We start from the raw sequence: 121,896 nt of genomic DNA, 5'->3' as shown, positions 1-121,896 counted from the left end.
TTATTCATGTCCTATCATTTATATGCCTTCATAATTTATTTTACCCAAAAAAAAAAAAAAAGACAATGGCCCCAAAAACCGATACGCAGCTCGAGTCAGGAAGGCAGAAGCAATATAAACGTAGGGATTCGGAGAAGATACGGATGGAATTTGAAATTTAGAGTTACAGTAGGTCCTAGATTATAAATGTCAAAAAATTAAGGTTTTTCCTGCAATTTTCCCGAATATATTTTTCACGTCGTGTTGTTACTTCATGCGAAACGCTACCTTTCGTCCCCCAAACTTAACATCTATGGAAATCAATAACTAATCAATGAATGTTGTCAAAGTAGTTGCTACTTGGTAGCACGTCCACTCGTATTTCCATAGCTTAATTTAAAAAGCAGTAACCAAATATTATTATCTCTATCCCATTTTATAAAGTATTTTTAGAGATAATTTGGTTATTTATGTGTCCTAAAATATGAAACATTTTAAAAAATGAAGTTTTGTTAATTATGATTATTCTAATATTATTTTACTCTCTAAATAAATTTCTTTCTCACTTTCTCTAATTAATGAAGGGTTTTTTTTTAAATATTTAAAATTATAAACTGTAAACTGTACTTAATGAATTTTATTGGTTTGCATATTTTATCAAACAAATGTTTTATAAATTGATACGGTATCACGATATAATTAATTCTAAAAAATATATGTTATTCACCAAAACTTGATCCCAAAAAAGAAAATTATTTTTTAAACAAAAAAAAAACCCCCCTCAGATTCACTCGCATAGAAGCAGATTATACTATCCTCACAAAGAAAAAGAGTGAAAAATATTTGAAGTATGTGCAATAATTGATAGACAAGATGGGAGAAAACAAACTAAAAAGAGAAAATAAGAATTTTACTGGTATCTCTTACTTAATTCACATGTTAAAGAGAATCCAGAATCCAAATTAAACTAATAAGAGTCCCATAGAAATGGCTCTTCGAGCCGGAAACCTGAGTCTCTGTAATCGTTCCCGGCTAGGAGCCACAGCGAAGAGTAATGAAACTCGTCAACGCCGTCATTTAAGATATCAGGGAGGTCGAAGAACGTGTCGTCGTCGTCGTCCGTCAACGGTGAATTTGACAGCGCTTGAGCGTCGGCTTGCGTCACCCGGGACTCGGCTTCGGCTTCGGCTTCCTGACGATTAACTTGATAATCGATAGCGGCTGCCTTGGCGGCGGCGGCTTGGACGTCCTTTGGGGAGTTACTGGCCGGACGAGGATAAACTGCGGCAAGCTCCGGGAAATTGAGGAAAGCGGAGTTGCTTTTGACGGAGAGAGCTGCGACGTCGTGAGCTCGAGCCGCCATCTCTGCAGTAGGGAAAGTGCCGAGCCAGATTCTGGATTTCTTCCTTGGCTCTCTGATTTCTGAAACCCATTTTCCCCATTGACGCATTCGTACACCTCTGTATGTAGGATGCTTCCCATCCACCATCTCTGTGTTGTTGTCACCGGTCGTCGTCGTCGTCTTCTTCTTGGATGACTTTGGAATCTTCTCTTCTTCTCTGTGGTGTACATGAATGGCGGGTTCTGTGGCGGCGGAGGAGGAGGAAGAAGGAGGAGAGGCTGGTTGAAGGAGAGGCTCGGGTTGGTGTTGATGAACTTCCATGGATGAGTTTGAGAGGAAGAAGGGAAATGAAGAAGGAAAGGAAGAGACTGGTGAGAAAGAATTGAATAGTAGTTTTGGTTGAGCTGTGAGGAGCTACTTATTATTCTTTTGCTTTCTTCTCTCGCTAAATTCTAAAACAATTAATGTCTTCATACTCTAAAAACCATATATAACACATGTCATTTTTCTTGCTTACTTTCTTATCAGGCAAAATAAAAATGATCAACGATCCAAAAAAAAAAATATATCAATTAAGAACTAATTATTATTAAAATTTAAATTAAAAAAAGCTTAAATAAACTGTTATTAATTTAGATTGAGTTATTGTTGAAATATGAATTAATACTTATTGATAAAAGACCAACTTAAACCAACAAGTATCCATTCTGATTTTGATAATAAGTAATCCTTGATTAATATAAAATTTTTTTAATAATTCTTCATTGATATTTTTCCTTTTGTTATTACCGAAATTTTATTTATTTTATATTAATTTTTAATGCTTGAAATTTTTTTCGTTAATAATTGACAATTACTGTTCTGCTATATTTTGTTTTTAATTTCATTCTACTATCCTAAAAAACTTATGGAGGTATTATCATTATTCGTTGACAATTGCTTATATCAAAATTCAGGATTAAAATGTGAGTCCTTAAAATAAACTAATTCAACTCCATCGAGCATTGTTCATTAGTTCAAAATATGTCAACTAGATTGGAAATTTTGTTTATATTTTATTTTAAAATGCTTTATGTTAATTAAACAATGACAACACTTGTCAATTTTATACAAGAAAATAGTTGCTGTCAATTTTATACAAGAGTATAGTTGGCCCTTGGTTTTAGTTAAATAGAAACGAGTCTTGACTCTAGTACTCCATGAAATTATTTTTTAATAATTATTTGAGTTTTATAAAAAATTATTAAAAAGAATTGAATGATAAATTTACTCTTAAATTATAGATCTACAAGCATCTAACTTTCTAAACTTGTTTTTAATGTAATATTTTTTTTAGCTTTTGAAAATCGTGCAATATTATTTTTATTAACAAATGTTAACTTTAACTATTAGTTAATTAAAAAATGATCAAAAACACCTTAAAAATAAGTTTTTGGATCTTTATTTATAATTTTTGTATCAATTTTTTTATAATTTTTTGTTCCTTCCTATAATTTACTAATTATTGAGGTCCTTTTCTAAATTTTTTAGTAAACTAATATCAAGTTAACTTTTTTAATGGTAGAGCTAGTATTACACTATTTTTAAAAATTAAAAAATATTATACAAAAAATAAATTTAAAGCCAAAAGCTCTTGCACTCATAGTTTAAGAATAAAATTGCTTTTAACCCTTTAAAAAATTTAAAAAAATCACTAAATAAATAATAAATGGTGGGAAAACATAATATATACTTTTTATTAGGATAAATTGGCTTACTAGCTAAAAAAAAAATCTTATACACAAAAAGTATAGATCAAATTTTAAAAAATTTAAAAGTATGATTGATTCATATTAATATATAAGTAGTTATCATGTTGAACAATAGATTTTATATAAATAAGTTTATAATACACACACAATATCTATATTTATATGTACCTATTTATAAAATTTATAAGAGCAAAGGTCCAAAGTACACAATATCATGATTTGTTGTAGTAATTTTGGCCTAAAAATTTAAAAAACGTTGCGATTTCGCCCACACCGTTAAAAAAAGGCAACCGAAGAGAGAGTGGAAGAACTGGCTTCCGAGTTAACGGCGTTGAAGCACAGGTTTTGACGACGGAGACTACGCACCTCGTTCGTCCTCGTCTTCTGTTGTTCTGCTTGCCAACGTCCTGAGATTCTCAGTTCCAGAATCGTATTAATGTCAGATACAAAGAAACACGCTTTAATCCCACAAACCAAAAAAACACGGTCATATCTCCGTTTGAAAACCGATTTTCTGGAAAGCCTCTGCAGTTCGCAATGCCCATAAATGTGGCTCGACGCAAAGTGCACGCGCGCGCGCGTACACCGGGGGGGGGGGGGGAAGAGATGAAGAATAGTTGAGTCCCAGTTAGCATCTCAATTTCGGTAAGAGTAAAAAAAGAAATAATCTTGAGATATTTACTGTAAGAGGAAAATATGTAATATTTTAATTATTTTAAAAATAAAATTACTATAATAAATAATCTTTTTAAAATGAAAAAGGAATAAATATAACTAATTCAAAAAGAGTACAAAGTTTGAGTAAAAACTAAACAAATCTATCATCAATTACCTCTGTTTAGGAATGGTAGTTTTTAATCAAAAACATACAATACATATTATCAAACGAGTGACAATAGTGAGATAAAGAGTGTGCAAGACAGTTAACTTTTCTAAACATAAACTATAAATTAACAATTCACGCTCTACAAAAAATAAATTTAACTTTATCCACGATTTGTTGAAAAGGATGATTGAAAACTTTTTTTCAATATAACAGAGTCAAGACCGCAGCATAATTACTGAATAATTCAACTTCAGTGAATCCATGATACCAACAAAGTTCTAAGCCATATAACAAATAATTTAGAACACTAAAAATTCTTCAAAGAATTGTAAACGAGCAAAAAAAAAAAAAACATAGTTGCCTAATAGATATATATATATAATTTGCACTGACTTACCTTATAATTAATAAAATCTATGTTTTAGTTCTATTCAATATTAAATAACACATATACAATTCTTTATATTCTTACATGTACTTAATTAGTCGTTTGAATTAAATAAGGAAAGTGCATTAATTAAATCAATTATTTATATATAAATCAAAACTCTTCTGAAAAAGGAAAAATTACATACAAGTCTCACCCAAAATAATTAATTCCTTTTAAATTTATTGATAACTAAGTTTAAGAGAATAATAATCCAATCTTGAGTGAGACATTAAAATAATTTTACCAGAAAAAAAAACAGTGCACGGATATTCTTTTTTTTTTTTTTCTAGATACACAGATTCTCACTAACATAAACGGTTTATTAGCAGGAGCGATATTTAGTGGGGCAAAAAAAAACAGTCAAAATTAATTAAATAGCGTCAAAATCACTAAATGTCGTTTCAATGGGGACATACAATTTTGACACGAAAAGGGGAAAAGAAAAAAGAAAAAAAGAAGAAAGAAGAAGTAAAAAAGTTGGATTGCGAAAATGAAAAAAGTTGGATTGATCTTCCCAAGTCGGTGCTCAGTTGTCTTATCCAAACTCTTAAACTTCCAATTAGTTTATCAGTCGGTAATGCATTATTTCTTGAAAAAAATATTGTGAAAAGGATTAGGTTAAAAATGAGATTACCGCCAAGGATCAAATTCTATTGAAGAACCAAGCTGGATTTTTAATTGTTTTTACTTTGTATTGTTCTGACCAAAATACCCCTGTCTTACAAAATGGAATTTGAACATGAAGGCCACCCTCTTTACTTAGTTTCTTTGCACAATTTGAATGAGAGAAGACCAGAGTGGTAGTAAGGGACGTTTTCAATAGACTATCAATGGCAGTATGAGGTGTAAACGACGAGCACAGAGAAAGACAATCCCATCTTTTCTCACAATTATAATGTCCGCCTTGACATTATCAGGACAACATTCACACATCGTTGTGATAATTATGATTAAATAAAATCCTCTGAAGAAGTTACCACAACTCAAGGGTTTAAAAATAATTAGTTTAAGACATTGGAATATCAAGAAAATCCTTTTCTAAAATATTGTTTGAGCTCAAACCATGGTTAAAAATCAATTAAGAATAAATATGGAAGCATGGAATACAAATCCCATCGAGTTAGGCTAAAACAAGCTACTTTCAAAAATTCTGGCCTATCCGCGGCGGCACAAGTCGCGCCCACCACGGCAGATGGCACAAAGGGACGAGTCCCTCGAAGGCTCCATGCGCCGCAACGCAACAACCACGCGCCGCGGTATGCACCTATTGTCATGACAGCCCTCCAAACTTTTGGAGTGTGCCGTTTCACCATCCAACATCCAATTTGAGCGATTCAAATGTCCACATGAAGCCCTTTGAGCCCTCTAACTAATGGCATTAGGTTCGCACTCAAACAATCATTTGTTTAAAAGATAAACACATGAATCCTAAATGATTTGTTTTCACCTCAAAACACACACAATGTTGTCCAACTCACAATACCAAATGCCATTAGTCTCAAAAACACCTTGACCACCTCAAATAGACCATACACAATATGACAATTCATTCATATCACACAATTAAGCAATCACGCTCAAGATGATCACCAAACAACCCCCATTTGGCACCCAAAACACTTGAAATATATATATATATATATATATATATCACATGTAAGTATAACTTGGCCAAGCACACACATTTAAATTCACAACGTCCATCTTGGACCAAGATACACACACTTATCACAAATTCATATAAGTGATATCCAAAATAATGTCATGTTCCTAAATTGGCAATATTCATTACAAAACTAAAAAGAGAAAGGGAAGAGCTATACTACAATGCTCTTCACTCTTCAATTGTCCCTTCCTTCCCTTTGCCCCTACCGAAACCCTCACCTGTAAAATATAACCATGGGGTAAGATAAACATCTTAGTAATAGAATAATTCACTACTAATAATTAACATGTACAACCATAAGAGAGCAAAACTATGAAACTTCCAAAATATACATTTAGCATATCACCACATACTCTTTTCATCTGTACAAATATTTTACCACTAGTATAATCATTCTACCATATGAGCCTTCATATCACCCCGACTGAAATCATAGGCTCTTAGACCAAGTGCACATTTACAATGATCTGAGCTCACCTTCAGTGGTAGGATCATCTAGCCAAAAGTGTCCTATCCCACTTTTGGACTACAGTTTCTCCTTATCGCACATGAATTGAGGTGTCGTTACTCCAACATCGCATCATTGATGCTAAGGTGTATTACTCTCCAACGTTATATCCCACGTGGATACTAAGAAAAAAATCTCTAACACCGTGCCTCACTAGATACTAAGGAGATACATGCCATATAGACTTCCACTACTCCTTCATACTTATGAGCTCCCACCCCTAATATGATCATGCCCATACTTAACATATATATATATATATATATATATCACATAAATATTTTAAATTTCTCAACTTATTTATATATAACTTTTATCATACTCATTATTGGCAAAAATAGATTTTCATGCACAAAACCACATTTCGCAATATGCAAGGTTATCAAATCTCAAGTTTGAATCCACAAATCTACTCACAAATAGTTAAATAATATAATCAATCAGCGTAAATTATTGTTACCTCAACCCTTTGTCACACAAAAAGGTTACCGTGACTCAACGTTAGCTCTACACGTTCTATACACATAATATAGCTTAAGCAACGCTCAATCTACACAATCAAGTGACAATAATCAATTATCACTCTGGATAACTCTGAATTCTCTAAGTTCTAAGTGTCTAAAATACCTAAATTCCTTTTCTAACAACATCAATCATTCCCAAATGCTCTAACCATCCTATTAAACATCCCAACACACTAAATTCACTAACCAATGTCTCACATTATCTCAAAATCCTTGAATTATACTTAAGGTTCATCCAAACCCTTATAAAAAATGCTCCATCACTATAAAACTTATAAACTTAGGGTTAGAAGTTTGATTTAACTCCTCATGACTTTAAATAAATTAATAGGTTCAGTCTAAACATAAGGGAACCAAAATTAAAGCCCCCATTGCCTCACCAATCCAGATTTTCACATAAAAGATGGAGAAGAGGAAATGTGCAGCTTATCCAATGGTGATTCAAACTTTAAATGTCTCTAAAGTAGCCTAGGGATCTTGCCCTAATAGACTACAGGATCGCTATCTTATTATCCTTATTTCTTTCGTCTGTTTTTTGAGTTTGATTCACGATTTGATATGTGCAGATTTTGCATGTGTGTTGCGGCGTGTCAACACGCCCGCCGTGGCGCATGACATAAAAAAACTCACAAAATTTTAAACTCCCTTCTATGCTATGGCCCACTTGAGCATCGATCCAGTCCTCTTCTAAGGCTGTCCAAGGATTCAAAAATTAGATTAGTCTCCTATAAACCTCGCTAAATTAACAATTTATCTAAATTGACCAAATTATCTCTGAAAACACTGATAATTATTAATGAAAAACTTAAGATGTTATAACAGTGCCATAATCATACAACTTGTGATTGATGAGTCTTCAGCCATGAGTTTTGAGTTACTTTAGAGTGCTAGCGGCTTGAGGGACAACAACTAGGTACACATTGTGTGTCAAAGCTTTTATTTTGTCCGAGTAAGCACGGTTTTGGTTTTCTCTTGTTCTGAGCTGCTCCTTCTATTCTTCATGCCTTCTAAACTTGTTAAAATTCGTGTTCTCATTTAAACTTAGCTTATCTCCATTCGTATTTGAGATTGACTGTGAACTTCTAATTGCTCGAACTAAGTGCTCTTCAAAAATTTCATGTAATTAATTTTTGAACAGAGTTAGTTGTGCAAAAATTACTTGTTATTTGTATTGAATTTCATGTAAAATGAATACAACATTCTTGTGCCTCAACCTCGCTTTCATGTTAGCCATTATGTGACACCATGTAAAGTAATGTGTGATCATGCTAATACATAGAGAACACACACGATTACATTGTGATTGAATTCTCTTTAATGTCAAGCAATACCTGATCCTATCTTATACAATTGTCTAAGAGACTTGTACTTTGTACATTTGGCAATTGGCAATCATGGTTAAAGGGAAGGGATGCATGTTGATCAAGGCTAAGTGGATTGCATGTTTTTTTTTACATGAGTTGAAAAAAAAAAGGCAAGGTGAAGGGCCTAAAAAATGCCACAGATGAAGCAAGAAAGGGCTGAAAAAATCTTTTTGAAGAAAAGAGAAAGTAGTTCAACAAAATGGCTAAAGATGAAAGACATTGTAAAGCATGTTTGTCTTCATCTAATGAAGCATTAAAGTTCAAGAATTTATAAATATTGTGTTATGTATTTATGGAGAGAGGGAAGGCAAATGCATCTTTTCTTGTTAAAACATATTTCTGCCTTACAAATAGATTGAATTGAATTCAGAGTGTAAATTTTTATGGTTTGAAAGCCCTAAGTGAAACTCTCCCTTAAAAATAGGGAAATAAATTATAGTTTGCTCACATTCAAACCTAACCAGTTGATCATCTAAATGAAATATTGGTGGGATTAAAAAAATAACATAGAAATACTTTTACAAAATAAAGAACATTTTCTCTGTTTGTGAATAAAAATTATCAATAGACTTTGGCCATAATGAAAAAGGCTACCATGCTTAAACACGAGATCCTAACTTTCATATGTAAATACAACAGTTAATGTTTGGGTTTGGCGATACTTGAATACAATAACTGAATCACGAATAAAAATAAAAAAGGATAACAATTATATAATAAAAAATGATGTACTCATAAAAAATTGAAATTAATAAAATAATGTTTTTTATTCCTGTTTTTATAAAATAAAAAAGTTAAAGGCTTTTAGGTGTCAAGTCTGTGTCTCAAGTAGTGAGCCGTGTTGGGTCTGGGGACGACTGCAAGGATGAAACTGCTGGATCATTAAAACCATCATACCCCAGTAATGATGCTGATGCCACCGCCACTGCCTTTTTTAGAATTTCTAAATAATATTTTTTTTCCTGTGTTATCCTCATTTAATCCCACAGCTTAAATAATTTTTTAATACATTTAATTTAAATACTTACACCTATTGTAAAGAAACTAAATTAGGGGTAATTTTAATAAAATGTTATATTCTTATTCGTGATATATTCCACAAAATGAGAAACATAAACTGTATTATTCATAATTTTTGTATTATTATATTGTGATAATTTTCATGATAAGATTTTAACAATTTTTCAGGGGCAAAAAGGCAAGATGTTAACAATTACTCTCTCCATTTAAAAATATAAAATATTTTTAATTAAATTTCACGCTCAATAAAGTAGTTACCTACTTTCAAACTAACTCTATTTTTTTATATTTATCTTTATTAAACAGCTTATAATAAATATAAAGTCACTATCAATAAAAAATTTAAAAAAAATAATGATTATATCTCAAAAGATTAAAAATACTTTATATTTTTAAACATTCAATTTCTCAAAAAATATTTTATATTTTTTAACAGAGGAGTAATGATCAACATATTTTTCATATGATTTTTGTATCTGACCTTCCATTTAATTCAAAATATAACTTGGAACTTACAGAAATTTGTGAGAAATGCAGATGGAATTTAATGTTGATGTTAATTATAATTAGTTTAACGTAGCTTTCAGAGCTGCATGAAAAGACAATTTCTATTAAACATGCGGTGGTAGGCTTAACGTGGCACGTGCATGGTAGGCCACAAAAAATTAGTAACAATAAACATAAGTAAAGAATTAAAAAAAAAAGGACTTAAGGTGGTTTACTTGACTCATGAAGAGAGACTTGAGGTTACAACATTGACATAACAATGAAATGTTACTCCTATAAACATGGTTCATTCCTGACATTGTTAATTTTAAAAGTTAATTTTTATGCCAATCATTATTATTTTAAAATTTAAACTAAATATATTAATATTTGATAATTTTTTATTAACATTTAAAAGTTCAATATCAAAATTCTTTATTAATGATATTAACAATTTTAGAATTAAAAAATTAAAAAAATATTTTATAAAATTAATGAACTATTAATGCAAAATATTACATAAAGTAAAGATGAATGTAGGTTAGGTAGCCTATCAAGGAAGGCATGAGTTGACCTATCAAATTTAGGCTCTTGATTGACTTAAATAAGTCAAGTTTATTTTTATAAAGCTTGATCTATGAGCCTTGATAGACGACTTGTTTACTTATATTATTATATAATATATAATATTTAATTTATAAATGAGAAAATAATCGAAGCCCCTTACTTATCATTCTTCCTTCAAATCAAAACTTAAAAGTACTAAACAAGTTTTTTTTATTTATATTTTTTTATTATCTTTTGTATGATGAATTAATGATATATTGATTTTACCATTTAATTTTTTTAGTCAATCTACTTTTTTTATTTCCAGTTTCTTCATTATGTTTACAATAAAATTGGATTTATGTATTGATTTTAATATTTTAACTGTATGGTAAGTCATTCTCTTTTTTTTTTTATGTATTGTAGTTGGTAAATTAAGTTGTGCGTGAGTAAGTTTTAATAACCTTAAAGTGACCCGCACTTTAAACACATCATACACAATTTTTCTTTTTGCCTCTACTTTTTTTATTCTTTAGACTAGGAACCAAGACACTGACAATAATATGGTGCCAAATATTTTTTAAACTAAAAAAAAAAAAGGTCTTAACATAAGGGAATTAATTAATTCAAATTAAGAAAATAATTTAAAGAGAGTGATGGTCTGATAGATAAATTTTAAGGAAATCGATTAATTTAAATTAAGTTTAAAGTGCCAAACTTTAGAGATTTATAAGTTCAATTTTTAATTTTAAAATTTTATTGTGATGAATTTGAAACTTGTATTTCAAATTTTAATATGGTTGAAGAATAAATAAATTTATTTTTATGTTAAAATTTTAAACACAAGTTACAAATTTATTATAATAAAATTGTAAAATTGAGAGCTGAACTTACAAATTCTTAGAGTTTAATATTTTAAATTTAATTTAAATTAATTAGTCCTCTTGAATCCTATCTATCATTCTTCCAATGGTTTAATCACTTATGCTGCAATTACTATAAAGCTACGGTATAAACCCGACGGTTATTAGAAAGAATGGAGAAGAGATAGAGATTAATGATTAATCATCTGACGTGTCACAATTATTAGTTGTAACCAGCTAATATCCAAAAAGCTTGCACTTGCACGATGTAGTTGGGAATTTGCATTATTAATATAATATTGTTTGGATCATATTAAACCACTAATTATTTGAGGTTTAATCACTTTATAAAAGGAATGTATTATCTCTTTTGTCTCATCCTAATAAAGTGATAATCCAATCTCTAACAACCCAATCGACAGCCCCATTTATCTGATTTCTTCTTTGGCACATCTTTTAGGCACAAGATTCCAGAATGTATCTGACCAAAAAAAAAAAAAAACATTCCATAACGTATTTTTAATTTTTTTTTTAAAAAAATCAACCCACACCTTAACGATGACTAAGTATATAAATTTTTAGGATAAAAATATATCCTAATCATTCAACTTTATATAAAATTTTTAATTTATTTTTTAAATTTTATAAAGTATTTTTTCAGCTTTCTAATCCTAACTATTAGTCTCAAATAACAATTTTTGTGTTAATCATTATTATTTTTTAAAAACATTAAAATGAATAATTTAATATTTAAAAATATTTTTTTTCAACATTTAAAAAATTCAGTAACAATATATTTTAGTAATAAAATTAAAGAATTAAAGAATTAAAAAAATAGTTTGTAAAATTTACAAGCTAGAATAAATTTTATATAAAATTAAAGAATTAAAATATTTTTTTATTGATTTTCACGTACCACCATAGTATAATATTGTAAACATAGAGATATAATCAAAGCAGGTCACATAATTTTATTATATAAAATTTATAGCTGATTTTACTCACATCTAGGGCAAAAACGATCATGTATGATTAGATTATGTGGCTCATTTTTTAGTTTTTTTTTTATATAATGATATAGTAATAAATCAATACATATACAACAAAATCTATAGCAAGTAATTTACAGTTCATAATCAATATAACTTACTTTTTTTATTTTATTTTGAGCCAATCCATCCAAATATATTATTCATATCACGTGATGCAGCTTGAAAGACCACAGATTTATTGGATTGTTCCTTTATCATCATAGTTTGAGATACTTGGAATGTAATCCCTTCTTACAAACCTTGGAGTGTTCGGGACAAGGAAAACAATTTTTTTTCCCTAAAACAAATACATGAAAGATAACATTTATTATGCTTAAATAAATTATCCTTATTTGGCAATAATTTTTGTGCGCATATAGCTTCATTAAATATTTTTGACAAACAACCAAAGTCATTTTGCATGTTTATTTTTTTTTAAAAAAGTAGGTATATAATCTCAATTTTGAAAATTAAACTTTTAGCGAAAAATACACATTGCCCATTTCATCTTCCTTGGCTTTTAAGTTTCAATAAAATTCAAAATTTTGAATAATGCAGCTCCTCTTTTGCTTTGCATGCTTAAACAAAATCTTCTTTTGTTTATTTTTATAAATCATTTTTCTTCTGAGTATTTTTTTTATAACGATGATGATTAATTATTATAATATATTTTTGGACAAAAAGGAACAAATAAGTTGGATTTGATCAAAATTCTTTTGGTTTATTTTATTTGCCTGTGTATACCAAACTAATCGGATATCTAATTGTATGAATTAATTGAGTTTTGAATAATGTGACAAACGTATGAAAATGAAAATGGTGTCAAATCTAATCATAATTAAGTCTATTGAGTTAGCCAACACACTAAAGAATTATTGGTGGTAATGTCTTCAATATCGTCAACTGTTTTTTTTTATTAGTCTCATCAATTAATTATGAACATCAAAATTCAATTTGTTGGTTGTAGCTGTTAAATTGTCAGCTACACCATTAAGTTTGATTTTGTAGTCTGGTTTCTAAAACTCCAAAAATAAATAAATAAAATTAATAAATTTAAAATTTAAAATAGAAAAACAAAACTTTTACTAGCTACTTAATTTTTTTTCATTCATTGATTCAATTCATGAATTTAGCCTCTTAAAACATAACACCTCAATCCTTGAAATTTATTGACTAGGAATAAATCAATCTTTATATAGTATTTTGACTCGGTACAATTCAATTATATAATTCTTTAAATCAATAAACTACATAATATTAAATTGTATTGAGTTAAAGTTTAAAAATTAGATTGATAATCAAAGAAAGTTTAGAAACTAAAAGTTATATTATCCCATTTAAATAACATATATAAAAAGCAGTAAACTTTAATTTCATGGGTGATAATAATTTATAGTCTTATTAATCAGTTCATTTATATTAAAGATGAAAAATACAACACTCATTTTCCCGCATGAAGCACCTCAAATATGCACAACACACCTCATATTCAAAACCACATAGTTTTTTTTATTATAATGTTTATTTTTATTTTTTTCAGTTTAAAATTGTAATTAAATGAATTATATCTTGAAAGCTCATGTGTGTCAATAGATAGGTCTCGTGACTCAATGGAATTCTCCCATGAAGGATCATGTGAACAAATTTTTTTATTTTTATGATATATGAATCGCATTTTTATTGACTAAATTAACTTATTTTAATTAGACTAATCTCCGTTGGTAAAATTTATAGTTTTGTGTGATGACTGAGATGCCACGATTGCTTTCTTCCTACCTTTCTTTCTGCCTAATTAAGAGAAATTTCGTACCTAATTTTTTTTTTTAAAGTATCGTCCTTCGTATATAATAGAATTCAAAAGAAATCTCTCATATGAGACACTGTTATTTTTCTTAAAAAGATATATTTGTATTAGATATATGCAATGTGATATACGTTCTGTACTTACAATGACGTATCCATTGGTACCACTTTGCATCCAATATTTGTTCCGATTCAAATTATATATATATATATATATATATATATATGACGTTTTATAACTTAGGATAAGATAAAGCCAAATTATACTTTTAATCCTTTAATTTTAAAATAAATTGGCCCACTAGCCTTATAAAATCTTGTACTAAAAAATATAAAATAGATTTTAAAAATTTGGAAGTATAATCAGTTAACATTGATATACAAGGAATTTATCAATGATATACAACTGACTTATTATTAAAAATATAAAAATTTTACAAAAGCTTTATCATTGATATATAATGATATATCACTGACAAATGTAATAAATCAATTATAATATAAAATATAATAAATATTGAGCTGTTTGCTTGATTTAATTCTACAACATGAGTTATATGTGCAAAAACCCTTAATTGTATACAATATTGTATTTTAATCTCTTAATTTTAAAAAGGTAGTTCGAATTCTTTAATCTTAATGTGATTATTATTCTAGGTCTGAATACACAGGCCAATCTAGTTCTTTAAATAATGTGCTAGAAAGCTAGATAAATTTAGGAATGATGATAATTATGTCCTCGACAAATTTTTCTAAGAAATGAATTGTTGATATTAATTTAAATAATTACAAACAAAATTTTTATTATAATCTAAAAGTCACATTTAGTAATTAAATACTTATTTGTAAATGAAACTTATGATTTTATAATTATCTAGATTGATAACGTCAACTTCTTTTTCAAAAAGAATATCAATTACTTAACTACTATTAATTTAATGTTTTATAACCTAATTGTCATTTGTCCATGAATTTACTGCTAATTAGAAGTGGATTAATTTACTACTAAAGCAACATAACTAATCATGATTTTGATTGATTTCCATTTCCTTCGAAACGGCTTGCACGGACCAAACGGCCCTTTGATGAAGGAAAAAGGAAAATTGCTTTTCATTTTGTGGTGACACAACCTTGCAAGTCACATGCTGTTTGTTGCCAGTACGCTCATACGGTTGCAATACAAACAATTATGGTTTTAGTACTGTCAAGTCCCACATGCAATTTTGTATCCCCACATCAAAATTCAATCAATCAATCATCATTCAATGGAATGACTCCAAAGTCCAACCTAATATCTTATTTATTTATTTATCGTTTTAAGATATATGTTATGATCATTTGGCTTATTCATGTCAAAATATCAATAACAGGCTATTATTTTTACTTGTAAGTAAAAATACAAAAAAAAAATAGTTAGTTGAAAAATCTACCAAATACATTTAAAATTATTTATAACGTTAATTAGGAATCCACAAAAGTTAGATGTGAATCTTTATTTTATACTATTAATATATAGATAAATCATTTAAAAAATTAAGTAAATATATTGAGGATTATTTTAATGTTAGTTAACAATTTATGAAAGTCAGTTGTGAATCACAAGTCAATCCTTTATGATTTGCTTGCTGTCAATATATAGATAAAATGTTTAGAAAATCTATTAAATATAATTGGAATTATTCACAATGTCAGTTGAAGATTTACGAGAGTTAATTACAAATTACAAGCCAATTAATTACTTATGATTTTTTTGCTATCACTTGGAAAATTAACGAAAGATAATTTATTATAAGTAGTCTGATATTAAAATTTTAATAATACCAAGTTTATAATTGTCATTAATATTCTTCCGAAGTCCTTAATTGCCATTTTCCTTTTGTAAAAAATAAATAGGACGCTATTTAAATGAATTATTCTTATTTGAGACTCAACCTGACTTAATTCAGACTAATCAAAAGTTTAATGTGATTTTAGATGAAGCATTTGATGTCAAAAATATAAATACACATTCATTAAATTAAATACTCACTCTATTAAAAAATGTAAGGCATTTTTAACTGAGTCTCACCTCCCAATAAAGTGATTAACTATTTTTTAATTAATTATATCTTTTCATATTTAATCCTATTAAACACCGTATAATAAATATAAAGTCACTATCAATAGGGGTATTAAAAAAAAAAGATAATAATTACACCTCAAAAGACTAAAAAAGCCTTATATTTTTAAACTTCTAACTCCTCAAAAAATATCTTATATTTCTAAATGGAAGGAATAGACAATAAAATGGAACGGGAAAACTTGAAATTATATATGGAGAGAAGTACGGACAAAAAGTATTGAGATGATCATTCCCTTCAAAATGTTGCATTAAAAAGTAGTCACTATAATGTAGGAAAAGAACAAAAGTACTCAGTAAACGTATAGTAAAACTCTCCCATTCTAAAATGAAAAGAAAGAGAATTTATAATCATATGTTATTTTTGTTTGATTGTGTTTTTTCATTGTTTAGGAACAATTCCTGGATGGACTAATTTTTGAGGAATTTTCTTCAACAATCATTAAAATTAAATTGAATCAAAATTTGAATTGAGATTTAAAATGGTATAACCCAATGTTATAAAAATTGGACTGTCATTGAATTGATTGAGACAATAATTTACGAATTGATAGTCAGACTATGGTTAAATTGTGGTTAAATCAACAATGAATAAATAATATATTTTAAATAATATATGTTTAAAATAAAAAAGAAATAATAATCCATAATAATAAAAATTAATATCTTAAATATATAAAATAATGTGTAGTTAAAAAGAGCCAGCATCTATCAATATTTTATTGTCTTCATCTAAATATACTTATTTCATAATTAAGAACTCAATTTTAGAATGCGTGCATACACATGCATGCATATTTCTTGTATGTTTATTGATTTTTCTTCCTTTTTTTTAATACTTATTTAGTACAAATAAACATACATAGTAAGTAGCAACCAAGAGATATGGATTAAAATTTTAAAAACAAAAAAAATTAAAAATTAAGTGACTGATTTGACCTGTCCAACCATTAATTTTGACCGATTCAAGACCACCTCTCAGGTCTCTTAGTTTCTCCCTCATGTCTCAATTGAATACTGGACAAATTCCCGATTCAACCGGTGAAGCTGGCAGATCTAATTCTTATAGCCTACTATAATCATTCAAAACATCCCACAAATCAACTTATCTAGCGGTTTCATGGGATGACATGACTCAACTCTGAGGTAAAAACCATAATGCAATACTAAATTAATTAGTTACTGACTCGCACGGTCAAAATAACTGCCTCAGTCAGTCGAATGATTGCCAATGATACAAACAAGACTTCGTATGTTATCAGAAGCATTTGATGGACCTTCAACCATGTGATCCGTTCGCTTCAAGAAAAAAATTGACTTTAAAATTACGCTCAACTAGTTCAACTATAGCCTGACCATAGTTAAAAAAAAAAAAAAAACAAAGAAATCAGTAGTTATAATACAAACTAATAAAAGATCTTACAAGAACATGTAATGTAACACGTGAAGATTCACCATGAAACGAGATTTTATTCCGATACACTTGTACCCGTCAGAATCTCAAGCTGAGTACAATTGCTAACAGAGATACATAATGACACTTTTCACAAATTATTAGTTAACAACAAAATACGATAATAATTCGCAGATAAACACTAAATCACCATTAGTGTTTACGCAATGAACAATTTTCTTTCTCCATACCTTGATCTTTATTTGCCTTTTCAATCAAAATCAACATAGTGTACATCAATTTCTTCTTAGGTTTTGAGTCTGAGAACCAAAGCTTTGTAATGTTTCAGAGTCTTGCATTACGTAGTTGCTGCTTCAGCATTGGTCGAACATACTCTTGAAAGCCATCAGGTATCACTGAATCATTCAGGGGATCCTTCCATGCCTCTTCGTATAGCTTGGGATACACGTTTCCGTCGTAGCGGCCAAGAACTGAACCAAGGTAGTGATCGGTGTGATTGAACGCATCCACTAGCGCGATAGCATTAGGACGAACCTGACAACATGTATTATCAAGTCACTAGCCTTGTAATGATGTTTAATTTATGAAGAGGAATAGTGTTGAAATGATTTGGGAAAAACCTGGGAATACAAGGACCTCAGCTGATCATTGGCAAGAGAAGCTTGTGTGGGAGTGATGCAGCCAGTGGAGAGAAAGTCACCCTGATGCTTGTGAAGGAGAAACAGAGCATATACGCTACATAGAATTTCTAATTGCTGTTTCACTCCTTTTCCAGGTATGTCTTGTTGCAACTTCTCAATGAATCTGAAAGCACTGGGTTGGTCAGCTTAAATGTAGAAGACTAATCTTGGAGTTTCTAGTAAAAACTTCAAATTCTTGACCTATTAGCTATGAGATTCTTTAACCAAAAGGAAAAAGCCATCACATATCACACCACTGTAATCTATATGAATAATACAGGCACAGGACAGAGGAAAAGTGGGGAAGAAGCAACAATGACAACAAGAAGCCTCATTTCACTAGGTGAGATCAATTACATGGATTGCACGATACTATTATGCTCTATCAATAATCAAGCCTTAAGATATATTGTTAACTAAAAAGTCTCATTCAACAACTTCCCTAAGTGTAGAAGTGTGGAAGAAAGAGAGAAATAAAACCTTTCTATTACGCACTGACCCAAGATAAGTGAGATCATCGTTTATGAGACAATTCAGCTGTGTGTGTGTCAAAAAAATCGCAAGATTCAATCATCACGCAGATGAAGGTAAGCAATCACCACCTCATTAGTTGCAGCTATTGACAAGTGAGAAAATTATAAGAAAGAAGCTTACTTGGCAACAACAATTAACTGGCAATGAGCAACTGCTGCCTCAACTAGATCAGCTGAGAGTTCTTGGAACCCTGCCAAAAGAAGGGGGAAAAAGACATTTAATATGATCATATCTAATGATATACAAATCACAAAAGCCTCTCACCGTCAAACGCACTGGTGTCCTGAAATTTGTTAAGTTCAAATCAATAATGACTTTGGTCCCCCCCCCCTTTCTGGTTAGGTATCTATACAAACAGCATGCGCACAGGAGATACAATATGGAAGGTGCATATTCAGCCTATATTTCCAATGTGCATGTGTAATAAAACAGCATCATATCAGGAGTTGGATGGCTTGTATCTTTAAAATTCAAGAATTCAAGATATCTACGGCCTGATTGGCCTTCGACTTAACAGGTTCAGTTTTCCAGGGCATATCATTCCTCTCCCCCCCCCCCCCAAGAAAAAAAACTATCCATATCTTCCCACCAGAAGTACAACTTGTGAGTGAAAATCTTTTGGTCATACCAAAAGGGAGTGCATATTAACTTGTCACTTGTGCAAGATTGACAAACATACCTTCTTCTGGACTGGTAAACTTGCTAAGATTTTTAGCGCAGGCAACAGACATCCTAACAGCCCTAGCTTCAAATGTTTCCAGCACTACATTTGGCCTCAACCAATCCTTAGCTGCAACCAATGAAATCCAAGTACAAAACTATCACTTCTGAAGGGCATATGCATTGCTCATATTATAACTGAAAAAGTCATATTGGATTTGCTTGCTACAAAATTGATATGGCTAGAATATGTACATTATGGAGCAATTTAATTATACCTTCTTTAACATCAGATCGACATTGCATCAGATGTTCTGCTCGTCTCATATAAGCTGTTGTGCCAACAGGCATTTTTCCAGAGCCCAACTGAGAAATGGTCTTCATGAGATGCCTTGCCACCTGTAGGAAATTTTCTAGAAGAATGTCACACAACGCAAGAGACTTGAATAATATCGAACAACTAATCAGACATGAAAACTTCTGCATAAAATCAGCAAACAGTCACGCAAACACAAAATAAATAATTGAACATAATTATTTTACATGTTTCAACCATAACAGGGGTTTTTTAATGCTCTAAAATGCTATAGATTTTGACAACCCAGAAATATAAAATTACTTTAGAAAAAAAAATTGAAGGCATGCAACATCTGATATATAAATAAAACTCAAAAAATACAACAACTTGTAGATGTCCTTAAGAATGTATGAAAGCCAGTGGACAATAAACAAATCCCCAGCTCTTCATAAACAGGCCAGCTGTCATGCTGCACTTTCAGTATCATTCAGGGACAAGGAAGAATGTGGTACATAGTATAACAGCTAGTCTGAAGTAAGCTGTACTCTTTGAGTCTATGAAGCACCCTGTATTTTTTGAGCCCAAGAAACTAAGGTGTACATAAAATACCACGGACCTGTAAAAGTAGCACAATGTTGTCGCCTTCATAAGTGCAGGCTGGAACATAGACTGCAAATAACTCAGGAAGCCCACTGCTACAAAGGTAGCCATGCCCACCGCATAGTTTACGACACTCTTCAATACCATCCTGCAAATGGAGGTGAACTTAAAATGAACTTGAGAGAAGTCAAAGAAAATATTTCTGAAAACCATGCATAAGGACACCTTAAATGGAAAATAGCACTGTGATAATGTCCGAGAAATTTGGAAGCTATAAATTCTGAATTAAAGAGAAGAATAACTATCCAATTAGTATGCAACTTGACGGACATAACTGACAATATTGAATTCTAAAGGATAAGACTAAATTGAAGAATAATTGAGCTGTCAAAAGACAACAAACACAGCATGTTGTGCACCAAACCTTAAATTTACAAAGTTGACAGCAAAGTGATGTTAAATTGACATGCTAAAAGAATCATGGCCTAGAATCCATACACAATTCATTTAACATTTCAAGCAATGATGCTCAATCACACCCATTAATAGCATTTAGCTCATAATGTCAAAATTACACCTGTTAACGGCATTTTGTTCATAATATCAACAAATTAACAGATTAAAAAGAGCAGATCAAAGTCGGAGAACTGATAAAGCACAAGAAACCCACAACAGAAATGGAAGAAAACAACCCTACTATACTGAAAAAAAGAAAAAAATAAAAAGTGAAGGAGCCCTACGGTGATGACAATTTAAGCAGATTATGGGGAAGGTGATCTATCCATAACAATTGACAATTTCACTAGTAAATTGCATAGCATTATATATGCAGAAACAACCTCCTAGCCGAAATGTACTCATAGCAATATTGTCATCCCATTTAAAGCTGCCAAATAATTAATTTGATAGGACCTGAGACCATGAAACTAAAGAACAAAATTGAGCTTGGGACAGAACAAGCAAGGGCCCAAGATAATTAAATATACCAATAAAGACCAATTGGTAAAGGGATGAACAGCACTAAATAAGACATACAGCAGTTGCTGAAGTAGTCAAGGACTTCAACCCAGCAGTACAAGCATGAGCCTCAGGCAATGTTAAAAAATCATTAGCTTCCAGTCTTCTTGTCACATCCATATATAGCCATTTCAACCACTCACCAACAAATCTGAAAGCATAAGCAGAAGCCAGCAAAGGGAAGAGCCTAGCTTGCTGGGTCTTGTAATCAATTACCTAGAAGTAAATAGGTAGAATATAGAAAAAAGACACGTAATACACAATGAACAAACATATACAAATGGAAAAAATTTGACAGGAGAAACAGAAACTTTAGTGCATTGCTACTCAGAATATCAGTGATCCCACCTTTGATTCAAATGATGCAAACTCAACCAGCCTTTTTTTCACAGTCACTAGCCAATTTTCATGTTGGCTAGATGATAGATCTAAATACACATTTCAATATCATACAGATCACGTAGAAGATCAACAAAAAGTCCATCAACCTTCCTATTATAAATTATATACATATACTAGTGGAAAACAAAACCACTTCAAATCTAGACAGTCAGGATTATAACATAGATTAACATCTTAATTTCAAATTTTTCCTACAAAATTGGTTTCGTGACTTTCATCCCCCTCTTTGTGACATTCCAAAAAATTAACATCTTAATTTCAAATTTCATATTGTGAATTAGGGTTTAACCCCCTCTTTGTTACATTCCACAGATTACACAAACTAAAAAATAAAAATACTGAGAGAGATTTCCAGCAGCATAACTCCGTACAATACAAACTCTCCTGTAACCATGCATGGATTGAGGGCTTCAAAGCTTACCTGTGTTTCTGGACTTCCATTATGTGATCCAAACTGCCTTCGAACAGCACTATACCTTGTAGCAATGCAAACTGCTCGTGACAAAGCAGTTGATGCATCTGACACAATTGTTTGCCTCACATATACCATAGTACCATAGACTAACTGTCGTGGAACATTGGAATGAACATATTTTCCTTCTCTTGTCACTTGTGAAACCCTGGTAGATTCAACATAAAACTTAGGAACAGCCGTGCACCAGATCTATTGACAGTAACTGATAATCACTATGCATCATTTTAAATGACTACAAGAGTCCATTTAACCTCATCTTTCCATGGATCACATTTTCTATCCCACCATTAATCTTAACAAAGATTAGCAACTTCTACTGTACTCAAGTTGAACACCACTCCTTCCTGGGTGTTCTTTTCCTGTTATTCTTGCTTACCAGTTAAAAGTTTTTCAAAGTATCTGAAAGAAATTCCCAATTAGAGAATTGCATTGGACAAATAATCTTATATTAATAAATTCGCAGTTTCAGGATTCATAGTTGCATGCAGCAATCTTTAGCAGTTTTCTTGTCCTGGAAGCCTCTTTGAGAATTTGCTCTCCGAATAAAAGAAAACATAGTAACCAAAGCAATGCTCCAAAATCTATTTTCTTCAACAAACTGGCATAACCAATCAACCTTCTAATAGAGAAATCTCCGGAACTGAATAGATGATTTAAAGCCTCTTCTTTTGTTTTCTGGGATAAGGACAGTGGGCATCTATCACACGCAATGCATGAAATGTCTGATAGATAATCTCTTCCTAGGATAGTGGAGTTGGCAAAGTAGAACTAACCTCATTAACATTTGATTCCTCGGAATCCGTACATGGTCAAATCTAAGAACCCCATTGTCCATGGTGTTGTAAGCTGCATTTCCAAACTTCATTCCAATGTCACCCACTGTTATTCCAGGAAGAGGTAAGTGGTCATCCAAGCTCCGGAGCTGGACAATGAAACCTTCAAATTGGACATCTAGTTAGCTGTTTAAGTCTGAATCTGAAACCAGACACTTGGATGGTTAAGTTTGATATTTACCATGCACCCCCCGATCTTGACCATCAGTAATTAGACGGGCATAGACAACAGCATGGGTTGAGATTTTACCCAATCCACCAGGCCACCACTGTTTAAGTCGGATTCAGAGAAGTCATGATATTTGATATTTTTATGAACACATTTTCTTCGCAAAAATACTTCTAAAAACCACATAATGCTGTGGAGGCATTTAAAAAGCTAGAATTGTCTTTTCCTGGTTATGGATTTATGAATGCATTCAAAAAGTAAACAAAAGATTGTATGATCTAAATTACTTATTACTTCCAAAAGGACTGGTAGAAGACTCTGACTCATCACTCATTTTACTCACTTTACAGGAAGTTAATGTGGGGCTATGAATAACAAACTCATCCGTTTGGGGATCAAAGGTTGCAGTTGTTTCAAGCCCTTGAACATTGGATCCATGGCCAAGCTCTGTCTGGGCATAAGAACCAATGATTTGCATCTTATAAGCTAAAGGCAGCCACTTTTGCTGCTGCTCATCAGTGCCTTGGCCTTTGATAGCTGGCACAAACATTCCCTGGGAGAGAATATAAATAAATAAAATTTAGTTGAAGCAGCTGAATTGACATCCGTTTCAAAACAAGAAAGCAATCAGAGCCAAAATAAAAAATTCTACCCAATGAAGATCTGTAAATGCAGGCTCATCAATAAAGGATCTAAGTCTTCTAGCTTCTTCTTCTGTAATAATAGTAACTACACTGTTATAAAGCATGAAAAATAGGAAACATAAAGGACAACAAATTTCACCTGAAAAAAAAAAAAAAAAAGCTGGCCATAGAAGAAATGAAGAGAACAACTGGATACAAAGAATTCAGGAGAAAAACTCACCGTTAAGACGGAGCTCAATGATCCTTTTCCAAGCAGAAGCTGTTTTCCGTAAAGTGTTCTTGAATAATTCCTTTCTACCTAGCATGGTCCTATTATCCTTTCTGAAAGCCTAGAAACGACAAACAACCAATCAAGGTTTGAGGAGGTTGCAAAGGCAACAATCATCATCTATTTCTAAACTCTCACAGAAGGGGGAATACAGAAATTGTTTCCAACCAAGCTACTTTACTGGCTTGTGTCATATAGTAATTTGTGTAACCTTAACTAATCACCGATGATACTTCATTATGCTTATAGCTATGAACCAGTTCTTATCCGCAGTTATCCTACGGTAGAAAAGTCTTAACAACAACTGAATGGCTTCTAATTTTTCCAAAGTTCGATTTTAAACTTATCAATAACCTTGCACAACACAGAGCAGCATTAACAACGAACATGAATTTATTTGTGCGAGGTAGAGAAGCTAATTTTGTCAACCCAAACATTTTCACGTCTAACTATTATATCAGGGGGAAAAAAAAGAAAAGAAAAAGAGGTATCATGAAAATGAACTCTGATATCTGCTCTAATGATCAACTCGAAAAGCTCAAATTCAGTGAGGTGGCTAGAAAAAGTTTCAGTAGAAGCAACTCACGGGATCGCTGGCAACAAGGCGGGCAATTCTATCGGAAACTTCAAAAGCATCACGAGAACCGGCCCAGACGATCTTCATCTCTTCGACATCAAATTGTGCCTTGTTCCTCTCAGGAGCCAAGTAGTCAACACCTTCCATTTTCAGACACGAATCAAACACAAATCCTAACAGAAACACCACAAATTTGCCGGTAAAATGCAATTGAAAGTTGAAACGCTTGAGCTTTGGACGAGGACTGCGATCAGCTCTGATTCTGAAGATGGGATATTCATAAAGATAGAATACCCCTCATTTTTACACTGACGTTGCTAGTGCGCCGTCCTGTTTATAGTCTTCGAAAGCTACTTTGTTCCAAAATAACAGACGCCGCGATAAAAATAAAATTTTATTAATTATACTTTTTTAATATTATCTTTTTTTATCTTTTTATTATGTTTTCTCATTTTAAGGTTTTTGTAAAAATTTATTTTTATATTTTGAAAAATAAGATTATAAAATGTGTTTAATAAATTTTATTAATATGTATAATTTTATTACAAATATTTTATAAATTAATATGAAGGGGTCAATGACTTTAAAATCTAATGTCACAAGTTGAATTCATTTGAGTCAACAATTTCAAGAGAAAATTATATCTAAATTTTACATTAAAAAATTTATTATCAAAAATTTTACAAAATTTATAAAATATTTTTAAATTTTAAATTATATATGTTTACAACTTGACTAAAAATATTAACAATTGAACAATGAATATTTACAACTTATTATTGTAAATTTTCATATTTCTTTAAAAATTGTAAATTGATGTTATGCAGTTGTTAATACCCATAATCAAGTTATAAATGTGTAAAATTTGAAACTTAAAAATATTATGTAAATTCTATGAATTTGTTTAATAATAAATTTTTTTATGTAAAATCTAGATGTAATTTCCTTTAATTTGAAGTTGCCTCTCTAAATAAATAAATAAAAAGATGGAAGGGATTTTTTTTAGAGGAAAAAGGAGATCTTGAAAGCAATTAACGAGCTCCGTACCCCACCAATTTCCCCATTTTTATTTGTCGAATCGCTGCTTTGTTTTCTTTTGACTTTATCATGAAAGGATCATCGTTATATATATATATATATATATATATATATATATATCCATTTTTCACGTGGCTCACTTCGTCTATTATTTTTCTAAACGTTTAAGATTCACGGAGCTTGAGAATGAAAAGTATCAGGTCGGTGATGTGTTCACAGCCACTAACATGGTTTCTAGATGAGATTTGCATACCGTTATATTAACAATGATTTTAACTTAATAAGGATCAAGGGAATAAATCACAGTATTAATAAAGATAATTTATCTTAATTTTTTTATTATAAAATATTAGTATACACTGTGTTTCTTTGTAACAGTATGATTTATTTTCACAAAAGACAAAATAGCAATTTTATTTTACAAAGAATATCTTTATAACATGTATCAAAATATTTAAACAAAATCCATAAATATATATATATATATATATATATATTATAGATAACAGAAAACTGGATAGAAGCAGGTGCCGTTAAATAAAGTTGAGAGTATGGGTTGGTCAAATTACTATACAGCATTGAGGACTTGGGTTTGGATTGGTATTGGGAAAAACCCAATTTAATGTGTTTGGTACAAAGAATTGAGTCTTACCTGAGTTTGCTTAAACCCACTTAAGTGGAATTACTCAAACCCACCTCTCTCCTGCTATTGAGAAATTAGACCTGGTTTGCAAAATTTTACGACAAAACTATCCCTGGCTATAATAATTTTCGGACAAAAATGCCCCTGTGAAATTTGCCTTGATAAAACCGCCTCATGCTCATTCATATCACTGCTGAGCAGAGCATGATCTCCATGGCGGCAAGGGACCTTCTTCGTCGATCTCCCTGTCGCTTCATTCGTCTCCTTCGTCATGCCATCAGGTACTATCACTCCATCCTTCTCCTTCGTCTATATTCTTTGCTTCTGGGTTTCGCTTCTATTGATCTGGAATCTGCAGCTTCGGATTCCTATTTCTTGGGGTAATATACTTGAGATATAGGCTTTATCTTCTTCTCTTTGTTTGTACTTGCCGAAGAAATTGTTTTCTTGCTCTTATAATGGTTGCAATTGCATCCGTTATTATCGATTTTATTCCTCTGTATTTTATTTCCATCCCTTCACTTCAATGACTTCTTATTTTTCAATGTTAGTCTGGTAAGAAGCATCCACTTCAATGCGTCACTTTTTCAATGGCGAGGGACCAGTCTTCAATTTTATGAAGCAATGCACTCGATGTTGTCCAAATCGGTCGACTTTTTCAATGGTGAGGGCTATTCTGTGCTTCAATCGGTCGACTGGTCAGAATGAGGGATAAGTTACATTTTTCTTAATAAATTCAGGGAGGTATTATGGTATTTTTATAATTTATGATTAATTGAAAATAAAAATAAAAATAAGTATTCTCTGCTATTATTACTCTATATCAAACATGATTATAAAGCCCCAATCCCAATCCCAATCCCAATCCCAATCATAGTCTCAATCCCTTCAAATTGAGTCCCATGTACCAAACATGGCCTAAGAGTTAGGTTGAAAGTTGGGGGGGTGAGGGATGGACTCAAATAAAAATAAATTTTTATATGAAAAATGAAAAAATGAATTTTTTTTAGCTTGAACCAAATAATTTATGAATTAAATAAGCAAAACCTTAATAAGTTAAGATTGGCCCGTTTAGCTTGTAATATTTATAAAAAATAAAATATAAAAATAGGGAGTTTTGGTGCCACAATTTGACAAAACAAGTAGATTTAAAATGAATTGTGATTAAATAGATCACTCATATATTTATGAAGTGAATTTTTTTTTGTATGAAATATTATATTAAAATTTATCATTTAGGTGTATTTAAAAAAATTATGAAAAAAAAAATTAACACACCAATCTATAAGGGTTGAGTTGGATTAAAATTTTTCTAACTCTTATAAAAATGAATTGAATTCAACTTATATTTTTTTCAATCCATAAGAATCAACCAATATATTTCAAGTTGGCCATATTACCAACTTTATACCTACATGATACTAGAACATGAGTTTAAATGTTTATTAAAAAAAAGAACATGAATTTAAATATGTTAAAAATGCATTTTAAAATAAAACGTGTTTTTCAATTTAATAGTGCATGGGGCAGGCACAAGATTAGTCATGAATCACTCAAATATATGGCGGTGCCATTCTCATGCGGATCCATAGGGAGTGGCCAACGGCATGTTGTTACAGTGACATAGATGCTTCCTTGAAAGAGTGGGGGAAAAAAGTAAGTGGGAGCAACTGTAGTCTGCAAGTCCTAAATTATATGGGTCATTACTTTTGAATGATATTTATCATTATTTTAAATTATAAAATACTTTTAAATAAAAATTTTTACATTAATAAATTTTATTAAATATATTTAATAATTTTATTTTTTCAAAACAAATATATAAAATTTTAAATGAAAAAAATTAGCTTTATAGCCTCAAAAAATATAATTCCCATAAATTATAGATAAAGTTTTTGAATATTTTGAAATATGGCCCATTCATAAAATTAATTAGATGTATTTTTTTCATCCTCAGAATAAATTTATTATTAAAATAAAATATATATAATTTAACTAATCTTTAACTGATTGAATCTTTCATTTTTATTATCAAAAATTGTATTGTGTATGCTTCTCTCTAATTTATCATTTCTGAATATTTTTTTCATCAAATTTTCCTGAATCATCATATTCATCTTCGTATAGTGTTTTTTTTGTCAAAATTTTTGATCTAATTTTTCTAAATTATCATCTTCATCGCAGAGCTTTTCCTCTCTTCCTTTCTCTATTTTTTCCAAATATTACGAGGAGAGCATTAGACATTGAAGAGAAAACCCCATTACTAATTTGCGATACTATATCATTGATATATGGCTATATATCAATGATAGATAAATTAGTAATTTTCACTGATATGAGTTATATATCAGTGATATATAACAGTATATCACTGATATACTAAGATCAACATAACCAAACAATCAATATAAACTTGTTTATAATTAATATACAATCGTATATCACTGATGTTGTATCGCGATCAGTAATATAAAAAACACATAATCATTTGCCTAAAATGAATCAAACATAATCCACAAAAAATTTTGGACTCTTAGCTTATCATGAAAAATTAAATACCTAAATTAATAAAATAAAAAATTATGAATCTGTAGCTTCATTTCCCACTGGCGTGCTTCGTTCCGTCAAGTAGCATCGATTTGTCTCACCTTGCTTTTGTCATGATTGTGGGTCACTTGCACTATTCTGCTATCTCGCGTTTATCTCTTTTGTGTCAAGTTTTGTCTTCTCTCTCTCATTTATCTCTCTTATTCTAGAGATTTCTTACGTTTTGAATTCCCTGATATTTGAAAAAAAATATATATTAAAAAGGACAGTTTTAAATTAATTATAATCTAAATATTAAAAATGTTATTTTTGAATTTCAAGAAAGGATAAACTATTTATTTTACTTGGTCTTATAATATAAGTTATTTGTGCAAAAGTCCCCTTTTAAAATACCCTTTATTTAATATATTAAAAAGCTAGAGGAATATAAATTAAATAGAAAAAGAAATGGTAATATTAAAATAAATTTATTTGATGAAATCTTAATATTTTCATAGTTTTTATATTTTAAAACATCAAATTTCTTTTTAAAATATTTTATAATTTGGGACGGATGTAATATAATCCTTGTTATAATAACAATAAATATTATCATATTTTGTTGATATTACTGACTTCTTTAAGATTCAGTAAATCGGCTTTTATGAATTATTTTATCTTATGTCCTCCTCAACTCTTTCATTCATGAATCAAGATTTTAAGTACATGAAAGTTTACGTGTACCAAATACATAAGTGATTCTTCGATTTTGAAAATTGTACATCATTATATGAATATAAATAAATTCAATCTGCATGTTAGTGTTTAATGATTGGTGACTTATAAATAGAGACTAATATAAAAATCATGTACATACATACGGATCAAAGTGAATGAAAAAATCCTTCTCATTTATCCTCACTAAAATTTTCTCTTGCTCTAATCATGTTGTTTATATTCTCATTAGTTTTATAGTTTTTTATTTTATTTTATACAATTGAGAGGGTTCAAAAAATTAAGAGGTGAGATATGAATCTGGGTTAGTTGCGATGGACCCTGCAGAATTCAAGTTTTGATAATGGAAAGATAGGGCCTGCAGAGCGAATGTTATGACTTATTCTCGATAATTTTATTTATAAATTATTTTTAATATATTGTATCAGATTCAAAGAAAATTTTAAATTTCATTAACTATGTTGTAAAATTTAATAAGTTTTTACTTTTACCCCTTTATAAAGATAAAAAAACTATTTTTAATAATTTTTTAAATATTTAATAAGTGTAAAAAAGTAAAGATAAATATAAAAAATAATAAAATATTTTATAAATAAAATTAAAATTAATATTTTCAAGAAGACCATAGGAGTATGTGTAAGAGGAATATCCATTTTCTTTTATTTTCTTTCTTTGTGTGTCTGCATGTGCGTGTTTTTTTTTTTTTTTTTAAGTAAAAGAGTATGGCTTGGCCATACAACAACAAAAGGACAAAAACAGCAGACATTATTAAATCCCATTTGTTTAATGGATCAGTTTCTTGCATTGAAGAGAGAGAGATTAGCAAAGGAAGTGGCTCAGCAAGATTGTCATATGGATTCAAGGAATTTGGGTGGCCTACAATCTTCAAACCACTTAAAGAGCCCAATGCACAAACCCAGCAGGTTAGTTGTTTTGCAAAGCAACCAATGAGAGTGGGTTACGTTTTGAATTTGAAATACTCCTCTGGTCCTATTTCTTAAGGCAAAGAAAAAAAAAATTAATTTTATTTACAAAACATTTGTCAGTTTTCAATATTTATCTTTACATTTTTAAATTTATTAAATTATTTGAATAAAAATACTAATAATAAGATAAAAGTATATTTATTAGTGGTAAAGATAAAAATTTATTAAATTTTAAGACAAAATTAACGAGGTTTAAGATTTTTTTTTATTTTAGTAAAATATGTTAGAAGTGACTTATAAATAAAACTAGAGGGAGTATTATAAAAAAATTTAAAATTTAATTTTATTAAAACTTTTTAATATTCCATGCAATCAAACAGATTAAAAGCTTTGCAAGACAATTTCTCTTGATTTCGACTAGAGCCGGCTTGATAAATGAAACTACTCATTTAAGCCTTTTGTTCTGTTTTGTTTTTGAGCTCATACTTTAAAAATTAAGATATTTTTATATTAAATAGCTTATGAGCTCGGTCCTTTTAAGCGCTAAAAAAACAGGCTTGAGCTATCTGCTTAAGCCCATATTTATTTTAACCCTAGAAAATTATAATATTTTTATATATTTAAATTAAATTTAAACTTTAAAATATATGCTTGTATTTGAAAATTATGATTTTTATTACTTATTGTGAATTTCAGAACATTTAAATTTGTACATTAAATTATAATATATAATATAATAATGACAAATTTAATTTCAAAAATAAAACAGCCTTGCATCTTAAACCTAAACCCAATTAATAAAAGCTGAATTTGAAGAATTGGTTGATTTTTTTTTTTTAATATAAGGCCACGAAAACCATGCAGGGAAAAATAAATTCAAGCCAGAGCATAAATAATTTCTACACTCTAAGGATGATTTTACAAAAATCATTGTAACTTAATTGATGTTTGACACTGGACAAATAAACTAGTCCGCACATTTATTTGGTTTTTTGGAAATATAGTTGAAAATAACAATCCAGTTTTTCATGTCCAAGCCCTTTATTTTATTGATAATTTTCAAAAGTGAATGATTCTAGGTAAAGCCACCTGAATAAAAGTGAGAGTTTCAATTAACTTCGAATACACATTAACCTTAATAAAGTTGTTATCCCAACAAATGTCAAGAACTTTTAAGATACTCATAAATTCATTAACAATGTTGGGATTAGTAACTCAAGTATTTAGAAAAACCCTTCATCCACTTACCATGATTAACACAAATGACACCTCCACAGGTGACAAAGCATATCAGCAGAGCCATCAATGTCCAAAATCAATCGATTTTGAAGTAACATGGCTTTTAGGCCCTATGAGCCGAAACCGCGCTAGCTCTAATTCCATCAATTTGTTTAAGAGATCAGATCAGTAGCTTTCCAATAATTAATTAATACTAATTTTCATATTATAATATATGAAATTATAGTGTACTAAAATCTTCCCTGGTGGTTTTGCTTGCCGAAGTGAATAGGAAACAGACACCACTTAGCACTAGATTGTCAACCAGCACTATCAGCTTTACATGACTCACAAAACAAAGAACAAAATATATAGAACCCAAGTAATTCCTATTTGCTACTGCCTACCGCAACAGGACACAAGCTAAGTTAAGACACTGTCAAAGGCAGAATTATTAAAGAGGTTAATTCACAACCAGACATATGATTAATAAGCCAAGGCAATGCTCAACGTACTGAGCTAGCCTTCAGTCTCCAACTTGAAGCGCATGGATCACACTGCCATTCACGTCGGAATTCCCACATGCTGGCGTTGCATGAAAAGCTGACTGCCTTGAGGGTCCTTGAAGGAGTTTCAGTGACAGAGAGGAAGGTCCAGAGTCACCAATAGAGTCTCCTAAACTCAGTTTTGACATACCCACCAGTTCATCGACATTGATTGGGCTCTTAGAATGCACTGCAGTAGGCTTCAGCACCTCGTGTGTCTCCTTCTTACTCGGCTCTGGCACGTATCCTGACCAATATGGCATAGGGAACGGGAAGACCGGAGAAAAGTATGCAGGATATACCACTGGGTATGGTGATTGTGCTTGTGACTGTGTGTTATCTGTCTTCAAAGAGGCAGACTCTCCATCATTTGAATTAGTGGAATCCATGGACTCACATTCTTCATCAAGTGCTGGAGGAGCAGGCAAAAGGTCATTGCATTCTGGTTCAGCAGCTGGCTGATTAGGTGACTGGAGGTCTTGTGGTACCATGGGCGTGTCGGCTGGCTGCAAAACCGCCATACATAAATAAGTTGTCTAGAAAATTGAGATAAAAAATGAGAGGTTAGTTTTAAGCATCAATCTCAAAATTGCAGCACGTCAGAAATTGTAATAATTATCTCCAAACCACCCAAGAATGAAATAATTATGAGGTATGACCAGCAGCATTTTACTTCATGTAGAGTGAATCAATTAAAAGCTCAAATCATCTCTACCCCTCCTCTGTAGAATAGAAGAAGAAAGGAAGCGGACAGTATTCACAAATTAGAATGGCCATAGATAGATTGTGCATATTTTTCTTTCATAACAAAAGGTTGAACACAAAAATGCAATCAGATAATCTTATCATCAATGGCCATAAGATACATTAAGCAGCACCACTTTAATTGTATTCATCTTGAAGAAATGAACTGCAAATATTTCATGCTTAGCATAAGCATATATGGGCACTTACTTCATCTGCAGCAATATCAAACAAGCTGGAACGTCTTTTTCGTCTAGAAACATTGCTTTGCCTGATGAAATATTTCTGAGCATGGCTGGCCACTTGAGTAGGTGTTCTTGATATAACATAATTTCGTGCGATTCCACGCCAATCACCTTTGCCTAGCTTTTGCAATCCAAGTAGAAACATTCTATGTTCCTCCTCAGTCCAGGGAACACCTGCATATCCAAAAAAAAAAAAAAAAAAAACCACATAGAGATACAACACGCACAAATTATTAAAACTCTCTGGCCATAAATGGATTAAATGCCAAAGATCTTAAGCACAAAAGCATTCAATATTCTGCAAACATCTTGGGAACTAAGTGTACGTGAAAATTATAATACACACACACACATGAAAGCTGGAATTCTTTCCTAGAAGTTTAAGATTATCCAGCTAACTCTTACACACACCATGCCCATCCAGGCACCAAACTTGGATTTTATAAGATCTTTCATCTACTCCATCAAGAGCAAGGCTGGAAGATGAAATTGCATAGACTAACTTGGATATAACATATATGCCCATCACCGGATCTAAGCTCTCACTTTCAACATCAGATCTTATGTAGGCATGAGATGCTATTCATGACTGGTGGCCAAAATTGAGCACAAATCACAAGCATGATTTTAATCCTTTTGACACGTAATATGCGATCTAAATCAATATAGAGTCATTACTCAAACTTTGGTAACGTCATGAAAAACTGCTGTCAGTCTTCATCTATAAACTATAAATCCTTTCAAATTGTTTAAGCGTTCTCAATGCAGCTCAAGATAATCAGTTAACCACAGAACACGCACTGCATACATTCATAACTAGCATCTAATTCCGAAGTCAACAAAAAGGGGAAAATCAAGCGGTTCCTGTCAGAAAAGAAAGCCCATTGTCTTTCCCGCTGAAAGAGAATTGCAATGGGTCAGGTCACTAAGAACTTGGACAGCTTCATTGATAAAAAATTATGATTAAAATCTTCCATGACCATGAGCCATATGCTGATTTATGGGGAGAAAGACTGAATTTTGACCATAAAGGACATGACCATCTGTATTATGTATTCATTTTCATTCGTCAGCATACAACACTGTCCACTTTTAAAATTTTACAGTCAAGAATGTTGTACATGATCCGAGGAGTTCGCTTATGAATTGAATATTACTACTAATAAAGCCAACCTATATTGTTCGGGCTAGTCATCTTCCTAGTGACAGCAGCGTGAAGTATCCGCTACTAATGAAATAGATATCGTTAAGGAAGGAGCAAATTAAACAAGTAGCATCACAATAGTGAATAAGAAAAAACAGATTAACAACACAAGATTAAGCCATAAGTTTTTGTAGCTATAAACCTCATTTGATCTATCCTCTGTTCCAGAATAAATTACGAGAGAGAAATGGTACAAAATCGGGATCCAGATACGCATGTGACAACAATAATAAAGTAAGAACAAAAAATCTATTTAGGAAAAAAAAAAAACAAGAATACCCTTTTTCCTTTCACGTGAACTCGAGGACGACCCCGGCACAAAATCCTCGGAGGCGTAACCGTCCGCGGCCGCACCGTGATCAGGTGTCTCGCCGGGAGACCCCGGAGTGTTACCTCCCGTCTGATGGAGCCCCGAACTCGACCCGGCATAGTGGCTAAGATTGCCCATACTAGCACTCTTCCGGATTGACCCATCTGTCAATCGGACTCCGAATAGCTTCACTCCACGGTTGGGACAGGTCCTGGAGTTGTGGCCATTGTGGCTGCAATGGGAGCAGCGCCTAGTCATGTCGTCTCGAGAAGAGAAATTGAAGTTAGATCGAAGAGGGTAATAAGATTACAAATAGCTCTCGGACTTAATCGATGGATTAAAGGAATTCGGGTACAGTGGATCCGAATCACATGGTCCGAAGAATGATGAATGAAATGATTTTGGATTTTTGTTGCCGGCTCTCCCTCGGCTTTCGCAGATGGGAGAGAAAGAGGGAGAAGACGCCGACCCAACACTATCCATATATCTTGTTGGAGATTATGAGGGAGTGTTACTCTGCGTCGCGGCACAAATTAGAACCGTGCTCCTTCCAACAAGAACGTCGACTAGGGAGCCTCCATTGACGTGGCGAGGATCTAACAAAGGCGTGGACCACAGAACTAATTGATCCAACTCTTCCTCAAATAAAATAGAAACACTGTAACTAAATCAATATTTTTAAAAAATATTAGTTAAAACCTTAATTCCTTTAAAACAAAATTACATCTTTGTGGCTTTTATTAAACATAAATGCAAGAATAATAATAAATGTAATAAGAATTATCTAATATATTATATGTTAAACTAAATATGATTTTTTAAAAGATGTTGTATATTGCAACGTAGAGGAATAGTTATCACATTATATCAAAAATAATATTTTCTCTAATTTATAAATTACTTTCAAAATTTTTTATCAATATTAAATTATCCATTGATCCAACTCTTCCAAAATTAAAATAGTTACTGTGTCTGCTAATAATAGTTGATTTGTTAAAAATTTAATCCACAACTCACAAAATTATCACATTTAATCTCACTTTTAATATAAGAACTTCATTAATAGATAATTTATAAATATTTTTATAAATTCTTTTTGAACTTGAAGATATGTCATTATTTTGGTGAGCCCTCCTGTCTCAACTCACATAAATTTTGTTACATAAAAAAAATAAATATATCTAAAAATTTAATAAATCTTTAACTTTATTTTTATTAAATACATATGCTCTGATAAAGTACTTACTCCCACAGTCCCACCAACATTTTAATGAGAGTGGGAAAAGAAAATTATGTTAAAAAGTTAAAATAAATTCTCTTTCTTTCTTTTATAAATAGAACATGAGGAAGTAGTTATTATATCACTGTCCCAAAAAACTTATTTCATTATTTATGAATTTATATTTAAAGAATAAATAATTTAAAATGAGATAAGCTAATTTTTTTTTTCTGAATTTTGGCGTATCATTAACAATTAACAACGGGTTCGGATGACATTTGAATGAGATGTTAAATCAACTTGATTATTTTTTTCACCAAAACAATCAACTTGATTAATTTGACAAATGTAAAGACGGCTCATGTCTGATTTCACATTTATTATTTTTTATTATTGTCTCTTTAGATGCACCGTGTATATTTATTCTAAGAGTAAAACACACTAACGTGCATTCTGTTTTATTAAAATTACAAAGACCTCCTTTCTATTTTCAAAACATACAATTTAGATTAATTTTTAATACTATTAGAAATATTTCATTTTATTTTTTTATTTTTAATTATGTTAAAAATTTAAAAATTAGTACTTTTCCCTTATGATCTAATTTTTTTTACTCTCTCTCCCAGTTTAAAAAAATTAAATAATTAAGCAGTCAACATTTAAATAAATAATTTAAAAATTTGTGTTAAAATTAATGAAATTTATTTAAAAAATAGACATAAATTATATTGAGTAATTTATTATATATCCTTATTTCATATTTTTTACTTCATATTTGTATATTATTTTAGCCAATTTGTGTATTTATATTCTTAAAAAATTAGTAAATAAATACATTTAAAAAATTAAAATATAATAAAAAGGTAAAACATATAGTACCTCCATTAAAAAATGTAAAATATTTTTTGAGGAGTTAGATGTTACAAAATATAAAAAAACTTTAATCTTTCAAAATGTAATCATTACTTTTTTTTCAAAAGTGCTCTTATTGATTAATAACTTTATATTTATTGTAAGATGTTTAATAGAGGTAAATATAAAAAAATAAAATTAGTTTGAAAGTAGGTAATTACTTTATTGAGGGGTGAGATTTAGTTAAAAATACCTTATATTTTTTAATGGAGAAAGTATACATTAATTTTTTTAGGCAATTTGAATTATTTTACAAAATATTTATATTTAAAGAGGGGGTATTTTGTTTCAAAAAATATAACTTAAAGGTCAACTAACAATTGTGTGGATGAAAATCAAATTTTAAAAATAGAGAGAATGTTTATTTTTTACCCCCTTTGTTAAAAAATATAAAATATTTTTTTAGGAGTTGGATGTTCAAAAAAATAAGGTATTTTTATTCCTTTAAAGTGTAATCATTGCCTTTTTTAAAAAGTATCCATATTGAATAAATTATATTATATTTACTTTAGGAAGAAATACCTTATTAAATAAGAATAAATATAAAAATATAAGGTTAATTTGAAATAAGTAATTACTTTATTAGATGTGAAATTCAATTAAAAATGTCTTATATTTTTAAATAAAGAAAATATAACTATTCATATTAAGGTAGGTTCAGATAGGTTTCAAAAATAAAAGTGATGTATTGTAATTAAGATAAAATAGAAGTAAAAGTAAAAGTATTTTAGTCTTATATTCTAATAATTCTTGTAAAATGGCTAGATTGATTGATGGTAAACCAAAAATAGAAAAGATATATCTTGCAAAAATCCTTCCATTGGAGGCAATTTTATATGGGGTTGGATATTAAATGTGGGTGCTTCTTTTTAAAAGAATTTTAACCTTAGTTCGTCAAATATGAATAATTGCATATGTTAAAAAATTATAAATATTATACAATGATATGTTTTATTTTACAATATAATTATATAGAAATCTATGCATGATTAAAAAATCAAAACATTTGATTTATAAGTAATGAATAATATAGTTTTATTTTGAGATTTTATGCAATGCATATAAGATTAACACTATTTTTTGTAAACAAAAAGTTTCTTTACCAAAAATAAATCAAGTTTTCTGTGAATTTTTTTATATATGTGGGTTCCACGCCTTTTGTATGAGTACAATAAATGAATCATAATAATTAATTTCCCATAAATTTTAATTTTTAGTAACATAGACTCATATACTTAAAATTATATATTTAATATATTTTTGTCCTATTAAATTAAAAAATTGGATTTTAAAATATTAATGATATTAATAAAAAGAGTTTATTGCCGTGTCAATAGTTTATAAAAAAATGCACATGCCTGAATTAATTGAAAGCAAGTACTCCGTATTTTTATTAAACACAAGCTTTTCATTTTGTATTACATATATTAATGAATATATTGGATATTGATTTCCGCGATTGTAACGCTGATTGGAAGGGGGTTGAAAGTACAAATTTTGTGGATAAAAAAATTATTTTGACAAAGTTATTCTTAATTAGTTGCAAAAATGTTCGAAACTTTGAATATGATCATTTGTTTCTTCATTTGAACATGACATGAAAGTACCCAATTTCTAATAAAGAGAAATATAATTTTAAATTTCTACATTTTACTCGAGTTTTGTCATAAATTTTTATATTTTTTAATATTTTAGGTTTTTATATTTTTATTTTTTGTTTGTGTTTTAAGTTTTTATAACACCGCTCATAAAAAGACATAGAATACTAAAAAATAAAAATATAAGAATTTAAAATATTAAAAAATATAAAAACTTTTAATAAAATTTGAGTAAATTGCAATGATTTAAAGTTGTATTTTTTCTTCCAATAATTATATAAAAAGGTAAATACAAGATATCCAAGTTGGTGTGTTGATTAATTTTATTAATCCTTATTTGGCAACTGATTTCTTTGAATCTAATCATAAATGTTTAAAAAATTATAAGTATTATAAATAAATAGTAATATAATTTCTTTAAAAAATATTATTATATAAAAATTTATACAGCTATATTATATAAAACTCAATAAAATCATTTTATTTATTAGTCAGTAAAAATTTACTTCATTTTTAAATTTTATACAATGCACAAGATCTACACTATTTGCTTAAAAGCTTTTTTTTTTTCCTTCAAAAGGAAAACAGATTTTTTGTGAATTTTACATATGTGGGTTCCATGAATAAACTTCCCATAAATTTTATATTACACTACACATATTAATGAATATATTAAATATTGATTTATAATTCTTGGATGCCAAGGAACCAATAAATCATTTGTATGTATTTCTTTCTTTGTTTCTTTTTATTTTTTAGCCAGCCTTGTGTGTTTTTCAATTTTATAAATAATTTCAATGTATATATGTTTATCCAATGAAAATCATTTCAATTATTAAGGTTCATAAATGCTCAATTGAACAAATTGAACCAGTAGCTTCAATTATGGTGATTTTTTTAGTGGCTAGTTTGCACCTATCAATAGTTTTAAAACACTCACTTAACAATTTAACTTCTTGGTGAACGTAAAAGGCCAACTCACCTAAATTGTTTAATACTTAAAAAAAGGTCGGTGCATTTATCATTTTATTAGTTATTTGTCCGATTTAAATTTTAAAATAATATTACATATGCATCAATATAAAACTTAAATAACAAATCGCATGTGCACATGTATGGTGATGGAACAAATTGACCTCCAAATTAGAGATTTAGGAACGTTTAATTAAGATCTTAAACTCATTTTTGATATAATTTTTTTCTTAAACTTTTGAACACAGTACAATCTAGCCTCTATTATTAATAAATATTAATCTCAACTATTAATTAATTAAAAAATAATAAAAAATGACCTAAAAATTACAACCAAAAAAGGACACATAATTTTTTATTTCTCTTTTTATATAATTTCTTGGGTCCTTTTTCTGTAATTTTAAGGTCATTTTCTATTTTTTTTGGCAACTAATGATTAAGTTTAGCTTTTGTTATCAATAAGGCTTATATTGTATTTTTTAAAAAAATTGAAGGAAAATAATGTATAAAAAATGAGTTTAACATCACAAATATTCTTGGACATATAATTTAAGCTCCAATATGCTCTTTTACCCTATCTTCAACAATACAACTTACTTCAACATTTTTCAAGCAATCTACTTGCAGCTGTTTATTCATATTAATTATTGTAAATCTGAGCTGATATGTTAGCACTTATTAGACATAAAGACAAAAAAGGAAAATTTGGCCATAAAGATAAAAAGGCTCAAAATTTGCGCATAAGTCCCAAATACATAAATAAAACCTATAGGAGATCATGGTCTTGGAGTGATAATAATTTTTCACAGAAAATAACAATATACTATTATTTTTTCCGCACTAATCTATTGAAATCATCCATGAATCTTCAATCATATGTATTCTGGAGACAGATGTAGAAAAAAGAACGGTATTTTTTGATTGTTTTTTTTATTGAAAAATATATTGTCCCTCAAGGACCATGATCCCATACAGGCTTTATTTCTACATTTGGGACTTTATGCACTTTTTGGTTCTTATGGCCAATTTTTCCTAAAAAAAATCCATAAACGATTTTTGTCTGTAACACATTATGAGGATTATCTAGATTGTTTTCCTAATTTGGATTTAAAGAAAAGAAACGTATCTTGTGTGACTCATGAACAAGATTATGAGTAGGATAAAAAAAAATTGTAAGATTGTGACGAAGATCCATGATCCAATTTGACTTTATCCATGTGGGTAAGGACGTATGGCCAGGGACAAATGGCTAAACATTAAATATTACCGACAAATGAAAGATTAATCATGGTTTTTTTTAATGAAATCTGTAAGGTTCGTATTTATATGTATTTTTTGTTACAATATTTATATGCACATTATTTGTTCTCTTATGCTCAAAGTCAAAATGGGCAAGTGCGAATGGGTTGACTAAATTAAAAAAATTATGTTTTGGAAGATCAATTTCTTTCTTCTTTTTTTTTTAAATGTGATTCTTTAAAAACATCAATTTAGTGTATGAAATCCGTAAGATAAAACCATACAATTTTTTTATAGGAAAAAATGACAAAGCGATCTCAAAAGGACTAATTACTTTAACCTAAATTTCAAATGCCAAACTTCATAAATTTTCAAGTTGGGCTATCAAGTTTAAAAATTCATTGTCAAAATTTTTTAACTTTTTTTTTTTAAATTTTAACATACTTAAAGAATAAATAAATTTATTTTTTTATTAAAATTTAAAAAATAAGTTGCAATTTTTGATCATAACAAAGTTGTAAAATTGAGAATTAAACTTACAAATTCTTAAAGTTTAGTACTAAAGACCTAATTTAAATTAATTAATTATTTTAAAACCTCTCTATCATTCTTCCTTTTTAATATTGCTATCTAAAAGAGTGATATTTGAACATTGTCAGCTATGATGCGCAAATACTAATACATGTATTGGATATATAATATGTATTCAATAATTTGATATTTTTATTTTTGAAAATATAAGATATGATACGTTTTTGATATGTGCATATATATATATATATATTTATAAAAAATAATAAAAATGTTAAAAAATAATTTTAATTTAGAAAATATCTAAAGTAGCACATATATATAGTTGAGAAAATTTGCTCAATGACCTCAAAAAATACAACTTCCATAAATTATGGAAGAAGTTTTTGAATATTTTGGAATATGGCCCATTCAAAAATAAATTAGATATGTTTTTACTCCTTTGTCCTCAAATTTGTTTGATTATTTTTATTAAAATAGAATATAATTGATGTTATTTTTATCTGATTTTCTTTGATTTTATTTTTCCATCCAAACGGTTATTTTCACCATCTTCATCAGGGATCGCAGAACGTATCTTATCGTACAGTGCTTGCCTCTATCTGTTTATCTTCTTCATTTTTCCCAGACATTGTCATCACATTGAACAGGAAACTGCATTATCGAATAAAAATTGTCTTGTATTCATTTTTCTGGAGGTTGAAGAGAATCATCGATAATCGAATTTCTATCATCTTCATATATTCAGGTAATATATCCATTGAATCAGTAAATCATCTGTTCTTAATCTATTTTTTGTTGTCATTGATCATGCAATTTGCTTGAATTTCTAACACATAACATATTATTTTCTCACTGTTCATGATTTTTTATTTTTTATTTCAGGTATTTGATTTTCTATGATCAGCTAAGGCATCTGTAATTTTTTTCGAACCTATTTTGATTTGATTTGGGTAAAGGAGTATGGCATTTTTATGTTTCTAATTAACATTAGCATATCATTAATATACTATAGTATCTCATTGATGGTGTTTTCGTGTTTCTAATTAACGTTAGTATATCATTGATATACTATAGTATCTCATTGATAAGTAATATCAATGATAACTTACCAACATTATGTCATCTTGTAGATATAGGGATGCTTAATGTCATAATTTCTTATAATGGAAAATGAGATTTGAACAACCGTTACTTCGATACAAGATAGGGTGTTTTTAGCTCTGAATAACAAAGAAATCAAGAGGTCTAAGCATTTGATATACAGCTTTACATCAATGATTCTATGAAAATACCTGATGAAGTAGGATGATTTTTCTTCTTTGGCACCATTGACAGAATATCTGCAAAATCCTCGCTTAAACTCTGGCTTGAGTAACACAGTGTCACCAAACTTCCTCACTTTGAAGCTGTAGTAGTAGTTGTTCCTCACCTTGGCAGCATTTTTGATTTTTGACACCGAATTTGTAGCAGCAAGTCCGCCTCACTTCACCTTGCCTCGTGTTTGTATGTTTTCCCAGATGAATATAGAGCTTCGTCTGCCTCACCTAGCATTTGTGTGGTGTCCTTGCTAAATCTCTGACTTCGTTTGTCCACCGACGGCAGCTATTTCGTTGCCTGCTATCAATTTCTTCGCCCACAGTCCAAACGCATAGCACTGCCTCCAGGTCTTCATGTGGTGCAAGCGAAATGCCGTCTCCAGGTCTCTAAGTTTTCGATTTGAGAAAGGCAATTAAGGTATTATAGTCTTTAAGGGTTATTTCATCTTTTAGTCCTAAAAAAAATTAACAGATCGGCCATTCTTTTAATTTAAAAAATGATGGGTTATTAGTTTTATTTAGCTACATAATATTGACTAAATATGCTAAAGCCCCTATATAGTCCTGTAAAATAATATCAAACAAAAAATAGTTATTACTTGTACTTTTATTCTATCTATGCCTGATTATATATTTATACAAAATAATAGAAAAATTTAAAATATAATTTTAATTTAAAAAATCATTCAAAATAGCACACATATATAATCATGTAAAATAATATCAAGCAAAACATATAGAAAAAGTATCGGTATCAGATACAATACTGACACGAATGCATGAGACAATTTAAAATATCAATGTTTCATAGATTGTTGGATTTAATTGGATTCTCCCAAAAGTATTTTTAACATTCACGTAAACTCAAATCTAAGATTTTGTTTTTAAAAAGCCAAAACTCTTTCCATTAGGATCAATACATGTTAGTAAAATCATTTTTTTTCAATCAAAATTCCAATTGACTTGATTTCACGTAAGTTTTTTATAATGGTCTTTCTAATAAATTTGAATATTTAGTGCATATTTATATTAGAATTGCGAACAAAATTTTGATCTTCTTGAGACAAATCTACATTTACATGTCTAACTGGCTAATAGGAAATTAATATTTTTATGGCCTTTTATTTTTATATGACCCTGCTACAGCTTTACAAATTTGCAAATAACATTATCTTTTATTAATCAAGAAGATTTTTTGGTCTGGTCTATTAACTCTAATGGTAGTTATAACTAGCTAATTGAATCTAATCGAGATCCTCCTTTTAATCTTGGTTTTTCATGGAAATTCTTTTGGAAAATAATTTCCAAAACTGACTCCTAAAATAAAATTACTAATTTGAAAAATCATTCAAAACTCGTTGCCAACAACAAAATGTCTTTTGATTCACCATATAAATATCATTGAAGCTTGTTGTTTCTATCAAGGTTCTGATGAATCATTGAATCATATTTATATATATTTTTTTGTTACAATATTTATATGCATATTATTTTATCTCTTATGCTTAAAGTCAAAATGGGCAAGTGCGAATATGTTGACTAAATGAAATATTTATGTTTCAGAGGATCATTTTCTTTCTTTCTTCGTTTTTTTAAAGTGTGATTTTTTCAAAACATCAATTTATTATATGAAATCCCACAAGATAAAATCATATAATTTTTATATTGCTATTTAAAAGAGTCATATTTGAACATTATTAGGTCTAATTTGATTTTTCTAAAAGTGATTTCTACATTCACATAAACTTGAACCCAATATTTTGTATTTAAAAAGCCATAACTTTTTTTTATTACGATTCATCCTTGTTTTTTTTTTTACCAAACTAGGATTAATTCTTGTTAGTAAAATCATTTTTTCATCAAAATTCCAATTGATTTGATTTCACGCAAGTTTTTTGTAATGGTCTTTCCAATAAATTTAAATATTTAGTGCATATTTGTATTAGAGTTGCCAACATAATGCTGGTCTTCTTGAGACAAATATACTTTTACAGGTCTAAGTGGCTAATATGAAAATTAATATTTTTATTAGCCTTTTGTTTTATTTGGTTTAGGAAATTTTTGCAAATTGAAATAAGAACGGAATTTTTTTTATTAATATTTAGTTCAAGTTCCTTGCGTGAGAAGAAAATCAGGTAGGAATAACAAAACTAAAAGTAAAGAATAAAGAAATGCTTTTTAACCAAAAAGAAGAAAACGATTGGACCAAACCTTTTGTCTTCCTAATTTACTGGGCAAGATAAGATTAAACTTGAACGGCAAGAAATGAAGGTACGATAAAGGTGGGAATCTTCTATCTATCTATTTATCTATATTTTATTAAATTCGTTAGTCAAAATATTTTAAATACATATTCTTTGTACCAATGTAAGAACGCTATCTTTTAAATTAAATATTGTTGTATTTAATTAAAATATTTAATAATAAAAACGTATCAATTTTCACGTTTAAATTTGACGAATTGTAAACAATTTGGGCGTTTAGGTGTGAACGATTCTGGTTGAAATGACAAATGAGAACAGACTAAGCAAGGATGGTGCACGTGGAAGGATTTCAAGGAGGAGGACCAGTCATATTCTTTTTTTGGATAAAGGACTGGTCATATTCTAATTCCATTTTTCTTAGCGAATAAGATCATACATATTTTATATGGAGAAGAGAATGATAAATAGGTGTTAAGAGATCAATTAATTTAAATTTAAATTAAATTTTAACTGTCAAATTTTAAAAATTTATAAATTTAGCTTTTAATTTTATGAATTTATTAGGATGAATTTATAATTTATTTATTTTTTAATTTTGACATGATTGAGAAATAAATAAATTTATTTTTTTATTAAAATTTGAAACATAAAATACAAATTCATCATAACTAAATTATAAAATGGGGAGCTGAATTTACAAACTTTTAAAATTTAGCATTTAAAATTTTAATTTAAATTAATTAATTCTTTTGACACCTATATGTCATTCTCTCTATTTTTCTCTCTCTCAGAGTGTGCAGTGCTTAATGTTAAGATAAGACAGAATTAATTAATTTTGTGTTATTAAGAAATGTTAGTTATGATTTTAATATTGTAAAAAATGTAACCTTTTTAATTTTATCTTTCTTTATAATTAATAATCAATAATCATAATTAATTGTTATATAGAAATTCAAATCACAACAAATAAAAAGGGGTAAGATTGAAAAAAAAATTAATTACTATAACTTTATCTTATACTACTATTAAGGATTAAAAATACTTTAAAACTTTGCCTTATATTAATGATAGAAGGAAATGTGTGAGTGTGTTATTGAAAAATCTTATAGAAAAGCTAATTCAAATCATGTTCGACAATATTATCTTTAAAAACTATTCCGACATACTAGTTAAAATTATTATAACTCTCTATTATCAAATGAACACATCTTGCCAAAAAAAAGGGTGATAAAATATCAAAAATTACAGAATAACTCAGGAAAAGCATAAAAAGAGAGAGGAGAGGAGAGTGCCTAAATAGTCGAGACGGTGGCATCCAACCATACACTGCATGCGATCTACACTGCCTTTTATTGGCAAAAGCTCATGATTATTGGGCAATTATAGCATTACTTAATGACATCTTAATGCAATTAAAAGATGGTTTCAAAAAATAATGGTGTTTAACTTACAAGTTACAAAATAGATTTAAATAATAATTAATACTATTAATCAAAATAGAAATTTCTTTTGAAATATCATTAAAATGTTTAAATCCAACATATATATGGCCATATTGTTTAGTTGAAAAGAAAATGACAAAGAGAGAATAACAACAAAATTTCAAAACTTGAAATTTATGAGAATTAATCCATTGACAGTTTTTCTAAAAAATAAAATGAAAATATTAATTTAAACAGTTAGAAACAAAATTCCTAACTACAGACTTATAATCATATTTAAAATTTAAGTGTCGTATTTATAGTTAGAAATCATAAATTTATAACTGTCTAAATTAATATTTATAATTAGTTTTTTACAAAAATTTGTTGAAAACCTAATTATCATATTTTGAAAGTCTAATGTTGTTCTCCAAATTATAAAAAGTCATCTATACACTGTATCTTGTTTTATTGGGCTATTCATCTTTTTATCATCACATTGTTTATTCTCATTCTCCTTTATCCCAAAAATCCCATCTTTGTATTAACCCATAAAGCTTTCCACATATTCAATGCTCGCCTGAACCAATAATAACATTAGGTTGATTTTCTTTTGTCCTTTTTTCCTTCGCTTTTATCAAATTCATGGACGAGATATAAGCCTCATGTTTTGCAGAAAGGCAGTGGGGTCGTACGTGCTTGGGTTAAGGATAAGCAGAGAGGGTAAGTTGGACTTTCTAAAAAGTATGAAATTTCATCTTGATTGGTTTGCTAAAAGTCTTTGATCCATGCCAATATCAGTCGGAAAAATTAATTAATATAATTAATTATATTATATAGTATAATATTAAAATTAAGAAAAATTGAAAATTATAATTGAAAATAAGGTAAAATTATGATTTTATGAAAATATATTCAAACACCTACATGTCAAAATAAATTATAAATTCAAATCCATAATTTTTTTAAAATATCCCAATATATTTATTTACATATCAAATTAATTATGAATTAAAAATTATGATTTCTTAAAAATATCTCAACATGCCCATATACACCAAAATTAATTATGAATACAAAACTATGATTATCTCATAAATTATTATTATTTTTTTTTTATTTAACCTTTCAATTATGCTTCTTTAAAAATTTATCCAAAAATTATATAAACTCTATTTTATAAATCATGACTTTGGGTTCATAGTTGGTTTTGATTTCATAATTAATTTTGATATATGTAAGAGTGTTTGGATAATTTTTAAAAAATTATGATTTTACATTTATAATTAATTTTGACATGTATAATAACTGTTTGGATATTTTGTAAAAAACTATAGTCTTGAGTTTATAATTTTTTGTTAGCCTGAGAGTTTATAATTAATTTTGTCAGATAGTAGTACTGTTCATGTACTTGTGTGCGCGTATTTACAAACCCATGCTTTTGACCTTTAAAATTGATTAATATTGGGTATCCAAACATGCATTAGCTTGCAAAAAAAAAAAAAAATTTAAAACTTACATTTATCTTATAGGGAAGTAACTTACTAAGAGCAATACAGTCAATACTTATGTAAGTTCTAGTGACTATTAATATATATTCTTTCCATTTCAATTTATAAAGCCTCCTATAAGCTTGTATATTCCTATTGACAAGTCACTTGGTAAAATTAACGAAGTAAAATTTTTTTCCATGCTCAAAAAATTGCATTAAATTGAGGATGTTTGTAAAAGGAGTAATTTTAAGACAATCAATTAAGTTTTAAATAGCTTTATTTCTTTTCTTTTGCTAGAAAAACTTTATTTCTTTTTTTTTTTGTGTGAGTTAGTTGAAGGTCATGGGGATATCATTTATTTATGTGGGCACAAAAGATTCAAACTGATCATGACATGCCATTTTGTTTCGGTCTAACGTGACATGCGATTTTAACAAGCTACGTGTTGCCTTGAGTTTTTATTTAAAATATGTTTGGTTAAAAGTTTTTAGAGGATAGGGGAAAAGACTTGCTTTCCTTTCTGTATTTGGTAAGTGCCTAATAAAGGAAAGAAAAGGGAGCCCCATATTTGATTTAAAAATTAGAAAGGGGAGCAACTCCCTTCCCCTCTAATTTGGGGTTTTTTGAAAGGGAGAAGGGAAAAAAAATGATTAAAAATAATTTAAACATTTATTTTAAAAATTTTAAAATACTTTTAATGTTAAAAGATTATGTATCATCTTTCTTTCTCTCTTTCTTATAATAAAATAAATTTTATCACAATTAATATATATTTTTTAATGTATAAAATTTTAATATTTTTATTAGACTCACTAATAAAATATAATATTAATGTATTTGTTCTTCAAATTTTTTTATTAATATAAGTTCATATTCTTAAAATAAAAACTTAATAAATTATGATACAGCAGTTTCTTTTTCAAAGCAAAAAAATAAAAATCAAGTTAAATTTAATAAAAATAAAATTGTTAACTTATTTTTTATTCATCTCCTCTCCCATCTTAAACCAAATAAAAACTTATTAAAACCTTTTTCTTCCCCTCCCTTTTCTTTTATCTCCCTTCTCTTCGAACCAAACACACCCTAGTCTTTGTGCTTTAGGAACTTGTATTATTTTGATTTGTTATTTTTGTTGATTAGTACTGGGTTATGCTGGATGGATTGTTTGTTAATTTTGTTTCTTTTAATAATGTAAATTTTTATGACTAAAATAACAGACATATTTTTTTTGGTAATAAAAAGGAATAGGCTTTGGCAACAGTAAAATTACCTCTCGTGTGATAATGAGGACTAATGGTAGACTTCTTTCAATTAAATTTTTACATCCATAAAGGTTAAAATTCAAACTCTTAACTATTTGTTCAAGTGATGAGGGTTCTTATAATGTCAACTTTAGTTAAAAACTATTGTAAATATTGAATGTTTTTTTATATATAGCTTAGCTAAAAATTTCTTTTCAAACCCATAATTGAAGCGGAAGTCTTCTAGTGAGCTTAACTTCATAATTTCGCACTTGCAGCTCGATAGCTCTTAGAATTTTAGAAAGCTATGATCCATATGTGAGCCTGAGGCGCTCGTTTAAGTAGTCTCCACTGCGGATTGGAGGAAATCTGCATTGAACACATGAGCAATAATTGATCATGTTTGTGGTTTCTCTACTCTAAACTAACATTTGAAAAATAATAGTACAAATCAAGCAAATTATGAAAAATACAAGAACAAGCTTAATTTGATTTGTTCGGAAAGGGGGGAAAAAATGGTCCCTTTTAAATGTGTAGTTTGCCAAATAGAAAATACTCCTTTCATCCTAAATTATAAAATACTTTTAGATAAAATCACACATACCAATAAAGCTCATTAAATTCACTTTACAACTTTATTTTCTTAAAAAAAAATTTAAACTTTCAAAAATACCTTTAATTTAATACTTTATTAATGAAAGAATATTAAAAAGAGAGAATATAATGGGAATGGTAATATTAAAAAACCTTAATCAATGAAACTTTATTTTTATCAAAGTATCTTATACTTTGGGACATCGAATCTCACTCGAAAGTGCCTTATAATTTGGGATAGAGGGAATAGTATATTTATTTTTACCTGGAGGGAGATGATTCACTGCAGCAGCTCTCAAGGCATTCCACCACACAGTCTGGATTTGGGTCTATAAAGAAAGCCACCTGTAAAATTGCAATATGTTCAGCAACATATAGACAATAAGGGCAAACTTGTGTGTAAAATATCACAGGGTATCAAATGGGAAGAAGAAACTGTCACTAGATCTACACCATATATCTCAAGAAACTCATCCCTCCACATCAAGTTAATTGGGAGAACATCATCGATATGGGCATCTGGGAAAAAAATTCACTTTGCAGTATAATACGCAAAACATACACATAAGAGGAATTCTTTGTTCCGTTTTAGATGCAATGTTTAATGAACAGTAAAGTATTTTTTAGACAGAAAATGAGAAATGCATCTATTGCATTTTCTTTCCAAATATCTTTCTCATTTCCTTTCTAAAAAACACTTTTGCATATATTAAACATTGCTAAACTGTAACCCAGAGTCCTCTAAAAAAGATATCATCAATCTTTGATATCATGAGCAATGGTTACAGAGTGGACAGAACGTATCTAACCTTTGGCTGGATTCCTTCAATAGTAACCCCACAAGACCATTCAAGTATAAAAATCTTGCACACAGTTCTTTTAGAGAAAGGAAAGGTGTGTCAATGTCACAGCAGAGTGGTGCATTTTTCAGCCAAAAAAATAAACAGTAGAAACTTTACGCGTCACCCATTTTTTAACCATGACTGGTCCCAGAATGAACCATTGACATTAAAATCTCCACAAGAAAGTTTTCTGCTCTTCATACTTTTTCTATGTGAAAGGCATGCTTCCGCATTTGTGAGTGTCTGAATCAGAACAACCCATTCAACCAAAAAAGTTTTATTATAACATTGAAGATTGTTTTCTAAATTGCCCGGTTATCAACATGGTCCAAACAATTGGAAATTCGCCAAATGACAAAAAGTCTAAGGTAGCATCTCATGGTTACAAATTAAAAGGCACTCATGAGTCATCTGCCAAGAAAGATAACGCTACAAGAATGGGAAAAACCGAAAAAAAAAACAAAGAAACTGAGGAAGTAATATAGTGATTACGGAATAGCGCTCTTTTCCTGCCGGCATAACCCTGTGCAATGTTGACCTACAACAATAAGGACACAAGTTGAGAATGGCCCATATTGTACTGAAACATTGAGTAGTAAGAAAATGAGCAATGCCTGCAAAGAAATTGATATATTGAAGGATTACCGGTACAAACAATTAGTCCACCTCTCCATCATGTCCCCAATGTTCACAATAAAGGCCCTGCAAATAGAAGTTGAAAACATCTAACATCGGGAAGTGGGAAGGCAGCGCAGGTGATATAACCATTTTCATGTTTTTTAAAAAATAAAGTACTGAAAAATAAACCGATCATTAAACCAATCAAGGCACTGGTTCAATGGTTAATGGTCAATATTATAGTCAATTGATAATCAAATTAGTCATGAACAAAACAATCTATTGAATGAGTCAAGAAACTGGTTTTTTACCGATTCAATTGGTTAGATTGGCTTTGATTTCAGTATTATGATAAAAAATGATAGTCCAGAAAATATAATTAGTTTCATTTATTTGAATGTATTAATTGGCTCTAGTAAGCTTTAAAATCTCAAAAATAGTAATATTTCCAACAAAGAAGTTTGCTTGTTATGGACTCACCCCTCAATGTGAGACACATCCTCCCAGACTTGGGGTTGCTTGGACTTTTCCTTGCAAATCTTTAAGCATGAAATTTTGGATTAAAAGCCTTTAATTCAAGACTGTAAACTTGTGAAGCCATTGCAGAATAGTATGACAAAGAATTAGCTAAGAAAGATTGGAACCTGAAGTCCTTGTACACCATCCGTCACTAAAAGGGTTACCATACCATAATCTGAGTGAGCTGAGGCACCGTATATCTCTTCATGGGGTACCACTTCACCTAATAGAGTTGGCAGGCATATTATCAGCAGAAAAAAGGTCATGTTCTTTGATGGATGCATTAAAAATTAAAATCCCTAGGCCAAATAACAGATGATTGATAAAACAGCAGAATGTTTCAATATTATACTCAACACTAACTTTGATTTCCACCAAAGTTGCAGTTTCTTTTACTCATATCTAGTTTACAAAGCGGAAGCATGTGTAAAAATAATCCAGCACATTATAAATATACAAGCAAAATCATTAAACTTTATCCATTACGCATATGAAGTTCCATAGTGGCATCTAAGCTACAGAGCATACTCATTTGCTGTATAGTTCACACTTCACAGCATTCAAATCAATAACCACAACCAAAGAACATGAGTTGGCTGTTGTATTACATGGGTTGATCAGAAATAAAACAGAATGATAAAAAAGTCAAAATGGAAGGGAAGGTCGAGCCTTTTGGCCCCTTTCATCACCACACCAAAAAAAAAAAAAAAAAAATTAAATACAGTAAAGAAAATTCGAAGCACATATATAAAAAAATTTTGGGCTGCAGCATGCTAACTAGAAGATTGAAAGAAGCCAGTTAATGCTACAAAACCTGGATAATGCAAAAGGCGAAGAAAAGCTGCTGGGTTGTTTAAGGCCCCAATTTTCTCGAAGAAATCTTCATCCAGATTCAAGGACAGGGCCACTAAAGATAGCAACTGTCTTCCAGCCACGCTTTGAAAGAAAACAAAATATCTAAATTACAAACCTCATGAAAACAAGAGAAAGACCAAAAAAATCAGGTATCTGAATGCTCAGCCACCCTCTCCTCAAGGATATATAATTATCATAGACAAACACACATAACAAAACAAAACATGCAAAGTTGAAGTTCGCAATAAATACCCAGCAAAACCATACTGTACCAAAAATAGTTAAATTTAAAGGAGAAATCAAATTTCCTGATCACAGGGCAAAGAACAAATTCACATATTAAAGAGAAAGAAATATGTTGCTCATTTTTTACTGCTTGGTGAAGTTTACAAGTAATCAGTCATCCTACATAATTGGTGGTACAGAATGATATACTGAGGAACTTACAGAAGCTTCTGATATAGGGATTCCATTGTAGGTCTCCAATTTTTAAGTACTTCTGGAGGTTCCTTGCCAGAAATATATAACAGATAATGTTGATTCACAAATCGAAATATCTGACCATGCAATTGTGTAAACAACAACAAATTTTAAATACTTTACAAAACAAATTTAATAGGATAGGCGTACCTTCTGAAGGCCATTCATTCATGTGACTACTTGCATGATCTGCTACAGGACCAATGTAAAAGCTCTCTTTTGCATCACCTGCTATCACATAGTAGAAAATGATTAGAAGCATGCATCTTTTTCCATGAAATGAAATTTGAAAGGACATAGACAGTTCTCAGCACTGACCCTATATCATTCCCCACAACCAATTCATATATCTGTACATAAACTTTAGCAAGTTGCACATTCAAGAGCCATCAACTATACAGATCATTTCTCAGACTTTATATAACACACGAGACCCAAACTATTGTTTCACAATAAGAGCTAAAAAGACAAATAGAAGATGAGGCCTGAAAAATTATTTTGGTCTCAGATTTATTAGCTAATGCTAAATTTCCTGCAGATCATTGAAAGGTTTATCACTGGTTGGGAATGGAGAATGTGGTAGATTAAGTTACCTTTTATGTAAAAATTTAAATTATGAAATTGTATTTTGTAAATTAAATTCTAGTTGATCCATATATGCTATAGCTAGGGTTCTTATTTCAATATATATTCCGTTTGCGGGCTAGAAGGAGCTGAGCTCCTAGTTGTTATGTTCACTTGGGAAAAGGATTCCACCACTAGTCATTTACTATTACCTTGGTTTCCTAAACAGGCTTGTAGGACTAACCCAACAGTGGCTTAAAATTAAACCCTACTCCTAAAAGAATGCTTGATGTTAATCAAAATCAAAAGTTACCTTTGGAGATGCCTAGAGTTGGATCCAGTTTCTCAGCATATAAAGGAGTATAACCTCTATGTTGCTTGCGGGAATATTTCATTTTCTCTTCCAGTGGAAGTAAGAAGAAGTTTCTACTCTCCTCAAACACTTTTTGAAGCAACTCTTTCTCCACTCCGTGGTTCATTAGGTAGAAAAAACCATACTCAGTGCATGCCTGTAATGTGGTTCCAACGACTATGAGTGTGATTTCCTTGGCGTCAATGTATAAAAATAGTCTGACGATCATGTGCACCTCATTTATTTTAGTCCACAAACATGAAGCAAAAAGCATAGAACAGTTGTTTAGTTGTTTTCATAAGGTTTTTGGGTTTTAGTATTAGAGAACTCGAGATCTAAAAAAAAATGCACGAGCTTTTTAGTACATCGCAACTTAGCATTTAGCATAGTAACCAAACATTACTATATTTACCATTCAATTTTAAACATGAAAAACGTGCCAAAGAAAGATTAAACAAGTAATGAAAGTTTGATGGCCAACTAATCATGCCATTTCAAATTGAAAATATGCATAAAGCAATCATAAATAGAACTTGACAGTTAACTACTTTACTAATTCTTCACAATAGAACCACGCCATAGATTTGATTTAATTCAAATTTAATGCTTGATAACGTTAAGTAGTGAGATAAAGGTTTGTTGTTGTTGCTGCTGCTGCTTGATAACGTTAAGTCTACTTTGATAGTATGTGGACGAGCTTTAAAGTTGATTTCTTTTCCAACATTTAGTATGGAACATTTTTGACTTGGAAAGAAAGAGGCAATATAATTCTTAGTCCCACAAAACAACATATCGCAATTCTCAACTATTTGGTTTCTAAATTCAAAAAATGCATGATTAATACTATAATATGTTACCTCGCCACTTATCTACGAGCTTTAAAAACTAACAAGTTGTACCTTAAAAATTCAACTGAGTATTTCTAAAATCGAGTATCGAGAACAAACAGTTATATATGTCAGAGACTGAATTGAATTCATAGCCAGCCACACAACACTCTTTATGACCAATAAACAGTGGATTCATTTTTCTGTACAACACAAAGCAAACACAGAGTTCTTTCGTTCTTGCTTGCTTTCTTTCTTTTTTTTTTTTAGGGGGGGGGGGCGCGCTGGGGAGGAGCAGAGAAGCGGATGAATTAAGGATAAGGAGGAACAACCTGGCGGATCAAATTGGCGGTGGAGAGACGATCAGATGAGGACAGGTCTATGATAGGGAGACACAGGGCTGCCGGCGACATCTCCTCCCTCCCTGCGTTGCTTCTGATTATTCCTCGGCGCCGATTCGGAAATCCTTCCAAATCCAAACAACCCACTTCACAATTCAGTGATTCACATACACTGCAATTATAAGCAAACACAATTTGAAAAAGAAAAAAACTAGTTCAACTTCGTCTTCAAGAACCAGACGTTTTAATCTGACGTGGTCTCGTCTTACTTTGAATTCATGTCCTTGCATCAACAGGCGCGCCAACGAAGACCACAGTTAAGTGAGGCTCTAGACGCCGGCACGCCGCTGTGAAACCGTAAAGCCGAGGCAATAACTTTTGGGAAAATTCCAAATAAGGACACGAGATGTGACATAATTACTTGTTGGTGTTTCGAAAACTTTTAAAATTTTACTTCTAGAAGATAAAAATAAAAATAATTTTAATTATAAAAAAATCAAAATATTTTTTACTTATTATATAAAATTATTATTTATTAATATAAATTATAAATTATATGAGTTGACATGTTAATATTTATATAAAACTTGATATTAATTGTTCATTCATCAGTAACAACATCAGTGATTAATTTGTTAACTTTACTTATTAATTTATTAACATTAATTATAAATTATTGACAATAATTTATAACTGATATTAATAAATTAATAAATAAAGTTGGCAAATTAACAAGTGATGTTACCACTTGTATGAGAAAAGGATGTAATATATAAGTGATATTGATAAATTAACAAATGACATAAGAAAATTAATAATCGGTGATTCTACATAATAAGTGAAGAATTTTTTTTTTTACAGTTAAAATTATTTTTATTTTTATTTCTTTGAATTGAAGTAAAATTTCTGAATTTTTTAAGGTACACTAATAATTATATTACATTACTGTTTCTTATTTGAAATTCTTTCAAAACTTTTGTTTGACATGGCTGGATGGAAGTCTGCTAATTTAAAGGGCAAACTTATTCTAAACAATTTTTTATCAAAAGTGCTGGATATTTTAAACTTTCATTTGAAGCATTTTGTTCGGAAATTTTTTTTTTTAAAGAAGCTTTTTCACTTTGCTGTGTCCGTTGATGATCAACATTTAAGTTTGACTAACGGAAATGACACTTGGCACTAACTAGATGAGCCGATTGGATCCACATGTTTTTTCTTCCTCCTTCAGCTCTCTCATCTCTCTCCCTCCCCCCTCCTCTTAGACAACCACCACACAATCTCCGCCACTCTTACGTCCTGTTTCTTCTCTTCCACTCTTCGTCACCTCTACTCTCTTTGAATTCTTTGTTCAAGAGCTAGCTTCTGGGAAATCTCTAAGAGGTTTGTTTGTCAATGAAGGCGAAAATGGGCTGAGAGAAGATTTGGTTAACTTTGATGAGGTGGATGGCTATGGCGGCGTTGACGGCATCGAGAAGCTTTAAGGGGTTGAAGAAAGTGAAATCAGTGAAGAGACAGAGAGGTGATTGGTCTTTGAGAGTAGCATAACCAATGTTCCATCTCTGAGAGAAACTTGAAGCCTCAAAGCATTATTGGATCTCAGCATAATAATTGATTTGTGGGTCTGTGTGCTCTCCAAACCTTACCACGTTTCCGCCATTGTTCGAGACTACAAGTTCTGGGCATGGAGGATAATGATTCAACTTGAAAACAAAGTCACTCTGTTTGCTCATCAACATCTTGCTCCATTTATAAAAAGAACACGAGAATATAAGATGCAGCATCAAAGAATACAAGGTAGTCAACATCAGTGTATCTAACCTCCATATAAGTATCTTGCCCTTCTCCATATAGAATTGAAAAAGAGAACACAAGCAATGAATGAAAATTTATGGTTGGCATTACTGAAAGAGAATAAATACCAAACCTTAACAACTTCAGAATTTCAAAAACCTCAACTATAAAGGAAATTTTGCACATCATCGAGCTCAACCCAAAAAATAGAAAGAATTCTATATTGCATCAATCATCCAGGTATATCTCAAATGGAATCAAAATGAGAAATCAGTGAAACCCAAACTTGCAAAAAAACAAAAACAAAATATGTTACCTTCAGAAGAACTAGAGAATTCAAGACTCCCAAACTAGAGAATTAATTCAACCATCGAGCTGTCACTATATGGATTATCGGCCACAATTAAGGTCTAAGTCAGGCATAAAGGTCACGAAGCAATGGCGAGTTATTCCCACCCACAGGAGTTCCTCACCTGGTCACGTTATTTCAACCTCTAGAACCATCCCCACCTCTTGCAACTGCAACTTGGTGCAGAGGAAGGGGTGCACGAGGTCATTAGGTCAAATTTTATGGTGGAGGATACATGTCCTTGGCTTTGTTTTTTTTTTTTTCTCGGAAGAGATGAGTTTTTTGACTTGGATTTCTTTTTTTCTTTTTTAATGTTATGTGACTACCCACTTGATAGCCAAAGTCAAACTCATAGCCAGCAAATGATTAACACTAACAATAAGGTAAAATTGTTTCTAATAAAAGTTTAAAATATTAAGTATTTTTTGAGAAAAAATTTTAGAGTATGTTTATCTTTTAATCCTTAAATTTATATATTATTTATTATAGGATAATGTAAATTTAATCACAAATTATTTTTTTAAAATCACCTAATATTATATACTATAGATTATATAAAATAAATAATCAACTATTTAAATAATAGTGCCTAACACCTCTCATCTATTTTAAACTAATGGCCATCTATTCAAAATTATAGGCCCCACACAATTTGACGGTGGCACCTTCATCAAACCCTCTCTCTCCTCCCTCTCTCCTTATTTTGATCTTTCTGTCCTAGTGGCTAGTGAAGATTTTCTCGCCAGATATAACAATGGATTTGACTAGTTTGCAAGTTCGGCCAAGAGAGAGTGAATTGTGTTTAATAAAAATTTGACTAATTTAAGCAAATTAAAAGAAATAAGGAAGGAATAATAGCACCAAAAAGACTTGATAGAAGGGTAGAAAAGCTTGAATAGCTCAATTATCCTAGTTCAATTTCAATCACTTGAACTTATATCTAGTCTTCAAGCTTTACTTTGGATTTATTCACTTACTCTACTAAAATTAAAATAGGTTCTTAGTTATTACAGTACAATCACATACTTATACACAAGTATAAATTATTTTCCTTTGCAAAGGTAATAATTAATCCCCCTAAAGTTTCCTGAACTTAAAATTCTTTATTTTGGATATGTAAAATAGGAATAAATTGAGTAAGTTCAAGAGTGAGCTGCTCTTATCAAATATTCTCTCTAAGAGTTGATTTACAATCAAATGAAGTTCATTTATAATAAATATTATAAAAGAAAGTAGATGAACTAATAAATGAATAAGATTGTGTAATAAGTCAGTTTCACCGTCTTCATAAACGTGTCTATTTATAATTAATCTCCCTAAATGGCCACAACCAAAGAACGTAATAAGTCAGCTGCTGTGTTACATGGGCTGTTCAGAAATAAAACAACGATATCAAAGTCGAAAGGGAAGGGAAGATCGGGTCTTTTGGCCCCTTGAGTCATCACACCCAAAAATATATACATATATATATATACACACACTAAAACACACACACACGGTAAAGATAAAAATTGAAGCACATATATAGAAAATTGTGGGCTGCAGCATGCTAACTAGAAGATTGAAAGAAGCCAGTTAATGCTACTAAACCTGGATAATGCAAAAGGCGAAGAAAAGCTGCTGGGATGTTTAAGGCCGCAATTTTCTCAAAGAAATCTTCATCCAGATTCAAGGACAAGGCCATTAAAGATAGCAACTCTCTTCCAGCCGCACTTTGAAAGAAAACAGCATATTTAAATTACAAACTTCAAGAAAAACGAGGGAAAGACCAAGAAAATCATACATCTGAATGCTCAGCCACCCTCTCCCCAAGGAAATATAATTATCACACACAAAAAAAATTCCCAACAAATACCCAGCAAAACCACACTGTGCCAAACATAGTGAAATTTAAAGAGAGAGATTAAATTTCCTGATCACAGGGCACAGAACAAGATTACATATTCAAGAGAAAGAACTATGTTGCTCTTTTTTTTACTACTGGGTGAAGTTTACAAGTAATCAGTTATTCTACATAATTGGTGGTACAGAAAGATACACTGAGGAACTTACAGAAGCTTCCAATACAGGGATTCCAATGTAGGTCTCCGATTCTTAAGTACTTCTGGAGGTTCCTTGCCAGAAATATGTATAAAATAAAGTTGATGCACAAATCGAAATATTTGACCATGCAATTGTGTAAACACCAACAAATTTTAAATACTTTACAGAAAAAATAAAATAGGATAGCCATACCTTCTGAAGGCCATGGACCCAGGTTAATAGTTGCATGATCTGCTAAAGGAACAGTGAAGAAGCTCTTTTTTAAATCACCTGATTATCACATAGAAGAAAATTATCAAAATCATGCATCTTTTTCCATGAAATGAAGAAATTTGAAAGGATATAGACAGTTTTCACCACTTCCCCTATATCATCTCCTCGACCAATCTATATGTCTATATAAACTTTAACAAGTTGCGCTATTCAAAAGCTATAAACAATACACAACTCATTTCTCAAACTTAACATTAAGAGCTAAAAAAACAAATCAGAGTTGAGGCCAATGAAAGGTTTACCTGGGATTGAATTCCAATAAGGCATATGTAAGTGAGTATGACACTACATCTCAACCCAAAACATTGAAACGTTGAACTTATGGGTCTTTTCCACTTTTATACTTATTCTCTAACCCAACTGCACTTGATGTGAGACTTTTCTCACATATTAAGTCAACTCACACTTTACATCCTATTCCTAACACCAGTGGCTTAATATTAAACCCTAAACCTAAAAGACTCCTTGAGATTAATCAAAATAAAAAGTTACCTTTGTATCCTGGAGAGGGATCCAGTTTCTCAGCATATAGAGGAGAATAACCTCTACATTGCTTGCGGGAATATTTCATTTTCTCTTCCAGTGGAAGTAAGAAGAAGATTCTACTCTCCTCAAACACTTTCTGAAGCAGCTCTTTCTCCAACCCGTGGTTCGTTAGGTGGAAAAACCCGTACTCAGTGCATGCCTGTAATGCAGTTCCAACGACTATGAGTGTGATTTCCTTGGCGTCAATATTTAAAAATAATCTGATGATCATGTGCACCTCATTTATTTTAGTCCACGAACATGAAGCGAAGCATAGAACATTTGTTTACTTGTTTTCATGAGGTTTTTGGGTTTTAGTATTAGAGAACTCCAGATCTAAAAAACATGCACGAGCTTTTTAGTATACATCGCAACTTAGCAATTAGCATAGCAACCAAACATTACTATATTGATCATTCCATTTTAAACATGAAAACTCTGCCGAAGAAAGATTAAATAAGTAATGGAAGTTTGATGGCCAACTAATCATTCCATTTCAAATTGAAAATAAGCATATAGCAACTGAATTAACTTTACATAGCATTTTATTTTATTTCCTTAATTTTATAAAGTGTTTTTTTAATTTTTTTAACCCTAACATTATTAATTTTATCCGAAAAAATTTTTATATTAAATTTTTAAATATTAACAAAGCATTTTTAAACGTTGTCATATTAAGTTCAATTTTTTTAAAAGAATAATTATTGACATAAAAAATAATCATTTAAAACTAACAATGTTAAGATTAAAAAACTAAAAAGAGATTTTATAAAATTAAAAAATTAAATTAAAATCTTATATAAAATTAGAAAACTAAAAGTACACTTTAGTCTAATTAAAAAGAAATAAAAAATATAATTTTTTAAGTATGGAACATTTTACACTTGGAAAGAAAGAGGAAATATAATTTTTATTCCCACAAAGCTACGAATCGCAATTCTCAACTATTTGGTCTCTACTGGCCAAAAAAAAAAACTATTTGGTTTCTAAATTCAAAAAATGCATGATTAATACTAAAATATTTTACCTCGCTACTTATCTACGAGCTTTAAAAACTAACAAAATCAGTTGAGTAATTCTAAAATCCAGTATCGAGATCAAACAGTTATATATGTCAGAGACTAAATTGAATTCATAACAAGTCACACACTCTTTATGAACAATAAACAGTGGATTCATTTTTCTGTATAACGCAAAGCAACAGAGAGTTCTGGAGGGGGAAAGCAGAGAAGCGGATGAATTAAGGATAAGGAGGAAGAACCTGGCGGATCAAATTGGCAGTGGAGAGACGATCAGTTAAGGACAGATCTATGATCGGGAGACTCAAGGTTGCTGGCGGCATCTCCTAACTCCCTGCATTGCTTCTGATTGTTCCTCGGCGCCGATTCCGAAATCATTCCAAATCAAAACAACCTACCTCGCAATTCACGTGCACTGCAAACATAAGCCAATACAATCTGAAGAAGAAAAAACTAGTTCAGCTTCATCTTCAAGAACGAGACGTTTTAATTTCACGTGGTCTCCTCTTATTTTGAATTCATATGCTTGGATCAACAGGCGCGCCAGGACCACAGTGAAGTGCGGCTCTGGACGACGCTGTGAAACAGTAATACTGAGGCGATAACTTTTGTTTGGCATGGTAGTCTGACGTGGCAGGATGAAAGTCCGCAAGCTTCAATAGTTTAGAACTGAGATTTATCTGTTCTTTATTATATTATATTTATTATTATTATTTTATTGTAAATTTGGTCCGGAATTCCCGGTACAATGCACAGGAACAATTATTCCGAATCCAAACAACAATTAAACAATGTGAAAATGGGGGAAAAAACAGTTCAACAATTTAACTTCGTTTTCAAGAACCACATATTTTAATCTAACATGATTTTGTCTCATTTTAATTTAAATTCATAGCCTTGTTACATATTTGGTATATAAAGATTTTTTTTCAAAAAGAAACAAAAAGTATTTGAAAAATGAGATTGTATTTCTCATCTCTTTTTTAAGAAAATACTTAACATGCTCTTGAATCAAAAGGCACTCTACGAAGATCAAGTGAGGCTTTAGACGACGACAATGTAAAACTAAAGCAATAATTTTTATTTGGCATGACTTCGTTGGTATGATAAGCTGCCATAATAGAAATCCACTAATTTCAACAATTTAGGTTTATCTAATCTTTATTATTACCATTACTATTACTATTACTATTATTATTACTATTATATACTGTAAATTTGGTCCAGAACCTATAGAACTACAGTGCTCCGACCAATCCATCCAAATCCAAACAACCTACTTCGTATACACTGCAAAAATAGACAAATACAACATGAAAAATAGGTGGAGGAAGCCTCCTCGACCTCTCCACAGATACAAAGAAAAATCTAAATTATCCAAATTAAATCTAAACGATCTAAATTAAATAATTTTAATTTTATTTTAAATTTATATTTTTAAAAATAAAAATATAAAATTTTTTAATAAAGATACTTATTAATTTGACAGTCCAGATTTAATATAAATTGTCCAAATTTAATATTAAAAACTTAAATTGAATTTTCAGATATATTCTAAATAGTGTAGATATATTCTGAACAAAGCAGTAAACTTATTAAAATTTTTAATATTAAATTTAGATCATTCATATTAAATCTAGATGATCAAATTGATAAGTATATTTATTAAAAAATTTACAATTTTTATATATATTTTATTTTAAAAATATAAATTTAAAATAAAAATTAAAACTATTTAATTTGGACGGTCCAAATTTCCCTCTGCCTCAGTGGAGAGGCAGAGGAGGCTTCCCTCAGTGGAGGGAAGCCGACTCCAAGCAATAGGGAGGCACACGAGCTGGGTATCACCCTTACCTGATACCTAGCTCGATGTGTGGTTTGGGCTAGCCTAATGTCCAAATGTTTGGGATCGGTTTAGTCCAACTTAAAGAGAATTTTTATGAAAATAAATCATACTATTATAAAGAAACACAATGTACACTTTTTTTTTAATTCATTCAATTTACATCCTTTCTAACATCCAACATATCCTAACGTTCATAATATATGAAGTAATAAATTCAAGAATTAAATATGTTATTTAAGTTTTTAATTTGCATGGGTTAGAACTTATAAAATACATATTTAACATGCACGAGATAACAACGTGTAAAACAAAACAAATTATTGTTTAGATCTTTTTTTTGAAATTTAAATTGAGTGAAATACATATTTTATATATTATAAATATGCAATTTAATATTAATATGTATTTCATATTTAAATGACAACTTATCTTGTGCATATTAAATAAGGGCAAGAGTTTGATACTTAGCTTTATATATTTCATATATTTTTATCCAATAATTCAAAATAAGTAAATTTTAATATATTAATAATATTAATAATAAGAATTTATTATGGAATAAATAATATATCAAAGATTCACATGTCCTGATTTAATTAAAAAAATATATTAAATGCTAAGAATCATTTGCTTCACTTGGTACCAACTTGTTATAGGGAGGATGAGGGTTTGAGCCAGAGTAGGCATATTGGTGGGTGTGTGAGTTTCCTTTCCATGAGAAAGGAGTGTAAATATAAGTAAATGAGGGTGTATAACTATCTCTTACCCAAAAAAAAAAAGGTAAGATCTATCTTAAATATATAAAGTTAAGTATATAAATTTTTCCTTAAAAAAACACATTTTTTAGGGGAAACACATTGCGGTCAAAGTGAAATACAAACCAAACAGCTTAAAAGAAAATAATAAAAAAAACCACATTAAGTATATACCTCTAAGAAAAATATGTAAATAATGACAACTTTGAAAAAAATTACGCATTAACTATATAAGGTTAAGGGTATAAGGTTTTTCCATTAAATAATAACAACTTTGAAAAATTTGCATATTTAATATGTATTTCATTCAATTTATCTTATAAAATACATATTTAATATGAAAAATATAAGTTGTTATTTACTTTTAAAATTTTCACCAAGATAGGAAATCTTAAAAAGAGTAAATTGGTCCAATCACCATGAAAAATACAGTATCCATAAAATTATGGATGAGATTTTTAAATATTTTAAAATATAGCTCATTCATAAAATTAATTAGAGGTGATTTTTCTGTTTTACCTACAGTATAAATATATTGTTAAAATGCTTTGCATAAACTAGTGCACAAATATATCTCCTATAACTAACGAAATAATTTTAACCTTTAATTGACTAAATCAAATCTCTACACACACATCCATCATACCTCTTTCCTTTTCAAAATAATTTCTTCCCTTTCTTGGTGAACAGAAGAATTAAAATGATATTTACATATTGCTTTCTTGTTATTTTAACAAGTGCAATCTTTTGCAAGAGATGTCCCAACGTGAGTAATTCAATTTTGTGCCTTTATAAACAAGTCTTATTGCTAGGCTTCCTTGCACGAAGATGAATGCAAACCATAACTTTCATTGCAGAGTAGTATTTGATTCTATGTGGCAAGATAAGATGTCCAAAATTTTATTACAATTTGTGTTTGATCTGTTTTGGATAAATGATTATGTTTTTTTCGTGTTTCTAATCCATAATAATGTATCAGTGATATATAATTGTATATAATTAATAAATTATATCAGTGAAAACTTATCAACACCATTTAATTTTATAAAAATAGGAGTAGTTGATCTCGTCATTTCTTAAGTGTTTGATTCTCTGTGATAAGTTAAAATATAGGAATAAATATTAACAAATATAGGAATACTTGATAAATATTTGATCTCATCATTTCTCATAATAAATATTTTTTATTGACTATATCTGATTTATTTTAGGCAAATAATTATGTTTTTTCATATTCTTGATCTATGATAGTTTATCAGTGATATACACTACATCAATGAAAACTTATCAATGTCATTTAATCTTATAGATATAAGGATGTTTAATCTTGTCATTTCTTTCCTTGTTTTTTTTTTGAAAGAGAGTCAAATGAAGCTATCTTTTGTCTTCGAGTACTTGAAAGATGATTTTTGTTCAAAAAAAAAATATATGAAAGAAGGCCATATCATTTGCAAAGAGGATGGTTTTGTCATATAAAACTGAACTAAATATTAAAATGACTATAATACGAAATATGACAAATATTAGACTATTTATTGAGTTTGGTTTTACAAAATGGGTTATATGTCAAAAAGTTTCAAATAAAAAAGTTTTTTAATATTAATTTATGAGGGGATCACGTGTTATGAAATAAAAAAAAATTAAAATAATTTTGTGCAAGAATAAAACTAAATATTAGTTTTTATTCTTAAAAATTATTTCCTCTGTTCAAAAATATAAAATATTTTTAATCAAATCTTATCCCTCCAATAAAGTTGCTACTTACTTTTAAACTAATCCTATCTTTCTATATTTATCCCTATTAAACACCCTATGATAATTATAAAGTCATTTTTAATAGGGACACTTTTAAAAAAAAATAATGATTACATCTTAAAAGACTAAAAATGTCTTACATATTTAAATTTTTAACTCCTAAAAAAATACCTTACATTTTTGAACAGAGAGAGTAAGTTACAAATTTATCCCAAAATTTTTACCCAAGTGCACCTCATATTTTTAAGTATTTTTTGACACAACATTGCCTTAACGTTTTTTTTAATTTGATATAATGTTGCCCTGCTGATAATCTTTGACCGTTTTGACTATTAATCTGACTAAAATAAATGATTATTTATATTTATATTTATATAGTTAAAAAATTTAAAAATAAAACATGTTGTTTTTATTTTTAATATAAATAAATTGTTATTTGTGTCTTTTGATTTCATTAAAATCTTTTTCTTCTTTTTTTTTTGCCCTTTCCATTGCCTTCAAACTAAATAAAACGTTAAATTCCCCGTGCATGGGTTTAAAACTTATCTTGTATCTCCTATCTTTATATCTTCATAATCCATTATTTTCAGGAGGCCAGTGACTTACAAGGGTATTTTATTTTGCTTGTCTCATTCTGTGTTTTTTTTTTCCTGCTATTCTCTTTTACTTTTTATTTAATTTCTCTCTTATTTTTCGCATAATATATTAATCATGCTTTTTATATATACTTATTTAATATATATGCAAATAGAATAACTCTTCGTACATTTCAATTATCTTCAATTCAATTTAACCATATCTTGGTAATACTTCTTTTCCTAACTATTTAGGACTTTATTTATATACTCATGGGGAAAGGAAATGAATTTTTTTGGGAATAATGATGGAATAAGTTTTTATGCATTATTTATTAGATTATAAATAATTATGTTATTGACAAGGACTCTCTATAAATTATATAAATATTTAGATTTAGATATTGATGGTTTCATCAATAGTCATAGAATGAAACAGAGAAAATGGTAAAGCATCTGGTCTTTAATTATTATTAATTAATGGGTTAAAAATATTTTTGCTCATTAACTATTCATTTAAGAGTATCTAGTATCATATAGTATGCTTTTTTCTTTTCAATATTTAAAAATGATGAAGTATGTACTTTACCATCAAAAGTTAACTTTACTCGTTAATTCACCCATAAAATTACAGAAAGGGATCTCAAAAATTATAAAAAAAGACTCAAAAATTACTCATAAGTAACATATAAAAAATTAATACAAATAAAATCTTTTAAACTATATATAAATGTCAAGATATTGAGTAATTAATGAATCAAAATTACTGGCAACAATAACAATAAATAACTAAAAAAATATTATATTTTCTTCTACAACTTAAAGAACTTAATTGATATCAATTTTATTATATGGTACTTTTTTGTTATTTTTTGATCTTTTTCTATAATTTTTGAATTTTTTAATAATTTTTTGGGTTAACTAACAATTAAAGCTAATTCTTTTTAACAAGAAGGTGCTTAGTGCACCCATTTTCAATGTGGAAAAGAAAAATTGTGCCATGTATAAGTTTAGAATTATAGGTGGGAATATGGGCGGGTTCGGCCCTTAAGGACCTAGGCCCTTGAGTCCGTTTATCTATTTTTAGTCTCTTTTTTAAAGCTCGGCCTTTATGTAAAGGGCTCAGGGCCGAGCCCGAAAGTCTTGTTAAAAAAATAAAAAAAATTAAAATAAAATTAAATATTATAAATTAATTAAAATATTTTGAAATTTAAAAAATTAAAATCCACACAATATTTTAAAAATTAAACAACATATTTAGAAATCTAAACAACACACATTCATCAATCAAAACCCAAATCTTCTTCATCTTCATCATCTATAAATAAAATATTAGATCTCTTGAATATAAGTGTAGTTGTTGAAAAATGAAGATGGAGATGAAAATTCAATGTCAATTACTTTTATAAATTCTTCTTCATCATTTACAATAAATGTTAACCAAATTGTGTCATTATCAATCAAATATATGTATGTATGTATGTATGTATAAAATAATCAGGCTTATCAGGGCTTGAAGGGCCTCCCGGGCCCGAGCTTTTTTTCATAGGGCTTATTAGGGTCAGGCCTTCAAGCCCGGTTCCTTTGAAAAAAAATAATTTTTAAAGTCCGAACATTTATTTAAACAGGGCCTATAAGCCCGGCCCTCCAGATCTAGCCCTTATTCCTGATTTTATTTAGAATGCCAAACTTTGGGCTTATATGTGGGGCCTCAAATTGGCTTAGGACCTTGGATATAGAAAGATTGTCTTAGAATTTAACTCAAGGGAAGCCATTGATGCTATCCAAAATGATACACCATTTGTTTGCCTATATGCTGACATCATTGTTGAAATTCATGCTCTTCTATCTCAAGAGTGGATGATGCATAGTTAACGTATTTTAAGAGATGCTAATAAAACTGTTGATTTTTTTGCCAAGATGGCACTATCTTGTATTTCTAGTCTTCGTCCTCTTCTTTCATCTCCTCCTGGTTTAAATATAATTCTGGTACAAGACACTAGTACCACTGCCTAATTGCTGTCCTTTTATAAAAAAAAAAAATACCAAACGTTTTTGAGCAAATCATTAAAGATTAAAATGCCCTTTAGTCCTTTATTAATAATTATAATATATAAACCATCACACTTTGCAATAATGGAAAGCATCGGATCTATTATTAAAGCTCGCAGCCCTCTTCACAACATTTTATTGAAAGTATCGTAATAATCTGAAGGTTCTTGAATGGAATTCTCCGATAATAACTTATGATGATCCATATGTAAGCTTGAAACGCTCCGTAAAGTAGTCTGCACTGCGGATTGGCGGGAATCTGCATTATTAAACCATAAATTTTAAAAAAATAAATAAAAATAAGTTGCGTAAAATTAATAAATGAAAAAATGTCAAAATACATTGATTTTTTAGGCAAGATAATCATAAAATCCCTTCAAATTATATAAATAATAATTTAATTCTTTGAAATGCCATAATATCAATGAAATTTTTAGAGACCTCTTTATCAATAATTTTTTTAGAAAAAAAGATCATTTTACTTTTACTGAAAATAACAAAATTCAATCATAACTTTTATTTAAAGAATTACAACTTTTGTTATATAAATCGTAAGAATTGAACAATAAATTATAATTTATCAAATGTAATTTTTTTATTGAAAAACAAGCTCCAATCACAATGTTTGTTTAAAAAATAATAATTTATATTATGTAAATCACAAGAGTTGAACAAAAAATTATAATTTGTTAAGTATAATTTCTATTATTAAAAAATAAGTTCTTAAAAAAACAAATTCCATTCACAACTTTTGTTTAAAGAATAATAACTTTTCTTCAAAAAAATTACAATAATTGAACAAGAAATTATAATTTATCAGTGAGGGTAAAATGATCTTTTTTTAAAAAAAGTTATTGACAAAGAGGTCTAGAGAGACTTTATTGATATTATGACATTTCAAATAATTAAATTATTATTTACATAATTCAAAAAAATTTTATTATCATTTTCTCATTTTTTACCATTAATCTATTAGTCACTAATTATGGCCCCAAAATAAGAAGCATTAGAATGTAAACCTAGGATCACGTTCCTTTGATTATCCGCGAAAAAAAAAAAAATCTAAACCAAGATCAAGCCCAGCAATTTAGACAGATGCCATTTATACATCAGAATCAAACGCACTTCTCACTTTAAGAAAAAGTATAAATATGTTATTTATGGTATGTGTTTGAATTTTTTGCATCCATACTCTTAAAATTTTGAACCATGTGCCTTGCAGTTTTAGGGAAAATATAATAATAGGCAGCTCAGAAAAATTAGTTAGTGGTAGTAAAATTTGTAACTAAGATAAAAATTAATATTTTTTGATAAATTAATTTTAATTTTTTATTAAATTATATTAAATGTAAGATTTATTAAAATTAAACACCTCAAAAGAACTGTGGCTTAAATATAAAATTACAACAACATAAAAATTATATCTATTAGGATCCTATTTATTATTTTAATTAATAAGACTTACTTAACTCTTTTGTATTGTACATCAATTTTTTGTGATAAAAGTTTGATTTAAACAATCAAAAAGATTATTTTTTAAATTGTTGCTCCATTCTTTCTAAAACGTGTCATTTAAGGTTATAACATATAGTAAGTAAAATTTTGGTCAAATAAATAATTTTTTTAGGGAATAAATAAATTTGTACGGGGACACATGAATTTTTTTTTCCTCTTTAGAGAGGGCAGGGGCAATTGAAATCTATGAATGAGGAAACATGAAATATTTAAAGTCATCACATGTAATTTTTTTCTTGGCTTATGGGGTTCCCCACTACCTTACATGAGTCTTGCCTTAATAACAAGTTCTTGTACTTTGATTGTATTTTTTTTAATATTTATAATTTTATTATGTCATTTTCAATCTTTTTAATTAGTTTAATCAGTTTTGCGATGTTAACCTCTATAATTTAAAAAATGTGCATAAAGGTTATGAACTAACACCAATATAATTAATTTTTCTAATGTGTATTTAATTCTTTTAACTCTTCGTATGATTAATCTTAACTTCATTTCCCACATTCTATTCAAGTCAAATATAAAACGAAAACTTTTTCCCAACCTTTTTATTATTAATCATATAAGATGAATTTATTTTCTCTCTCTCACACGTACATGTATATACCAACATGTTTTTATCATGTTGGCAAAGTGATTAATAGAGTGCCAGCTCTAGTTTTTAGGGTAAAGGAGGAAATTGATTTCTGAATTATATATCCAGGAGTTTCTATGACCAAAATTCATTTTTAGTACAATATTATTTTTTAATTTTTAAAATTAATATAATTTAACTCTTATTGTTAACAAAAAATTAACTTTGATTATTAATTAATTAGAAAATATAGAAAATGATATCAAAATTTACAAAAGGTAACCAATAAAATTTTATTAGATAAACATAACTTTTAATCCTTGTACTTTATTTGCATTTTGTTTTTGATGCTTATACTTTTTTTCAGTATTTTAAGGCTCTATATTTTTATTTTTTATTATTTTGGGTGCTTTCTAGATCCTTATACTTTACTCATAAAAGGGCTGAAAATAATAAAAAATAAAAATATAGGGGCTTAAAACACTAAAAAAAAAGTATAAAAACTAAAAAAAATACACAAGTAAAGTACAGTGATTAAAATTTATATTTACCCAAATTTTATTGTTCATTTTCTTTATTTTTTTGGATCCTTGTTGTATTTTTGGATCCTTTAATTTTTTGGTCCTTTTCTATAATTTTCTAATTAATTAACTGTTAAAATTAATTTTTATTAATGATAAAGGTTAGATTATATCATTTTTAAAAAATTGAAGGGAAACATTTTACCAACAATATGTGTAGGGCCACAGGTGTTCCTAAATCTATAATTTAGGGGCCAATTCACCATTTAACCTTAACATTTGTTTGTATTTTTAAAACTACAAGGATTAACATCACAGATAAGTCAAATTAAAGGGACTGTAAACATTGTAACCAAACTATAAGAATAAAAAAAAAAAAAACAATCCAAGTGCATGGACCTACTATTATATTTTTCACCCATACCTTTGAGTTTAAAATTTTGCATCCCTTGACCAAAGTAAGCTCTTGGCTTGGCAATTGGTCCAAACTTAGGAGTTTCACTAATGAAAGATGATAATTGTGGGCTTGATCGTTGATTTGGATGAAAAAAAAAAAATCATAGAGGAGCGAAAATTGCAAAAAATAGTTTTTTTTTCATTTTTCATAGTTTTCTCTCTTAATTTTTTTAGTTGAAGGAGATATATGTATATTTTAGCTTAGTAATCAATAATAAAAACACAAGCTAACAAATTATTTCACGAAGAATTATTTAAGATATGGAAGCTTTTTGTTTAAGATTAAAAATAAATAAGTTTTAGATAATTTAAAAAAAATGTCCCAAATATTTTAATTTCATTATTACAGAAACAAATAAATTTTATACCTGGGCGGAGATGATTCGCTGCAGCAACTTTTAAGGCATTCCACAACAGTGTCCGGGTTTGGGTCTAAAAAGAAAACCACCTGTACAATAACAATTACAATATCTTAAGCAAAAATATAATTTATTTAGCATATTTACTCATTAGCCCAATCATGATAATTAAGGCCCCGTTTCGTTTTTGTATTCATATCTATTTTTAAAAGCTGTTTTGTAATATAAGTTTTAAAATTGATTTTCAAAATAAAACAAAAAAATCTATTTAGTTATGTTAATTTAAATATAATTTTAGGATTAAAAAATAAGTTGATAGTGACAGTTTCAAATAATTAATAGTGGTGGTTTATGATAGAACTTGTCAAACTAACTATACTTTTCAATAATTAAATTTAGTATGTTTTAAAATAAAAAAAATAAAATGAAAATAATTTTAAGATATTTTTATTTTTTTGTTTTTAAAAACAAAAAATGAGAACAGTTGTAAAAATAATTAAATCCAAAATACTTACCTAAATGAGTTTTTACTTTAAAAAAAATGAAACCAAATTGATCCAAAATCAGAAGGGTTACTCAATTTGTTTAGAAATTAGAATACTCACACTATATGACATCAGAGGAATTTCTTATTCCATATTTTAGAGAGTACTCCCTCATTTAAAAAATGTAAGTCATTTTTTGAAGAGTTGGATGTTCAAAAATATAAGACATTTTTAATCTTTTGAAGTGTAATCATTGTCCTTTTTTTAAAAGTGTCCCTATTGATAATGACTTTATATTTATTATAGAGTGTTTCATAGAGATAAATGTGAAAAGATAAGGTTAGTTAGAAAATAGATAACTATTTTATTAGGAAATGAGATTTAATAAAAAAATGTGTTACATTTTTAAACAAAAGGAGTATACATTAATCTAAAGGAAATGATATTAAAGGATCAAAAATATGCAGCCCTAAAAACAAGAATTTGTAAGTGAAATTTGTTACTTTATAAATGAAAAACTTGTTAAATTTTGGAAGTAATGATATGTTTGAGAAGTTTTTTTCTTTACAAATTATTGAATTTCACTTGCAAATCATGGCATAAAAGTATCAAATTTCTAGACCAATTTATTAAAAGATTTTTTATCCTTATTTTGAATTTCTAAATATTTTGATCTTTATTTAAATTTAATTCAATTTTTGATCCTTTAATGTCATTTATCCTTGACCTAAAGCTTTGTTAAAAGGATCTCACCAATCTTTGATATAATGAAAAAAACATCATCCTGCTCTAAAATTCTTCATTGAGTTATTGAGTTTTTTTTATGTGGATGATGGACATGCTAAATGTCTTGGTCAAAACTCTGAGTAGGGCCCACATGGCTGACTCCCATAACTTAAGGGAATAACATGCGCTATTTAAGAGTTGAAAAATATTTTGGTTGGGTAAAGTACTTTGGTACAACCCATTTTTATATGAATTAAAAAAATTTTAACCTGATTTAATTTTCATAAGCTCGTAAATCAAATGGGCAATCTATCAATTTATTTATTTATTTTGTATGAATTTATAAAATAAATTATACCTAAATAATAAAGTTTAATATGATATTTCATATAATTGAAAAAATTCATATCATAAACATATGACGTTGATCTATTTTATCACTATTCATTTCAAATCTATTTGTCTTATAGATTGTGATACCAAAACTCTCTCAATCATTTATTTTTTTAATATTTTACAAATAATATGAGTTAAATAGGTTAACTTTAACCTATTAAAGTTTTTGATTCATGGTTATTTGGTTTGAGGCAAAAAAAAAAATATTTTTATTTGAATCAGCTTTTTTCTAACTCAACCCGACTCATGGCAAGTTGGCAACCCCATATTGCCCACCTTTAGAAACATATAATCCATCATTCAAGAAAGATAATAAGATCAACAATGACAAAATAAAGCAAACGAGGAAGTATAGTTGCAATTAAGTGGCTTACAGAATAGCGTTCTCTTCCTGTTGGCACAACTCTGTGCAGTGTTGACCTGCAAAAGAATAATGAAGCTAGTTGAGATTGAGAGTGGCTTGTGTGTGTGTTTCTACAAAAGACTTTAATTTGATTTGTTACTAAATGAGCTTTTTTCAATCCAAAGACGTTTGATTAACAGCTTCTATACTATGTGTTATGTGATATGACATGATGATGAATTACCTGTACACACAATTTGTCCACCTCTCCGTCATGTCTCCAATGTTCACTATGATGGCCCTGCGAATTCAAACCGGATTAGTATAAGCCTATTGATTTTATATTTTGTAAATATTGATTATTTCTAGAGATTATATAATTTATTTCATTTATTTGAATATATTAAGTGCTTCCAATTAACCTACATCTCAAGACCAGTATTATTACTTCAGATTTTTGAGTGATGGTTAGGTTTATATTTTGTTAAAGGTTGAAAATATTTTCTATCAAAATATATACCCCTCCGTTTAGTATTTTAAAGCATTTTTTTTTTTTACAAAAATCATGTTAATAAATACAAGGTATTTTGGGTGGTGTAATTAATAAGTTTTTCTAATTGAGACATCTTATTAAATAAAGATAAATATGAAAGAAGTATGTAATTTTAAAGATAATTAATTAATTTATTGAAGATATAATTCAGTTAAAAATATCATATAATATTGAACGGAGAAAATATGTAGTTAATTTATTGAGTTTTGCATTGATTTTCAATCCAGTAACTTTATATATAATCATAAAATTATTATACCACAAGTTTAATACGTAATTAAACTTGAAATACATGAATTCTTATCTCACAAAATCCAAATTCTATTATTTATTTATTAGCCCATGTACTCACCCCTCTATGTGAGGCACATCCTCCCAGACCTGAGGCTGCTGGGACCTCTCTTTGCAAATCTGTAAGTATGGAATGTTACATTAATTAATCAATCAATTAATTAAGCCTTAGAATAAGTGATCATTAACTTGTAAAGAAATTATAGGTTAATATTAAAATTAAGGAATTAATTATTAATTAAGAAACTAGAATGGACCTGAAGCCCTGGGACCCCATCAGTCATGAGGAGAGCTATCATGCCATAATCTGAATGTGCAAAGGCACCATATGTTTCTTCATCATCTTCCACTTCACCTAACATAGTTGGTGAACATATAACACACAGCTTATATCATTGAAGTTAATAACAACCCAGCAAACATAAATATCACCACTACAATAAAAAACATTTTACAGCAGGTAAAATTCACCTTTTTACACTGGTTTCTAAGATAGAGAACATATTCATTTGCTAGATAGTTCAAGTCGTTAAGAACAATAAATATGTAGATTGAGGAATATGGTTGAGATCATTAGGCCACTTGTGTAAACTTTAAACCCAGTTTTTTGGGATCGGACTTTAAAAATTGATGAATCTTTGCATGATAGGGCTTTTGAGTCCTGCTTGTGAAAGACAGACTCAAACTATTTGTCTAAGTTTATATTTATTTTAAACCTAAAAATTTGAGGTATTTTAACTTAAATTTAAACTTGAGAATATGTGATTGTATTTTAAAATTAGGATTGACATTACTTATTTTGGATTTTAAAATATTACAGATTATATTTTAGATAATGAATATGTAATGTTATAATGTCATACTTGATTTGAAAAAACTTTAAAAAATAAAAAAGGGACTTCAAAACCAACCCTAAACCCACTCAACAAAGGCTGGACATTAAAAGATAATCAATTTTCTTTGGATTTCCCAAAGAATCGATTATTTTGGCTAAAATCTTGGTTTGGGGAAAAAATACCCAAACACCCCCATTTCTTCATAATCAATTATTTTGGCTATAATCACGTTTTACTTGAAGCCGGCTGCACTTGCTTGTCAATTTCAATTTTTACATTTACCAGCATTTATTGGTTGTCAAAATGTTGACTTGCCAACTATACCCCTCTCAAATGCCCCTCCCTCATATCCTCTCTCTATTCTCATGGTGTTTCTTGTGTGCTCCTATACCCCACTGCTCCCCCATCCGTCTCCCCTTACCAAATATATATATTTTACACACAAATTAAGTTATTAATATTACCTTAAAATATAATTTAAATTTCTAATTAATTAGTATATAATTATATAAATATCAAATGGATCACTATTATATTGGTTAATAAGATATATAATTTAAATAATATATTTTACTTCTTAAATAAAATTTAATAAATTTAATAATATTAGATACAAATTTATTAATAATTTAATTTTAAAAAGCAATGTCTTATATAATAATTTGCACAGCTAAATTAATTTTGACTAAATTATTTAAATATGTTTAATTCTATTAAAATTAATTTTAAAAAAATAGTATTAAAAAAGATTGCGTTATAATATAATCAATTATAATTAAAATAAATTATACATAATTAATTATACATAATTAATTATACCTAATTAAAATTTAAATGAGTTCAAGCAAGCCAAGCCCATATAAGCCAGCCCGCACGTTGTCCGGGTCTATAACTTATTGAAGTAAAGAACACGACCTTGCCGTTGTGTTGTGCTACAAACGAACCTGGATAGCGCAAAAGGCGAAGAAAAGCTTCTGGGTTGTTAGTGCTTAAGGCTCCAATCTTCTCGAAGAAATCATCGTCAAGGTTCAGAGACATGGCCAATAAAGATAGTGTCTCTTTTGCAGCAGTACTATATATACGGCAGAGAACAAATTAAATTAATTTGAATTATATATGAACGTTATGATAAGAAGAGAAATTAAAAAAAACACAAGAAAATTGGTATTCAATTTGCATGATCAATAACATAACAAAACTCACAAGACTTTCCAATATAGTGATTCCATTGTGGGTCTCCACTTTGTAAGTGCCTCTGGGGGATCCAATTCGAAGACCATGTGTTATTGGCGTAACAAAAAGCACATAAACAAAATGGTATAATAATATAATTTGCGTACCATTTGAAGGCCATTGATTCAGATTCACTGTTGCAGGATCTCCTAAGGGACCAATGTAGAAGCTCTCTTTTGAATCACCTGTTCATGGCACAGTTGAAAGTGTCACTTAAGATTAAAACTCTTAAACCCTACCAGAGGCACATTTGTTTTAGTTTATTTTATGAAAAAATTACTTATTTTTTTTAAAACTATTTTGTGAGCTTTTATTATATTTGTCTAAAATTTTAAAAATAATCAAAATCTGAAAAAAGTAGAATTTTGATTATTTTAAGAAGCTATTTAAATAACTTATAAAAATAATTTAATGCGGTAGATAAAAGAAAGTATTTTAAAAAGGTAAAATACACAAAGATATCATAAAATTTTAAAATAATATAATAATTAATCATTTTTATAAAAAAAATAAAAGAAGATATCATAAAAATTTAAAATAACTATAATTATTTTTTTTATTATTGTAACCAAACATAAAATAATGTTAATCTTTTATAAATCTCTACAAAATAAATCTTTTTTTATAAAATCTCTAAAATATCCAATAATTACTTATTTTTCAATCTTAAACAAACAGGTCTTAGAATTGCTTGAGATTAACACCAAAATGAGAAAGGACAAAAAAAAGAGGAAAACTTACAGACAAATCTCATATAAAAAATTATTTACAAATAAGTCCTAGAAAAATTTTCTAAGATATTGTAAAATTTCAAAGTCCTTGAGTGTTATCTATGACAAGTGAAAAAAAAAAATTAAAAGATATTTTTATCTTTTAACTATTCGCTTAAAAGCACATGGTATCCTAAATTTTTATATAGTGCAATTTTGCCTTTTAGTATTTGAAAATGGTATATTCTTGCTGTTAAAAAGGTTAACTTCGACTGTTAGTTAACTAAAAAATTACAAAGAGTAACCTAAAAAGTATACAAAAGGACCCATAAAATTAAAAATAAATACCACATGAGAAAATTAATATCAGTTAAGTCTCTAAAACAATTATTGGTCAAAATTGTATTTTGGCCTTTTATGTGAATAAGAAATAACATTTGTATCTTGTTATTTATATGTAATCTAAGGGACTTAATTAATATTAATTTTCATAGGATATTTATGTATAATTTTTTGGATCTTTTTTGTAATTTTTAAAGTTATTTTCTGCAATTTTTAAGTCAACTATTAATCAAAATTAATTTTTTTAATAGCAAAGTGTTTAATGCATCATTTTGAAATGTTGAAGTGTGAAATTGCAACACATGAGAGTTTAAGATGACAGAAGCTCCTAAGCAAATAATTGAGGAACAAAAATATCCTTTAACCTAAGGAAAAAAAAAAGAGATAAAAGAAATTGGCCCTTGACAAAGTTTGTGATTTACAAATCAATTTTCTAGATGGAAAATGATAATTGAAGACCTGAAAGAACATTAGTATAAAATAAGGACCTTCACATTGTAATCAAAGTTTAAGATATAAATTTTGAAGTTTTATTTATAAAATATCATCTATATTTTTAAGAGTCCTTATTTATCATTCTCCCTTCAACTTTTTACCAACAACTTAATTAACAAATTTCCGATTCTTGGAAGAAGAAACTTAATTTCTTAAAAAGATTTTTAAGTAGTAAACATTAATAAATTAATAAATAAAGTTATTATTAACAAGTATTTGGTCTATCCAAAGTCCTTGTTAGATATTAATTCTTTCAAGAGTTTTTCATTAATATTCTCCACTTTTAAATTTACAAATAAATAACTTAGTATTCATCTTTTGCACTTGTCATATACATGACATTAATGCTATGTTTAAATACATATGAATTTGAATTTAAATTTGAGTGAAATTCCCTAATTGGATACTTAAAAATTTATAGAAGATTTAAATTTTATTTTAATTCATTCATAATTTAAAATTCTATCTAAACATTTATTATTTCAAATCTTCATATGCACATTTGAAACACTATTTAATAGCAATAACATTTGTTATGTAAATTACTTAAATAAAAGAATTTTAGATACATGAATTTAAAATGTAAGGTTTTAAATCCAAATCTACCTATTCAAATACTACCTAAAGTACTTTTATCGCATGTATTAGCAAATTTGGTGGATTATAAATAAATCCCCTGTTAGGGATCTATTTGTAATTTTCAAAAAAAAGAAAAAGGTTACCTCTATAGGGTGAAGTAGGATCAAGTTTCTCAACATAGAGGGGATTGTAACCTCTGTGGTCCTTGCGAGGATATTTCATTTTGTCTTCCATAGGAAGTGAGAAGAATTTTCTACTTTCCTCAAAAACTCTCTGAAGCAACTCTTTCTCCACCCCATGGTTCACTAGATAGAAGAATCCGTGCTCAGTGCATGCCTGCAATATTATTATAACTCAGTTTCAACATTTGAGTTTGATTGTGATCCACTTCCTTGGTGTCAATTTTTAAAACATATAAATATATGTTTTACTCCCATTTATATATATTTTCAATTATGTGGACCAAATTAGCTATATATGCTCCCTCCAATAATTAACTCCTCAAAATAAATTAAAGTGGTGTTTGGGTGTATGAATTTAAATTTTACATTTTTCATTTAAAATCAATGTATTTTAAATTATTTGTTGGGATAAAAATCCACACAATTAAAAAAGAAAATGTTGTCCTACTTGGTGACTTGTCCACATATTTACCATGTTGAAAGAGAAATGTTGATATTTAAAATAATAGTATATATATTAGATATTTGAAATTCTAAAGGAATTGTAATAAAAAAATTGCTTGGATTTAGACAAATCCAAATTCATAAAATTTTATGCATTTAATTAAAGGATTTGGTTCAAATTTAAATTTAAATCCCCACGAATTAAAAAAATTGCTTTGATTTGATCAAATTCAAATCACCAGTAATTGAAACATAATTTTAAAAATTGAGTTACCTAATTATTTGTAAAAAATTATGAATACCTTTATTTTCTTAAAATATCCCTCTCTTAAAATATTGCTACATATTTAAGGATTAACATTCGAAATCCTAACCACTTGTTTAAATGACGATAGCTTCTATTACTTGTACCAACTTAAAATTGTATGTAAAATTTAACTTTTCAATACAATAACCTAACTATAAAGGTATAATTTAAAAAAATACATCAAATGAGATAGATAAAGAAGATTGAGATATATTTTTTTTGGTAAATTGAGTTCTTATATTCAGAAAAAAAATTAAAATGGAGTAAAAATTACTCCTATAGACTACAATATTATAAGTTATTATTAATTAATTTATGTTTTTATAAAAAATTGGTTAAAATATTAATTTTTTAATAATTTTCATATCTTTTCAATTATGTCCTTGAATAGAATAAATATAGTATTTGATTTAATCAAAATACCTTTTATAATGAAATAAAGGTATGATTGAAAAATATATAAAATTTATTTAATGTTTTATATTTTAAATCAAATGAAAGTTTTTAGAAAATATGATGCATTCTGATTAGCAAAAAGTATGGAGATAAGTTTTTTTTTTTTTTTTGGAGGGAAAAAGAAAAGAAGAAAGTTGAGAAAGGAAGAACCTGGCGGATCAAGTTGGCGGTGGAAGAGCGATCAGGTGAGGACAGATCTATGATAGGAAGACTCAACGTTGCCGACCGCATCTTCTTCTTCCTTTCCTGGCTTCTGCTTATTCCTCTAATAATGCCCACTTTCAATTCCGCTCCCAAGTCCAACATTCTTATATATACACTCTAAAAATAAACAATACGAAACAAAAAAAAAAGTTTGTATATTATCTTTAATTATACAAAAGAGTAAAATAAGAACAATCGTGATCCTCATCTTCAATATAAAAATGGGGAAAATCAGAATCCAGATTTTCTTTGCCTCCTATCCACATTTTAAATAATAACCAATGTTTTCATAATTGAACTGCACATTGAATTGAAAAGGACAATAATTCACGATTCGTATGATCCAACTGAGTTAGACTAATAGGCGAACCAGAAATATAAAAATTAAATAAAAATAATATTAATATATATATATAAAATAAATATAAGAAAAAATATTTAGTAGGTTAATAAAATGACATAACATGATTATAAATTAATAATATTATAAATTATAATTTTATAATTTGTCAAATATATGTGAATTTTGGTTAAATTAAATATAAGTAAACTCAAAAGTATATGTATTTGCATTTATAATTATCAACATTTTTATAAAAAAAATGGTCTCAATTTATATTTTATACATGTGAAATGTTTAAAAATAAAGTTAATTTTTAGCAAGATCTAATTTTTTTTATTTTTCTTTGAAATTGTTTAGGCTTTTTTTTTAATATTATGTTTCAAATCATCCAATTTTATGAAAATTGCTCCAGTTTTCAGTTCAACTATTGTTTCTAACTCAATAATAACTTAACTCTGATCTAATCTAACTCAATCATAAAAATAATTATTTGGTCTAAATTGATTAACAATCGACAATCTAATATATATATAAAGCCAACAAATATTGTTTGAGTGTCTGAAAAGACAACCCATTTACATTTATATGACGTCTTGTGGTGAAGATATTTGCATTAAAAAAAAAAAAGGATCTTCATACTTTTGCAAGTAGGTTTGGGTATTGAATTGCATATTATTATTAGGTGGCATCAGAAAACAATAGAATGTGAAAACCATGGAACCATACTTTCAAGAGGACTGCACCATTTCAAACTTTGTATTATATTTTATTTAATTATATAATATTTCTTTTGTTTCATTATCCACTCTTCAAATCTTTTCAATCTCACACGTTACATTAATGCTTACTCCTTTGAGCTTCATATACAATAAACTTCTAAAAGAGTTTTGTTAGTCTTAATTATAAGAAAATGATACTCTATCTATTTAATGTGTATTTAGTAAATTCTTAATTCTGCCTCTTATTTAAAGATTCATAAACATTTAGTGATTAATAACTTTAGTTTAGATATTAACAACATAACTAATCATAATTTCAGTAAAATTATGCCATAACAATTATGCTTCCTATATTAATAATTTTACATTTGTTATTAACAATTCATGTTTAGGTTTTAATAATTACGCTACAATTTCACAACAAAAAATTATATATGTCACCATTTCATGATACTCTTTTGTCGTTTATCTATTTATGATTATTCATTATTTTTTCAAATATTTAATATAAGCAAAGTTGAAAAGCTATTAAATTTTTCAAAAGAATTGATGAGTTGTGAGAGGATCTATGTTTTTATTTTTTGAAAGTTTGTTTGATCTACCTGTGTTGTTTTTGGTTTAGTTAGCATGCCATGGATGAACTTAAATGCAAAAGGGGGAGCTTTTTTCTTTGATTTTTGTCTCAGAATGTTATCTAATTGGTATTATTTATGCAAGAGAAGACTTGCATGTCATCTTCAACCTCTGAGTTTAGGAACGCAAATGATTTCTTACAGCTCTCACACGCATTGGATGAGTTTGTTTGATCAAACATGGCATGATTCAAAGTTGTTCATGTAATATACAATCTCATCTAAGTATCTTTGGTTTACCCGAAAGGGTGGAGAATATGTATATGAGTTTCTTAGAGAATATGCGTGTAATATGCATTATAAGCATTTTTGTTGGAACTCCTTGGAGTTTGTCGTGATGGAGAGTTCAAGTGGCACTATGAGAATGTCTCTTATATACAATGAGAATTCAATACCTCTTTTATTGCAATACTATATTTCATAATTATTTGTTATATCTTTCACATATTTCAAATATACACTTTTATTCTGTTATATATACATGATGATGAACTTTAGTCAACATATTTCCCTTTTCAAAATATTAACAATGATATTGCACCTTACATAGGTAGCCGTATATGGTAGTTGTATTGAATTTTAGGCAAATGTGAGATTATTGCATTGTGCATTTCGGTGATGTTTGCCATTATAAGTATTCGGAGGAGGAATACATACCTGTAGTGTAGTGTCGAATGGTATGCCATAATGCAGGAACTTAATTACAAGGTCGGACTCAATTCTTCAACTCACAACAAATACACAGATGAAAGAGAAGTTTTGAGCAAGAGAGAATATAAGAGTCAGTCACTTGAAAAGATTCACACTAAAAAAGAAAAATACACTTAGTAATCTCGAACCCTGAACTTACCCTCATGTATGCGTTGGTTTCGAACATGGGAGGTTACTCAAAAAAATCGTTCCTTCCAATCTAACAAATTGAACAATGGGGATATTTAATTACAAAGACCCAAGAAATATTATGCTTAAGAATCCAAACTCTTTTATATTCACAATAAAGTCCTATGGGCTTATTTATTAGGCCAATCCACCAAGTCTAGATAACCTAACACCCATAAACAACTTGAACCAACAATGCTACTTTCAAAATTAATAAGCTTTAAGGCTATTATGTTTCTTACTTGGTGGCAAGGTGTAGGCATTGTGATATTGTGTGCATTTGGAGTACTTTTGAAGGAGGGGAAAGTACAACATGGATTGCAGGATTTCTTAATTTTGCATGTATAGAGGTTGGGTCCCTCCTTATGCTATGATCTAGACTTTGATCAGCTCATCTTTTTCGAGCTACTTTGATTATATTCTCTAAAATAAATAGAAAACTTTTAATGCGCAGACTTTTACATGTATTTGTATAAAATGCCCAAGTGAAAAAAGAAAGTTTAAATGCTTCAAAGATAAATTAACAAATATTAAAAGCTTCAGGATGTAGCATAAGATCAAAACGATCATAGCATAAAAGTTAGCTAAATCAAATTGAAGTGACATTGTTTTTTCAAGATTTGATCTTCATTTTGTTTTTAAATAAAAACTTACTGTTTTTTCATATTGATGTTAACTGTAGACATTAGATTTTCATCTTGATTTCCATATTGATTTGGATATTTACTTATAAAAAAAAGATTGGAGGCTTCAAGCTGTAGCATGTGATTAAAGTGATGCCTAATCATTAATGTCGAGTAGCTCACGTGACCTTCATTCATTGCATTTATGTGTTTTTATGATGCATTTGGCATCTCTAGATAGCTTTATTTATAATAGTTAAGTCTTGACAATTTACATATTTAATTCTCTAATCACTTTTATTTTCCTTGAATATTTAATTTGTGTGTACAATCTTATCATAAAGCACAAGTAAATTATGTTCCCAACCTGTTGATGAGCCCGACTAATTTTAATTATTTTATTTTATTTCAATTTAAGTCAATTTTAACTGTGCCATTATTAAAGGGGTTCAGTCACTGCATTTCCCCTAAAGATTCTCTCTCTTTGGTTATTTGATTTACACACGCGCATAATCTCATCATGCATTGAAAAATAAATTATGCTCCCCACGGATGGTAATTTGGGCAAAGTCAAACAAATTGGATCCAAATAAGCGTATGGAAATTTATATAAAAAAATATATTGACCGACTACTACAAATTGAAATTGGTAATTCAAGCAAAATTTAATGAGCCAGTTCAAATAAATTCAAAAAGTTTAGGAATAGGATTGAGAATTTGGAAAATTCACTCTAACATGCTTTTAAAAATACTCCTAAATGAAGTTTTAATATTCTAATAATTGTTTGTTTTGAATATTTCTTAAAATATTAAGGAAAATAAATACAAAAGGTTACTTCATATACTTTTATTTTTATTCTTTTAATTCAATGCTTGCTCTCATTTTAATAAGGATAGGGGAGAAAAAAAAAGTTCATTGTAGTTTTATGTTACTTCAAAAATCATAATTTTTTAAGACAAAAATCGAATTTGGCTCATAAAAAGAAAAAATAAATTAAATTAAATTAATTTGCAAATGAAACTATATATAAATATTTTTTTGTGAATGATTTACATTATTTTAATTCTAAAATAAGTATATTTATTAGAGATAAAGGTAAAAACTTAATAAATTTAAAAAACAAAGTTGATGGAGTTTAAGTTTTCTTTGATTCCAATAAAATAGTTTAGAAGTAATTTATAATTTATAAATATAATTAAAGCGAGTAATTAAATTACTTGATACTTAATTTAAAAATAAGTAGTATAGGGTAATTTAGAGTGTCCTTGCAGTAAATGCATTATTAACATTTATTATGTGATACCACTGCACTGATATAGATGCATACCTAAAGAATAATATTCTTCAAGATAACATTAGTACGATCCAAATTCTAACTCAAATAATCTTAAAAAATTTTAGGGTTATGCTTAGGAAATTTGATATTTTTTCACTCAACTGAAAACAAAAAATGGCCAAGATATACAACACAAATTAAATATTAATTAAATTATTAAAAATTAATTTATTTTGTACTTAGAAATTACATGTATATTTGAGTACAATGTTATAGATATTTTCTTAAGAAGATTCAAATTGTTATATTTCTATTATTTTTAATATGTAAAAATCTTAAAATAATCTTGAAAAAGTTTTCAATCTTGATTTGAAAATTGGAAGACCCATATTTTTTTCTTAAAAAATTAGGACAACATAAGATTTTGCTTGGGATGGGATGGGATAGGACATTCCAACATCAAAAGAATGTGCTTGCTCTTGCTTAATGATAATGTATAAACTTCAATATCCCATGTGACATTAAATTAAAAGATATGGATGGCATGAATTATGAAGCATACAGAAAATGGTCAATTTAGTTGATAAAAAAACATGTTGATTTGTGAAATAGAGTTAAAAAAATTATATGCATTGCAAAATAAATTAAAAACATCTTTCCACTATGTCTTCAAATTTAACCATAATCATTTTTTATGAGATTTTCCTATCCTATATGATCCCAAATAGGAGGAATGAGATACAAGATACAAAATCAATCCTTCTCCTTTATCACGATTAGACATTGGATAAGGTTGTTATAATTTCATCCCATGATCACTTCTACCATCCACACCACTATTTATATCAAGTAGGTAGTGCACTTAATGTTAGACACTAATTTAAAAGGAAAAAAATAACTATAACATCCTCAATTTCAAATCAAGTTAATTAAGCTCAAATAGACTAATTAAGTGTATTAGTGAGCTGTGTGGCCAGAAAGGCCTAACAGGCATGTTTAGTCTCAATTTCAGTTCTAAACACGGGTTCAAAAGAGAATCAGGTCACCTAAAAATGGAAGAGGAAGAATTCTTGATGAAAGTGATTATGTGCCACGCACCACAGCTTGTGGATGAGCCACCATGGCGCGTGTGTAACAACATGCCTGGGAAAGGCTCTTTGTGCCATGCGCCGCGGTGCATTATGCGTCTGCCACTACGATGGTCAGATTTCTATTGTATTAAGTCATGAAAATAAAGCAAAAGAGAAGAGAAAACAAAGGGAACTGAGAAAGAGACAAAAGAGCTGAGCTAGGGCTTGAAGATATTGACTTATAGGAGTAATTTAGAGCTCATAAACACCAAAGGTAAGCTTCCTTACTTAAATCTTTTTCTCTTCTATTTTCTTGATGGTAGAAGTTAGGGTTTAATTGATAATGGTAATTTTCGGTTCATAAAGGCTATGGGTCCAAACCTATTGACTTAAATAGAGTTAATGGGAATAGATTAAGCTAAGTAAAATTGATATTTATGGTTTTATGATGATTGGTAGTTGGAGAATATTAAATGTTCGAAATTCTCACAATATGGTGGTTGGGAACAATGTGGTTTCATTAATAATCATTTAAGAGCTCAATGTTACTAATGAAGGTCAAAGGAAGCTAAGAATCCTTATGAGTACTTTTATATGAGTCAAAAATAAATCTTGAGCATTAAGAAATGTTGAAGTGTTAGTAAAAATAGCTCAAATATGGATATTGATGTTTTACATGGTAAATGGTTACAACTACTTTTGACACCATCCAAGCTTCTTGGAAGCTTTAGGAGTGAGAAATTAAAAGGTGAAACCTTTGACCTCTCAAAGGTTTAAGGTAACTGAAAAAATTTTATCTTATGCTTTTATGTGTTTATTAGTTTATGAATTTATGATTGATCATGGAAATTTGTAAATTAGAATCAAATGCAAGTGTGGTTTGATTTATTAGAAAATCCACTAGATTGATTTCATGAGTTTTATGCCTTGTGATGCGAAATTCTTTGAAAACAATATCGGTGGATTCTTGTATTATGAAATGGGAATTCAACAACTTTGTGATTGAGAAGTAACATGAATCTTTATTTATGAAAAATTTAATGATATTTAAAATAGTAGAATTCAATGATTTTGTAAGTGTGAGGTGCAATGATTGTGAAATTGAAGTTCAATGATTTATTTAGTTTGAAGTTCCATGAAAATGTATTTAAGAAGTTTAATGATTTGTGAAATGATCAAGTTCAATAAAATCGATTATATGAAGTTCTATTAATTGTATAAAATGTGAATTATTGCGTAATTATGTATTGGATGATCTTGAGAGGTAGGAGTTTATCTAGAAAAAGGAGTAGATGATAAAATCCACGTGGTAAGGCCCCATCCGTGTGATAGTTTTCCTGGATTGATTATATCTATATTGTCTCACTTATTCAATGAGAAACTGTCCCACTAATTCAATAAGAGACTCGAATCTAGCTAATTATCCACTGTTTCGATGAGGAAGCTAGTCCAGAGTGTATGAAACCCTATAGTATGAAAAATGAGAGAAATTGTGTTCCATAAGTGAGTTGGGTGTGCCTTGGTCGGGTAATTCCCTCACAAGTGTTTAGACTAGGAAAGTCATGGAATATAGAGTATCCCATTGTATTATAGCTCATGATTTCATATCAGAGAAATAAAGAGAATATAAGGGGGGTGTGGTTTTACATATAGTGAGTAAGGACATATGATTGTTTGTATTCTGATCCTAATGAGAATATTCATGAATTGAGTAATAATTACTCCTGATTATGTGTGATTGCATTCTATGACAAACTTTATGGGATGTAAAGATTGTTGAAAAGTTTTATTTTCCAAGTATGTACTATTATGCTTAGAAATGTGAACATAGATTCTCAAATATTTTACATGGTTTAAAGTATTGATATTATTTATCACTTACATTTTAAACTAATTGACATGTATTAGTATGGGTTATTCGGACATTAGTTACTGAGTGTTTATACTCACCTCACTATCTTCAATATTACAGGGAATAGCTTAAGAGGTGTGAATAAAGGAAAACACCCAAAGGCTTAGGACTGCGATTCTATTATAGTAGGCCTCTTTATTTTGAGTATCTATATGTGTATGACAATTTTAATTTTTAAATTAGAAATTCTCATTTGATCCTTACTTGCATTATGTGAATTGTAAGTTGTAAGTGTATTTTAGGCCGTAGGGAGTGAGTTGATGATATATGTTATTTGTGATAAAGCCAAAATACTAATGCAAGTAAGAGTAGAGCATATTATGAGATGATTATGGAGTACTTGATGCAAATTATGGTAAACTCTTCCTAGTATGTTTTTGAGATTAAGGAGTTGAGTGGTGAAAATTTAATCTGCGAGTATTTCATGTGATATGGTGCATTATACGAGTTAGTCTTAATAATTTTCATGTGGTCAAATTGGTGTCAATGGCTATTGGCTTTTGGTAAATAGTTTGGACACTTGGTTGTGTGAAAATTATTGAAAAAGTGTAAGTTTTGAAAAGTGTGTCCAATTTTTGATTTAAAAAGAATTTAAATTTGAAACCAATGCTATTAGTTAGAGCTTGAAAAGAGCTTTCTGTAAACACTTAATTCACATTAATCGAAAGTCAGATGAAAATTTAGGGCATGTCAGAAGTTGCCCCTAATGTTGTCAAATTGACAGCAAAATTTGTGCAATTGCACCACAGCGCATAGTACCACAAGTTGCGGTGCATGTCACAAAGGCGAATACGCCGCGGTGCATGTTCGGCGAACCATGGTGCACGCCTCAAAAATTTTCTTGTTTCAATTCTTAAATAAATGCACTCACATATATAATGATCCCATACTTTCGCATATTTGTGAACTTTGATTTGTCTAATTATAAGACTTTGAAAATTATTTTAGTTTTGTAAACTTGGGATCCCCATTTTGCTAATTATTATAATCTCATTTCCTGAATACTTGAGATTTGGTTTCAATTATGAGATTAGAATAAGAGGAATATTACAATAACCATGTGAGATTCATTTTAATATGTTTATATGATGTGCTGTAAATAGATTAGATGATATAGTAAATAACAATTGACAAGTTTTTTCAATGGTTATCTGTTTGGGCCAAATTTAAGCATTGTCAAACCTAATTAAAGATAACTATTGCATAGACATTTTTTACATTCACACAAACTCAAACTTAAGATCTCGTGTTTAAGCGATTATATAACCTATTTCACTAATATTTTATCTTTTATTTAATATTAATTTGTATAAAAATAAATGATATGCACAAGTGTATTGCTAGTTATTAAGATAAAGTTATTTTCATAAATTGTGAAACGGATAAAATTTACTTATACTTAAAGACAGAGATGGTACATTTTAAAAATGATGGTACATTTATTGCAGACTTCTTAAATTATTTTTCATAATTTTATCATTCATAGTCATAAGAAATAATTTAACGAAAGCTTGATTAACATAATTAATGAAAAGTATTATAATTAAATTTTTTTATTTTCAAATACAGTTAATATAATTAATCAATTTTTTAAATTGTTATATAATTTTTTCCTACAAATAAAAACGAAGGGAGTATGAGGCACTATGAAAAAAATTAATAGCATTAAATTCTTATATTCAATAAATGCCAATATTAATTATGCTGTAGAGAAAGATAATATAGAAAATAAATTAAAACCTAAATGTAATTAATATAGATATAGATTAATTTTAATTGAAAGATGTTTTTGGAAAGGAGTCATTTTTTTAACAGTTTTAATAATACAAATTACTTTTAATTAACTTTATTAATTCGGCTGAAATTGTTAAAAATGTCTTCTACGATGTTGGCACTTGGTAGGAGGCTGGGTGCTAGTATTTGATATTTCTGTGCAAACCTGTTTTTTCTAAGCACACGAGCCAAGCACTGATAAATTTCACACATAAGGGGCCCACATGATTCTAAAAGTCTAAGAGATACCATATTTCAATTTATTTTACTCAACAGAAAATCTCACTTACACAGACCATGTTAAACATTGGTTCTCGTGCATAGCAGAGGGTGGTTTTTTTTTTTTTTGTTAAAATTTTTTTCTGCATATCTCTTTTATTGTATATTTGAACTGTTTAAATTAAAAATTTATATTTTTAAAAATTATCAAATTTCAATTACCAAATTTAATTTAACAATCCAGATATATAAAAATTCATCCTCTTCTTTTTCTTTTTTTTTTTTTTTACAAAGGAGGAAGGCCAATTCCTATCAAAGTATAGCGCCATAGTGGGCAAGAAAGAGGAACACTAAAACGTCCAAGAGGGAAGCCCATAACGCACTCAAGTTCCCCGATCAAACAAGAAAGCTCTTGGAAGCCTAAATTAATGGGCCAACCGATGGTTTATTGGCCTTAATGGCTTAGGGGCTGAGCTTGATACCAGAATCTTAAGCCCAACTTTTTTATCTGAAGCCCAATACTTAAGGGGCGTTTTAACATTTCATTCTAGATGTATCCTAAAAGTTCTATTTTATTGAAGAGTATATTTTACTCTCTCATTCTTAAATTACAAGGTATTTTTAGATTAAAATTTTATATATCAATAAATTTTATTAAATACATTTAATAAATATATACTTTTAAAAATACCCTTCATGTAATATATTGAATAGAGAAAGAAAGAGTAATATTAGAGTAAGTCTATTTAATGAAATATTAATATTTAAAAGTGTCTTATATTTTGAAATGCAAAATCTCCTTTAAAAGTGTCTTAGAATTGAGGACTGAGGTAGTATTATTTTCAGACAAATTTAATTTATTCATGCTTCATTACACTCCTCTTGTCTTTATTTATAAGGCAAAAAGAGTATTTGTTTTGATCTTATTTATATGACATCTTAATAATTATTGTGTCCATCTTTGCCATGGTGTCTCTTTTAAATGTTGAGAAGGTTATTAAATGATAGAGTACTCCTTCCAGTCCCCATTATAAAATGTCTTCTAGAATGATTCTTTAGTCATTAATATAAAGTACTTGATGAGATATTAATTTTGTTTCTTTAGTATTATGTCTATTTAAATTTATTAACCATGAGAGAAAAGGTAATGCAACTTTGAAAGCTTTATAATTAAATAAAGGTAAAATTAAAAGTTTATTATATTTTTAGACCAAACTAATAACTTAATTATATCTCCTTGGTTATGGTAAAGTAATTAAAGATGTTTTATAATACGAAGTAGAGGGGATCTTTATCTTTTAAAGTATGTATATTTGTTAGAGGTAAAGTTGAAACCTTATTACATTTTTAAATAAATTTAATGAGATTTAAAGTTTTCATTAATTTCCTAAAAATACTAAAAGTGATTTTTAAATAGTATTGAAATGAAGGGAGCATATCACACTTCATCTATAGTCTTGTTTTTTGAGTCTCAAGTCCCAAGTCACAATTTTCTTGCAAGACTTGAAACTTTGTAAACTTGTGTGCTTGATAATATTGTCAAACCAAACCAGAATAGGTGAATCTTAAAATAAAATTGAGTTAACAATATTAGTGATAAAAATAAGTTAACAAATAAACGAGATATCTAAGGTTTCTTCCTTTTTGAAAAATATTCATGCATAAAGTTCTTGTAAATATTTTTTTAAAAAATGTATTAACCAAAAGTGGTGAAATATTATGCAAAATATTATCCATTCAGAGATATATTTATTTCTAACTCTTTCATAATTCTTAAAGCGCTGATTAAATTATTCATTAGCCTACTTGACAATCAATGTAATGACTTCTGTCATTAACCACACATAACCCAACTCATGAACATAAGAACAATATAATTAAGAAAGCAATTAAGGATAGAAGGATCAACCTTGGCTTAACACTTTATTAAAAATACCATTGAGTAAATACAACCCAAAAATAATTAAAAGCTGAAATTATAAGTTAAGGCCCTTGCAAAATACTTAAATTCAAAGTATAAAGGTTTGTGGCAACATGGAAATAAGGTTTGAGCATCAAAACAAGTTACATAGGGGTAGAAAAGTCAACACAATTCAAGGTACATCTGCCACAACCAAATGACCATCCTTTATGACCTGACACAAAGGCCTTTTGTTGCGACCAACAGCTCAAACCATAATAGCTAGGCTTAAATATCATTTGCCATTACCAAATAGAGTTGGTAATTCAGCTCAAGCCTGATGGTAGCCCGACCTTAGTCGAAAAAAGTTAGGGGGGCTTGGCTATATGGGATTTTTTAAAAAGGTATGATACTTTAAATTTGATCTGAATGAGCCCGATCCGGGTAAACTCAATCGTTGGAATTTTTTCTCTATATGTCTATAGAGTTAACAATTTTGGCCAAACCCGATAGATCAGTCCAAACTCGGTCGAAAAAAGTTAGGGCAAAGCTTGATTATATGGGTTTTTTAAGAGTGTAGGATACTTCAAGCTCAATTTGAATAAGCTTGGCCTGAATTAAGCCCATCTTGAATAAGCCTAATTCGCCTGAATTACTGGCCAAGATTCACATCCACCGTGATTGACACTCCACTGTGTGATTCACTGTGACCTACAAGTACATTTGTTGCAGCTTACAAGCCGTAACAGAACAAAATGACAACACCTACACTCTAACTTTTTGGCACTTAATTAACTGCTAGGATGTCCAATTAAGGTGATCCACTCAGCCACATGCAAATAATTTAATAATATACTTAATGGCTTTGATTTCATCTCAATTTGATATCAAATAAGAATCTTGGAACACTTGGTGCCAAGACAAGCATTTACTCTAAAAGCACCACAACTAAGTGTCTCCCCTAATAAGCCATTAACATGCATCATACCCATTGATCTATAAATATATCATGTATCATAAAAATTATCAACACCCAACATCATACATTTGCATGATTGACCTTCTTCCAAAAACATGAAAAGCTAAACAACCAAAATGCCCAAATCAACACTAAGAGCTACATGAAAATGATAAATAATTAACAAATTATAATCAATTCCTACATTGGTAGAATATATATTCAACTACACTGCAAAGTACTAGAGACTTTACAACTATAAAGCTTGATAGTTCTTAGTCTTAGAGGCTTCCCTTTTGCCCTTCGCTTTATCGTCTCTTGCAAAGTATGAACAAACAAGAGTAAGTCAATAAGATTATACAATCTCAATAACCAAGCAATTACATTAAAGTGCAGCATTCACAACAAGCAAGGCACAATCATTACATATGGCAAGTCACACACTATACTCGATGCATTACCAAGTAATAATCCGCATGGTCTAATACAACTACCTTATTCCTCTCCTTATATCATTTGACTGAATGCATGGGCTAATAACTTATATAGGTATAACGCAAGTGACTAAGCCAATCTCGCTCACTAATTGTGAGGGGTTACTTGGCTAAAAGTTCTCATATTTACTCTTAGACTATGAATTCCTTCTTTTGAATTATGAGTTGTCATAATTGCTTGACCATCATGATCCCTACAAAGGTCAACGATATTGAGCATCGTGTCTGACCCATGATATACCCATAGGGTAATGATAATACTAAACACATGTATTAATTCAAATATGTCAACCACTATGTGTAAACTCAGTGGAGGCTATATGATATGGATTTTTTTGATAATACCCTATACTACATTAGAGTAAACTCCAATCCATTTATGATCATACAAGTTCATATGAAATTGCAATGGCATACCCATATTCACATCTCAACAATTTAATATTTACATAATTCATGAACTTGCATGCTTTTCTCAACACAAACATCATCATACCGAAATTCAAGTTCACACTTCAAGATCACATAAATCAATACATAGTCAATTCATATTTAACAAAATCCATAATCATGTATACATGCTTTACATATTTTCAATATCAAAATAGTCTCACATACATGAGAGTAACAAGCCTCAAATCATACTCATGCTTCTATCACATATTTCATGTCAATATGTTATGAATCATCAATATAAAATTTAGTCTAGCAAACACGGAGATATATTAAAATTAAATTTTCAATTACCTCAACTCTTGGGTTTACTACCCTCAAAAGTGTAATTGGATTTCTTAAGCATATTTTCAATCGCTCTACAAGGTCCAAGCAACCACTCTCCAAATTAAGGTTAACAAACATTATTAATAACTAATCATCATTAATTAACCATTAATTATTAAGGGTTAGTACACTAGTTAAGCATGATTAGGTACAAGTAACCCTAAAACTCACTTTCATTAGCTTATTTAACTTCCATTAAACTCAATGAATACTGTTAGCTATCCTCATTAGCTTAGACATAATTATTTAATGTTAGAATTAACTTTAAACCATCATTAATGGCATTTAATGCTACCAACCACTCAAACTAGAGGTAAGACACTTAAATAACTCTTATTAGATTTCAATAAAGTCATTAAAATGGTTGAAACTTGATCCTAAATTCATACCTTCACTTCCCAATCCCAAAAACTAGTGGAAAACACACAAATGAAGGTAGGAGAATAGTAGACAGGACTTATCCAGTGATTTAAAGGCTTCAAAATACTCTAAATAAGTGTCAAAGAGTAACCGTAGCAAAGCATCATCGTCACCCACTATCCTCTCTCTCAAACTCTCTATCTTTTCTACTTTTTCGAATAGCAAACTTAGGATTTAATATCCAAATGTATCCATTGCGATGCAAAGCTCTACCTGCCGCAGCAGATGGCCCAAATTGGGACAATATCACTTAAGAGCAATAATTTGGATATAAGATGGCCTAATATCTCCCCAAAGCCCTATTTTAAACCCTATATAGGGTCTAATAAATCCACAAGGCCATCCAAAGTTCCAAATTCTATAATTAATATCTAGATACCACGATTAACTAATTAAACCTTTCAATTAAAATATAGTATATTTGATAAAATAATAATATTATTGAAATATATTTCTTCAAAATAACTATAGAATTATTTCAAATAATTAAATAAGCCTTAAAATTTGTCAATCCCTCATATTTCAAATGGTTCAACACTTACTTTCTCTAATTTAAGTTTTCTAAATAAACAAAATTGTTATTCTACTATCAGTTGGTATATTCTATATTCATCAGTCTAAAGCATGTTTGATTTCATATTAAAACCAAACTTGTGATTAATTAGAGCGTAAGTAATTTTAGAAACTGATCAGTATATTAAAAAACAATTATAGAGCACTTGCAAATAAAAGATAAAATCACACTCAGATCCTATCCAAAGAATCTAATTATAATAAAGTCTCCTGAAATGCTAAAATTACTATAAAATCCCACGTGTTTCCTGAAGTTTAGTTTATTTTATTTAAACTATCAATTACTGTTAAGTAATTGTTAATGGAATTGTTCAATTGTCAATTAAACATCAATGTAATAATTAATAATTGTACAGCAATATTTGACAACTCCAGTAAAGAGGACACAATATTTTAGGATAATTTTATAATTTTATAAGGCTTTCATGTGTTCAGATTGTTTACGTTAGAATTGAGAGTGATTTTTTATAAATAAAACTTAACTTCATATTACCACCTAAAATTGACGTGAGCGGTAAAAGGTCTTATCACTTAAACAAGTGATTAAGAATTCAAATACTAGTCATTATATATATAATATTTTAGTTATGAGAGTTTTATTATTTGCTCTCAAGATATTGAGGAGATAACATATGGTGTCGGCAGAGCCTATTTTTTTATAGTATTAAAAAGCTTAATTTCATATTCTAAAAACAAAAATTTTATTAAGATCAGCAAAGTAATGACATGGAATTATTTGATTCTTCCAAATAACTATATAATTCTTCGTTTAAACTTTAAATAAAAAACACATAATGTTATATTAGAAAAAGACATTAAACATTAAGAATGTTTTTCTTCTATTAGAGAACAGAGTAATTAGAATATAAAAGTAAGGACAGCTAAGTTCATTCCACTATGATAGTGTTTCCTTTATCAAAAGTTGGCCATTGTGGTGTCATTACTCATTTGTTTATGTTTGAACAAAATGTCAAGTCAGGTTTGGTTATTATTAGGAAAAGGAAAAGTTTTGCTTTCTTAGTCTTTTGGTTTAATTTTGTTTTTATCGTTTAAAACAGCATCATCAAGGTTCTTAGCGTCATTTTGTTCCTCAAAATCGAATATTCTTTTTTTAATTATTATTTTTGAAAGTTGAAGAATTTAGGATTAGAATCCAAAATAGGCGTTACTACTGTTAACAAAACCGCGTGGAGAAAAAGTCCTGATAGTAATAATCAATTATCGTTGGGAGACAAAGAAACTAACAAGAGGGATGGACTTGAAAATTATACCATGATATCATTAATGAAAGAAAAACATACATGATTCTGGATCTATTTATTTTCGAAATTAATACAATATAGTTGCAAACAATTTAATCATAAATATTAATTTATATATATATATATATAATTATAGTGAGTCTTAGGAGGTGTTTGGATTTTAATTGAAAAAATTAATTATTAGAACGTGATTATGTTTTAATAAATTTTTAGAAATTAATTTTAATAAATTGAAGATGTTTAAATATTTTTTCAGAATTAATTTGGAATATACGAATAAATATTACAAAGAAAAGAAGTCAAAAAGAGTTTTACAAATATGAAAAATTTTAGATTTTTTAAAATGAAGTTTCACAAATTAAATGAAGTTTTACAAGATGGAGATACTTGAATAAATTTTGCAAAACTGTAATTTTAGTCCCAAAACTGATTCTCAACAAGTATCCAAACAAGCCATTATGCAATTGTATTGGATGAGCCATTTTAGTTTAATTTTAGCATTGATGATAGTATAAGTTGAATTTTTTTTTTTTTTGGTTACATGTCATTTGATAAGAAATAATCATGATTGAGGCGTGGCTAACCACAAAATGTGGGCACATTTTACGATGAAAATTTGAATCCGTATTCGCTGCATTAAGAGGGAGTAACTCATTTTGCTAAATCCATGCTATTGATCAATTGAAGTTCAATTTTTGTAGGCTCATGACTCATCTCCATGCAACTAGATATATTAAAAAAAAGATATATTTTCAGTGCTTATAAATTAATAATTTGATGATGAGCAATAATCAATCAAGTTTGAGAGATAGATAAATTTGACTAGGGAGAAGGGCTTGCAGATAATACCATGATATCATTAATGAAATAATTTTTTATATAATTCTTGATATATTTGTTTTAAAATATTAATCTGATAATTATATATATAATTTTAAATAGTTTAAAAAATATATGTTTTTATTAAATTAGAGAGAGTCTCGTGTTTGGATGAGATATGCAATGGATTTTTTTTTAGCATAAAGAGTAGAACGCACAGATAATAGAAATTATTCAAATCATTATTGTTCTTTATAATTTTTTATATTGTATTAAGATTGATGATATTGATATTAATGATTAAAGTTTATTTTTTTTTATGAATCAATATAATAAGATATCTTTTTCAGTGCTTATAAGTAGTAAGACTTGCGATAAATATATTACATGTTAAGAAATTATTGATATATTAATATCCCAGCCTTTTTTTATATAAATATAGTTGATTTTCTTATTCTGATTTTTGTAAGAAGAAGAAATTTCCCAACATCTATTTGATTAAAGGTTAGAAGATTATCTTTATCTTATAATTAGAATTCGCCCTGTGTGAAGTATGGGAAAGATTTATCGTATATGATGTAAAATATTACAACAACAACAACAACAACAACAAGCCTTTATCCCACTAGGTGGGGTCGGCTACATGGATTGCAAGACGCCATTGTGCTCTATCATTTATTAAGCTTTTAGAAATATTATTAATTAAGAGATCACGTTCAACAACTTCCAAGAGTGTTCTCTTAGGCCTTCCTCTACCTCTCTTAATCGGACTCAAAGTTATATGTTCCACTCTTCTCACTGGTACCTCCCTTGGTCTTCTTTGTACATGCCCAAACCATCTCAACCGATTTTCTACCATTTTTTCCTCAATAGGTGCCACCCTCACTTTTTCACGTATGTGCTCATTTCGAATTTTATCTTTACGTGTATGTCCGCACATCCATCGTAACATTCTCATCTCTGCTACTCCAACTTTATGCTCTTGCTGTCCCGTTAGAGCCCAGCATTCACTACTATATAACATTGCCGGTCTGATAGCAGTACGATAAAACTTTCCTTTAAGTTTATTAGGCACCTTACGGTCACAAATAACTCCTTTAGCTTTTCTCCAATTAAACCACCCAGCTTGAATTCTATGTGAAATATCTCCACTGATTTCGCCATCATTTTGGATAATGGCTCCCAAATATCTAAACTTTTCCACTTGAGGTATAATTTGATCTCCCAATTTCACTTCCAAATTATTTTCGAATAGTCCTTTATCAAATTTACAATATAAATATTCCGTCTTACTTCTACTCAGACGAAAACCTTTTGACTCCAATGTCCTCCTCCATAACTCAAGTTTGCAATTAACCTCTTCTCTTGTCTCTGCTATAAGAACTATATCATCCGCGAAGAGCATACATTTCGGGATTTCCTCTTGAATATGTTCCGTCAAAACATTTAAAATCAAGTTGAACAAATAAGGACTCAGAGATGATCCCTGATGTAGCCCAATCTTTATAGGAAAATCCTTTGTTTGACCACTAGGCGTTCTTATACTAGTTTTTACCCCCTCATACATATCTTGTATGGCTTTAATATAAGCAATCCGTACTCCCTTTTTTTCCAACGCTTTCCAAAGCACTTCTCTTGGTATACGGTCATAAGCTTTTTCCAAATCAATAAAAACCATGTGTAGATCTTTATTTTTACAACGATACTTTTCCATTAATCCCCTTAGTAGATAAATCGCCTCTGTAGTTGATCTACCTGGCATAAAACCAAATTGATTCTCAGAAATACTTGTCTCCAATCTCAACCTGTGCTCAATTACTTTCTCCCACAATTTCATTGTGTGGCTCATGAGTTTAATCCCTCTATAGTTAGTACAATTCTGAATATCTCCTTTATTTTTATAAATAGGAATTAATGTACTTCTCCTCCACTCATCAGGCATTTTCTTGGACCGTAAAATCACATTAAATAACTTAGTTAACCATCTCACCCCTTCTTCACCTAAACATTTCCACGCTTCGATAGATATACAATCAGGTCCGTTAACTCTACCATTTGCCATTTTCTTAAGAGCTTCCTTTACCTCCTTATCACGTATTTTTCGATAGAATGACAAATTTTGTTCTCCTTCACCAGTTACTAAATCCTCCAAGTTACTAGATGAATCCTCTCCATCATTGAAAAGTTTAGAAAAATAAGCCTCCCATCTATTTTTAATTTCATCATCTGTAACTAAAATTCTTCCCTCTTCATCCTTAATACACCTTACCTGTTCTAGATCTCTTGATTTTCTTTCCCTACTCTTGGCAATCTTATAAATATTTTGCTCTCCTTCCTTCGTCTCAAGGTTCTTATAAAATTCTTCAAAAGCTTTAGAACGAGCTTCACCCACAGCTCTCTTAGTTTCCTTCTTAGCCATACGGTACCTCTCCCAATTTTCCTCATTGTTACACAAATGTATGGCTTTAAAACAGTTCTTCTTATACTTGATTTTGTCCTGTACACTATTATTCCACCACCAAGACTCCTTATCTCTCGGACCAGGACCTTTCGATTCTCCCAAAACTACTTTTGCAACCTCCCGTATCTTTTTAGCCATATCCTCCCATATGATGTTAGCACTTCCCTGAGAATCCCAAATTCCTTTATCCAAAAGATTTCGCTTGAAAATATCTTGCTTCTCACCTTTTAATTGCCACCACCTAATCCTTGGTGTTACTACTTGTCGACGTTTTTGGATTTTACTCATAATACACACATCAAGGACTAGGACCCTATGTTGTGTCGTTACAGCATCTCCAGGGATCACCTTACAATTTTTACAAAGTTTTCTATCTGTGTTCCTAACCAAAAGAAAATCAATCTGCGACCTTGAGGCTCCACTTTTGTAGGTGATGAGATGCTCATCTCTCTTCTTGAAACAAGTGTTGGCAATCTTAAAATCATACGCCAATGAGAAATCAAGAAGAGTTTGCCCTTCATTGTTTAGCTCTCCAAAACCAAAACCACCATGCACCCTCGCATACTGACCAGCTTCCCTCCCGACATGCCCATTAAAGTCTCCTCCAATAAAAATCTTTTCACTCTGTGGTATGTGTCGAATCAACCCCTCCAGATCCTCCCAAAATAATTCCTTAAGACTGGCATCTATCCCGACTTGCGGCGCATAAGCGCTAACAATATTAACAGTCTCACGTCCAATTATCATTTTTAAAGAAATAATTCTGTCTCCAATTCTGCTAACTTCTACAACGTTCTTCTTCCACTCCTTATCTATAATGATGCCTACTCCATTGCGTGCACTTACTTTTCCTGTATACCAAAGTTTGAAACCTTGAATATCCTTAGCTTTTTCTCCACGCCATTTTGTTTCTTGCAAGCAAAGGATATTGATTTTCCTTTGAATCATAACCCCTACAACCTCTACAGATTTACAATTTAATGTCCCAACATTCCAAGTACCAAATCTAATTTTGCTCTTATGGACTAACTTCTTTAGCCGCGTGCGTCCAGAATGATATATGATGTAAAATATTACAATTTAAAAAACATTAGTCTATTCCAGATTAATACAGTGATTCCTTCATTTTTTTAGCAGAATTCTCAACCTATTTTATTTTCCTATTTATTCAGTATTAGCTATTTATTATATATTATTTTATTATTTTAGGATGATTATAATATCTAAATTCTGCAAATGCAATTATATAATAACCCAGTAGATTCTATTTATAAGCTAATATGTAAAAGAAATATGTCTCTTTTTTAATAAATGAAGAAAAAAGCCATCACTGGAAATTTTCAATAATAAGAAAACAAAATGAAATAATCAAAATTCCAATGGTTAGTTTAGTTTATTAAAAAAGTTTTAGATGCTCAAGAAAATAAAATTTATATCTTATTTCATTTGAAGTGGTTTTTCCCCATGGTAATTTGTTCTTTTACTCTCCAAATTTATTTATTCTTAAGATATTTTCCATAATTACATGTATTTTACCTATTACATGTATATGTTGACTCATCGAGTTAATTGTCTCTTATCTCACATACTCTAATCTATTATTACATAAATTTTTATAAAATGGCAAAAAATGAGAGAGAGAATAATTAAATAATAAAATATGTTAGACCTCATGTAATGCATAGACGACATTAATCTTCTATTTAATTCAAGAAAAATAACCGAAAGGAAAAAGAAATTTTAAATTTAATTTAAAAATATAAACAAATAGAATTATAACATTTTATCAAAGATAAAATATAAGAGAAAATAATAAAAAATTCAATTAAAAGCTTTCAACTATATTCCTCCATTTTTTCAAAAAATCGAACTCATCATAATGTAAATAATAGATTAAAATAATGCCAAAACTTTAAATAACACCTACTCTATCTGTTAAAAAATATAAAATATTTTAACTTAATTTTACCCCTAATAAAATAGTTACCTACTTTTAAACTAATCCTATCTTTTTATATTTACCCCTATTAAACACCCTACAATAAATATAAAGTCATTCATCAATAGGAGCACTTTTGAAAAAAAAAACAATGATTATATCTCAAAAAATTAAAAATGCCTTATATTTTTAAACATTCAACTCCTTAAAAAATACCTTATATTTTTAAACGGAGAAAGTATTATCTTTTTTAATATGTTAATTTCATGGATATTTAAAAAAATATTAATAACAATGTGAAATTCATAATTTATTAACCATTGCATGTTAGAAATGTCAAAAATAACTTGTTTTACTTTATAATTTTTTATTCTTATATATGTTAGGAATATAAATAATATTTATTTTATCCCATAATCGTTCATCTCATTCAATTTAAAATTTTAGTGTGAATAATTATGCGAAAACATATTTGGTAATTTACAATCCCATGAAAATTAATTTTTTTATATTTTTTAAACTTAACATAACTAACCCCGACCAACTAATTAATGTTGTCATTTCTTGAAAGAGTTAATAAGCAAATAAGATTATAAACTGTTACTCAAAAATTATCTTGGACCTTGAACTATTAAAATATTTAAAATAAATCCTAAATTTTTAAATTCATAACAAATTAAACCTTAGCTATTAACTTTTTTAACACCGTTACTGTCCACACCGGTACTGTAACAGTCAAGGTTAAATTCATTGAAAAATAAACCCTAAACAGTACCTGTGTAGACAGTAATGATATTAAAAATTAACAATCAGAGTTTATTTTGATATGAATTTAAAAGTTTAGGGTTTATTTTGTGCATTTTAAGAGTTTAAGATCTAGGATAATTTTTTAGCAATAGTTCAGGATCTTATTTGATCATTTGAAACACAAGCTTTTGTAATTAAGTTTGGACATGAAAATTAAAAATTTTAACAATAAATTATATCTCAAAATTTATTACCCCAAAACATCATGCATAGTTATAAGTCATTCAAAATATAAATAAAATAAAAAATCTAATATAATGTTATAAAATTTAAAAAAATAGATAAAATAAAAATATAACTAAAAATAAATTTTTATGTTGTTAATTATTTTTAAAAATATGCTTTTAAAAATTTATGATAAAAATATTTTTGAAAAAAGATTTGAAAAAAAGTGAAAATATAATGCACAATTTATTTTACTGTAGATCTACAGTAATAATAATTTTACTGTACATGTATGGTAAATATTTATTATGCTTTAATTTATTAAGAGTTTCTAAATTTACTCTTACTCCTCTTCTTGATATAATCAACTCATGCCTATCTAATTGAAAGAGTAGATACCTCAATACTGTTAGGAAAGCTATTCTTATAAAATCAGTCATATCTTCTATTCTTAGCTATATTGCAGACTATGTTCCTACTTGATAATGTTCTATTTGAAATGGAACCTTACTCTTGTAATTTCCTTTGGGATTCTACTAATGATTCGAAAAAGCCTCATCTCTTGTCTTGGAACTATATCACTGAGAATATTTATAACACTTGCCCCGAGTGTTATCCAAAAATCACATAATTCAAATAAACTAAGTATGGTTAAGGAGTTGATCCTCTAACTAACTTAAGAAATAAATCATTTAAAACCTTTAAAAAAATTATAAGTTCTACCTATAGCGCACGGAAGTAAGCTAGACAAAAGTAGAATAAAAAGATGCTATCATGACAGCATTCTCCCGGGCCAACTTTCGGGAGGCGCCATTCCACCATCCAACCTCCAATTGAAGTGATTTTAAAGCTCACACATCACATTCAAAGGGTACTATAAGTGTACCAAATTTAAAAAAAATCCAATGGTTGGATTAAAAATTAGACATGTTAAAAGATTGGTCATTTTTGCTGTCATGACAGCTAAAAAGCTATCATGACAGCACCTCCGGACTAACTTTTGGGGTATACCGTTTCATCATTTGACCTTTGATCAGAGTGATTTCAAAGCTCACATGTCACTTTTAAATAGTACTATTAGCATACCAAATTTTGAAAAGATCCAACGGACGGATTAAATTTCGTGCATGTTACAACATTAGCAATTATACAGCTCCTCCGGACCAAATCCCGGAGTGCGCCGTTTCTCCGTCCAATATCCAATCAACATAATTCCAAAGCTCACATGAAGCTTATAAAAGGTTTTACCTGTGACCCAAATTTTAGAGAAATCCAACGGTCGGATTAAGATTTAGACACCCGAATGCAAAAGTGCAGTTTTTTGGTAAAAATTATTTTTAAAATTGTCCAAATCTCATCCTAATAGTCACAAACTTGTGGGAACACTTTGGATACATCAAATAAGACTAAACACACCTGATAGAACATTTAAATGATAGAAAAATCATTTATACTAAAATTTGACCACCTGGGTGCCATGTCCCAAAATGGACCCAAAACCTCCAAAATGCACAAATCACATAAGAGTGGCAAAAAACTATTCCAAATATCATATATACACATGAATACACACGCTAAATATTTTCTCTGTGGGGCCCACGCACCCACTCTCTCTATTCAAGGCATATGTTTGCCCATAATACACCATTTACAATGCAACCACTTTGCATTTGCTTGTGGAATCGCATATATACCAAAATAAATATTTGCTTATAGTAGAACCTTGGTCTACTAAATAAATCCATCAAAACCACACACCATAGCCAAGTTTTCTAGCCATAAATTTACAAGCAAACAAAAATTCATACACAAGCCATACAATCCACACATATTCACGCACATATACATAATCATATCCTACCGGCACCCTAATCCTAAATACATTACAATAGATTTGCTCAAAAAAAGGAGTTTCAGTTCTTTACAATTCAAAAACAACCCGTAGCTCTGCTCCTTTCCCTGTCCTCCATTGGTTCCTTCACCTGGACCTAGAATATTGAAAAGAAAGGGTTGAGACAATCACAGTCTTAGTAACAGAGAAATCTACATTGATTATTACAAAGTAAGCCATAATCGAATAAACGAATAATAAATTCAACATAGTATATAATTTAGCCATTTAAAATGCATAAATGCATGATGTAGGCCGGTATGGCCTTTCATGACCAACAGAATGCCCCCTAGCACTCTTTAACTCGTAGGTAAACCTTATACCTACTTGTACCTCCACAGGCACAAAACATAATCTAAGGCATGATCTAATCCACCGAACCGCCTATACCCCTTCGACGTGAATTCTAAGCAGTCAAAGCTAAATCCCTCCCAGAGCCAGCCCGACTTACTCTCCATGTGAGGGCTACCTTGGCCTAGGCACTCAACCTCACACTTCATATGTCGGATTCCCTCTCTCACTGAGAGGTGTCGAACACTCAATGCACTAACCACTTTAGTGCACTGAGCCCACACTACGTAAAGCAACACTAAGTACTGACAGTATGCCACAAAATATCAAAAGTTCACATCTTCTCATTGGTGAACTCCCACCGAGATCATGCCTTTTATTCATGTCTACCTTTCTCGAGTATTGACCACTTCAACACTTTAAGGTAGTATAACATTTATAAACCTCCCTTAAATAGTTCTTTAGCCTATTTAAGGCACCTTACTTAGTTATACTTCCTTACGTGCAACTTCTATTCTTTATGATTACAATACGTGCAGCGAATCTCGTTTCCATAAAAACATTGTTGTTAAACAATTAGAAAAAATATTTGCACTATAATCAAAGTAATACCCCATAACTCCTTATAAAGCACATTTAATTTTTTAAAACATGTAATGCATGATTAGCTAGTAATATTTATTCAAAAATAGCTAAAATAAAGTAATAAGAAATATAAATTTCCCTAGTACCTCAACCCTTTGGTACCAACAAGGTTCCTCTTGTACAAAATAGGACTCGGCTTACTCCTTAACTTCCGAACAAATTCCACCAACAATTTCTATAACATATAAGTGATCCACATCACTTTTCATGTCAAATAACATTAATGAAGACTATAACTCATACCACACAACTTGGGTCTATGAGCCATAATCCATTCTAATGGTTCATATATTAAACCAACCATTCACATAGTATCACCTAACCACCAAAACCATTTATTAGCCATCACTAGACTAATTTTCAATTTATATAATTTTTAATCAATTAAAAACCTTCACTTAGTGTCACCAACTTTCACCATTAGCCCTTATAATGAAAACCAAACCTTAATTTAAATCTTATTGGGCTCAAATAGTAAAATTATAACTAAATCAATAAGCTTAAACCATTGAGGAGCAAAACCCAATCTCTCAAGGTTTAATTTGTGCCCAAAATACCTTTTTTCATCCAATTATCCATTCAAAATATTAGATCACTATAGCGAAACTCAAAACATCCTCCTTAGAATCTAAAGAAACAAAAGCTTACAAGAATAAAGCCTTTAGAATCAAAATTTAGAAATTTTCTCTTTTAAAAATTGAAGAAAACAAAGAGGGAGGAAAAAGGATTGAAGTAGAGAGTTTACCTATTGCATAGTCGAGCTCACAACGGCCGCAAAACCTCCTAGATCCGCGCCTAACTCCCTCTCTTTCTCCTCTCTTCTTCCTTTCTCCCTCTCGTGCGTTTCCTTCTTTTTCTTGTTTTCATTTTTGTTTTCTGCGTTCATTTGGCTTTTTAAAATGCTAATCTAACGCCTTGGGAAAAATTATAAGAAAGGGCCCAACATTTTTATTATAACACAAAAGCCTGAGTCAACTTTGGTAATTTTTTTCATAGTTAAAAATTAAATAAAACCAAACTTTTGCTGAGAAAAATTCAAACTCTGGACCTCTATCAAATTATTCTAAATTTTAATTTAATTATAGATATTTTATTTTATTTTTTTAAAATAAATTCGAGTCTTAAAATTTTTGGGATGTTACAATATTAAGCATGGTGGCCTTAGTTTCAAAAAGCTGAAAAGTCAAAACAAGGCTTATATTATGAAACTCTACTGAGGAATTGTTACTAAGCCTAACTATCTTTGGGTTCGTGTCCTACGTGATAAGTATAAATGTCATAATCCTACCATTCCCATGGTGTATAAAACTAACTCTTGTTCCTATACATGATCTAGTATATATATATGTAGAGTTTGGGATCAATTCATAACTCATATGGGCTGAAAGGTAGGGAAGGGGGACCAAATATCATTTTGGTATGATAAATGGTGTCCCCTTTCTAAACCCCTTGTTAAGTATGCATCTCGTAATATAGATTTTATCCTTCATGTGAGAGTCTCTGATTTCTGTTCTGTAGCAGGTAGATGAAAAGTTGATCAATTACACAAATATTTGTGTCAAGATGTCATTAACCATATCACTATCGTTCAACCTCCAAATCCCAACACAAATGATGATATTTTATGTTGGAGGCCTTCTAATAATGGTAACTTTACCATCAAATCTGCTTATAAGGCTATTAATAACCATTGCAACAACAACAGTTCTAAGATATGATTTAAGATCTAGAAATGGCTAACTTAGGAGAAAATTAAATCCTTTCTTTGAAAAGCAACTTGAGATTGTCTCCAACCTAAATTCATGTACTCTAATGGAAGCAATCCTTGTATCAAGATATGCCCCTTTGGGGGTAACTCTTTAGACTCTACCATTCATATATTGAGAGATTGTAAAAAATCTAAAGAGGTTTGGACAAAGTTGGTTAAACAAACTAAACATAACACTTTTTTTTCTCTTCCTTTATAAAATTGGATAATTTGGAATGCAGAGAATGATGCAGGTAATACATGTTATAACGAAAATCTCTTGGCAGAGACTCTATGCCCATGTATGTTGGAACATATGGAAAGAAAGATACAAAAAAATATATTCTGAAGAAGACGTTGAAAATAGAGGCATTGCTTTCATCAGCATCCAAGATATACTCAAGGATCAATATCTTCAATCTAAAATCAACTTCTTATTTCATAAGGGTGATAGAGCAATAGCCAAATGATCCTCCCTTAAAGAAGGATGGATTAGGTTGGATACTGATGGCTCTGTCAACATTCATGGTGCGGCTACTTATGGCGGTCTTATCCAAAACAACCAAGGCAATTAGATTAAAGGTTTCTCCAAATACCTTAGATATTATCCAAGCATAGCAACTGAGCTCATGGGCGTCTTGGAATGATTAAACATTTGCTAGGTTGAAAAGTTTGACAAAGTTAATGTCTACTCTGACTTTACAAAAGCTATCTTGTTAATCCGCAATGAGTTCTCTACTAATCATTCACTTTCCAAAACTATCAACAAAATCAAAGATCTTATCATGCGAGACTGAATAATCACATTTGACCACGTTTTTAGAGAGGTAAATAAATGTGCGGATTGATTATCTTATCAAGCCCCTACCAACAATTTATATGTTCATATTTTCAATATCCCACCATTTGGTTGTTGTAATCTTTTGTATGCTGATAAAACTCAACTTGTCAATTAGCAAGGTTTAACTGTGATCTTTCATCCAAAAAAATATTTATTAATTTTATTGTGATATATAAATTTTAAATTTTTTTAAATTTTATGTCTTTTTATATAAAAATTAAAGTAAAAGAATTGAGGGATACAGGCTCGAAAATGAAAGGCCATGATAACGTGCTACTTCTGCAAAGCAACAAAGATTAGTAATCACTGGCAAAAAAAAAAAACAAATATTAGTTATTAATTTTATGTTTGTGTATATTTTATGGCCGATAAAGGTTCAAATGTTTTTTATATATGTATCTAATATTTAATATTATCTAATTGTATTTAAATACCATTGAGCTCAACCGAATGCACTTCCTTGACATAATTTTTTTGTCATCAATCATTTGACTTCACTACAGTAAATAAAATAAATCGAGTGTATGTTGATGGGTTCTGAGTTCTGACTTCTAATTAACAGTTGCTATTAAAAAAAAAGAAAATGAAATGAATTAAAAAATAAGGACAAAAATAAATGATCAACATGTGAATTGAAGATAGAGGAATAATATTCACGATGAAGAAGGATAATTTAATTTATAAGGTTGAAAATAATAATTCATATAATTTTATGGAGGGTACGATAATTCTCATATTTATGATTCGTGATATTAAATTTTATCATGTTTATCATGAGAAAAAAAGTAAATTTTGTTTGGTTTTGTTCTCATTTTTCATTTTTAAAAACTGTTTTGTAAATTAATTTTTAAAAATCATTTTTCAAGGCAAAGCAAAATGAAAATCTAATTGGTTATATTAATTTAAAAATAATTTTAAAGTTAGAAAAAGACCTAAAGTAGTAGTTAATTGTGGTTAATGATGATGGTCTATGATAATAGTTGGTCATAGCTAAAAGTAATTTACAATGATCAAATGTAACATGCTTTAAAAATAAAAATAAAAAGAAAGTAAAAACAACTGTTTTCATTTTAAAAAAGAAATTGAGGACAGTTTTGAAAACACTTAAATTCAAAACACTTAATTAAATAATTTTTTTATTTTTGAAAATAGAAAACAATTTTCGAAAAAAAAAGAAACAAGTGTTTAGTTATTTTTATTTTAATCTTTTTATTGATCTATCTATTTTCTTTTTGTTTTTTTAATAACCAAGCGGTACCTAAATTAGATGCTCATCATATTTTAAAGTAAACTTATGTATGATGTAAAACACTGGCAAAAAAAAAAAAAAAAATACTAGACATGTGACGAGGTGGACACGTGGCAAAGATGTATTAAAATATGCTGACTCTGCGTGTTAGCTTGGGATAATTTGTTACTGCCCAACGAACATAGTTTGACAACTCAATATGTGTGTTTTCTTTTAAGTTACCACAAGTGATTGGATCCTCGTAATCATTTTTTAAGTTTTGCCAAAAAAAAAATTATAATTAGCAATCTCTCTCTCTCTCTCTCTCTCTCTCTCAATTAAAATAAATCTTCTATTTTTTTTTACCTATTTTATGCTTGGAAGAGTACGAACTTGGAATATTATTTTTACTCTTTCTCATCTAAATTATAAAACATTTTTATAATTAATAATACAAGACACTAAATACTTTTTGAAATTATTTTTTTCAAATATTTGAATTAATTAATATGGACATAAAAAATATAGGATAAATGGCTCATTGGCCAAAAAAATTTTGTGCCCAAAAAATATGGATCAAATTTTTAAAATTTGAAAATGTGGCCAATTCATATTAATATACAAGAGATTTATCATTGATATATAAGAAATTTATCATTGATATACAAGAAATTTATTATTAAAAATTTACAAAGAGTTTATTATTAATATACAATAGTATATCATTAACAAATATAATAAATTAATCATAATATAAAATATAATAAATATTAGGTTGTTTGCTTAGTTTGGTTTTGGGCTATATCTGTAACACTCTCGAAAAATATAACATAACTAAATACTTATTCTCATTCTTCATAATTAAGGGGTTAATGGAAAAGGCAAAGTACATGTCATTTTTTTCGAGTAAATTGGGCCAATGATATTGAAAAATTTATTAACTAGAAATTATAGAAGGAGTTTTTAAAAAATTATGGAATGTGGTCCATTTATAATTAGTTAGGGGGGGCAATTTTTCCTTTTTATCCCCAAAACAAATAAAAAAATATGTGTAATAGAATAGCAAAACTCCTGTAACTGAATGATTATAATCGTGACTCATTTACGATCATATATCACTTCAATATTTGAATACTTTTGAATTTTTTACCATCTGAGCATAATGTATTTGAGATTTGAGAATGAGATTTCAAATTTTAGGAGAATAAGTGTTTTTGTCATTTCAATTTAACTTAAATATTAATTCAGCCAATTGTAAAATATTTAAAATATTAGGTTGTTATCTTTATTTGGTCCTATTAAATGAGTTATATATGCCAAAATTCCTATTATTTTATAAAAGTAAGAAAATAATTATTTTTATTGGTATATAAAATATGATTGAAATTTGGACAGGAAGGGAGTATAATGTTACTCTCATATAGGTCTGACAATAATTATTTGAATATTAAATATCAGATACAAGATATTGCATAACAAAGAAGAATATTATTTTATAATTTTTATTATATATAAAATCTGAATTACAAAAACTGTTGAAAAAATGACAATTAGGTCTAAAAATTAATGACTCCCAATAATTTTCTAAAAACATTATAAATATCTATCCAAATAATTACAAATTCATGAATTTTAATTACAAACAAGATATTTAAATACTAAATATTACTTTTAATTTGCAATTAAATTTATTGTCGATAATTGTCTGAATTAATCTTTACAACTCATTTTGTAAAAAAAAAAAATATAAGGAGGATTTGAGTATCATGAATCTCCCTTTTTGAGACTTTAATGTGATTTTCTCAAAATTATTCACTTGACTTCACAGTCAGTGTTTTCAGAACCGGACCGGACATTGAACCGGAAAAGTCAGCGGTTCACGGTTCGCATGGTTCAACCGGTTGGACCAATGGTCCAACCGGTGACGTAATAATTAAATTAAAAAAAAATTATATATGTATATAATAATTTAAATATAAGAAATACATATAAAATTGCTATTTAACTTAAAAAACTTAAATATTTTAAGTTTATTATGACTTAACAAGCTATATGATACACTATAATATCAAATGATTAAAAAAATTAGTCATTTTTTTAAAAAAATTTGATAAAAAATAAAAAAAAGTTTTTTTTGAACAGTCCGGTTTTTGAAAATCGGATCCGGTTCCCGGTCCGACCGCCGGTTCGAAACGGCTCAACCCGGCTCAACTCTGAAAACGGTTTTTTTCCTTTGAACCAGACCGGAAACCAGACCGGTCGACGGTCCGACCGGTCCGACCGGCCGGTCCGGTTCGGTTTTCAAAACAGTGCTTCACACCTCTTTCTTTGTTTTTTTTTTAAACCTTGAACTGTAATTTTGTAATTTAAGCCTCTTCTATTCTTATAATTTAAACTAGTTATAAATGGCTTGCTCTTTTGTAATCTTAATTCTTAAATTAACCACATTATTTTCTAGTAGCTATATTGAGTTTTTAAAATAAAAATTTTGAACAATTTTTTTTTGTTTCTATTTCCTTTTTAAATATCAAAGGTTTTTTTTTTTTTTAAGAATAGCCATCAAACAATGTCATCGTGAAAACGAAAATCAGGATCTACTTGCAATTGATTAAAACATTAACCGTATGTTTTGGAATTATTGAAAGCCCAGTGGCCTTGGTAGCAATAAGCAATGCAAGTTGAAAACAACCTCCAGTTGCGGGGTTGCCGTCAAAGTGGTCACCATCACAAGAAAGGAAAGAGGACTCGAATGGAAATAAGCTCAAAGCTAAGGGCAGAGACGTGGAACTAACTCTTCTTTGTGGTTTTGCATACAAGGGGGGGAGAGAGGGGGAGAGAACAAGCTTCTTCTCATTGTGCCTTGTTTCATAAACACACACAGCGGCTCTCTTCTCCAAAGCTTCCCTTCGAAACCGTCTCTCTCACCCTCCTCCTTCCTTCATTTCTTCTCTCAATCTCTCTCTCTCTCCCTGTCACCTGAAACTCTCCTTTCTCTCTCTTCGTTTGTTTGCATGGGATACAATTTCGAACAATCGTGACTTGGTTTGGCTTTGTTTGAAGAGTGTGGGGTTCTTTATGGCCACCGCACCGGTGAAGTCTCAGCCTCTCCACAACTTCTCTCTCCCTTTCTTGAAATGGGGCGGCAAGAATCACACTAACAGCAACCATCGGTTTCGCCGTCCAGTCTCCGGTGAGTCCTCGTCGTCACAAGCTTTTGCCGCCGATCACAACTCCGAACCAGAGGCAGAACCCGAAACCCGAGCTGCACGAGTCGGATCGAGGACCGCCAGGAACCGGTTTGGGCTCTCTTCGTGCTATCATGGGGAGAAATCTCAGAAGCAAGAGCAGCAACCACAGCCTCTGGAGAGAGTTAGCTACAATGAAACTGACGATGAGGCTGGAGGTAGAAAGAGGGAGAACGAGGACGCTGAAGAAACCGAAGCTGACGGAACGACACAGAAGCCATGGAATTTGAGACCGAGGAGATCGATTTTCTCCAAAGGAGCGGTTGAGATCGGTGTGGGAGCTCCGAGGAACGGAGAATTGGTCGAACACGGTTCATTTGCTGCCACGGTTCATTCGGCTCAGCAGAATGAGAACCCTCCACAGCCGAAATCGCTTCGCTTGAGGGGTTTCGCGGAGATGCAGAATACGGAAAGAAAGGAGAAGAGGAAATTCTGGATCGCCTTGTCGAGGGAAGAGATTGAAGAGGACATATTCATTATGACTGGGTCAAGGCCCGCTCGGAGGCCAAAGAAAAGGCCAAAGAATGTGCAGAAACAGCTCGATGTATGAGTTTCATCTCCTTCAATTTCTCTTGCATTTCTAATCTTGGTTTTATCATTCATATGTTCAGTTATCTAACTTACTCGATTTCAATTGTTCGGTGGCTTAAGCAAAAAACATTTCTTTCGAAATTTCAGAGTGTTTTTCCTGGGTTATGGCTAGTGGGGTTCACTGCAGACGTTTACAAAGCAGCAGATACTACAGCAAAGGTTCTTTGAATCTCTCCTTTTTGCTCTCTCTCTATAATATTTGTGATTGATGCTGTACTTAATGTAGTTCATCTGAGATATGGGCATCGTTGACCTCTGTTTACTGAATTTCTAATAGCAAAACGTGCCTCCAATCATATTATATTTTCCGGTCTGAGCATTTTGAAGTGTGTTTCCTGGGTTTGGTCATTGGTCCTAGTTTAGACTTTTAGTTCATGATCAGTTAAAGCCATGGTTCTGATTATTTGGTGATGGTTCTTTCTTTCAGAGGTAGAGAAGCTACAGTGAACAACACAAATTTAGTGGCTACGGTCACAGGGACCTGTAATGGAGGTATAAAAAAGCGCAGAATTTTGTAGAGCGCAAATGGTTTGTGAAATGATGGATATGTTGAAAAGAAAAAAGAAATCTGGGAAGATAGTTATTACTATGTATGGTGCAATAGGCTTATAAGATGTAGATGGAAGGTTTATTAGGTTTAGTTATCAACTTATCATCCCTAGTGGTGTTCAACTGCTCAGCTTTTAGACAGTAAGAAAAAACCAGTGGATTCATAGAATGAATTCGATATTCATTATAAGATATTTTGATTGGTGTTTTGCAAGTGAGATCTTCTTTGATTGAATGAACCCTGATTCATCAACTACTCCAAATGTTTGCAGAAAGAGTGTTTGCTTTCTCTTTTGAATTTCCATGACCATAGGCTTCAATGAAGTTGCTCTCTTCAATGTGGCATTGGTATTTGAGCATCATAGACATCAATGACTTTGCATGAAAACAAGAGAATTAATCACATTGGCTGAAATCAACTTTGTAACGGTGTAAAATTCGTCTTCTTATTGCCTATTAATATCTATGTATTATCCTTTTCTGTTTTTCCGAAAAGGAAAAAGGATCTGGTGGTGGGGCACTGGATGAGTTTAGAAAAACTTCGTGCAAAGACATGTTGATAAACTATTGCTTTTTCTATATGTTTTTTCCCCATGAAATATTTTCTCTGGTACTAAATGAAATGTGCTTCTCGGATCTGATGTACGTTTTAAGACATACTGGTATCTACTTGACAACTTGGGAATTACTTCAGTTATGCAAGTGAATTTTGATGTCAATGTGGAAGTTTATTTGCAAAGTTTCTTTGGTTTGTCCTAGTATCTTCACCAAGTTTGTTTTTCAATTCTTGTTCAATTTGCTTTCACTGAATCATTCAGCACCAAACTTAACTTTCAAGGGCTTCGAAGTCTTCTCCATAGTTGATAGTATCATAGTATATAATTTATTTTGATTCTCTGTGTGTTTTGATGAATAGTTTGGCTTATAGATTCTTTGGTGCATGAATAAAGTTTTTTTTTTTTAAATAAAATAGGCCACGAAATATTCATGCAAAAATGGTTACAATCCAATTATAATGGACGTCATCAGTGATCCTAGTATTGAAACATGGCTTGTTTGCTAGCATTCACCTGACCAATGGGGTGGATCTTAATAAATCCTAGTATTGAAACACTATGGTTTGTTAGAGACAAGGCTTAGATGATGCATATTTGTGTTTCACCTTGTAAAGGTGAATGAATAACAGAGCTCTTGTTTGTTGCTACGTTACATCACATTCTTGGTATAGCCACTAATGGTCAGGTGAATGCAGGCTTCATCACCAAAGTATTATGCTTCGTACTATTTTTCTTTGGGTATCATTGTGCAAATATTTTTTTAACAGAAATTGTTTGCGTATGTTTCTTTGTGAGGTATCAAGCAATCACTTCCAAGACGAGTGGGACATAAAAAGAATGAAAATGATAATAATAATTTTTTTATATGCATTCTTATTATATGTATTATTTATTTTGAAAATACTTTACTGAACACTGTAGAAGATATAAACTCGATAGCACATGAACTTTATAAAAGTTACAGTTTGGGTCTCCAGAGAAAGTGAAGTTTCTGGTCACTTTATTTCAGTGAAAGCATCTTGGCCTTCGCACATTGGAAAGCCATTTGTCTCATGTTAGATACTCTCCCTGGTCTGTACTGCGTGGGGTGGGAGCACAATTGAAAAAAAAAAAATAATAATAATAAATCTGATTTAATATCATAATAAATAAGTATATATTTAATCATTTAACTTTACATGATATTTCATTTAGTCTCTTAATTTTTTAAAGTGATTTTTCAGTCTTTCAATCCTACATTATAAATTTCATGAGCAAAAATTTTTAAATTGAACATTTCAAATATTGATGAAACATTTTAAAATGAGATATTCCCTCTATTTAAAAATATAAAGCATTTTTAAATGAATCTCACCTCCAATAAAGTAGTTATTTATTTTCAAACTAATTCTATCTTTTTATATTTATTCGTATTAAATACCTTATAATAAATATAAAGTAATTATTAAGAGTAATACTTTTGAAAAAAAAGTAATAATTACGCTTCAAAAGACTAAAAATATTTTATATTTTTTAACACTCAACTCTTCAAAAAAATGCCTTACATTTTTTAATAGAGGGAGTATTAATTTTATTTTTAAAATAATAATGATAGAGACAAAAAATTAATATAAATTTTATATAAAGTTAAAGAATTAAAAATATATTTAAAATAAATAAAAATAAATTGTTGTTGCTAAAGTAATTCTTACAATTATCATCATCACTGATATAATTTTTTTTATTTTTAATCAACTATTAAAAAAGAAACATAGATATATCAAAATAATAATAATAAGCATAAATTTAACAAAAAAAAAGTCAACTTTTTAAATAAGAATTTAAAATTGTACTTTTATAATTTCCAGATATTTTATTTTAGCATGAGTAACGAAAAATAAAAGAATATTTTTTATTTTAGATATTTCATATTTTAATTATTTCTACGAGAAATTGCGAGCAGCTTCAACGCTTCTGTATATATAATGGCTTTGTGTTGCTTGGTTTGTTTCGTTCCTTCTCAATCTCACCTCGTACATGTTTTAATCGTTTTTCGATTTGCTGCCTCATTTTATTTACTCTGCACAAACATGAATGAGCACACGAGCAAGAAGAAAAATTATGTTGAAGCCAGGTAAAAAATATTAATTACTATAATGTTCATGAACAAATAATTAATTTTTTTACGTGAGATTTGTATATAATTTTGCATTTCTGTTTTATTTTTTTTAATGGGTAATTCGGTCATTTCGTACACCTTTCGCTGCCCAATCGACTCAGGTCATCAGTCTCCGATGCCTTCGTTGGCTGAATGGACCCTGGTCATGACCCACGGGGTTTGCTAAAGAAGTGGATTTTTTTCTAGCCAGGGGCAAAACAGTAAAAAAGCATTTCACATTATATTTATTTTAAAAATTATTTAAAATTGAGATTTGTAAATTTCGAAGTTTGACTTTTTAAAAAAAAAGAGAGAAGATTTTATATTTTATAAAAAATAATAAAATGAGAATAAAATAGTAAATATAAAAAAACTTTACAAAAATTAACAGCTATCAATTTTAAAGGAAATTCTGATTAATTAAATGTCGTTGAACTAAGTGTTCGTTTGGATACGTCTTTAATCGATTTTATTCTCAAAAAAATCAATTATTTAGTTTATTAGCCAAACACTTGAAAAAGCAAAAAATCGATTTCAACCCTTAAAATCGATTTTTTTCAAAAGCTAATATTTTGAGCTTTTTCAAAAACGCTGATAAAAAAATACTGGAGAAATTACATAAAAAGGTCCAAAAAAATTATAAAAAAGCACAAAATTTTATTTAAAAAAAATAAAACTCCCTTCTCTTCTCTCTTTTTTTTTTAGTAAAATTTAAATTTTAAATCTTTAAAAAAGTTGCTAACATATATTAAGTTAAAATTAATTTTAAAAAAATAATATCCAAACAAATTACATTATAACATAATCAATTATGATTAAAATCTAACACTTAATCAATTATTTTCATAATTTATTATACCCAACTGAAATTCAAACGGACCCTAATATTATCATTTTATGTTTAATTTTACTTAATATGATGTTTTACTTAAATGTGAAGAGCTAACTTATTATCAAGAGTATTTTTGAAAATAAAATCTCATTAATTAGCATTAAAAAACTAAAAATGTCTCATTTTTTATACATAATTTCGGAATATTTTATATTTTTTTAATGGAGAATAACTTCTACCTAAACATGTAATTGAATTATTTATATTGTTTAAAAGAGAGAAAAAATCAACTTACTGTATCATTTTCAAAAATACTTTTTTATATAATTTTTTATTTTCTATTTATTGTAAATTGTGAAAATGTAAAATTAGAAAAAAATAATTCATCATATATTTTTTATGTAAAGTGAGAACCTTGAATTTTTTTTATTTTATTTTTGGCCAACTGAATTTCATTTAAACTAAAGACAAAAGGCACGCAGGCAAAGTTTGAAACATAACAAGAAAACCAAACTGGCCAAAAAAAAAAATAAAGGCAAGAAAACCAAAGCAAAGCAACAAATTAAAACTAGAAGACAAACCAAGTGTCAAAACAAAAACAAAAAAATGCCAATGCCCTCACGTTCCTTAGAAGAGGTAGACCGATGATCAGCAACAACCCAAATCTTTGAGCAATAACAAAGTTAGAGGAAGTGGTGGTGAACCACACCATAAGCTTTGAGCTTCTTTGCAATTGTTTTTGTTTTATTATTTTGAGAATTGATATTTTATAAAATATATTCTGAAAATAAATAATAATAATAATAAGTGTTTTTTTTATTTTTTCTTATTCTCTCCATAAAATAATTTCAAAACACTCAAAAGATTTTTTTTTATTTCTTTGTTCTCCAAAACAATATTTGATTTTTTGTTTTTTAAGATATTTTTTAAAAGCATGTTACCAAATTTTTTTTATTTTTATTTTGAAAAATAAAAAACTGTTCTTCAAATAAGTTGCTAAACTTACTAGATAACCAGATGTATAGTTCTCATCACTGTGGATAAGAGAAAAGGAGACATTGCTTAAAGAGTCCAACATGTTCCAGATGCCCATAGATAGAGAATGACATGTCTAGGGACGATAGAGAATATTTTTGCGAGCACAAAGTTTGTAAGCTTTAGCACAGTCAGGTTCAATAACGTACCTCAATCCATGCCAGGTGAAGGACAAGTCTAGAGTTTTGTTAACAGCACCAAGTTCAACCCTCAATGTTGAATCTGTAACATCCTAAAAATTTAAACTTAATTAATTAAGCTTAATTAGGGTAATTAAGTTTACTGATGTGATGTGTGGCCAGAAAAGTCTAAAAGGTGTGTTTGATTATAATTTCAACTCTAAATGCCAGTCTAAAGTGAAGTCAGGCTATCCGAGCATCAAAAGACAAGAAAAGCTAAAGAAGGAACCTCTGTGTCATATGTTACAGCTTATAGCACATCTGCCATAGTGTATAGAAGGCAACCAACAAAGGATGGGCCTTTCTGTATAATGCATCATGGCTTATGGCCTAAATTTCTACTTAAAACTAGCTTGTGTCTAACGAAGAATCAGGAAAGAGGAGAAGGAGAAAATGAGAGCATGTCACTTACTCTACTAGGGCACAAATTTGGGGGCCATTAGAGACATTTTGGAGCTTCCAATCACTCAAGGTAAGTACATTATGCTTCTCTCTTCCATTTTCTCTAGTTTAGAAATTAAGGTTTGAGTCAAGAGAGGAATTTTCAATCCATATGAGTTATGGGTCTAAACCCATTAGTTAAAATAGGAATAATAGGAGTTGTTTAGAGTATTAAAACCTAGTATTAATAGTTTTGAAAGTAATTGGTGGTTGTTGGTCATTAATGGCCGAAAGTGACATTAATAAAGGTTGTTGGGAGTGTACAATGGCCATTAATGACAATTTAATGGTTTATTAATGATAATGTGAGCAAAAAAAATTTTGTAGACCTAATAGATATGATTGGGGGAGTGAATTAGTGATTTTGGTAAGAGAAGGTTGTTGAGTTAAAGTGTGAGAATTATTCTCTTAACGGTATTGATGGTTGCCTTGTGATATAATTGTAGATTGATCAAATTGGCACCATTCAAGCTTAACAAAAAAGCTTTAGAAGTTTATGTTTTGAGGGGTAAATCTATGACCTTTCAAAAATTTAAAGTAATTAAGAGAAAATCTTGTTCATATAATTGTATATTAATTATTTATTAATTAAACTAATTCTTTTGAAAGTTTATTTGGGTGGTTGAGGACCCATTAATGCAATGTTGGCAACGTGATAAATTATTTGTCTGAAATTGTATTGGATTGTTGAGAATATTATACATATTATATATATATATATATATGAGTATATATTCATGCAATTAATGATGAATTAAAGCATGTAATTGTGAAACCAATGAACATGTGATAATTGGTAGTGGAGTATTGTGAAGAAGGAAGATTGTGAATATGATTTGATGTTATTATTTGTGTTAACATGACATAATAAGTATCAATATGTGTATAGCATGATCATTGGTGAAAGTTTTGCTTAAGAAAAGGAGTAGTGGTAAATTCACATGGTAGTGGCGGCTTACCATTGGAATCAAAAGCTTTCCTTAACACCAACCGTTAAAATCAAGAGGTGGTTATTGTTCCATGATTGATTCAAGACTGTCCCACTTATTCTTTGAGTGATTAGAACTGGTTCATGAGAAGATTAGATTAGAGGTACGATACCTTAAGGTTGTTAGTATTAGGAAAAACTGTAGTATATAAATGAATAAGTCAACCCTAACTCGATAACTTCTCATAAGTAGAAAGCTGGGTTAGTTTGAGTTACGGACGTAGCCACTAAACATGTCACAGGTAATAGGAAGGTATAAGGTTGGTGTCGCACCCAGAAAAATGCGACGCGAACGGCGCGCGAGCGGAGGTCCCGGCCTTCGCGGCAGGAACCGGATCGAACGAGGAGTTGCCACCAAGATTTTGAAGTAAATCTTGGGAAACCGATTAATGGAGGATAAAGGTGATCTGTGAAATCAGAGAATGGGTTCGGGAGTCGGTTGAGTGTGTGGAAGGTGTTAGGCACCCCACAACACCCGTTCGTCAGAACGGTTACTTGAAGTTTGTTGTGCTCTATTAATATGGTTTTATAATTATTTTAAGTATTATGTGTTTGATAAAAATGATAAGAATTATGTGAGAAATATTTATTTATTTACGAGGGAGGATAGACTTGACTCAGAATCTGACTCTGAGGCCTACATACCCTATAATGATGATCAAAGTCCACGTAGTTCGAGCTTGAAAGTTGTTGGTGAAAATATTTTTTTGAAGAGAAATTAATTAAAAATAATTCACCATTTTACAAATAAAACAATTTCTGAAATTTTGATATGGGTGTTTTAAATTGCAAAAGTCATTTAATTTTAATTATATTCTCAATTTTTGAATTTTTGGAATAAAGAAAGAAAATGGTTTAAAATTATTTTTCTTTGTTTTATGATTGGGAATTTTAACTGCTATACCTGCAGAGCCTTATTAGTTCATACGGTAGTTCTAAATATCTACGGAGATTCCAAAATCTCACACGATAAAAGAATTTAGCAATTTAATTTATTTATTTTTAAATGCTAGTAATAATTTATTTAAGCATGTATGTACATGTTTTAAAGGTTCTTAATCATCATACCTGTAAAGCCTTATTGACTTATACGGTAATATGATTATCCTAAATATCTACGGAGATTTCAAAATCTCACACGATAAAGGAATTAAATTTATTTGAATACATCTTTTTAGTTTAATTAATTTAATATATAATTTATATATATTTTAAAAACTTAATCGTAATATCTGCATAGTCTTATTGGCTCATACGATAATATGATGATCTTAGAAGCCTACAGAGATTTAAAAAATCTCACATGACCACAAGATATGATTGGTAAATATAATTATAATTTAAATTCATTAATTTAATTAGTTAAAAATTATAAAAAATGTTTTTTATTTTATTTACAAAAATTTGTGTATGTATTTACCATACAAATTGTGAATCACGATATCTGCGAGGATTTATTATCCTACACAATAATGTGATTAATTTATGTCTCTACAAAGATTCTTGAAATCTCACATGAAACTTAAATATTTATTATAAAGAGAGAATTAATTTCAATAATGGGCCTTTGAAGCCCATATAAATACCTACAAAATCAATTCTCATACCTGTAAAATTTTATTGATTTACACGGTATGAAACCATTCTCAATGCCTACGAAGATTCTTAAAATTTCACACAACAAATAAGCCATAAATATATATATATATATATATATATATATATATATCTCTCTCTCTTTTCTTTTTATACTTTAGCCTCTTATAAGGAAATCATGACAACATATGAAAATAGAAAACACCATGAAGTATTACGCATGAATAAATTTCCACAAATGAACAAAGGTTAATATAAGAATCAACCCATGCCATCACACGTTACATTTTCTAAAACATAGTAATTAAAAAGAGTGAAAGGCAATTTGAGAATCAAACATGCAAAACTTGACATATTTAAATTAGACACGTTGGATATCTTATAATACAAACCATCACAAGTTTATTTTACAGACACCAGCATCACAAGATGAAGAACTTGTCAAATTTTCAAAATTAGTAGACAAACTTGGTGATTAATTTTCAAGTATCAATAATCTCAAAACTTGAATATAACTATGCCCTTGAACCATTAAGAGACGCAAGATTATACATGATGTTTTATAAATAGCTAGTTAATAACTCATGCAAACTTATGCCTACCATAAAATCTTGAAAAGAAAAGGAGAAAAGAGAACAATATTATTCAAGCCATAGTCTTTACCTGCAACCTTTTAGTAGGGATAGTATTTTCATCAGCTCTTCCTCCATCTTGACTCCTTCCACGTGGCCGTTCACGGATTTCTTCCACGTGATGGTGTGAAACAGGTGCCCTACATGCTTCTGCCGCCTAAGGGGCTCACGTGATTTCCCATGCTCTATCATCCTGTTCTTGGAGTCTTTGTTGGAGATTATCGAGCCGGGATGGTTCCAGGACACGTTGCAATTATCCAGAGTCACCTCAGACACTGTGTTCTTCCCCACGATGCTACCCCGTTCCCTATAAACTTGATTGATATGAATATCTCTTTGGGACTAGAAGAGG

At 29.4% G+C, this 121,896-nt stretch overlaps 6 protein-coding genes across 11 annotated transcripts; 1 reads left to right on the top strand and 5 right to left on the bottom strand.

Annotated features, from left to right (window-relative positions):
• Positions 1–839: 839 nt before the first annotated feature.
• On the bottom strand, positions 840–1,689 carry LOC129310425 (ethylene-responsive transcription factor ERF039-like). Its single transcript, XM_054952264.1, has one exon. It carries the CDS (start codon positions 1,640–1,642, stop codon positions 947–949), a length of 696 nt encoding a protein of 231 aa, XP_054808239.1. The 5' UTR covers positions 1,643–1,689; the 3' UTR covers positions 840–946.
• Positions 1,690–17,708: 16,019 nt separating this feature from the next.
• Positions 17,709–25,131, bottom strand: LOC129311640 (peroxisomal acyl-coenzyme A oxidase 1-like). Its single transcript, XM_054954026.1, has 14 exons — positions 24,839–25,131; positions 24,205–24,313; positions 23,993–24,054; positions 23,684–23,893; positions 23,353–23,440; positions 23,112–23,274; positions 22,285–22,483; positions 21,480–21,677; positions 20,461–20,592; positions 19,825–19,945; positions 19,566–19,676; positions 19,007–19,076; positions 18,293–18,476; positions 17,709–18,206 (listed from the first exon to the last, which is right to left on the bottom strand). Exons 1-14 carry the CDS (start codon positions 24,974–24,976, stop codon positions 17,997–17,999), a joined length of 1,995 nt encoding a protein of 664 aa, XP_054810001.1. The 5' UTR covers positions 24,977–25,131; the 3' UTR covers positions 17,709–17,996.
• A 6,988-nt stretch (positions 25,132–32,119) lies between these two features.
• Positions 32,120–35,416, bottom strand: LOC129311785 (transcription factor KUA1-like). The gene is made up of 3 exons (XM_054954249.1): positions 34,933–35,416; positions 33,415–33,623; positions 32,120–32,966 (listed from the first exon to the last, which is right to left on the bottom strand). The coding sequence occupies exons 1-3, from the start codon at positions 35,219–35,221 to the stop codon at positions 32,442–32,444; spliced, it is 1,023 nt and encodes a 340-aa protein (XP_054810224.1). The 5' UTR covers positions 35,222–35,416; the 3' UTR covers positions 32,120–32,441.
• A 13,736-nt stretch (positions 35,417–49,152) lies between these two features.
• Positions 49,153–61,590, bottom strand: LOC129311686 (2-oxoglutarate-Fe(II) type oxidoreductase hxnY). Of its 6 annotated transcripts, none has more exons than XM_054954096.1 (12): positions 57,212–57,409; positions 55,096–55,229; positions 53,898–54,093; positions 53,171–53,248; positions 52,988–53,039; positions 52,500–52,621; positions 51,811–51,908; positions 51,647–51,705; positions 51,194–51,250; positions 51,041–51,086; positions 49,972–50,051; positions 49,153–49,481 (listed from the first exon to the last, which is right to left on the bottom strand). In XM_054954096.1, exons 2-12 carry the CDS (start codon positions 55,174–55,176, stop codon positions 49,418–49,420), a joined length of 933 nt encoding a protein of 310 aa, XP_054810071.1. In that variant the 5' UTR covers positions 55,177–55,229; positions 57,212–57,409; the 3' UTR covers positions 49,153–49,417. The 6 variants fall into 6 exon arrangements, with proteins under 6 accessions (XP_054810071.1, XP_054810069.1, XP_054810067.1 ...); XM_054954094.1 differs by lacking the exon at positions 57,212–57,409 and adding an exon at positions 55,374–55,497; XM_054954092.1 differs by lacking the exon at positions 57,212–57,409 and adding an exon at positions 55,374–55,486 and having other exon boundaries at positions 55,096–55,276.
• A 6,512-nt stretch (positions 61,591–68,102) lies between these two features.
• LOC129312050 (2-oxoglutarate-Fe(II) type oxidoreductase hxnY-like) lies at positions 68,103–80,166 on the bottom strand. Its single transcript, XM_054954612.1, has 11 exons — positions 80,041–80,166; positions 78,645–78,837; positions 76,483–76,560; positions 76,346–76,397; positions 76,087–76,214; positions 74,564–74,661; positions 74,368–74,426; positions 73,707–73,763; positions 73,494–73,539; positions 71,522–71,601; positions 68,103–68,346 (listed from the first exon to the last, which is right to left on the bottom strand). Exons 1-11 carry the CDS (start codon positions 80,119–80,121, stop codon positions 68,280–68,282), a joined length of 939 nt encoding a protein of 312 aa, XP_054810587.1. The 5' UTR covers positions 80,122–80,166; the 3' UTR covers positions 68,103–68,279.
• A 31,406-nt stretch (positions 80,167–111,572) lies between these two features.
• On the top strand, positions 111,573–113,361 carry LOC129311665 (uncharacterized). The gene is made up of 3 exons (XM_054954061.1): positions 111,573–112,551; positions 112,686–112,757; positions 113,026–113,361. Exons 1-3 carry the CDS (start codon positions 111,838–111,840, stop codon positions 113,029–113,031), a joined length of 792 nt encoding a protein of 263 aa, XP_054810036.1. The 5' UTR covers positions 111,573–111,837; the 3' UTR covers positions 113,032–113,361.
• The last annotated feature ends 8,535 nt before the right edge of the window (positions 113,362–121,896 follow it).

Source organism: Prosopis cineraria, unplaced genomic scaffold (assembly GCF_029017545.1).
Source record: "Prosopis cineraria cultivar Desert tree isolate PC_DT_omini unplaced genomic scaffold, ASM2901754v1 PC5, whole genome shotgun sequence".
NCBI classification, from domain to species: Eukaryota; Viridiplantae; Streptophyta; class Magnoliopsida; order Fabales; family Fabaceae; genus Prosopis; species Prosopis cineraria.
This window is presented reverse-complemented; position numbering and strand designations above follow the sequence as displayed.

Bases quoted from the DNA above. Each gene is read 5' to 3' on its own strand.
- LOC129310425 (XM_054952264.1), bottom strand. From the start codon at position 1,642: ATGGAAGTTCATCAACACCAACCCGAGCCTCTCCTTCAACCAGCCTCT.
- LOC129311640 (XM_054954026.1), bottom strand. From the start codon at position 24,976: ATGGAAGGTGTTGACTACTTGGCTCCTGAGAGGAACAAGGCACAATTT. The intron at 21,678-22,284 runs GTAAGCTTTGAA...ATTTACTTCTAG, and splicing joins ATGGAAGTCCAGAAACACAG to GTAATTGATTACAAGACCCA. The intron at 18,207-18,292 runs GTTTTTCCCAAA...ACATGTTGTCAG, and splicing joins TGAGGTCCTTGTATTCCCAG to GTTCGTCCTAATGCTATCGC.
- LOC129311785 (XM_054954249.1), bottom strand. From the start codon at position 35,221: ATGACTAGGCGCTGCTCCCATTGCAGCCACAATGGCCACAACTCCAGG. The intron at 33,624-34,932 runs GTATTCTTGTTT...TTGGATATGCAG, and splicing joins TTCACGTGAAAGGAAAAAGG to GTGTTCCCTGGACTGAGGAG. The intron at 32,967-33,414 runs GTAAGTGCCCAT...GCGGTTTTGCAG, and splicing joins TTGATATTGCTGCAGATGAA to CCAGCCGACACGCCCATGGT.
- LOC129311686 (XM_054954092.1), bottom strand. The intron at 52,622-52,987 runs GTAAGTTCCTCA...TTTCTTTCAAAG, and splicing joins TCCCTATATCAGAAGCTTCT to CGTGGCTGGAAGACAGTTGC. The intron at 50,052-51,040 runs GTAATCACTATA...GCAATTTTACAG, and splicing joins CAGGAAAAGAGCGCTATTCC to GTGGCTTTCTTTATAGACCC.
- LOC129312050 (XM_054954612.1), bottom strand. From the start codon at position 80,121: ATGCGGTCGGCAACGTTGAGTCTTCCTATCATAGATCTGTCCTCACCT. The intron at 74,662-76,086 runs GTTCGTTTGTAG...CAACTATGTTAG, and splicing joins TCGCCTTTTGCGCTATCCAG to GTGAAGTGGAAGATGATGAA. The intron at 68,347-71,521 runs GTATAAAATTTA...TTAATAATGCAG, and splicing joins AGCGAATCATCTCCGCCCAG to ATTCCCGCCAATCCGCAGTG.
- LOC129311665 (XM_054954061.1), top strand. From the start codon at position 111,838: ATGGCCACCGCACCGGTGAAGTCTCAGCCTCTCCACAACTTCTCTCTC. The intron at 112,552-112,685 runs GTATGAGTTTCA...TCGAAATTTCAG, and splicing joins ATGTGCAGAAACAGCTCGAT to AGTGTTTTTCCTGGGTTATG.